Raw genomic sequence first — 115,514 nt, 5'->3', positions numbered from 1 at the left:
GGATGGATCATCCTGACAGTGGACCCTGTGGTGACTGCTACTAATTCTCAATCATGTACTACATGGGGTGTGGACTTGCAGAATTTTGAGCCAGTGCATATGGCCGGTGGTGACTGCTACTAATTCTCAATCATCTACTACAGGGGGTGTGGACATGCAGAATTTGGAGCCAGTTCAAGATTCAGATCAGGAGGTGCCTGGCTCCATACCAATCAACTCAGTGCCTCTGAGATAAGCACTTGAACGGTACAGTTTGAGTCCTCGACCGCCATGCTCAACGCGGCTGCAAGGATTCGGGGTGGATTGACTGAATGTGGTATTTATTGTTGTGTACTATTCTTGTATACTGGATTAGTATAGTATCTTTTTTTTTAGCAGCTATGTTTGTTTTGTATTGGTTAAGGAGAAATGTTGTGTTCGTCATGGGCACGCCCATGATGCACACCAAGGGAGGTAGGGAGTGTTAGTCTCCCCCGAGTTTTGGAGTTGGATGGTAGGTGCGGTGATTTGGAATCGGAGAGAATAAAAGGTAGGGGAAGGTGTTCCTCGTGGCCAAAGACTCCATATTATTCTTTGTGTATTTATTAAAACTTATCTGCAAAACAGGCACTGTGTGTGCAAGACGCAACACCCCCACCCCTCCCATCCCCTGAATACAGAAGTTAAAAACCAGCTGTGATTGGGACGCAGGGGACCCTGGTGCCACTGAACCTTCTGCACTGTGAACCTGAGGAACTATTGACAGCTGCGCTTTTGATATGTAGGGTCGAAACCTTTATCTCGGCCCCTCTATCACGATTTGTTGAAGATGCTGTGATTTCCTGCTTTACCGATTTATTGCGATTTAGCCAACTTCAGGCAATTAGTGCAAGCAACGGAAAATAGATCTTATCGATAATTTACAGAAACTGTTGACATTGTTTTTGATACGGTGCTTGGGAAAAAAAAGTCCAAAAATGTATCCACCTCGCAAAATACACTTGTCAGAAGTGGGATTTGAACCCACAACTCCAAGGGAAGCTGCAACCTGAACGCAGCGCCTTAGACCACTCAGCCATCCTGACACTCTTCACACCTCCCTCATGGCTCAATTTCGAGCGTATAAACCAAAATGAGTGCCATGTACTGAGTGAATGTTGTTTAATGTCCTCTGTATTTTCAATTCCAGACCTTCCTGCTCAGGGAAACAGTGGGATCTGAAGCTGATGAAGGAGAGAGGATGGATCATCCTGACAGTGAATCCGGTGGTGACTGCTACTAATTCTCAATCATCGACTACATGGGGTGTGGACATGCAGAAGTTTGAGCCAGTGCACATGGCCGGTGGTGACTGCTACTAATTCTCAATCATCTACTACGAGGGGTGTGGACATGCAGAATTTAGAGCCAGTTCAAGATTCAGATCAGGAGGTGCCTGGCTCCATACCAATCAACTCAGTGCCTCTGAGACAAGGACTTGAACGGTACAGTTTGAGTCCTCGACCGCCATGCTCAACGCGGCTGCAAGGATTCGGGGTGGATTGACTGAATGTGGCATTTCTTGTTGTGTACTATTCTTGAATACTGGATTAGTATAGTATATTTTTTTTGAGCAGCTATGTTTGTTTTGTATTGGTTAAGGAGAAATGTTGTGTTCGTCATGGGCACGCCTATGATGCACACCAAGGGAGGTAGGGAGTGTTAGTCTCCCCCGAGTTTTGGCGTTGGATGGTAGGCGCGGTGACGTGGAACCGGAGAGAATAAAAAGTCAGGGAAGGTGTTCCTCGTGGCCAATGACTCTATATTATTCTCTGTGTATTTATTAAAACTTATCTGCGAAACAGGCACCGTGTGTGCACGATGCAACACATCCCTCCCATGCCCTGAATACAGAAGTTAAAAACCAGCTGTGATTGGGACGCAGGGGACCATGGTGCCACTGAACCTTCTGCACTGTGAACCTGCTGAACTATTGACAGCTGCGCTCTTGATATGTAGGGTCGAAACCTTTATCTCTGCCCCTCTATCACGATTTGTTGAAGATGCTGTGATTTCCCGCTTTACCGATTTACTGCGATTTAGCCAACTTCAGGAAATTAGTGCAAGCAACGGACAATAGATCTTATCGATAATTTACAGAAACTGTTGACATTGTTTTTGATACGGGTGCTTGGAAAAAAAAAGTCCAAAAATGAATCCACCTCGCAAAAGACACTTGTCAGAAGTGGGATTTGAACCCACGCCTCGAAAGGAGACTGCAATCTGAACGCAGCGCCTTAGACCACTCGGCCATCCTGACACTCTTGACACTGCACTGATGGCTCAATTTCCAGCTTATAAACCAAAATGAGTGCCATGTACTGAGTGAATGTTGTTTAATGTCCTCTGTATTTTCAATTCCAGACCTTCCTGCTCAGGGAAACAGTGGGATCTGAAGCTGATGAAGGAGAGAGGATGGATCATCCTGACAGTGGATCCGGTGGTGACTGCTACTAATTCTCAATCATCTACTACATGGGGTGTGGACATGCTGAATTTTGAGCCAGTGCACATGGCCGGTGGTGACTGCTACTAATTCTCAATCATCTACTACAGGGGGTGTGGACATGCAGAATTTGGAGCCAGTTCAAGATTCAGATCAGGAGGTGCCTGGCTCCATACCAATCAACTCAGTGCCTCTGAGACAAGGACTTGAACGGTACAGTTTGAGTCCTTGACCGCCATGCTCAACGCGGCTGCAAGGATTCGGGGTGGATTGACTGAATGTGGCATTTCTTGTTGTGTACTATTCTTGTATACTGGTTTAGTATAGTATCTTTTTTTTTAGCAGCTATGTTTGTTTTGTATTGGTTAAGGAGAAATGTTGTGTTTGTCATGGGCACGCCTATGATGCACACCAAGGGAGGTAGGGAGTGTTAGTCTCCCCCGAGTTTTGGAGTTGGATGGTAGGCGCGGTGACGTGGAACTGGAGAGAATAAAAGGTCAGGGAAGGTGTTCCTCGTGGCCAATGACTCTATATTATTCTCTGTGTATTTATTAAAACTTATTTGCGAAACAGGCACTGTGTGTGCACGATGCAACACACCCCTCCCATGCCCAGAATACAGAAGTTAAAAACCAGCTGTGATTGGGATGCAGGGGACCCTGGTGCCACTGAACCTTCTGCACTGTGAACTTGCTGAACTATTGACGGCTGTGCTTTTGATATGTAGGGTCGAAACCTTTATCTCGGCCCCTCTATCACGATTTGTTGAAGATGCTGTGATTTCCTGCTTTACCGATTTACTGCGATTTAGCCAACTTCAGGCAATTAGTGCAAGCAACGGACAATAGATCTTATCGATAATTTACAGAAACTGTTGACCATGTTTTTGATAAGGGTGCTTGGAAAAAAAAGTCCAAAAATTTATCCACCTCGTAAAGACACTTGTTAGAAGAGGAGTTTGAACCCACGTCTCCAAGGGAGACTGTGACCTGAATGCAGCACCTTAGAATACCCGGCCATCCTGACACTCTTCACACCAGACTGATGGCTCAATTTCCAGCTTATAAACCAAAATGAGTGCCATGTACTGAGTGAATGTTATTTAATGTCCTCTGTATTTTCAATTCCAGACCTTCCTGCTCAGGGAAACAGTGGGATCTGAAGCTGATGAAGGAGAGAGGATGGATCATCCTGACAGTGGACCCTGTGGTGACTGCTACTAATTCTCAATCATCTACTACATGGGGTGTGGACTTGCAGAATTTTGAGCCAGTGCATATGGCCGGTGGTGACTGCTACTAATTCTCAATCATCTACTACAGGGGGTGTGGACATGCAGAATTTGAAGCCAGTTCAAGATTCAGATCAGGAGGTGCCTGGCTCCATACCAATCAACTCAGTGCCTCTGAGACAAGGACTTGAACAGTACAGTTTGAGTCCTCGACCGCCATGCTCAACGCGGCTGCAAGGATTCGGGGTGGATTGACTGAATGTGGTATTTATTGTTGTGTACTATTCTTGTATACTGGATTAGTATAGTATCTTTTTTTTGAGCAGCTATGTTTGTTTTGTATTGGTTAAGGAGAAATGTTGTGTTCGTCATGGGCACGCTCATGATGCACACCAAGGGAGGTAGGGAGTGTTAGTCTCCCCCGAGTTTTGGAGTTGGATGTTAGGTGCGGTGATGTGGAATCGGAGAGAATAAAAGGTAGGGGAAGGTGTTCCTCGTGGCCAAAGACTCCATATTATTCTTTGTGTATTTATTAAAACTTCTCTGCAAAACAGGCACTGTGTGTGCACGACGCAACACCCCCACCCCTCCCATCCCCTGAATACAGAAGTTAAAAACAAGCTCTGATTGGGACGCAGGGGACCCTGGTGCCACTGAACCTTCTGCACTGTGAACCTGCTGAACTATTGACAGCTGCGCTTTTGATATGTAGGGTCGAAACCTTTATCTCGGCCCCTCTATCACGATTTGTTGAAGATGCTGTGATTTCCTGCTTTACCGATTTACTGCGATTTAGCCAACTTCAGGCAATTAGTGCAAGCAACGGAAAATAGATCTTATCGATAATTTACAGAAACTGTTGACATTGTTTTTGATACGGTGCTTGGGAAAAAAAAGTCCAAAAATGTATCCACCTCGCAAAATATACTTGTCAGAAGTGGGATATGAATCCACACCTCCAAAGGAGACTGCGACCTAAACGCAGCGCCTTAGACCACTCGGCCATCATGACACTCTTCACACCTCGCTCAGGGCTCAATTTCGAGCGTATAAACCAAAATGAGTGCCATGTACTGAGTCAATGTTGTTTAATGTCCTCTGTATTTTCAATTCCAGACCCTCCTGCTCAGGGAAACAGTGGGATCTGAAGCTGATGAAGGAGAGAGGATGGATCATCCTGACAGTGAATCCGGTGGTGACTGCTACTAATTCTCAATCATCGACTACATGGGGTGTGGACATGCAGAAGTTTGAGCCAGTGCACATGGCCGGTGGTGACTGCTACTAATTCTCAATCATCTACTACAAGGGGGTTGGACATACAGAATTTGGAGCCAGTTCAAGATTCAGATCAGGAGGTGCCTGGCTCCATACCAATCAACTCAGTGCCTCTGAGACAAGGACTTGAACGGTACAGTTTGAGTCCTCGACCGCCATGCTCAACGCGGCTGCAAGGATTCGGGGTGGATTGACTGAATGTGGCATTTCTTGTTGTGTACTATTCTTGTATACTGGATTAGTATAGTATCTTTTTTTTGAGCAGCTATGTTTGTTTTGTATTGGTTAAGGAGAAATGTTGTGTTCGTCATGGGCACGCCTATGATGCACACCAAGGGAGGTAGAGAGTGTTAGTCTCCCCCGAGTTTTGGAGTTGGATGGTAGGCGCGGTGACGTGGAAACGGAGAGAATAAAAGGTCAGGGAAGGTGTTCCTCGTGGCCAATGACTCTATATTATTCTCTGTGTATTTATTAAAACTTATCTGCGAAACAGGCACCGTGTGTGCACGATGCAACACACCCCTCCCATGCCCTGAATACAGAAGTTAAAAACCAGCTGTGATTGGGACGCAGGGGACCCTGGTGCCACTGAACCTTCTGCACTGTTAACCTGCTGAACTATTGACAGCTGCGCTCTTGATATGTAGGGTCGAAACCTTTATCTCTGCCCCTCTATCACGATTTGTTGAAGATCCTGTGATTTCCAGCTTTACCGATTTACTGCGATTTAGCCAACTTCAGGAAATTAGTGCAAGCAACGGACAATAGATCTTATCGATAATTTACAGAAACTGTTGACATTGTTTTTGATACGGGTGCTTGGAAAAAAAAAGTCCAAAAATGTATCCACCTCGCAAAAGACACTTGTCAGAAGGAGGATTCGAACCCACGCCTCCAAAGGAGACTGCGACCTGAACGCAGCGCCTTAGATCACTCAGCCATCCTGACACTCTTGACACTGCACTGATGGCTCAATTTCCAGCTTATAAACCAAAATGAGTGCCATGTACTGAGTGAATGTTGTTTAATGTCCTCTGTATTTTCAATTCCAGACCTTCCTGCTCAGGAAAACAGTGGGATCTGAAGCTGATGAAGGAGAGAGGATGGATCATTCTGACAGTGAATCCGGTGGTGACTGCTTCTAATTCTCAATCATTGACTACTTGGGGTGTGGACATGCAGAAGTTTGAGCCAGTGCACATGGCCGGTGGTGACTGCTACTAATTCTCAATCATCTACTACAAGGGGTGTGGACATGCAGAATTTGGAGCCAGTTAAAGATTCAGATCAGGAGGTGCCTGGCTCCATACCAATCAACTCAGTGCCTCTGAGACAAGGACTTGAACGGTACAGTTTGAGTCCTCGACCGCCATGCTCAACGCGGCTGCAAGGATTCGGGGTGGATTGACTGAATGTGGTATTTCTTGTTGTGTACTATTCTTGTATACTGGATTAGTATAGTATCTTTTTTTTGAGCAGCTATGTTTGTTTTGTATTGGTTAAGGAGAAATGTTGTGTTCGTCATGGGCACGCCTATGATGCACACCAATGGAGGTAGGGAGTGTTAGTCTCCCCCGAGTTTTGGAGTTGGATGGTAGGCGCGGTGACGTGGAACCGGAGAGAATAAAAGGTCAGGGAAGGTGTTCCTCGTGGCCAATGACTCTATATTATTCTCTGTGTATTTATTAAAACTTATCTGCGAAACAGGCACCGTGTGTGCACGATGCAACACACCCCTCCCATGCCCTGAATACAGAAGTTAAAAACCAGCTGTGATTGGGACGCAGGGGACCCTGGTGCCACTGAACCTTCTGCACTGTGAACCTGCTGAACTATTGACAGCTGCGCTCTTGATATGTAGGGTCGAAACATTTATCTCTGCCCCTCTATCACGATTTGTTGAAGATGCTGTGATTTCCCGCTTTACCGATTTACTGCGATTTAGCCAACTTCAGGAAATTAGTGCAAGCAACGGACAATAGATCTTATCGATAATTTACAGAAACTGTTGACATTGTTTTTGATACGGGTGCTTGGAAAAAAAAAGTCCAAAAATGTATCCACCTCGCCAAAGACACTTGTCAGAAGTGGGATTCGAACCCACGCCTCCAAAGGAGACTGCGACCTGAACGCAGCGCCTTAGACCACTTGCCATCCTGACACTCTTAACACTGCACTGATGGCTCAATTTCCAGCTTATAAACCAAAATGAGTGCCATGTACTGCGTGAATTTTGTTTAATGTCCTCTGTATTTTCAATTCCAGACCCTCCTGCTCAGGGAAACAGTGGGATCTGAAGCTGATGAAGGAGAGAGGATGGATCATCCTGACAGTGAATCCGGTGGTGACTGCTACTAATTCGCAATCATCGACTACTTGGGGTGTGGACATGCAGAAGTTTGAGCCAGTGCACATGGCCGGTGGTGACTGCTACTAATTCTCAATCATCTACTACAAGGGGGTTGGACATGCAGAATTTGGAGCCAGTTCAAGATTCAGATCAGGAGGTGCCTGGCTCCATACCAATCAACTCAGTGCCTCTGAGACAATTACTTGAACGGTACAGTTTGAGTCCTCGACCGCCATGCTCAACGCGGCTGCAAGGATTCGGGGTGGATTGACTGAATGTGGCATTTCTTGTTGTGTACTATTCTTGTATACTGGATTAGTATAGTATCTTTTTTTTGAGCAGCTATGTTTGTTTTGTATTGGTTAAGGAGAAATGTTGTGTTCGTCATGGGCACGCCTATGATGCACACCAAGGGAGGTAGAGAGTGTTAGTCTCCCCCGAGTTTTGGAGTTGGATGGTAGGCGCGGTGACGTGGAACCGGAGAGAATAAAAGGTCAGGGAAGGTGTTCCTCGTGGCCAATGACTCTATATTATTCTCTGTGTATTTATTAAAACTTATCTGCGAAACAGGCACCGTGTGTGCACGATGCAACACACCCCTCCCATGCCCTGAATACAGAAGTTAAAAACCAGCTGTGATTGGGACGCAGGGGACCCTGGTGCCACTGAACCTTCTGCACTGTGAACCTGCTGAACTATTGACAGCTGCGCTCTTGATATGTAGGGTCGAAACCTTTATCTCTGCCCCTCTATCACGATTTGTTGAAGATGCTGTGATTTCCCGCTTTACCGATTTACTGCGATTTAGCCAACTTCAGGAAATTAGTGCAAGCACCGGACAATAGATCTTATCGATAATTTACAGAAACTGTTGACATTGTTTTTGATACGGGTGCTTGGAAAAAAAAAGTCCAAAAATGTATCCACCTCGCAAAAGACACTTGTCAGAAGGAGGATTCGAACCCACACCACCAAAGGAGACTGCGATCTGAACGCAGCACCTTAGACCACTCGGCCATCCTGACACTCTTGACATTGCACTGATGGCTCAATTTCCAGCTTATAAACCAAAATGAGTGCCATGTACTGAGTGAATGTTGTTTAATGTCCTCTGTATTTTCAATTCCAGACCTTCCTGCTCAGGAAAACAGTGGGATCTGAAGCAGATGAAGGAGAGAGGATGGATCATTCTGACAGTGAATCCGGTGGTGACTGCTTCTAATTCTCAATCATCGACTACTTGGGGTGTGGACATGCAGAAGTTTGAGCCAGTGCACATGGCCGGTGGTGACTGCTACTAATTCTCAATCATCTACTACAAGGGGTGTGGACATGCAGAATTTGCAGCCAGTTCAAGATTCAGATCAGGAGGTGCCTGGCTCCATACCAATCAACTCAGTGCCTCTGAGACAAGGACTTGAACGGTACAGTTTGAGTCCTCGACCACCATGCTCAACGCGGCTGCAAGGATTCGGGGTGGATTGACTGAATGTGGTATTTCTTGTTGTGTACTATTCTTGTATACTGGATTAGTATAGTATCTTTTTTATGAGCAGCTATGTTTGTTTTGTATTGTTTAAGGAGAAATGTTGTGTTCGTCATGGGCACGCCTATGATGCACACCAAGGGAGGTAGGGAGTGTTAGTCTCCCCCGAGTTTTGGAGTTGGATGGTAGGCGCGGTGACGTGGAACCGGAGAGAATAAAAGGTCAGGGAAGGTGTTCCACGTGGCCAATGACTCTATATTATTCTCTGTGTATTTATTAAAACTTATCTGCGAAACAGGCACCGTGTGTGCACGATGCAACACACCCCGCCCATGCCCTGAATACAGAAGTTAAAAACCAGCTGTGATTGGGACGCAGGGGACCCTGGTGCCACTGAACCTTCTGCACTGTGAACCTGCTGAACTATTGACAGCTGCGCTCTTGATATGTAGGGTCGAAACCTTTATCTCTGCCCCTCTATCACGATTTGTTGAAGATGCTGTGATTTCCCGCTTTACCGATTTACTGCGATTTAGCCAACTTCAGGAAATTAGTGCAAGCAACGGACAATAGATCTTATCGATAATTTACAGAAACTGTTGACATTGTTTTTGATACGGGTGCTTGGAAAAAAAAAGTCCAAAAATGTATCCACCTCGCAAAAGACACTTGTCAGAAGTGGGATTCGAACCCACGCCTCCAAAGGAGACTGCGACCTGAACGCAGCGCCTTAGACCACTTGCCATCCTGACACTCTTAACACTGCACTGATGGCTCAATTTCCAGCTTATAAACCAAAATGAGTGCCATGTACTGAGTGAATTTTGTTTAATGTCCTCTGTATTTTCAATTCCAGACCCTCCTGCTCAGGGAAACAGTGGGATCTGAAGCTGATGAAGGAGAGAGGATGGATCATCCTGACAGTGAATCCGGTGGTGACTGCTTCTAATTCGCAATCATCGACTACTTGGGGTGTGGACATGCAGAAGTTTGAGCCAGTGCACATGGCCGGTGGTGACTGCTACTAATTCTCAATCATCTACTACTAGGGGTGTGGACATGCAGAATTTGAGCCAGTTCAAGATTCAGATCAGGAGGTGCCTGGCTCCATACCAATCAACTCAGTGCCTCTGAGACAAGGACTTGAACGGTACAGTTTGAGTCCTCGACCGCCATGCTCAACGTGGCTGCAAGGATTCGGGGTGGATTGACTGAATGTGGCATTTCTTGTTGTGTACTATTCTTGTATACTGGATTAGTATAGTATCTTTTTTTTGAGCAGCTATGTTTGTTTTGTATTGGTTAAGGAGAAATGTTGTGTTCGTCATGGGCACGCCCATGATGCACACCAAGGGAGGTAGGGAGTGTTAGTCTCCCCCGAGTTTTGGAGTTGGATGTTAGGTGCGGTGATGTGGAATCGGAGAGAATAAAAGGTAGGGGAAGGTGTTCCTCGTGGCCAAAGACTCCATATTATTCTTTGTGTATTTATTAAAACTTCTCTGCAAAACAGGCACTGTGTGTGCACGACGCAACACCCCCACCCCTCCCATCCCCTGAATACAGAAGTTAAAAACCAGCTCTGATTGGGACGCAGGGGACCCTGGTGCCACTGAACCTTCTGCACTGTGAACCTGCTGAACTAATGACAGCTGCGCTTTTGATATGTAGGGTCGAAACCTTTATCTCGGCCCCTCTATCACGATTTGTTGAAGATGCTGTGATTTCCTGCTTTACCGATTTACTGCGATTTAGGCAACTTCAGGCAATTAGTGCAAGCAACGGAAAATAGATCTTATCGATAATTTACAGAAACTGTTGACATTGTTTTTGATACGGTGCTTGGGAAAAAAAAGTCCAAAAATGTATCCACCTCGCAAAATACACTTGTCAGAAGTGGGATATGAATCCACACCTCCAAGGGAGACTGCGACCTGAACGCAGCGCCTTAGACCACTCGGCCATCATGACACTCTTCACACCTCGCTCAGGGCTCAATTTCGAGCGTATAAACCAAAATGAGTGCCATGTACTGAGTCAATGTTGTTTAATGTCCTCTGTATTTTCAATTCCAGACCTTCCTGCTCAGGGAAACAGTGGGATCTGAAGCTGATGAAGGAGAGAGGATGGATCATCCTGACAGTGAATCCGGTGGTGACTGCTACTAATTCTCAATCATCGACTACATGGGGTGTGGACATGCAGAAGTTTGAGCCAGTGCACATGGCCGGTGGTGACTGCTACTAATTCTCAATCATCTACTACAAGGGGGTTGGACATGCAGAATTTGGAGCCAGTTCAAGATTCAGATCAGGAGGTGACTGGCTCCATACCAATCAACTCAGTGCCTCTGAGACAAGGACTTGAACGGTACAGTTTGAGTCCTCGACCGCCATGCTCAACGCGGCTGCAAGGATTCGGGGTGGATTGACTGAATGTGGCATTTCTTGTTGTGTACTATTCTTGTATACTGGATTAGTATTGTATCTTTTTTTTGAGCAGCTATGTTTGTTTTGTATTGGTTAAGGAGAAATGTTGTGTTCGTCATGGGCACGCCTATGATGCACACCAAGGGAGGTAGAGAGTGTTAGTCTCCCCCGAGTTTTGGAGTTGGATGGTAGGCGCGGTGACGTGGAACCGGAGAGAATAAAAGGTCAGGGAAGGTGTTCCTCGTGGCCAATGACTCTATATTATTCTCTGTGTATTTATTAAAACTTATCTGCGAAACAGGCACCGTGTGTGCACGATGCAACACACCCCTCCCATGCCCTGAATACAGAAGTTAAAAACCAGCTGTGATTGGGACGCAGGGGACCCTGGTGCCACTGAACCTTCTGCACTGTGAACCTGCTGAACTATTGACAGCTGCGCTCTTGATATGTAGGGTCGAAACCTTTATCTCTGCCCCTCTATCACGATTTGTTGAAGATGCTGTGATTTCCCGCTTTACCGATTTACTGCGATTTAGCCAACTTCAGGAAATTAGTGCAAGCAACGGACAATAGATCTTATCGATAATTTACAGAAACTGTTGACATTGTTTTTGATACGGGTGCTTGGAAAAAAAAAGTCCAAAAATGTATCCACCTCGCAAAAGACACTTGTCAGAAGGAGGATTCGAACCCACGCCTCCAAAGGAGACTTCGACCTGAACACAGCGCCTTAGATCACTCAGCCATCCTGACACTCTTGACACTGCACTGATGGCTCAATTTCCAGCTTATAAACCAAAATGAGTGCCATGTACTGAGTGAATGTTGTTTAATGTCCTCTGTATTTTCAATTCCAGACCTTCCTGCTCAGGAAAACAGTGGGATCTGAAGCTGATGAAGGAGAGAGGATGGATCATTCTGACAGTGAATCCGGTGGTGACTGCTTCTAATTCTCAATCATCGACTACTTGGGGTGTGGACATGCAGAAGTTTGAGCCAGTGCACATGGCCGGTGGTGACTGCTACTAATTCTCAATCATCTACTACAAGGGGTGTGGACATGCAGAATTTGGAGCCAGTTCAAGATTCAGATCAGGAGGTGCCTGGCTCCATACCAATCAACTCAGTGCCTCTGAGACAAGGACTTGAACGGTACAGTTTGAGTCCTCGACCGCCATGCTCAACGCGGCTGCAAGGATTCGGGGTGGATTGACTGAATGTGGTATTTCTTGTTGTGTACTATTCTTGTATACTGGATTAGTATAGTATCTTTTTTTTGAGCAGCTATGTTTGTTTTGTATTGGTTAAGGAGAAATGTTGTGTTCGTCATGGGCACGCCTATGATGCACACCAAGGGAGGTAGGGAGTGTTAGTCTCCCCCGAGTTTTGGAGTTGGATGGTAGGCGCGGTGACGTGGAACCGGAGAGAATAAAAGGTCAGGGAAGGTGTTCCTCGTGGCCAATGACTCTATATTATTCTCTGTGTATTTATTAAAACTTATCTGCGAAACAGGCACCGTGTGTGCACGATGCAACACACCCCTCCCATGCCCTGAATACAGAAGTTAAAAACCAGCTGTGATTGGGACGCAGGGGACCCTGGTGCCACTGAACCTTCTGCACTGTTAACCTGCTGAACTATTGACAGCTGCGCTCTTGATATGTAGGGTCGAAACCTTTATCTCTGCCCCTCTATCACGATTTGTTGAAGATGCTGTGATTTCCCGCTTTACCGATTTACTGCGATTTAGCCAACTTCAGGAAATTAGTGCAAGCAACGGACAATAGATCTTATCGATAATTTACAGAAACTGTTGACATTGTTTTTGATACGGCTGCTTGGAAAAAAAAAGTCCAAAAATGTATCCACCTCGCAAAAGACACTTGTCAGAAGGAGGATTCGAACCCACACCACCAAAGGAGACTGCGATCTGAACGCAGCGCCTTAGACCACTCGGCCATCCTGACACTCTTGACATTGCACTGATGGCTCAATTTCCAGCTTATAAACCAAAATGAGTGCCATGTACTGAGTGAATGTTGTTTAATGTCCTCTGTATTTTCAATTCCAGACCTTCCTACTCAGGAAAACAGTGGGATCTGAAGCTGATGAAGGAGAGAGGATGGATCATTCTGACAGTGAATCCGGTGGTGACTGCTTCTAATTCTCAATCATCGACTACTTGGGGTGTGGACATGCAGAAGTTTGAGCCAGTGCACATGGCCGGTGGTGACTGCTACTAATTCTCAATCATCTACTACAAGGGGTGTGGACATGCAGAATTTGGAGCCAGTTCAAGATTCAGATCAGGAGGTGCCTGGCTCCATACCAATCAACTCAGTGCCTCTGAGACAAGGACTTGAACGGTACAGTTTGAGTCCTCGACCGCCATGCTCAACGCGGCTGCAAGGATTCGGGGTGGATTGACTGAATGTGGTATTTCTTGTTGTGTACTATTCTTGTATACTGGAATAGTATAGTATCTTTTTTTTGAGCAGCTATGTTTGTTTTGTATTGTTTAAGGAGAAATGTTGTGTTCGTCATGGGCACGCCTATGATACACACCAAGGGAGGTAGGGAGTGTTAGTCTCCCCCGAGTTTTGGAGTTGGATGGTAGGCGCGGTGACGTGGAACCGGAGAGAATAAAAGGTCAGGGAAGGTGTTCCTCGTGGCCAATGACTCTATATTATTCTCTGTGTATTTATTAAAACTTATTTGCGAAACAGGCACCGTGTGTGCACGATGCAACACACCCCTCCCATGCCCTGAATACAGAAGTTAAAAACCAGCTGTGATTGGGACGCAGGGGACCCTGGTGCCACTGAACCTTCTGCACTGTGAACCTGCTGAACTATTGACAGCTGCGCTCTTGATATGTAGGGTCGAAACCTTTATCTCTGCCCCTCTATCACGATTTGTTGAAGATGCTGTGATTTCCCGCTTTACCGATTTACTGCGATTTAGCCAACTTCAGGAAATTAGTGCAAGCAACGGACAATAGATCTTATCGATAATTTACAGAAACTGTTGACATTGTTTTTGATACGGGTGCTTGGAAAAAAAAAGTCCAAAAATGTATCCACCTTGCAAAAGACACTTGTCAGAAGTGGGATTCGAACCCACGCCTCCAAAGGAGACTGCGACCTGAACGCAGCGCCTTAGACCACTTGCCATCCTGACACTCTTAACACTGCACTGATGGCTCAATTTCCAGCTTATAAACCAAAATGAGTGCCATGTACTGAGTGAATTTTGTTTAATGTCCTCTGTATTTTCAATTCCAGACCCTCCTGCTCAGGGAAACAGTGGGATCTGAAGCTGATGAAGGAGAGAGGATGGATCATCCTGACAGTGAATCCGGTGGTGACTGCTACTAATTCGCAATCATTGACTACTTGGGGTGTGGACATGCAGAAGTTTGAGCCAGTGCACATGGCCGGTGGTGACTGCTACTAATTCTCAATCATCTACTACAAGGGGTTTGGACATGCAGAATTTGGAGCCAGTTCAAGATTCAGATCAGGAGGTGCCTGGCTCCATACCAATCAACTCAGTGCCTCTGAGACAAGGACTTGAACGGTACAGTTTGAGTCCTCGACCGCCATGCTCAACGCGGCTGCAAGGATTCGGGGTGGATTGACTGAATGTGGCATTTCTTGTTGTGTACTATTCTTGTATACTGTTTTAGTATAGTATCTTTTTTTTGAGCAGCTATGTTTGTTTTGTATTGGTTAAGGAGAAATGTTGTGTTCGTCATGGGCACGCCTATGATGCACACCAAGGGAGGTAGGGAGTGTTAGTCTCCCCCAACTTTTGGAGTTGGATGGTAGGCGCGGTGACGTGGAACCGGAGAGAATAAAAGGTCAGGGAAGGTGTTCCTCGTGGCCAATGACTCTATATTATTCTCTTTGTATTTATTAAAACTTATCTGCGATAGAGGCACCGTGTGTGCACGATGCAACACACCCCTCCCATGCCCTGAATACAGAAGTTAAAAACCAGCTGTGATTGGGACGCAGGGGACCCTGGTGCCACTGAACCTTCTGCACTGTGAACCTGCTGAACTATTGACAGCTGCGCTCTTGATATGTAGGGTCGAAACCTTTATCTCTGCCCCTCTATCACGATTTGTTGAAGATGCTGTGATTTCCCGCTTTACCGATTTACTGCGATTTAGCCAACTTCAGGAAATTAGTGCAAGCAACGGACAATAGATCTTATCGATAATTTACAGAAACTGTTGACATTGTTTTTGATACGGGTGCTTGGAAAAAAAAAGTCCAAAAATGTATCCACCTCGCAAAAGACACTTGTTAGAAGTGGGATTTGAACCCACGCCTCCAAAGGAAATTGCGACCTGAACGCAGCGCCTTAGACCACTCGGCCATCCTGACACTCTAGACACTGCACTGATGGCTCAATTTCCAGCTTATAAACCAAAATGAGTGCCATGTACTGAGTGAATGTTGTTTAATGTCCTCTGTATTTTCAATTCCAGACCTTCCTGCTCAGGGAAACAGTGGGATCTGAAGCTGATGAAGGAGAGAGGATGGATCATCCTGACAGTGGATCCGGTGGTGACTGCTACTAATTCTCAATCATCTACTACATGGGGTGTGGACATGCTGAATTTTGAGCCAGTGCACATGGCCGGTGGTGACTGCTACTAATTCTCAATCATCTACTACAGGGGGTGTGGACATGCAGAATTTGGAGCCAGTTCAAGATTCAGATCAGGAGGTGCCTGGCTCCATACCAATCAACTCAGTGCCTCTGAGACAAGGACTTGAACGGTACAGTTTGAGTCCTCGACCGCCATGCTCAACGCGGCTGCAAGGATTCGGGGTGGATTGACTGAATGTGGCATTTCTTGTTGTGTACTATTCTTGTATACTGGTTTAGTATAGTATCTTTTTTTTTAGCAGCTATGTTTGTTTTGTATTGGTTAAGGAGAAATGTTGTGTTCGTCATGGGCACGCCTATGATGCACACCAAGGGAGGTAGGGAGTGTTAGTCTCCCCCGAGTTTTGGAGTTGGATGGTAGACACGGTGACGTGGAACTGGAGAGAATAAAAGGTCAGGGAAGGTGTTCCTCGTGGCCAATGACTCTATATTATTCTCTGTGTATTTATTAAAACTTATTTGCGAAACAGGCACTGTGTGTGCACGATGCAACACACCCCTCCCATGCCCAGAATACAGAAGTTAAAATCCAGCTGTGATTGGGATGCAGGGGACCCTGGTGCCACTGAACCTTCTGCACTGTGAACTTGCTGAACTATTGACGGCTGTGCTTTTGATATGTAGGGTCGAAACCTTTATCTCTGCCCCTCTATCACGATTTGTTGAAGATGCTGTGATTTCCTGCTTTACCGATTTACTGCGATTTAGCCAACTTCAGGCAATTAGTGCAAGCAACGGACAATAGATCTTATCGATAATTTACAGAAACTGTTGACATTGTTTTTGATAAGGGTGCTTGGGAAAAAAAGGCCAAAAATGTATCCACCTCGTAAAGACACTTGTTAGAAGAGGGGTTTGAACCCACGTCTCCAAGGGAGACTGTGACCTGAATGCAGCACCTTAGACCACCCGGCCATCCTGACACTCTTGACACCAGACTGATGGCTCAATTTCCAGCTTATAAACCAAAATGAGTGCCATGTACTGAGTGAATGTTATTTAATGTCCTCTGTATTTTCAATTCCAGACCTTCCTGCTCAGGGAAACAGTGGGATCTGAAGCTGATGAAGGAGAGAGGATGGATCATCCTGACAGTGGACCCTGTGGTGACTGCTACTAATTCTCAATCATCTACTACATGGGGTGTGGACTTGCAGAATTTTGAGCCAGTGCATATGGCCGGTGGTGACTGCTACTAATTCTCAATCATCTACTACAGGGGGTGTGGACATGCAGAATTTGAAGCCAGTTCAAGATTCAGATCAGGAGGTGCCTGGCTCCATACCAATCAACTCAGTGCCTCTGAGACAAGGAATTGAACGGTACAGTTTGAGTCCTCGACCGCCATGCTCAACGCGGCTGCAAGGATTCGGGGTGGATTGACTGAATGTGGTATTTATTGTTGTGTACTATTCTTGTATACTGGATTAGTATAGTATCTTTTTTTGAGCAGCTATGTTTGTTTTGTATTGGTTAAGGAGAAATGTTGTGTTCGTCATGGGCACGCCCATGATGCACACCAAGGGAGGTAGGGAGTGTTAGTCTCCCCCGAGTTTTGGAGTTGGATGTTAGGTGCGGTGATGTGGAATCGGAGAGAATAAAAGGTAGGGGAAGGTGTTCCTCGTGGCCAAAGACTCCATATTATTCTTTGTGTATTTATTAAAACTTCTCTGCAAAACAGGCACTGTGTGTGCACGACGCAACACCCCACCCCTCCCATCCCCTGAATACAGAAGTTAAAAACCAGCTGTGATTGGGACGCAGGGGACCCTGGTGCCACTGAACCTTCTGCACTGTGAACCTGCTGAACTATTGACAGCTGCGCTTTTGATATGTAGGGTCGAAACCTTTATCTCGGCCCCTCTATCACGATTTGTTGAAGATGCTGTGATTTCCTGCTTTACCGATTTATTGCGATTTAGCCAAGTTCAGGCAATTAGTGCAAGCAACGGAAAATAGATCTTATCGATAATTTACAGAAACTGTTGACATTGTTTTTGATACGGTGCTTGGGAAAAAAAAGTCCAAAAATGTATCCACCTCGCAAAATACACTTGTCAGAAGTGGGATTTGAACCCACAACTCCAAGGGAGGCTGCAACCTGAACGCAACGCCTTAGACCACTCAGCCATCCTGACACTCTTCACATCTCCCTCATGGCTCAATTTCGAGACTATAAACCAAAATGAGTGCCATGAACTGAGTGAATGTTGTTTAATGTCCTCTGTATTTTCAATTCCAGACCTTCCTGCTCAGGGAAACAGGGGGATCTGAAGCTGATGAAGGAGAGAGGATGGATCATCCTGACAGTGAATCCGGTGGTGACTGCTACTAATTCTCAATCATCGACTACATGGGGTGTGGACATGCAGAAGTTTGAGCCAGTGCACCTGGCCGGTGGTGACTGCTACTAATTCTCAATCATCTACTACAAGGGGTGTGGACATGCAGAATTTAGAGCCAGTTCAAGATTCAGATCAGGAGGTGCCTGGCTCCATACCAATCAACTCAGTGCCTCTGAGACAAGGACTTGAACGGTACAGTTTGAGTCCTCGACCGCCATGCTCAACGCGGCTGCAAGGATTCGGGGTGGATTGACTGAATGTGGCATTTCTTGTTGTGAACTATTCTTGAATACTGGATTAGTATAGTATATTTTTTTTGAGCAGCTATGTTTGTTTTGTATTGGCTAAGGAGAAATGTTGTGTTCGTCATGGGCACGCCTATGATGCACACCAAGGGAGGTAGGGAGTGTTAGTCTCCCCCGAGTTTTGGAGTTGGATGGTAGGCACGGTGACGTGGAACCGGAGAGAATAAAAGGTCAGGGAAGGTGTTCCTCGTGGCCAATGACTCTATATTATTCTCTGTGTATTTATTAAAACTTATCTGCGAAACAGGCACCGTGTGTGCACGATGCAACACACCCCTCCCATGCCCTGAATACAGAAGTTAAAAACCAGCTGTGATTGGGACGCAGGGGACCCTGGTGCCACTGAACCTTCTGCACTGTGAACCTGCTGAACTATTGACAGCTGCGCTCTTGATATGTAGGGTCGAAACCTTTATCTCTGCCCCTCTATCACGATTTGTTGAAGATGCTGTGATTTCCCGCTTTACCGATTTACTGCGATTTAGCCAACTTCAGGAAATTAGTGCAAGCAACGGACAATAGATCTTATCGATAATTTACAGAAACTGTTGACATTGTTTTTGATACGGGTGCTTGGAAAAAAAAAGTCCAAAAATTTATCCACCTCGCAAAAGACACTTGTCAGAAGTGGGATTCGAACCCACGCCTCCAAAGGAAAATGCGACCTGAACGCAGCGCCTTAGACCACTTGCCATACTGACACTCTTAACACTGCACTGATGGCTCAATTTCCAGCTTATAAACCAAAATGAGTGCCATGTACTGAGTGAATTTTGTTTAATGTCCTCTGTATTTTCAATTCCAGACCCTCCTGCTCAGGGAAACAGTGGGATCTGAAGCTGATGAAGGAGAGAGGATGGATCATCCTGACAGTGAATCCGGTGGTGACTGCTACTAATTCGCAATCATCGACTACTTGGGGTGTGGACATGCAGAAGTTTGAGCCAGTGCACATGGCCGGTGGTGACTGCTACTAATTCTCAATCATCTACTACAAGGGGTGTGGACATGCAGAATTTGGAGCCAGTTCAAGATTCAGATCAGGAGGTGCCTGGCTCCATACCAATCAACTCAGTGCCTCTGAGACAAGGACTTGAACGGTACAGTTTGAGTCCTCGACCGCCATGCTCAACGCGGCTGCAAGGATTCGGGGTGGATTGACTGAATGTGGTATTTCTTGTTGTGTACTATTCTTGTATACTGGAATAGTATAGTATCTTTTTTTTGAGCAGCTATGTTTGTTTTGTATTGTTTAAGGAGAAATGTTGTGTTCGTCATGGGCACGCCTATGATACACACCAAGGGAGGTAGGGAGTGTTAGTCTCCCCCGAGTTTTGGAGTTGGATGGTAGGCGCGGTGACGTGGAACCGGAGAGAATAAAAGGTCAGGGAAGGTGTTCCTCGTGGCCAATGACTCTATATTATTCTCTTTGTATTTATTAAAACTTATCTGCGATAGAGGCACCGTGTGTGCACGATGCAACACACCCCTCCCATGCCCTGAATACAGAAGTTAAAAACCAGCTGTGATTGGGACGCAGGGGACCCTGGTGCCACTGAACCTTCTGCACTGTGAACCTGCTGAACTATTGACAGCTGCGCTCTTGATATGTAGGGTCGAAACCTTTATCTCTGCCCCTCTATCACGATTTGTTGAAGATGCTGTGATTTGCCGCTTTACCGATTTACTGCGATTTAGCCAACTTCAGGAAATTAGTGCAAGCAACGGACAATAGATCTTATCGATAATTTACAGAAACTGTTGACATTGTTTTTGATACGGGTGCTTGGAAAAAAAAAGTCAAAAAATGTATCCACCTCGCAAAAGACACTTGTCAGAAGTGGTATTCGAACCCACGCCTCCAAAAGAGACTGCGACCTGAACGCAGCGCCTAGACCACTCGGCCATCCTGACACTCTAGACACTGTATTGATGGCACAATTTACAGCTTATAAACCAAAATGAGTGCCATGTACTGAGTGAATGTTGTTTAATGTCCTCTGTATTTTCAATTCCAGACCTTCCTGCTCAGGGAAACAGTGGGATCTGAAGCTGATGAAGGAGAGAGGATGGATCATCCTGACAGTGGATCCTGTGGTGACTGCTACTAATTCTCAATCATCTACTACATGGGGTGTGGACATGCTGAATTTTGAGCCAGTGCACATGGCCGGTGGTGACTGCTACTAATTCTCAATCATCTACTACAAGGGGTGTGGAGATGCAGAATTTAGAGCCAGTTCAAGATTCAGATCAGGAGGTGCCTGGCTCCATACCAATCAACTCAGTGCCTCTCAGACAAGGACTTGAACGGTACAGTTTGAGTCCTCGACCGCCATGCTCAACGTGGCTGCAAGGATTCGGGGTGGATTGACTGAATGTGGCATTTCTTGTTGTGTACTATTCTTGAATACTGGATTAGTATAGTATATTTTTTTTGAGCAGCTATGTTTGTTTTGTATTGGTTAAGGAGAAATGTTGTGTTCGTCATGGGCACGCCTATGATGCACACCAAGGGAGGTAGGGAGTGTTAGTCTCCCCCGAGTTTTGGATTTGGATGGTAGGCGCGGTGACGTGGAACCGGAGAGAATAAAAGGTCAGGGAAGGTGTTCCTCGTGGCCAATGACTCTATATTATTCTCTGTGTATTTATTAAAACTTATCTGCGAAACAGGCACCGTGTGTGCACGATGCAACACACCCCTCCCATGCCCTGAATACAGAAGTTAAAAACCAGCTGTGATTGGGACGCAGGGGACCATGGTGCCACTGAACCTTCTGCACTGTGAACCTGCTGAACTATTGACAGCTGCGCTCTTGATATGTAGGGTCGAAACCTTTATCTCTGCCCCTCTATCACGATTTGTTGAAGATGCTGTGATTTCCCGCTTTACCGATTTACTGCGATTTAGCCAACTTCAGGAAATTAGTGCAAGCAACGGACAATAGATCTTATCGATAATTTACAGAAACTGTTGACATTGTTTTTGATACGGGTGCTTGGAAAAAAAAAGTCCAAAAATGTATCCACCTCGCAAAAGACACTTGTTAGAAGTGGGATTTGAACCCACGCCTCTAAAGGAAATTGCGACCTGAACTCAGCGCCTTAGACCACTCGGCCATCCTGACACTCTTGACACTGCACTGATGGCTCAATTTCCAGCTTATAAACCAAAATGAGTGCCATGTACTGAGTGAATGTTGTTTAATGTCCTCTGTATTTTCAATTCCAGACCTTCCTGCTCAGGGAAACAGTGGGATCTGAAGCTGATGAAGGAGAGAGGATGGATCATCCTGACAGTGGATCCGGTGGTGACTGCTACTAATTCTCAATCATCTACTACATGGGGTGTGGACATGCTGAATTTTGAGCCAGTGCACATGGCCGGTGGTGACTGCTACTAATTCTCAATCATCTACTACAGGGGGTGTGGACATGCAGAATTTGGAGCCAGTTCAAGATTCAGATCAGGAGGTGCCTGGCTTCATACCAATCAACTCAGTGCCTCTGAGACAAGGACTTGAACGGTACAGTTTGAGTCCTCGACCGCCATGCTCAACGCGGCTGCAAGGATTCGGGGTGGATTGACTGAATGTGGCATTTCTTGTTGTGTACTATTCTTGTATACTGGTTTAGTATAGTATCTTTTTTTTTAGCAGCTATGTTTGTTTTGTATTGGTTAAGGAGAAATGTTGTGTTCGTCATGGGCACGCCTATGATGCACACCAAGGGAGGTAGGGAGTGTTAGTCTCCCCCGAGTTTTGGAGTTGGATGGTAGACGCGGTGACGTGGAACTGGAGAGAATAAAAGGTCAGGGAAGGTGTTCCTCGTGGCCAATGACTCTATATTATTCTCTGTGTATTTATTAAAACTTATTTGCGAAACAGGCACTGTGTGTGCACGATGCAACACACCCCTCCCATGCCCAGAATACAGAAGTTAAAAACCAGCTGTGATTGGGATGCAGGGAACCCTGGTGCCACTGAACCTTCTGCACTGTGAACTTGCTGAACTATTGACGGCTGTGCTTTTGATATGTAGGGTCGAAACCTTTATCTCTGCCCCTCTATCACGATTTGTTGAAGATGCTGTGATTTCCTGCTTTACCGATTTACTGCGATTTAGCCAACTTCAGGCAATTAGTGCAAGCAACGGACAATAGATCTTATCGATAATTTACAGAAACTGTTGACATTGTTTTTGATAAGGGTGCTTGGGAAAAAAGGCCAAAAATGTATCCACCTCGTAAAGACACTTGTTAGAAGAGGGGTTGGAACCCACGTCTCCAAGGGAGACTGCGACCTGAATGCAGCACCTTAGACCACCCGGCCATCCTGACACTCTTGACACCAGACTGATGGCTCAATTTCCAGCTTATAAACCAAAATGAGTGCCATGTACTGAGTGAATGTTATTTAATGTCCTCTGTATTTTCAATTCCAGACCTTCCTGCTCAGGGAAACAGTGGGATCTGAAGCTGATGAAGGAGAGAGGATGGATCATCCTGACAGTGGACCCTGTGGTGACTGCTACTAATTCTCAATCATCTACTACATGGGGTGTGGACTTGCAGAATTTTGAGCCAGTGCATATGGCCGGTGGTGACTGCTACTAATTCTCAATCATCTACTACAGGGGGTGTGGACATGCAGAATTTGAAGCCAGTTCAAGATTCAGATCAGGAGGTGCCTGGCTCCATACCAATCAACTCAGTGCCTCTGAGACAAGGACTTGAACGGTACAGTTTGAGTCCTCGACCGCCATGCTCAACGCGGCTGCAAGGATTCGGGGTGGATTGACTGAATGTGGTATTTATTGTTGTGTACTATTCTTGTATACTGGATTAGTATAGTATCTTTTTTTGAGCAGCTATGTTTGTTTTGTATTGGTTAAGGAGAAATGTTGTGTTCGTCATGGGCACGCCCATGATGCACACCAAGGGAGGTAGGGAGTGTTAGTCTCCCCCGAGTTTTGGAGTTGGATGTTAGGTGCGGTGATGTGGAATCGGAGAGAATAAAAGGTAGGGGAAGGTGTTCCTCGTGGCCAAAGACTCCATATTATTCTTTGTGTATTTATTAAAACTTCTCTGCAAAACAGGCACTGTGTGTGCACGACGCAACACCCCACCCCTCCCATCCCCTGAATACAGAAGTTAAAAACCAGCTGTGATTGGGACGCAGGGGACCCTGGTGCCACTGAACCTTCTGCACTGTGAACCTGCTGAACTATTGACAGGTGCGCTTTTGATATGTAGGGTCGAAACCTTTATCTCGGCCCCTCTATCACGATTTGTTGAAGATGCTGTGATTTCCTGCTTTACCGATTTATTGCGATTTAGCCAAGTTCAGGCAATTAGTGCAAGCAACGGAAAATAGATCTTATCGATAATTTACAGAAACTGTTGACATTGTTTTTGATACGGTGCTTGGGGAAAAAAAGTCCAAAAATGTATCCACCTCGCAAAATACACTTGTCAGAAGTGGGATTTGAACCCACAACTCCAAGGGAGGCTGCAACCTGAACGCAGCGCCTTAGACCACTCAGCCATCCTGACACTCTTCACATCTCCCTCATGGCTCAATTTCGAGCGTATAAACCAAAATGAGTGCCATGAACTGAGTGAATGTTGTTTAATGTCCTCTGTATTTTCAATTCCAGACCTTCCTGCTCAGGGAAACAGTGGGATCTGAAGCTGATGAAGGAGAGAGGATGGATCATCCTGACAGTGAATCCGGTGGTGACTGCTACTAATTCTCAATCATCGACTACATGGGGTGTGGACATGCAGAAGTTTGAGCCAGTGCACATGGCCGGTGGTGACTGCTACTAATTCTCAATCATCTACTACAAGGGGTGTGGACATGCAGAATTTAGGTAGGGAGTGTTAGTCTCCCCCGAGTTTTAGATTTGGATGGTAGGCGCGGTGACGTGGAACCGGAGAGAATAAAAGGTCAGGGAAGGTGTTCCTCGTGGCCAATGACTCTATATTATTCTCTGTGTATTTATTAAAACTTATCTGCGAAACAGGCACCGTGTGTGCACGATGCAACACACCCCTCCCATGCCCTGAATACAGAAGTTAAAAACCAGCTGTGATTGGGACGCAGGGGACCATGGTGCCACTGAACCTTCTGCACTGTGAACCTGCTGAACTATTGACAGCTGCGCTCTTGATATGTAGCGTCGAAACCTTTATCTCTGCCCCTCTATCACGATTTGTTGAAGATGCTGTGATTTCCCGCTTTACCGATTTACTGCGATTTAGCCAACTTCAGGCAATTAGTGCAAGCAACGGACAATCTTATCGATAATTTACAGAAACTGTTGACATTGTTTTTGATACGGGTGCTTGGAAAAAAAAAGTCCAAAAATGTATCCACCTCGCAAAAGACACTTGTCAGAAGTGGGATTTGAACCCACGCCTCCAAAGGAGACTGCGACCTGAACGCAGCGCCTTAGACCACTCGGCCATCCTGACACTCTTGACACTGCACTGTTGGCTCAATTTCCAGCTTATAAACCAAAATGAGTGCCATGTACTGAGTGAATGTTGTTTAATGTCCTCAGTATTTTCAATTCCAGACCTTCCTGCTCAGGGAAACAGTGGGATCTGAAGCTGATGAAGGAGAGAGGATGGATCATCCTGACAGTGGATCCGGTGGTGACTGCTACTAATTCTCAATCATCTACTACATGGGGTGTGGACATGCTGAATTTTGAGCCAGTGCACATGGCCGGTGGTGACTGCTACTAATTCTCAATCATCTACTACAGGGGGTGTGGACATGCAGAATTTGGAGCCAGTTCAAGATTCAGATCAGGAGGTGCCTGGCTCCATACCAATCAACTCAGTGCCTCTGAGACAACGACGTAAATGGTACAGTTTGAGTCCTCGACCGCCATGCTCAACGCGGCTGCAAGGATTCGGGGTGGATTGACTGAATGTGGCATTTCTTGTTGTGTACTATTCTTGAATACTGGATTAGTATAGTATATTTTTTTTGAGCAGCTATGTTTGTTTTGTATTGGTTAAGGAGAAATGTTGTGTTCGTCATGGGCACGCCTATGATGCACACCAAGGGAGGTAGGGAGTGTTAGTCTCCCCCGAGTTTTGGAGTTGGATGGTAGACGCGGTGACGTGGAACTGGAGAGAATAAAAGGTCAGGGAAGGTGTTCCTCGTGGCCAATGACTCTATATTATTCTCTGTGTATTTATTAAAACTTATTTGCGAAACAGGCACTGTGTGTGCACGATGCAACACACCCCTCCCATGCCCAGAATAAAGAAGTTAAAAACCAGCTGTGATTGGGATGCAGGGGACCCTGGTGCCACTGAACCTTCTGCACTGTGAACTTGCTGAACTATTGACGGCTGTGCTTTTGATATGTAGGGTCGAAACCTTTATCTCTGCCCCTCTATCACGATTTGTTGAAGATGCTGTGATTTCCTGCTTTACCGATTTACTGCGATTTAGCCAACTTCAGGCAATTAGTGCAAGCAACGGACAATAGATCTTATCGATAATTTACAGAAACTGTTGACATTGTTTTTGATAAGGGTGCTTGGGAAAAAAAGGCCAAAAATGTATCCACCTTGTAAAGACACTTGTTAGAAGAGGGGTTTGAACCCACATCTCCAAGGGAGACTGTGACCTGAATGCAGCACCTTAGACCACCCGGCCATCCTGACACTCTTGACACCAGACTGATGGCTCAATTTCCAGCTTATAAACCAAAATGAGTGCCATGTACTGAGTGAATGTTATTTAATGTCCTCTGTATTTTCAATTCCAGACCTTCCTGCTCAGGGAAACAGTGGGATCTGAAGCTGATGAAGGAGAGAGGATGGATCATCCTGACAGTGGACCCTGTGGTGACTGCTACTAATTCTCAATCATCTACTACATGGGGTGTGGACTTGCAGAATTTTGAGCCAGTGCATATGGCCGGTGGTGACTGCTACTAATTCTCAATCATCTACTACAGGGGGTGTGGACATGCAGAATTTGAAGCCAGTTCAAGATTCAGATCAGGAGGTGCCTGGCTCCATACCAATCAACTCAGTGCCTCTGAGACAAGGACTTGAACGGTACAGTTTGAGTCCTCGACCGCCATGCTCAACGCGGCTGCAAGGATTCGGGGTGGATTGACTGAATGTGGTATTTATTGTTGTGTACTATTCTTGTATACTGGATTAGTATAGTATCTTTTTTTGAGCAGCTATGTTTGTTTTGTATTGGTTAAGGAGAAATGTTGTGTTCGTCATGGGCACGCCCATGATGCACACCAAGGGAGGTAGGGAGTGTTAGTCTCCCCCGAGTTTTGGAGTTGGATGTTAGGTGCGGTGATGTGGAATCGGAGAGAATAAAAGGTAGGGGAAGGTGTTCCTCGTGGCCAAAGACTCCATATTATTCTTTGTGTATTTATTAAAACTTCTCTGCAAAACAGGCACTGTGTGTGCACGACGCAACACCCCCACCCCTCCCATCCCCTGAATACAGAAGTTAAAAACCAGCTGTGATTGGGACGCAGGGGACCCTGGTGCCACTGAACCTTCTGCACTGTGAACCTGCTGAACTATTGACAGCTGCGCTTTTGATATGTAGGGTCGAAACCTTTATCTCGGCCCCTCTATCACGATTTGTTGAAGATGCTGTGATTTCCTGCTTTACCGATTTATTGCGATTTAGCCAAGTTCAGGCAATTAGTGCAAGCAACGGAAAATAGATCTTATCGATAATTTACAGAAACTGTTGACATTGTTTTTGATATGGTGCTTGGGAAAAAAAAGTCCAAAAATGTATCCACCTCGCAAAATACACTTGTCAGAAGTGGGATTTGAACCCACAACTCCAAGGGAGGCTGCAACCTGAACGCAGCGCCTTAGACCACTCATCCATCCTGACACTCTTCACATCTCCCTCATGGCTCAATTTCGAGCGTATAAACCAAAATGAGTGCCATGAACTGAGTGAATGTTGTTTAATGTCCTCTGTATTTTCAATTCCAGACCTTCCTGCTCAGGGAAACAGGGGGATCTGAAGCTGATGAAGGAGAGAGGATGGATCATCCTGACAGTGAATCCGGTGGTGACTGCTACTAATTCTCAATCATCGACTACATGGGGTGTGGACATGCAGAAGTTTGAGCCAGTGCACCTGGCCGGTGGTGACTGCTACTAATTCTCAATCATCTACTACAAGGGGTGTGGACATGCAGAATTTAGAGCCAGTTCAAGATTCAGATCAGGAGGTGCCTGGCTCCATACCAATCAACTCAGTGCCTCTGAGACAAGGACTTGAACGGTACAGTTTGAGTCCTCGACCGCCATGCTCAACGCGGCTGCAAGGATTCGGGGTGGATTGACTGAATGTGGCATTTCTTGTTGTGTACTATTCTTGAATACTGGATTAGTATAGTATATTTTTTTTGAGCAGCTATGTTTGTTTTGTATTGGTTAAGGAGAAATGTTGTGTTCGTCATGGGCACGCCTATGATGCACACCAAGGGAGGTAGGGAGTGTTAGTCTCCCCCGAGTTTTGGAGGTGGATGGTAGGCGCGGTGACGTGGAACCGGAGAGAATAAAAGGTCAGGGAAGGTGTTCCTCGTGGCCAATGACTCTATATTATTCTCTGTGTATTTATTAAAACTTATCTGCGAAACAGGCACCGTGTGTGCACGATACAACACACCCCTCCCATGCCCTGAATACAGAAGTTAAAAACCAGCTGTGATTGGGACGCAGGGGACCATGGTGCCACTGAACCTTCTGCACTGTGAACCTGCTGAACTATTGACAGCTGCGCTCTTGATATGTAGGGTTGAAACCTTTATCTCTGCCCCTCTATCACGATTTGTTGAAGTTGCTGTGATTTCCAGCTTTACCGATTTACTGCGATTTAGCCAACTTCAGGAAATTAGTGCAAGCAACAGACAATAGATCTTATCGATAATTTACAGAAACTGTTGACATTGTTTTTGATACGGGTGCTTGGAAAAAAAAAGTCCACAAATGTATCCACCTCGCAAAAGACACTTGTCAGAAGTGGGATTTGAACCCACGCCTCCAAAGGAGACTGCGACCTGAACGCAGCGCCTTAGACCACTCGGCCATCCTGACACTCTTGACACTGAACTGATGGCTCAATTTCCAGCTTATAAACCAAAATGAGTGCCATGTACTGAGTGAATGTTGTTTAATGTCCTCTGTATTTTCAATTCCAGACCTTCCTGCTCAGGGAAACAGTGGGATCTGAAGCTGATGAAGGAGAGAGGATGGATCATCCTGACAGTGGATCCGGTGGTGACTGCTACTAATTCTCAATCATCTACTACATGGGGTGTGGACATGCTGAATTTTGAGCCAGTGCACATGGCCGGTGGTGACTGCTACTAATTCTCAATCATCTACAACAGGGGGTGTGGACATGCAGAATTTGGAGCCAGTTCAAGATTCAGATCAGGAGGTGCCTGGCTCCATACCAATCAACTCAGTGCCTCTGAGACAAGGACTTGAACGGTACAGTTTGAGTCCTCGACCGCCATGCTCAACGCGGCTGCAAGGATTCGGGGTGGATTGACTGAATGTGGCATTTCTTGTTGTGTACTATTCTTGTATACTAGTATCTTTTTTTTTAGCAGCTATGTTTGTTTTGTATTGGTTAAGGAGAAATGTTGTGTTCGTCATGGGCACGCCTATGATGCACACCAAGGGAGGTAGGGAGTGTTAGTCTCCCCCGAGTTTTGGAGTTGGATGGTAGACGCAGTGACGTGGAACTGGAGAGAATAAAAGGTCAGGGAAGGTGTTCCTCGTGGCCAATGACTCTATATTATTCTCTGTGTATTTATTAAAACTTATTTGCGAAACAGGCACTGTGTGTGCACGATGCAACACACCCCTCCCATGCCCAGAATACAGAAGTTAAAAACCAGCTGTGATTGGGATGCAGGGGACCCTGGTGCCACTGAACCTTCTGCACTGTGAACTTGCTGAACTATTGACGGCTGTGCTTTTGATATGTAGGGTCGAAACCTTTATCTCTGCCCCTCTATCACGATTTGTTGAAGATGCTGTGAGTTCCGGCTTTACCGATTTACTGCGATTTAGCCAACTTCAGGAAATTAGTGCAAGCAACGGACAATAGATCTTATCGATAATTTACAGAAACTGTTGACATTGTTTTTGATACAGGTGCTTGGAAAAAAAAAGTCAAAAAATGTATCCACCTCGCAAAAGACACTTGTCAGAAGTGGTATTCGAACCCACGCCTCCAAAAGAGACTGCGACCTGAACGCAGTGCCTAGACCACTCGGCCATCCTGACACTCTAGACACTGCACTGATGGCTCAATTTCCAGCTTATAAACCAAAATGAGTGCCATGTACTGAGTGAATGTTGTTTAATGTCCTCTGTATTTTCAATTCCAGACCTTCCTGCTCAGGGAAACAGTGGGATCTGAAGCTGATGAAGGAGAGAGGATGGATCATCCTGACAGTGGATCCGGTGGTGACTGCTACTAATTCTCAATCATCTACTACATGGGGTGTGGACATGCTGAATTTTGAGCCAGTGCACATGGCCGGTGGTGACTGCTACTAATTCTCAATCATCTACTACAGGGGGTGTGGACATGCAGAATTTGGAGCCAGTTCAAGATTCAGATCAGGAGGTGCCTGGCTCCATACCAATCAACTCAGTGCCTCTGAGACAAGGACTTGAACGGTACAGTTTGAGTCCTCGACCGCCATGCTCAACGCGGCTGCAAGGATTCGGGGTGGATTGACTGAATGTGGCATTTCTTGTTGTGTACTATTCTTGTATACTGGTTTAGTATAGTATCTTTTTTTTTAGCAGCTATGTTTGTTTTGTATTGGTTAAGGAGAAATGTTGTGTTCGTCATGGGCACGCCTATGATGCACACCAAGGGAGGTAGGGAGTGTTAGTCTCCCCCGAGTTTTGGAGTTGGATGGTAGACGCGGTGACGTGGAACTGGAGAGAATAAAAGGTCAGGGAAGGTGTTCCTCGTGGCCAATGACTCTATATTATTCTCTGTGTATTTATTAAAACTTATTTGCGAAACAGGCACTGTGTGTGCACGATGCAACACACCCCTCCCATGCCCAGAATACAGAAGTTAAAAACCAGCTGTGATTGGGATGCAGGGGACCCTGGTGCCACTGAACCTTCTGCACTGTGAACTTGCTGAACTATTGACGGCTGTGCTTTTGATATGTAGGGTCGAAACCTTTATCTCTGCCCCTCTATCACGATTTGTTGAAGATGCTGTGATTTCCTGCTTTACCGATTTACTGCGATTTAGCCAACTTCAGGCAATTAGTGCAAGCAACGGACAATAGATCTTATCAATAATTTACAGAAACTGTTGACATTGTTTTTGATAAGGGTGCTTGGGAAAAAAGGCCAAAAATGTATCCACCTCGTAAAGACACTTGTTAGAAGAGGGGTTGGAACCCACGTCTCCAAGGGAGACTGCGACCTGAATGCAGCACCTTAGACCACCCGGCCATCCTGACACTCTTGACACCAGACTGATGGCTCAATTTCCAGCTTATAAACCAAAATGAGTGCCATGTACTGAGTGAATGTTATTTAATGTCCTCTGTATTTTCAATTCCAGACCTTCCTGCTCAGGGAAACAGTGGGATCTGAAGCTGATGAAGGAGAGAGGATGGATCATCCTGACAGTGGACCCTGTGGTGACTGCTACTAATTCTCAATCATCTACTACATGGGGTGTGGACTTGCAGAATTTTGAGCCAGTGCATATGGCCGGTGGTGACTGCTACTAATTCTCAATCATCTACTACAGGGGGTGTGGACATGCAGAATTTGAAGCCAGTTCAAGATTCAGATCAGGAGGTGCCTGGCTCCATACCAATCAACTCAGTGCCTCTGAGACAAGGACTTGAACGGTACAGTTTGAGTCCTCGACCGCCATGCTCAACGCGGCTGCAAGGATTCGGGGTGGATTGACTGAATGTGGTATTTATTGTTGTGTACTATTCTTGTATACTGGATTAGTATAGTATCTTTTTTTGAGCAGCTATGTTTGTTTTGTATTGGTTAAGGAGAAATGTTGTGTTCGTCATGGGCACGCCCATGATGCACACCAAGGGAGGTAGGGAGTGTTAGTCTCCCCCGAGTTTTGGAGTTGGATGTTAGGTGCGGTGATGTGGAATCGGAGAGAATAAAAGGTAGGGGAAGGTGTTCCTCGTGGCCAAAGACTCCATATTATTCTTTGTGTATTTATTAAAACTTCTCTGCAAAACAGGCACTGTGTGTGCACGACGCAACACCCCACCCCTCCCATCCCCTGAATACAGAAGTTAAAAACCAGCTGTGATTGGGACGCAGGGGACCCTGGTGCCACTGAACCTTCTGCACTGTGAACCTGCTGAACTATTGACAGGTGCGCTTTTGATATGTAGGGTCGAAACCTTTATCTCGGCCCCTCTATCACGATTTGTTGAAGATGCTGTGATTTCCTGCTTTACCGATTTATTGCGATTTAGCCAAGTTCAGGCAATTAGTGCAAGCAACGGAAAATAGATCTTATCGATAATTTACAGAAACTGTTGACATTGTTTTTGATACGGTGCTTGGGGAAAAAAAGTCCAAAAATGTATCCACCTCGCAAAATACACTTGTCAGAAGTGGGATTTGAACCCACAACTCCAAGGGAGGCTGCAACCTGAACGCAGCGCCTTAGACCACTCAGCCATCCTGACACTCTTCACATCTCCCTCATGGCTCAATTTCGAGCGTATAAACCAAAATGAGTGCCATGAACTGAGTGAATGTTGTTTAATGTCCTCTGTATTTTCAATTCCAGACCTTCCTGCTCAGGGAAACAGGGGGATCTGAAGCTGATGAAGGAGAGAGGATGGATCATCCTGACAGTGAATCCGGTGGTGACTGCTACTAATTCTCAATCATCGACTACATGGGGTGTGGACATGCAGAAGTTTGAGCCAGTGCACCTGGCCGGTGGTGACTGCTACTAATTCTCAATCATCTACTACAAGGGGTGTGGACATGCAGAATTTAGAGCCAGTTCAAGATTCAGATCAGGAGGTGCCTGGCTCCATACCAATCAACTCAGTGCCTCTGAGACAAGGACTTGAACGGTACAGTTTGAGTCCTCGACCGCCATGCTCAACGCGGCTGCAAGGATTCGGGGTGGATTGACTGAATGTGGCATTTCTTGTTGTGTACTATTCTTGAATACTGGATTAGTATAGTATATTTTTTTTGAGCAGCTATGTTTGTTTTGTATTGGTTAAGGAGAAATGTTGTGTTCGTCATGGGCACGCCTATGATGCACACCAAGGGAGGTAGGGAGTGTTAGTCTCCCCCGAGTTTTGGAGTTGGATGGTAGGCGCGGTGACGTGGAACCGGAGAGAATAAAAGGTCAGGGAAGGTGTTCCTCGTGGCCAATGACTCTATATTATTCTCTGTGTATTTATTAAAACTTATCTGCGAAACAGGCACTGTGTGTGCACGATGCAACACACCCCTCCCATGCCCTGAATACAGAAGTTAAAAACCAGCTGTGATTGGGACGCAGGGGACCATGGTGCCACTGAACCTTCTGCACTGTGAACCTGCTGAACTATTGACAGCTGCGCTCTTGATATGTAGGGTCGAAACCTTTATCTCTGCCCCTCTATCACGATTTGTTGAAGATGCTGTGATTTCCCGCTTTACCGATTTACTGCGATTTAGCCAACTTCAGGAAATTAGTGCAAGCAACGGACAATAGATCTTATCGATAATTTACAGAAACTGTTGACATTGTTTTTGATACGGGTGCTTGGAAAAAAAAAGTCCAAAAATGTATCCACCTCGCAAAAGACACTTGTTAGAAGTGGGATTTGAACCCACGCCTCTAAAGGAAATTGCGACCTGAACGCAGCGCCTTAGACCACTCGGCCATCCTGACACTCTTGACACTGCACTGATGGCTCAATTTCCAGCTTATAAACCAAAATGAGTGCCATGTACTGAGTGAATGTTGTTTAATGTCCTCTGTATTTTCAATTCCAGACCTTCCTGCTCAGGGAAACAGTGGGATCTGAAGCTGATGAAGGAGAGAGGATGGATCATCCTGACAGTGGATCCGGTGGTGACTGCTACTAATTCTCAATCATCTACTACATGGGGTGTGGACATGCTGAATTTTGAGCCAGTGCACATGGCCGGTGGTGACTGCTACTAATTCTCAATCATCTACTACAGGGGGTGTGGACATGCAGAATTTGGAGCCAGTTCAAGATTCAGATCAGGAGGTGCCTGGCTCCATACCAATCAACTCAGTGCCTCTGAGACAAGGACTTGAACGGTACAGTTTGAGTCCTCGACCGCCATGCTCAACGCGGCTGCAAGGATTCGGGGTGGATTGACTGAATGTGGCATTTCTTGTTGTGTACTATTCTTGTATACTGGTTTAGTATAGTATCTTTTTTTTTAGCAGCTATGTTTGTTTTGTATTGGTTAAGGAGAAATGTTGTGTTCGTCATGGGCACGCCTATGATGCACACCAAGGGAGGTAGGGAGTGTTAGTCTCCCCCGAGTTTTGGAGTTGGATGGTAGACGCGGTGACGTGGAACTGGAGAGAATAAAAGGTCAGGGAAGGTGTTCCTCGTGGCCAATGACTCTATATTATTCTCTGTGTATTTATTAAAACTTATTTGCGAAACAGGCACTGTGTGTGCACGATGCAACACACCCCTCCCATGCCCAGAATACAGAAGTTAAAAACCAGCTGTGATTGGGATGCAGGGGACCCTGGTGCCACTGAACCTTCTGCACTGTGAACTTGCTGAACTATTGACGGCTGTGCTTTTGATATGTAGGGTCGAAACCTTTATCTCTGCCCCTCTATCACGATTTGTTGAAGATGCTGTGATTTCCTGCTTTACCGATTTACTGCGATTTAGCCAACTTCAGGCAATTAGTGCAAGCAACGGACAATAGATCTTATCGATAATTTACAGAAACTGTTGACATTGTTTTTGATAAGGGTGCTTGGGAAAAAAAGGCCAAAAATGTATCCACCTCGTAAAGACACTTGTTAGAAGAGGGGTTTGAACCCACGACTCCAAGGGAGACTGTGACCTGAATGCAGCACCTTAGACCACCCGGCCATCCTGACACTCGTGACACCAGACTGATGGCTCAATTTCCAGCTTATAAACCAAAATGAGTGCCATGTACTGAGTGAATGTTATTTAATGTCCTCTGTATTTTCAATTCCAGACCTTCCTGCTCAGGGAAACAGTGGGATCTGAAGCTGATGAAGGAGAGAGGATGGATCATCCTGACAGTGGACCCTGTGGTGACTGCTACTAATTCTCAATCATCTACTACATGGGGTGTGGACTTGCAGAATTTTGAGCCAGTGCATATGGCCGGTGGTGACTGCTACTAATTCTCAATCATCTACTACAGGGGGTGTGGACATGCAGAATTTGAAGCCAGTTCAAGATTCAGATCAGGAGGTGCCTGGCTCCATACCAATCAACTCAGTGCCTCTGAGACAAGGACTTGAATACAACAGTTTGAGTCCTCGACCGCCATGCACAACGCGGCTGCAAGGATTCGGGGTGGATTGACTGAATGTGGTATTTATTGTTGTGTACTATTCTTGTATACTGGATTAGTATAGTATCTTTTTTTGAGCAGCTATGTTTGTTTTGTATTGGTTAAGGAGAAATGTTGTGTTCGTCATGGGCACGCCCATGATGCACACCAAGGGAGGTAGGGAGTGTTAGTCTCCCCCGAGTTTTGGAGTTGGATGTTAGGTGCGGTGATGTGGAATCGGAGAGAATAAAAGGTAGGGGAAGGTGTTCCTCGTGGCCAAAGACTCCATATTATTCTTTGTGTATTTATTAAAACTTCTCTGCAAAACAGGCACTGTGTGTGCACGACGCAACACCCCACCCCTCCCATCCCCTGAATACAGAAGTTAAAAACCAGCTATGATTGGGACGCAGGGGACCCTGGTGCCACTGAACCTTCTGCACTGTGAACCTGCTGAACTATTGACAGCTGCGCTTTTGATATGTAGGGTCGAAACCTTTATCTCGGCCCCTCTATCACGATTTGTTGAAGATGCTGTGATTTCCTGCTTTACCGATTTATTGCGATTTAGCCAAGTTCAGGCAATTAGTGCAAGCAACGGAAAATAGATCTTATCGATAATTTACAGAAACTGTTGACATTGTTTTTGATACGGTGCTTGGGAAAAAAAAGTCCAAAAATGTATCCACCTCGCAAAATACACTTGTCAGAAGTGGGATTTGAACCCACAACTCCAAGGGAGGCTGCAACCTGAACGCAGCGCCTTAGACCACTCATCCATCCTGACACTCTTCACATCTCCCTCATGGCTCAATTTCGAGCGTATAAACCAAAATGAGTGCCATGAACTGAGTGAATGTTGTTTAATGTCCTCTGTATTTTCAATTCCAGACCTTCCTGCTCAGGGAAACAGGGGGATCTGAAGCTGATGAAGGAGAGAGGATGGATCATCCTGACAGTGAATCCGGTGGTGACTGCTACTAATTCTCAATCATCGACTACATGGGGTGTGGACATGCAGAAGTTTGAGCCAGTGCACCTGGCAGGTGGTGACTGCTACTAATTCTCAATCATCTACTACAAGGGGTGTGGACATGCAGAATTTAGAGCCAGTTCAAGATTCAGATCAGGAGGTGCCTGGCTCCATACCAATCAACTCAGTGCCTCTGAGACAAGGACTTGAACGGTACAGTTTGAGTCCTCGACCGCCATGCTCAACGCGGCTGCAAGGATTCGGGGTGGATTGACTGAATGTGGCATTTCTTGTTGTGTACTATTCTTGAATACTGGATTAGTATAGTATATTTTTTTTGAGCAGCTATGTTTGTTTTGTATTGGTTAAGGAGAAATGTTGTGTTCGTCATGGGCACGCCTATGATGCACACCAAGGGAGGTAGGGAGTGTTAGTCTCCCCCGAGTTTTGGAGTTGGATGGTAGGCGCGGTGACGTGGAACCGGAGAGAATAAAAGGTCAGGGAAGGTGTTCCTCGTGGCCAATGACTCTATATTATTCTCTGTGTATTTATTAAAACTTATCTGCGAAACGGGCACCGTGTGTGCACGATGCAACACACCCCTCCCATGCCCTGAATACAGAAGTTAAAAACCAGCTGTGATTGGGACGCAGGGGACCCTGGTGCCACTGAACCTTCTGCACTGTGAACCTGCTGAACTATTGACAGCTGCGCTCTTGATATGTAGGGTCGAAACCTTTATCTCTGCCCCTCTATCACGATTTGTTGAAGATGCTGTGATTTCCCGCTTTACCGATTTACTGCGATTTAGCCAACTTCCGGAAATTAGTGCAAGCAACGGACAATAGATCTTATCGATAATTTACAGAAACTGTTGACATTGTTTTTGATACGGGTGCTTGGAAAAAAAAAGTCCAAAAATGTATCCACCTCGCAAAAGACACTTGTCAGAAGTGGGATTCGAACCCACGCCTCCAAAGGAGACTGCGACCTGAACGAAGCGCCTTAGACCACTTGCCATACTGACACTCTTAACACTGCACTGATGGCTCAATTTCCAGCTTATAAACCAAAATGAGTGCCATGTACTGAGTGAATTTTGTTTAATGTCCTCTGTCTTTTCAATTCCAGACCCTCCTGCTCAGGGAAACAGTGGGATCTGAAGCTGATGAAGGAGAGAGGATGGATCATCCTGACAGTGAATCCGGTGGTGACTGCTACTAATTCGCAATCATCGACTACTTGGGGTGTGGACATGCAGAAGTTTGAGCCAGTGCACATGGCCGGTGGTGACTGCTACTAATTCTCAATCATCTACTACAAGGGGTGTGGACATGCAGAATTTGGAGCCAGTTCAAGATTCAGATCAGGAGGTGCCTGGCTCCATACCAATCAACTCAGTGCCTCTGAGACAAGGACTTGAACGGTACAGTTTGAGTCCTCGACCGCCATGCTCAACGCGGCTGCAAGGATTCGGGGTGGATTGACTGAATGTGGCATTTCTTGTTGTGTACTATTCTTGTATACTGGATTAGTATAGTATCTTTTTTTTGAGCAGCTATGTTTGTTTTGTATTGGTTAAGGAGAAATGTTGTGTTCGTCATGGGCACGCCTATGATGCACACCAAGGGAGGTAGGGAGTGTTAGTCTCCCCAACTTTTGGAGTTGGATGGTAGGCGCGGTGACGTGGAATCGGAGAGAATAAAAGGTCAGGGAAGGTGTTCCTCGTGGCCAATGACTCTATATTATTCTCTGTGTATTTATTAAAACTTATCTGCGATAGAGGCACCGTGTGTGCACGATGCAACACACCCCTCCCATGCCCTGAACACAGAAGTTAAAAACCAGCTGTGATTGGGACGCAGGGGACCCTGGTGCCACTGAACCTTCTGCACTGTGAACCTGCTGAACTATTGACAGCTGCGCTCTTGATATGTAGGGTCGAAACCTTTATCTCTGCCCCTCTATCACGATTTGTTGAAGATGCTGTGATTTCCCGCTTTACCGATTTACTGCGATTTAGCCAACTTCAGGAAATTAGTGCAAGCAACGGACAATAGATCTTATCGATAATTTACAGAAACTGTTGACATTGTTTTTGATACGGGTGCTTGGAAAAAAAAAGTCAAAAAATGTATCCAACTCGCAAAAGACACTTGTCAGAAGTGGTATTCGAACCCACGGCTCCAAAAGAGACTGCGACCTGAACGCAGCGCCTAGACCACTCGGCCATCCTGACACTCTAGACACTGCACTGATGGCTCAATTTCCATACCAAAATGAGAGCCATGTACTGAGTGAATGTTGTTTAATGTCCTCTGTATTTTCAATTCCAGACCTTCCTGCTCAGGGAAACAGTGGGATCTGAAGCTGATGAAGGAGAGAGGATGGATCATCCTGACAGTGGATCCTGTGGTGACTGCTACTAATTCTCAATCATCTACTACATGGGGTGTGGACATGCTGAATTTTGAGCCAGTGCACATGACCGGTGGTGACTGCTACTAATTCTCAATCATCTACTACAGGGGGTGTGGACATGCAGAATTTGGAGCCAGTTCAAGATTCAGATCAGGAGGTGCCTGGCTCCATATCAATCAACTCAGTGCCTCTGAGACAAGGACTTGAACGGTACAGTTTGAGTCCTCGACCGCCATGCTCAACGCGGCTGCAAGGATTTGGGGTGGATTGACTGAATGTGGCATTTCTTGTTGTGTACTATTCTTGTAAACTGGTTTAGTATGGTATCTTTCTTTTGAGCAGCTATGTTTGTTTTGTATTGGTTAAGGAGAAATGTTGTGTTCGTCATGGGCACGCCTATGATGCACACCAAGGGAGGTAGGGAGTGCTAGTCTCCCCCGAGTTTTGGAGTTGGATGGTAGGCGCGGTGACGTGGAACTGGAGAGAATAAAAGGTCAGGGAAGGTGTTCCTCGTGGCCAATGACTCTATATTATTCTCTGTGTATTTATTAAAACTTATCAGCGAAACAGGCACCGTGTGTGCACGATGCAACACACCCCTCCCATGCCCTGAATACAGAAGTTAAAAACCAGCTGTGATTGGGATGCAGGGGACCCTGGTGCCACTGAACCTTCTGCACTGTGAACCTGCTGAACTATTGACAGCTGTGCTTTTGATATGTAGGGTCGAAACCTTTATCTCGGCCCCTCTATCAAGATTTGTTGAAGATGCTGTGATTTCCTGCTTTACCGATTTACTGCGATTTAGCCAACTTCACGCAATTAGTGCAAGCAACGGACAATAGATCTTATCGATAATTTACAGAAACTGTTGACATTGTTTTTGATAGGGGTGCTTGGAAAAAAAAAGTCCAAAAATGTATCCACCTCGCAAAAGACACTTGTCAGAAGTGGGATTCGAACCCACGCCTCCAAAGGAGACTGCGACCTGAACTCAGCGCCTTAGACCACTCGGCCATCCTGACACTCTTGACACTGCCCTGATGGCTCAATTTACAGCTTATAAACCAAAATGAGTGCCATGTACTGAGTGAATGTTGTTTAATGTCCTCTGTATTTTCAATTCCAGACCTTCCTGCTCAGGGAAACAGTGGGATCTGAAGCTGATGAAGGAGAGAGGATGAATCATCCTGACAGTGGACCCTGTGGTGACTGCTACTAATTCTCAATCATCTACTATATGGGGTGTGGACTTGCAGAATTTTGAGCCAGTGCATATGGCCTGTGGTGACTGCTACTAATTCTCAATCATCTACTACAGGGGGTGTGGACATGCAGAATTTGGAGCCAGTTCAAGATTCAGATATGGAGGTGCCTGGCTCCATACCAATCAACTCAGTGCCTCTGAGACAAGGACTTGAACGGTACAGTTTGAGTCCTCGACCGCCATGCTCAACGAGGCTGCAAGGATTCGGGGTGGATTGACTGAATGTGGTATTTATTGTTGTGTACTATTCTTGTATACTGGATTAGTATAGTATCTTTTTTTTGAGCAGCTATGTTTGTTTTGTATTGGTTAAGGAGAAATGTTGTGTTAGTCATGGGCACGCCCATGATGCACACCAAGGGAGGTAGGGAGTGTTAGTCTCCCCCGAGTTTTGGAGTTGGATGGTAGGTGCGGTGATGTGGAATCAGAGAGAATAAAAGGTAGGGGAAGGTGTTCCTCGTGGCTAAAGACTTCATATTATTCTTTGTGTATTTATTAAAACTTATCTGCAAAACAGGCACTGTGTGTGCAAGACGCAACACCCCCGCCCCTCCCATCCCCTGAATACAGAAGTTAAAAACCAGCTGTGATTGGGACGCAGGGGACCCTGGTGCCACTGAACCTTCTGCACTGTGAACCTGCTGAACTATTGACAGCTGCGCTTTTGATATGTAGGGTCGAAACCTTTATCTCGGACCCTCTATCACGATTTGTTGAAGATGCTGTGATTTCCTGCTTTACCGATTTATTGCGATTTAGCCAACTTCAGGCAATTAGTGCAAGCAACGGAAAATAGATCTTATCGATAATTTACAGAAACTGTTGACATTGTTTTTGATACGGTGCTTGGGAAAAAAAAGTCCAAAAATGTATCCACCTCGCAAAATACACTTGAGAAGTGGTATTTGAACCCACAACTCCAAGGGAGGCTGCGACCTGAACGCAGCGCCTTAGACCACTCAGCCATCCTGACACTCTTCACATCTCCCTCATGGCTCAATTTCGAGCGTATAAACCAAAATGAGTGCCATGAACTGAGTGAATGTTGTTTAATGTCCTCTGTATTTTCAATTCCAGACCTTCCTGCTCAGGGAAACAGTGGGATCTGAAGCTGATGAAGGAGAGAGGATGGATCATCCTGACAGTGAATCCGGTGGTGACTGCTACTAATTCTCAATCATCGACTACATGGGGTGTGGACATGCAGAAGTTTGAGCCAGTGCACATGGCCGGTGGTGACTGCTACTAATTCTCAATCATCTACTACAAGGGGTGTGGACATGCAGAATTTAGAGCCAGTTCAAGATTCAGATCAGGAGGTGCCTGGCTCCATACCAATCAACTCAGTGCCTCTGAGACAAGGACGTAAATGGTACAGTTTGAGTCCTCGACCGCCATGCTCAACGCGGCTGCAAGGATTCGGGGTGGATTGACTGAATGTGGCATTTCTTGTTGTGTACTATTCTTGAATACTGGATTAGTATAGTATATTTTTTTTGAGCAGCTATGTTTGTTTTGTATTGGTTAAGGAGAAATGTTGTGTTCGTCATGGGCACGCCTATGATGCACACCAAGGGAGGTAGGGAGTGTTAGTCTCCCCCGAGTTTTAGATTTGGATGGTAGGCGCGGTGACGTGGAACCGGAGAGAATAAAAGGTCAGGGAAGGTGTTCCTCGTGGCCAATGACTCTATATTATTCTCTGTGTATTTATTAAAACTTATCTGCGAAACAGGCACCGTGTGTGCACGATGCAACACACCCCTCCCATGCCCTGAATACAGAAGTTAAAAACCAGCTGTGATTGGGACGCAGGGGACCATGGTGCCACTGAACCTTCTGCACTGTGAACCTGCTGAACTATTGACAGCTGCGCTCTTGATATGTAGGGTCGAAACCTTTATCTCTGCCCCTCTATCACGATTTGTTGAAGATGCTGTGATTTCCCGCTTTACCGATTTACTGCGATTTAGCCAACTTCAGGAAATTAGTGCAAGCAACGGACAATAGATCTTATCGATAATTTACAGAAACTGTTGACATTGTTTTTGATACGGGTGCTTGGAAAAAAAAAGTCCAAAAATGTATCCACCTCGCAAAAGACACTTGTCAGAAGTGGGATTTGAACCCACGCCTCCAAAGGAGACTGCGACCTGAACGCAGCGCCTTAGACCACTCGGCCATCCTGACACTCTTGACACTGCACTGTTGGCTCAATTTCCAGCTTATAAACCAAAATGAGTGCCATGTACTGAGTGAATGTTGTTTAATGTCCTCTGTATTTTCAATTCCAGACCTTCCTGCTCAGGGAAACAGTGGGATCTGAAGCTGATGAAGGAGAGAGGATGGATCATCCTGACAGTGGATCCGGTGGTGACTGCTACTAATTCTCAATCATCTACTACATGGGGTGTGGACATGCTGAATTTTGAGCCAGTGCACATGGCCGGTGGTGACTGCTACTAATTCTCAATCATCTACTACAGGGGGTGTGGACATGCAGAATTTGGAGCCAGTTCAAGATTCAGATCAGGAGGTGCCTGGCTCCATACCAATCAACTCAGTGCCTCTGAGACAAGGACTTGAACGGTACAGTTTGAGTCCTCGACCGCCATGCTCAACGCGGCTGCAAGGATTCGGGGTGGATTGACTGAATGTGGCATTTCTTGTTGTGTACTATTCTTGTATACTGGTTTAGTATAGTATCTTTTTTTTTAGCAGCTATGTTTGTTTTGTATTGGTTAAGGAGAAATGTTGTGTTCGTCATGGGCACGCCTATGATGCACACCAAGGGAGGTAGGGAGTGTTAGTCTCCCCCGAGTTTTGGAGTTGGATGGTAGACGCGGTGACGTGGAACTGGAGAGAATAAAAGGTCAGGGAAGGTGTTCCTCGTGGCCAATGACTCTATATTATTCTCTGTGTATTTATTAAAACTTATTTGCGAAACAGGCACTGTGTGTGCACGATGCAACACACCCCTCCCATGCCCAGAATAAAGAAGTTAAAAACCAGCTGTGATTGGGATGCAGGGGACCCTGGTGCCACTGAACCTTCTGCACTGTGAACTTGCTGAACTATTGACGGCTGTGCTTTTGATATGTAGGGTCGAAACCTTTATCTCTGCCCCTCTATCACGATTTGTTGAAGATGCTGTAATTTCCTGCTTTACCGATTTACTGCGATTTAGCCAACTTCAGGCAATTAGTGCAAGCAACGGACAATAGATCTTATCGATAATTTACAGAAACTGTTGACATTGTTTTTGATAAGGGTGCTTGGGAAAAAAAGGCCAAAAATGTATCCACCTTGTAAAGACACTTGTTAGAAGAGGGGTTTGAACCCACATCTCCAAGGGAGACTGTGACCTGAATGCAGCACCTTAGACCACCCGGCCATCCTGACACTCTTGACACCAGACTGATGGCTCAATTTCCAGCTTATAAACCAAAATGAGTGCCATGTACTGAGTGAATGTTATTTAATGTCCTCTGTATTTTCAATTCCAGACCTTCCTGCTCAGGGAAACAGTGGGATCTGAAGCTGATGAAGGAGAGAGGATGGATCATCCTGACAGTGGACCCTGTGGTGACTGCTACTAATTCTCAATCATCTACTACATGGGGTGTGGACTTGCAGAATTTTGAGCCAGTGCATATGGCCGGTGGTGACTGCTACTAATTCTCAATCATCTACTACAGGGGGTGTGGACATGCAGAATTTGAAGCCAGTTCAAGATTCAGATCAGGAGGTGCCTGGCTCCATACCAATCAACTCAGTGCCTCTGAGACAAGGACTTGAACGGTACAGTTTGAGTCCTCGACTGCCATGCTCAACGCGGCTGCAAGGATTCGGGGTGGATTGACTGAATGTGGTATTTATTGTTGTGTACTATTCTTGTATACTGGATTAGTATAGTATCTTTTTTTGAGCAGCTATGTTTGTTTTGTATTGGTTAAGGAGAAATGTTGTGTTCGTCATGGGCACGCCCATGATGCACACCAAGGGAGGTAGGGAGTGTTAGTCTCCCCCGAGTTTTGGAGTTGGATGTTAGGTGCGGTGATGTGGAATCGGAGAGAATAAAAGGTAGGGGAAGGTGTTCCTCGTGGCCAAAGACTCCATATTATTCTTTGTGTATTTATTAAAACTTCTCTGCAAAACAGGCACTGTGTGTGCACGACGCAACACCCCCACCCCTCCCATCCCCTGAATACAGAAGTTAAAAACCAGCTGTGATTGGGACGCAGGGGACCCTGGTGCCACTGAACCTTCTGCACTGTGAACCTGCTGAACTATTGACAGCTGCGCTTTTGATATGTAGGGTCGAAACCTTTATCTCGGCCCCTCTATCACGATTTGTTGAAGATGCTGTGATTTCCTGCTTTACCGATTTATTGCGATTTAGCCAAGTTCAGGCAATTAGTGCAAGCAACGGAAAATAGATCTTATCGATAATTTACAGAAACTGTTGACATTGTTTTTGATATGGTGCTTGGGAAAAAAAAGTCCAAAAATGTATCCACCTCGCAAAATACACTTGTCAGAAGTGGGATTTGAACCCACAACTCCAAGGGAGGCTGCAACCTGAACGCAGCGCCTTAGACCACTCATCCATCCTGACACTCTTCACATCTCCCTCATGGCTCAATTTCGAGCGTATAAACCAAAATGAGTGCCATGAACTGAGTGAATGTTGTTTAATGTCCTCTGTATTTTCAATTCCAGACCTTCCTGCTCAGGGAAACAGGGGGATCTGAAGCTGATGAAGGAGAGAGGATGGATCATCCTGACAGTGAATCCGGTGGTGACTGCTACTAATTCTCAATCATCGACTACATGGGGTGTGGACATGCAGAAGTTTGAGCCAGTGCACCTGGCCGGTGGTGACTGCTACTAATTCTCAATCATCTACTACAAGGGGTGTGGACATGCAGAATTTAGAGCCAGTTCAAGATTCAGATCAGGAGGTGCCTGGCTCCATACCAATCAACTCAGTGCCTCTGAGACAAGGACTTGAACGGTACAGTTTGAGTCCTCGACCGCCATGCTCAACGCGGCTGCAAGGATTCGGGGTGGATTGACTGAATGTGGCATTTCTTGTTGTGTACTATTCTTGAATACTGGATTAGTATAGTATATTTTTTTTGAGCAGCTATGTTTGTTTTGTATTGGTTAAGGAGAAATGTTGTGTTCGTCATGGGCACGCCTATGATGCACACCAAGGGAGGTAGGGAGTGTTAGTCTCCCCCGAGTTTTGGAGGTGGATGGTAGGCGCGGTGACGTGGAACCGGAGAGAATAAAAGGTCAGGGAAGGTGTTCCTCGTGGCCAATGACTCTATATTATTCTCTGTGTATTTATTAAAACTTATCTGCGAAACAGGCACCGTGTGTGCACGATGCAACACACCCCTCCCATGCCCTGAATACAGAAGTTAAAAACCAGCTGTGATTGGGACGCAGGGGACCATGGTGCCACTGAACCTTCTGCACTGTGAACCTGCTGAACTATTGACAGCTGCGCTCTTGATATGTAGGGTTGAAACCTTTATCTCTGCCCCTCTATCACGATTTGTTGAAGTTGCTGTGATTTCCAGCTTTACCGATTTACTGCGATTTAGCCAACTTCAGGAAATTAGTGCAAGCAACAGACAATAGATCTTATCGATAATTTACAGAAACTGTTGACATTGTTTTTGATACGGGTGCTTGGAAAAAAAAAGTCCTCAAATGTATCCACCTCGCAAAAGACACTTATCAGAAGTGGGATTTGAACCCACGCCTCCAAAGGAGACTGCGACCTGAACGCAGCGCCTTAGACCACTCGGCCATCCTGACACTCTTGACACTGAACTGATGGCTCAATTTCCAGCTTATAAACCAAAATGAGTGCCATGTACTGAGTGAATGTTGTTTAATGTCCTCTGTATTTTCAATTCCAGACCTTCCTGCTCAGGGAAACAGTGGGATCTGAAGCTGATGAAGGAGAGAGGATGGATCATCCTGACAGTGGATCCGGTGGTGACTGCTACTAATTCTCAATCATCTACTACATGGGGTGTGGACATGCTGAATTTTGAGCCAGTGCACATGGCCGGTGGTGACTGCTACTAATTCTCAATCATCTACAACAGGGGGTGTGGACATGCAGAATTTGGAGCCAGTTCAAGATTCAGATCAGGAGGTGCCTGGCTCCATACCAATCAACTCAGTGCCTCTGAGACAAGGACTTGAACGGTACAGTTTGAGTCCTCGACCGCCATGCTCAACGCGGCTGCAAGGATTCGGGGTGGATTGACTGAATGTGGCATTTCTTGTTGTGTACTATTCTTGTATACTAGTATCTTTTTTTTTAGCAGCTATGTTTGTTTTGTATTGGTTAAGGAGAAATGTTGTGTTCGTCATGGGCACGCCTATGATGCACACCAAGGGAGGTAGGGAGTGTTAGTCTCCCCCGAGTTTTGGAGTTGGATGGTAGACGCAGTGACGTGGAACTGGAGAGAATAAAAGGTCAGGGAAGGTGTTCCTCGTGGCCAATGACTCTATATTATTCTCTGTGTATTTATTAAAACTTATTTGCGAAACAGGCACTGTGTGTGCACGATGCAACACACCCCTCCCATGCCCAGAATACAGAAGTTAAAAACCAGCTGTGATTGGGATGCAGGGGACCCTGGTGCCACTGAACCTTCTGCACTGTGAACTTGCTGAACTATTGACGGCTGTGCTTTTGATATGTAGGGTCGAAACCTTTATCTCTGCCCCTCTATCACGATTTGTTGAAGATGCTGTGAGTTCCGGCTTTACCGATTTACTGCGATTTAGCCAACTTCAGGAAATTAGTGCAAGCAACGGACAATAGATCTTATCGATAATTTACAGAAACTGTTGACATTGTTTTTGATACAGGTGCTTGGAAAAAAAAAGTCAAAAAATGTATCCACCTCGCAAAAGACACTTGTCAGAAGTGGTATTCGAACCCACGCCTCCAAAAGAGACTGCGACCTGAACGCAGTGCCTAGACCACTCGGCCATCCTGACACTCTAGACACTGCACTGATGGCTCAATTTCCAGCTTATAAACCAAAATGAGTGCCATGTACTGAGTGAATGTTGTTTAATGTCCTCTGTATTTTCAATTCCAGACCTTCCTGCTCAGGGAAACAGTGGGATCTGAAGCTGATGAAGGAGAGAGGATGGATCATCCTGACAGTGGATCCTGTGGTGACTGCTACTAATTCTCAATCATCTACTACATGGGGTGTGGACATGCTGAATTTTGACCCAGTGCACATGACCGGTGGTGACTGCTACTAATTCTCAATCATCTACTACAGGGGGTGTGGACATGCAGAATTTGGAGCCAGTTCAAGATTCAGATCAGGAGGTGCCTGGCTCCATACCAATCAACTCAGTGCCTCTGAGACAAGGACTTGAACGGTACAGTTTGAGTCCTCGACCGCCATGCTCAACGCGGCTGCAAGGATTTGGGGTGGATTGACTGAATGTGGCATTTCTTGTTGTGTACTATTCTTGTAAACTGGTTTAGTATGGTATCTTTTTTTTGAGCAGCTATGTTTGTTTTGTATTGGTTAAGGAGAAATGTTGTGTTCGTCATGGGCACGCCTATGATGCACACCAAGGGAGGTAGGGAGTGTTAGTCTCCCCCGAGTTTTGGAGTTGGATGGTAGGCGCGGTGACGTGGAACCGGAGAGAATAAAAGGTCAGGGAAGGTGTTCCTCGTGGCCAATGACTCTATATTATTCTCTGTGTATTTATTAAAACTTATCTGCGAAACAGGCACCGTGTGTGCACGATGCAACACACCCCTCCCATGCCCTGAATACAGACGTTAAAAACCAGCTGTGATTGGGATGCAGGGGACCCTGGTGCCACTGAACCTTCTGCACTGTGAACCTGCTGAACTATTGACAGCTGTGCTTTTGATATGTAGGGTCGAAACCTTTATCTCGGCCCCTCTATCAAGATTTGTTGAAGATGCTGTGATTTCCTGCTTTACCGATTTACTGCGATTTAGCCAACTTCACGCAATTAGTGCAAGCAACGGACAATAGATCTTATCGATAATTTACAGAAACTGTTGACATTGTTTTTGATAGGGGTGCTTGGAAAAAAAAAGTCCAAAAATGTATCCACCTCGCAAAAGACACTTGTCAGAAGTGGGATTCGAACCCACGCCTCCAAAGGAGACTGCGACCTGAACTCAGCGCCTTAGACCACTCGGCCATCCTGACACTCTTGACACTGCACTGATGGCTCAATTTCCATCTTATAAACCAAAATGAGTGCCATGTACTGAGTGAATGTTGTTTAATGTCCTCTGTATTTTCAATTCCAGACCTTCCTGCTCAGGGAAACAGTGGGATCTGAAGCTGATGAAGGAGAGAGGATGGATCATTCTGACAGTGAATCCGGTGGTGACTGCTACTAATTCTCAATCATCGACTACTTGGGTTGTGGACATGCAGAAGTTTGAGCCAGTGCACATGGCCGGTGGTGACTGCTACTAATTCTCAATCATCTACTACAAGGGGTGTGGACATGCAGAATTTGGAGCCAGTTCAAGATTCAGATCAGGAGGTGCCTGGCTCCATACCAATCAACTCAGTGCCTCTGAGACAAGGACTTGAATGGTACAGTTTGAGTCCTCGACCGCCATGCTCAACGTGGCTGCAAGGATTCGGGGTGGATTGACTGAATGTGGCATTTCTTGTTGTGTACTATTCTTGTATACTGGATTAGTATAGTATCTTTTTTTTGAGCAGCTATGTTTGTTTTGTATTGGTTAAGGAGAAATGTTGTGTTCGTCATGGGCACGCCTATGATGCACACCAAGGGAGGTAGGGAGTGTTAGTCTCCCCCGAGTTTTGGTGTTGGATGGTAGGCGCGGTGACGTGGAACCGGAGAGAATAAAAGGTCAGGGAAGGTGTTCCTCGTGGCCAATGACTCTATATTGTTCTCTGTGTATTTATTAAAACTTATCTGCGAAACAGGCACCGTGTGTGCACGATGCAACACACCCCTTCCATGCCCTGAATACAGAAGTTAAAAACCAGCTGTGATTGGGACGCAGGGGACCCTGGTGCCACTGAACCTTCTGCACTGTGAACCTGCTGAACTATTGACAGCTGCGCTCTTGATATGTAGGGTCGAAACCTTTATCTCTGCCCCTCTATCACGATTTGTTGAAGATGCTGTGATTTCCCGCTTTACCGATTTACTGCGATTTAGCCAACTTCAGGAAATTAGTGCAAGCAACGGACAATAGATCTTATCGATAATTTACAGAAACTGTTGACATTGTTTTTGATACAGGTGCTTGGAAAAAAAAAGTCAAAAAATGTATCCACCTCGCAAAAGACACTTGTCAGAAGTGGTATTCGAACCCACGCCTCCAAAAGAGACTGCGACCTGAACGCAGTGCCTAGACCACTCGGCCATCCTGACACTCTAGACACTGCACTGATGGCTCAATTTCCAGCTTATAAACCAAAATGAGTGCCATGTACTGAGTGAATGTTGTTTAATGTCCTCTGTATTTTCAATTCCAGACCTTCCTGCTCAGGGAAACAGTGGGATCTGAAGCTGATGAAGGAGAGAGGATGGATCATCCTGACAGTGGATCCTGTGGTGACTGCTACTAATTCTCAATCATCTACTACATGGGGTGTGGACATGCTGAATTTTGACCCAGTGCACATGACCGGTGGTGACTGCTACTAATTCTCAATCATCTACTACAGGGGGTGTGGACATGCAGAATTTGGAGCCAGTTCAAGATTCAGATCAGGAGGTGCCTGGCTCCATACCAATCAACTCAGTGCCTCTGAGACAAGGACTTGAACGGTACAGTTTGAGTCCTCGACCGCCATGCTCAACGCGGCTGCAAGGATTTGGGGTGGATTGACTGAATGTGGCATTTCTTGTTGTGTACTATTCTTGTAAACTGGTTTAGTATGGTATCTTTTTTTTGAGCAGCTATGTTTGTTTTGTATTGGTTAAGGAGAAATGTTGTGTTCGTCATGGGCACGCCTATGATGCACACCAAGGGAGGTAGGGAGTGTTAGTCTCCCCCGAGTTTTGGAGTTGGATGGTAGGCGCGGTGACGTGGAACCGGAGAGAATAAAAGGTCAGGGAAGGTGTTCCTCGTGGCCAATGACTCTATATTATTCTCTGTGTATTTATTAAAACTTATCTGCGAAACAGGCACCGTGTGTGCACGATGCAACACACCCCTCCCATGCCCTGAATACAGACGTTAAAAACCAGCTGTGATTGGGATGCAGGGGACCCTGGTGCCACTGAACCTTCTGCACTGTGAACCTGCTGAACTATTGACAGCTGTGCTTTTGATATGTAGGGTCGAAACCTTTATCTCGGCCCCTCTATCAAGATTTGTTGAAGATGCTGTGATTTCCTGCTTTACCGATTTACTGCGATTTAGCCAACTTCACGCAATTAGTGCAAGCAACGGACAATAGATCTTATCGATAATTTACAGAAACTGTTGACATTGTTTTTGATAGGGGTGCTTGGAAAAAAAAAGTCCAAAAATGTATCCACCTCGCAAAAGACACTTGTCAGAAGTGGGATTCGAACCCACGCCTCCAAAGGAGACTGCGACCTGAACTCAGCGCCTTAGACCACTCGGCCATCCTGACACTCTTGACACTGCACTGATGGCTCAATTTCCATCTTATAAACCAAAATGAGTGCCATGTACTGAGTGAATGTTGTTTAATGTCCTCTGTATTTTCAATTCCAGACCTTCCTGCTCAGGGAAACAGTGGGATCTGAAGCTGATGAAGGAGAGAGGATGGATCATTCTGACAGTGAATCCGGTGGTGACTGCTACTAATTCTCAATCATCGACTACTTGGGTTGTGGACATGCAGAAGTTTGAGCCAGTGCACATGGCCGGTGGTGACTGCTACTAATTCTCAATCATCTACTACAAGGGGTGTGGACATGCAGAATTTGGAGCCAGTTCAAGATTCAGATCAGGAGGTGCCTGGCTCCATACCAATCAACTCAGTGCCTCTGAGACAAGGACTTGAATGGTACAGTTTGAGTCCTCGACCGCCATGCTCAACGTGGCTGCAAGGATTCGGGGTGGATTGACTGAATGTGGCATTTCTTGTTGTGTACTATTCTTGTATACTGGATTAGTATAGTATCTTTTTTTTGAGCAGCTATGTTTGTTTTGTATTGGTTAAGGAGAAATGTTGTGTTCGTCATGGGCACGCCTATGATGCACACCAAGGGAGGTAGGGAGTGTTAGTCTCCCCCGAGTTTTGGTGTTGGATGGTAGGCGCGGTGACGTGGAACCGGAGAGAATAAAAGGTCAGGGAAGGTGTTCCTCGTGGCCAATGACTCTATATTGTTCTCTGTGTATTTATTAAAACTTATCTGCGAAACAGGCACCGTGTGTGCACGATGCAACACACCCCTTCCATGCCCTGAATACAGAAGTTAAAAACCAGCTGTGATTGGGACGCAGGGGACCCTGGTGCCACTGAACCTTCTGCACTGTGAACCTGCTGAACTATTGACAGCTGCGCTCTTGATATGTAGGGTCGAAACCTTTATCTCTGCCCCTCTATCACGATTTGTTGAAGATGCTGTGATTTCCCGCTTTACCGATTTACTGCGATTTAGCCAACTTCAGGAAATTAGTGCAAGCAACGGACAATAGATCTTATCGATAATTTACAGAAACTGTTGACATTGTTTTTGATACGGGTGCTTGGAAAAAAAAAGTCCACAAATGTATCCACCTCGCAAAAGACACTTATCAGAAGTTGGATTCGAACCCACGCCTCCAAGGGAGACTGCGACCTGAACGCAGCGCCTTAGACCACTCGGCCATCCTGACACTCTTAACACTGCACTGATGGCTCAATTTCCAGCTTATAAACCAAATTGAGTGCCTTGTACTGAGTGAATTTTGTTTAATGTCCTCTGTATTTTCAATTCCAGACCTTCCTGCTCAGGGAAACAGTGGGATCTGAAGCTGATGAAGGAGAGAGGATGGATCATCCTGACAGTGAATCCGGTGGTGACTGCTTCTAATTCGCAATCATCGACTACTTGGGGTGTGGACATGCAGAAGTTTGAGCCAGTGCACATGGCCGGTGGTGACTGCTACTAATTCTCAATCATCTACTACAGGGGGTGTGGACATGCAGAATTTGGAGCCAGTTCAAGATTCAGATCAGGAGGTGCCTGGCTCCATACCAATCAACTCAGTGCCTCTCAGACAAGGACTTGAACGGTACAGTTTGAGTCCTCGACCGCCATGCTCAACGTGGCTGCAAGGATTCGGGGTGGATTGACTGAATGTGGCATTTCTTGTTGTGTACTATTCTTGTATACGGGATTAGTATAGTATCTTTTTTTTTAGCAGCTCTTTTTGTTTTGTATTGGTTAAGGAGAAATGTTGTGTTCGTCATGGGCACGCCTACGATGCACACCAAGGGAGGTAGGGAGTGTTAGTCTCCCCCAACTTTTGGAGTTGGATGGTAGGCGCGGTGACGTGGAACCGGAGAGAATAAAAGGTCAGGGAAGGTGTTCCTCGTGGCCAATGACTCTATATTATTCTCTGTGTATTTATTAAAACTTATCTGCGAAACAGGCACCGTGTGTGCACGATGCAACACACCCCTCCCATGCCCTGAATACAGAAGTTAAAAACCAGCTGTGATTGGGACGCAGGGGACCCTGGTGCCACTGAACCTTCTGCACTGTGAACCTGCTGAACTATTCACAGCTGCGCTCTTGATATGTAGGGCCGAAACCTTTATCTCTGCCCCTCTATCACGATTTGTTAAAGATGCTGTGATTTCCCGCTTTACCGATTTACTGCGATTTAGCCAACTTCAGGAAATTAGTGCAAGCAACGGACAATAGATCTTATCGATAATTTACAGAAACTGTTGACATTGTTTTTGATACGGGTGCTTGGAAAAAAAAAGTCCAAAAATGTATCCACCTCGCAAAAGACACTTGTCAGAAGTGGGATTCAAACCCACGCCTCCAAAGGAGACTGCGACCTGAACGCAGCGCCTAGACCACTCGGCCATCCTGACACTCTTGACACTGAACTGATGGCTCAATTTCCAGCTTATAAACCAAAATGAGTGCCATGTACTGAGTGAATGTTATTTAATGTCCTCTGTATTTTCAATTCCAGACCTTCCTGCTCAGGGAAACAGTGGGATCTGAAGCTGATGAAGGAGAGAGGATGGATCATCCTGACAGTGGACCCTGTGGCAACTGCTACTAATTCTCAATCATCTACTATATGGGGTGTGGACTTGCAGAATTTTGAGCCAGTGCATATGGCCGGTGGTGACTGCTACTAATTCTCAATCATCTACTACAGGGGGTGTGGACATGCAGAATTTGGAGCCAGTTCAAGATTCAGATATGGAGGTGCCTGGCTCCATACCAATCAACTCAGTGCCTCTGAGACAAGGACTTGAACGGTACAGTTTGAGTCCTCGACCGCCATGCTCAACGAGGCTGCAAGGATTCGGGGTGGATTGACTGAATGTGGTATTTATTGTTGTGTACTATTCTTGTATACTGGATTAGTATAGTATCTTTTTTTTGAGCAGCTATGTTTGTTTTGTATTGGTTAAGGAGAAATGTTGTGTTCGTCATGGGCACGCCCATGATGCACACCAAGGGAGGTAGGGAGTGTTAGTCTCCCCCGAGTTTTGGAGTTGGATGGTAGGTGCGGTGATGTGGAATCAGAGAGAATAAAAGGTAGGGGAAGGTGTTCCTCGTGGCTAAAGACTCCATATTATTCTTTGTGTATTTATTAAAACTTATCTGCAAAACAGGCACTGTGTGTGCAAGACGCAACACCCCCGCCCCTCCCATCCCCTGAATACAGAAGTTAAAAACCAGCTGTGATTGGGACGCAGGGGACCCTGGTGCCACTGAACCTTCTGCACTGTGAACCTGCTGAACTATTGACAGCTGCGCTTTTGATATGTAGGGTCGAAACCTTTATCTCGGCCCCTCTATCACGATTTGTTGAAGATGCTGTGATTTCCTGCTTTACCGATTTATTGCGATTTAGCCAACTTCAGGCAATTAGTGCAAGCAACGGAAAATAGATCTTATCGATAATTTACAGAAACTGTTGACATTGTTTTTGATACGGTGCTTGGGAAAAAAAAGTCCAAAAATGTATCCACCTCGCAAAATACACTTGAGAAGTGGGATTTGAACCCACAACTCCAAGGGAGGCTGCGACCTGAGCGCAGCGCCTTAGACCACTCAGCCATCCTGACACTCTTCACATCTCCCTCATGGCTCAATTTCGAGCGTATAAACCAAAATGAGTGCCATGAACTGAGTGAATGTTGTTTAATGTCCTCTGTATTTTCAATTCCAGACCTTCCTGCTCAGGGAAACAGTGGGATCTGAAGCTGATGAAGGAGAGAGGATGGATCATCCTGACAGTGAATCCGGTGGTGACTGCTACTAATTCTCAATCATCGACTACATGGGGTGTGGACATGCAGAAGTTTGAGCCAGTGCACATGGCCGGTGGTGACTGCTACTAATTCTCAATCATCTACTACAAGGGGTGTGGACATGCAGAATTTAGAGCCAGTTCAAGATTCAGATCAGGAGGTGCCTGGCTCCATACCAATCAACTCAGTGCCTCTGAGACAAGGACTTAAATGGTACAGTTTGAGTCCTCGACCGCCATGCTCAACGCGGCTGCAAGGATTCGGGGTGGATTGACTGAATGTGGCATTTCTTGTTGTGTACTATTCTTGAATACTGGATTAGTATAGTATATGTTTTTTGAGCAGCTATGTTTGTTTTGTATTGGTTAAGGAGAAATGTTGTGTTCGTCATGGGCACGCCTATGATGCACACCAAGGGAGGTAGGGAGTGTTAGTCTCCCCCGAGTTTTGGATTTGGATGGTAGGCGCGGTGACGTGGAACCGGAGAGAATAAAAGGTCAGGGAAGGTGTTCCTCGTGGCCAATGACTCTATATTATTCTCTGTGTATTTATTAAAACTTATCTGCGAAACAGGCACTGTGTGTGCACGATGCAACACACCCCTCCCATGCCCTGAATACAGAAGTTAAAAACCAGCTGTGATTGGGACGCAGGGGACCATGGTGCCACTGAACCTTCTGCACTGTGAACCTGCTGAACTATTGACAGCTGCGCTCTTGATATGTAGGGTCGAAACCTTTATCTCTGCCCCTCTATCACGATTTGTTGAAGATGCTGTGATTTCCCGCTTTACCGATTTACTGCGATTTAGCCAACTTCAGGAAATTAGTGCAAGCAACGGACAATAGATCTTATCGATAATTTACAGAAACTGTTGACATTGTTTTTGATACGGGTGCTTGGAAAAAAAAAGTCCAAAAATGTATCCACCTCGCAAAAGACACTTGTCAGAAGTGGGATTTGAACCCACGCCTCCAAAGGAGACTGCGACTTGAAAGCAGCGCCTTAGACCACTCGGCCATCCTGACACTCTTGACACTGCACTGATGGCTCAATTTCCAGCTTATAAACCAAAATGAGTGCCATGTACTGAGTGAATGTTGTTTAATGTCCTCTGTATTTTCAATTCCAGACCTTCCTGCTCAGGGAAACAGTGGGATCTGAAGCTGATGAAGGAGAGAGGATGGATCATCCTGACAGTGGATCCGGTGGTGACTGCTACTAATTCTCAATCATCTACTACATGGGGTGTGGACATGCTGAATTTTGAGCCAGTGCACATGGCCGGTGGTGACTGCTACTAATTCTCAATCATCTACTACAGGGGGTGTGGACATGCAGAATTTGGAGCCAGTTCAAGATTCAGATCAGGAGGTGCCTGGCTCCATACCAATCAACTCAGTGCCTCTGAGACAAGGACTTGAACGGTACAGTTTGAGTCCTCGATCGCCATGCTCAACGCGGCTGCAAGGATTCGGGGTGGATTGACTGAATGTGGCATTTCTTGTTGTGTACTATTCTTGTATACTGGTTTAGTATAGTATCTTTTTTTTTAGCAGCTATGTTTGTTTTGTATTGGTTAAGGAGAAATGTTGTGTTCGTCATGGGCACGCCTATGATGCACACCAAGGGAGGTAGGGAGTGTTAGTCTCCCCCGAGTTTTGGAGTTGGATGGTAGACGCGGTGACGTGGAACTGGAGAGAATAAAAGGTCAGGGAAGGTGTTCCTTGTGGCCAATGACTCTATATTATTCTCTGTGTATTTATTAAAACTTATTTGCGAAACAGGCACTGTGTGTGCACTATGCAACACACCCCTCCCATGCCCAGAATAAAGAAGTTAAAAACCAGCTGTGATTGGGATGCAGGGGACCCTGGTGCCACTGAACCTTCTGCACTGTGAACTTGCTGAACTATTGACGGCTGTGCTTTTGATATGTAGGGTCGAAACCTTTATCTCTGCCCCTCTATCACGATTTGTTGAAGATGCTGTGATTTCCTGCTTTACCGATTTACTGCGATTTAGCCAACTTCAGGCAATTAGTGCAAGCAACGGACAATAGATCTTATCGATAATTTACAGAAACTGTTGACATTGTTTTTGATAAGGGTGCTTGGGAAAAAAAGGCCAAAAATTTATCCACCTCGTAAAGACACTTGTTAGAAGAGGGGTTTGAACCCACGTCTCCAAGGGAGACTGTGACCTGAATGCAGCACCTTAGACCACCCGGCCATCCTGACACTCTTGACACCAGACTGATGGCTCAATTTCCAGCTTATAAACCAAAATGAGTGCCATGTACTGAGTGAATGTTATTTAATGTCCTCTGTATTTTCAATTCCAGACCTTCCTGCTCAGGGAAACAGTGGGATCTGAAGCTGATGAAGGAGAGAGGATGGATCATCCTGACAGTGGACCCTGTGGTGACTGCTACTAATTCTCAATCATCTACTACATGGGGTGTGGACTTGCAGAATTTTGAGCCAGTGCATATGGCCGGTGGTGACTGCTACTAATTCTCAATCATCTACTACAGGGGGTGTAGACATGCAGAATTTGAAGCCAGTTCAAGATTCAGATCAGGAGGTGCCTGGCTCCATACCAATCAACTCAGTGCCTCTGAGACAAGGACTTGAACGGTACAGTTTGAGTCCTCGACCGCCATGCTCAACGCGGCTGCAAGGATTCGGGGTGGATTGACTGAATGTGGTATTTATTGTTGTGTACTATTCTTGTATACTGGATTAGTATAGTATCTTTTTTTGAGCAGCTATGTTTGTTTTGTATTGGTTAAGGAGAAATGTTGTGTTCGTCATGGGCACGCCCATGATGCACACCAAGGGAGGTAGGGAGTGTTAGTCTCCCCCGAGTTTTGGAGTTGGATGTTAGGTGCGGTGATGTGGAATCGGAGAGAATAAAAGGTAGGGGAAGGTGTTCCTCGTAGCCAAAGACTCCATATTATTCTTTGTGTATTTATTAAAACTTCTCTGCAAAACAGGCACTGTGTGTGCACGACGCAACACCCCCACCCCTCCCATCCCCTGAATACAGAAGTTAAAAACCAGCTGTGATTGGGACGCAGGGGACCCTGGTGCCACTGAACCTTCTGCACTGTGAACCTGCTGAACTATTGACAGCTGCGCTTTTGATATGTAGGGTCGAAACCTTTATCTCGGCCCCTCTATCACGATTTGTTGAAGATGCTGTGATTTCCTGCTTTACCGATTTATTGCGATTTAGCCAAGTTCAGGCAATTAGTGCAAGCAACGGAAAATAGATCTTATCGATAATTTACAGAAACTGTTGACATTGTTTTTGATATGGTGCTTCGGAAAAAAAAGTCCAAAAATGTATCCACCTCGCAAAATACACTTGTCAGAAGTGGGATTTGAACCCACAACTCCAAGGGAGGCTGCAACCTGAACGCAGCGCCTTAGACCACTCAGTCATCCTGACACTCTTCACATCTCCCTCATGGCTCAATTTCGAGCGTATAAACCAAAATGAGTGCCATGAACTGAGTGAATGTTGCTTAATGTCCTCTGTATTTTCAATTCCAGACCTTCCTGCTCAGGGAAACAGGGGGATCTGAAGCTGATGAAGGAGAGAGGATGGATCATCCTGACAGTGAATCCGGTGGTGACTGCTACTAATTCTCAATCATCGACTACATGGGGTGTGGACATGCAGAAGTTTGAGCCAGTGCACCTGGCCGGTGGTGACTGCTACTAATTCTCAATCATCTACTACAAGGGGTGTGGACATGCAGAATTTAGAGCCAGTTCAAGATTCAGATCAGGAGGTGCCTGGCTCCATACCAATCAACTCAGTGCCTCTGAGACAAGGACTTGAACGGTACAGTTTGAGTCCTCGACCGCCATGCTCAACGCGGCTGCAAGGATTCGGGGTGGATTGACTGAATGTGGCATTTCTTGTTGTGTACTATTCTTGAATACTGGATTAGTATAGTATATTTTTTTTGAGCAGCTATGTTTGTTTTGTATTGGTTAAGGAGAAATGTTGTGTTCGTCATGGGCACGCCTATGATGCACACCAAGGGAGGTAGGGAGTGTTAGTCTCCCACGAGTTTTGGAGTTGGATGGTAGGCGCGGTGACGTGGAACCGGAGAGAATAAAAGGTCAGGGAAGGTGTTCCTCGTGGCCAATGACTCTATATTATTCTCTGTGTATTTATTAAAACTTATCTGCGAAACAGGCACCGTGTGTGCACGATGCAACACACCCCTCCCATGCCCTGAATACAGAAGTTAAAAACCAGCTGTGATTGGGACGCAGGGGACCATGGTGCCACTGAACCTTCTGCACTGTGAACCTGCTGAACTATTGACAGCTGCGCTCTTGATATGTAGGGTCGAAACCTTTATCTCTGCCCCTCTATCACGATTTGTTGAAGATGCTGTGATTTCCAGCTTTACCGATTTACTGCGATTTAGCCAACTTCAGGAAATTAGTGCAAGCAACGGACAATAGATCTTATCGATAATTTACAGAAACTGTTGACATTGTTTTTGATACGGGTGCTTGGAAAAAAAAAGTCCACAAATGTATCCACCTCGCAAAAGACACTTGTCAGAAGTGGGATTTGAACCCACGCCTCCAAAGGAGACTGCGACCTGAACGCAGCGCCTTAGACCACTCGGCCATCCTGGCACTCTTGACACTGAACTGATGGCTCAATTTCCAGCTTATAAACCAAAATGAGTGCCATGTACTGAGTGAATGTTGTTTAATGTCCTCTGTATTTTCAATTCCAGACCTTCCTGCTCAGGGAAACAGTGGGATCTGAAGCTGATGAAGGAGAGAGGATGGATCATCCTGACAGTGGATCCGGTGGTGACTGCTACTAATTCTCAATCATCTACTACATGCGGTGTGGACATGCTGAATTTTGAGCCAGTGCACATGACCGGTGGTGACTGCTACTAATTCTCAATCATCTACTACAGGGGGTGTGGACATGCAGAATTTGGAGCCAGTTCAAGATTCAGATCAGGAGGTGCCTGGCTCCATATCAATCAACTCAGTGCCTCTGAGACAAGGACTTGAACGGTACAGTTTGAGTCCTCGACCGCCATGCTCAACGCGGCTGCAAGGATTTGGGGTGGATTGACTGAATGTGGCATTTCTTGTTGTGTACTATTCTTGTAAACTGGTTTAGTATGGTATCTTTCTTTTGAGCAGCTATGTTTGTTTTGTATTGGTTAAGGAGAAATGTTGTGTTCGTCATGGGCACGCCTATGATGCACACCAAGGGAGGTAGGGAGTGCTAGTCTCCCCCGAGTTTTGGAGTTGGATGGTAGGCGCGGTGACGTGGAACTGGAGAGAATAAAAGGTCAGGGAAGGTGTTCCTCGTGGCCAATGACTCTATATTATTCTCTGTGTATTTATTAAAACTTATCAGCGAAACAGGCACCGTGTGTGCACGATGCAACACACCCCTCCCATGCCCTGAATACAGAAGTTAAAAACCAGCTGTGATTGGGATGCAGGGGACGCTGGTGCCACTGAACCTTCTGCACTGTGAACCTGCTGAACTATTGACAGCTGTGCTTTTGATATGTAGGGTCGAAACCTTTATCTCGGCCCCTCTATCAAGATTTGTTGAAGATGCTGTGATTTCCTGCTTTACCGATTTACTGCGATTTAGCCAACTTCACGCAATTAGTGAAAGCAACGGACAATAGATCTTATCGATAATTTACAGAAACTGTTGACATTGTTTTTGATAGGGGTGCTTGGAAAAAAAAAGTCCAAAAATGTATCCACCTCGCAAAAGACACTTGTCAGAAGTGGGATTCGAACCCACGCCTCCAAAGGAGACTGCGACCTGAACTCAGCGCCTTAGACCACTCGGCCATCCTGACACTCTTGATACTGCCCTGATGGCTCAATTTACAGCTTATAAACCAAAATGAGTGCCATGTACTGAGTGAATGTTGTTTAATGTCCTCTGTATTTTCAATTCCAGACCTTCCTGCTCAGGGAAACAGTGGGATCTGAAGCTGATGAAGGAGAGAGGATGGATCATCCTGACAGTGGACCCTGTGGTGACTGCTACTAATTCTCAATCATCTACTATATGGGGTGTGGACTTGCAGAATTTTGAGCCAGTGCATATGGCCTGTGGTGACTGCTACTAATTCTCAATCATCTACTACAGGGGGTGTGGACATGCAGAATTTGGAGCCAGTTCAAGATTCAGATATGGAGGTGCCTGGCTCCATACCAATCAACTCAGTGCCTCTGAGACAAGGACTTGAACGGTACAGTTTGAGTCCTCGACCGCCATGCTCAACGAGGCTGCAAGGATTCGGGGTGGATTGACTGAATGTGGTATTTATTGTTGTGTACTATTCTTGTATACTGGATTAGTATAGTATCTTTTTTTTGAGCAGCTATGTTTGTTTTGTATTGGTTAAGGAGAAATGTTGTGTTAGTCATGGGCACGCCCATGATGCACACCAAGGGAGGTAGGGAGTGTTAGTCTCCCCCGAGTTTTGGAGTTGGATGGTAGGTGCGGTGATGTGGAATCAGAGAGAATAAAAGGTAGGGGAAGGTGTTCCTCGTGGCTAAAGACTCCATATTATTCTTTGTGTATTTATTAAAACTTATCTGCAAAACAGGTACTGTGTGTGCAAGACGCAACACCCCCGCCCCTCCCATCCCCTGAATACAGAAGTTAAAAACCAGCTGTGATTGGGACGCAGGGGACCCTGGTGCCACTGAACCTTCTGCACTGTGAACCTGCTGAACTATTGACAGCTGCGCTTTTGATATGTAGGGTCGAAACCTTTATCTCGGCCCCTCTATCACGATTTGTTGAAGATGCTGTGATTTCCTGCTTTACCGATTTATTGCGATTTAGCCAACTTCAGGCAATTAGTGCAAGCAACGGAAAATAGATCTTATCGATAATTTACAGAAACTGTTGACATTGTTTTTGATACGGTGCTTGGGAAAAAAAAGTCCAAAAATGTATCCACCTCGCAAAATACACTTGAGAAGTGGTATTTGAACCCACAACTCCAAGGGAGGCTGCGACCTGAACGCAGCGCCTTAGACCACTCAGCCATCCTGACACTCTTCACATCTCCCTCATGGCTCAATTTCGAGCGTATAAACCAAAATGAGTGCCATGAACTGAGTGAATGTTGTTTAATGTCCTCTGTATTTTCAATTCCAGACCTTCCTGCTCAGGGAAACAGTGGGATCTGAAGCTGATGAAGGAGATAGGATGGATCATCCTGACAGTGAATCCGGTGGTGACTGCTACTAATTCTCAATCATCGACTACATGGGGTGTGGACATGCAGAAGTTTGAGCCAGTGCACATGGCCGGTGGTGACTGCTACTAATTCTCAATCATCTACTACAAGGGGTGTGGACATGCAGAATTTAGAGCCAGTTCAAGATTCAGATCAGGAGGTGCCTGGCTCCATACCAATCAACTCAGTGCCTCTGAGACAAGGACGTAAATGGTACAGTTTGAGTCCTCGACCGCCATGCTCAACGCGGCTGCAAGGATTCGGGGTGGATTGACTGAATGTGGCATTTCTTGTTGTGTACTATTCTTGAATACTGGATTAGTATAGTATATTTTTTTTGAGCAGCTATGTTTGTTTTGTATTGGTTAAGGAGAAATGTTGTGTTCGTCATGGGCACGCCTATGATGCACACCAAGGGAGGTAGGGAGTGTTAGTCTCCCCCGAGTTTTAGATTTGGATGGTAGGTGCAGTGACGTGGAACCGGAGAGAATAAAAGGTCAGGGAAGGTGTTCCTCGTGGCCAATGACTCTATATTATTCTCTGTGTATTTATTAAAACTTATCTGCGAAACAGGCACCGTGTGTGCACGATGCAACACACCCCTCCCATGCCCTGAATACAGAAGTTAAAAACCAGCTGTGATTGGGACGCAGGGGACCATGGTGCCACTGAACCTTCTGCACTGTGAACCTGCTGAACTATTGACAGCTGCGCTCTTGATATGTAGGGTCGAAACCTTTATCTCTGCCCCTCTATCACGATTTGTTGAAGATGCTGTGATTTCCCGCTTTACCGATTTACTGCGATTTAGCCAACTTCAGGAAATTAGTGCAAGCAACGGACAATAGATCTTATCGATAATTTACAGAAACTGTTGACATTGTTTTTGATACGGGTGCTTGGAAAAAAAAAGTCCAAAAATGTATCCACCTCGCAAAAGACACTTGTCAGAAGTGGGATTTGAACCCACGCCTCCAAAGGAGACTGCGACCTGAACGCAGCGCCTTAGACCACTCGGCCATCCTGACACTCTTGACACTGCACTGTTGGCTCAATTTCCAGCTTATAAACCAAAATGAGTGCCATGTACTGAGTGAATGTTGTTTAATGTCCTCTGTATTTTCAATTCCAGACCTTCCTGCTCAGGGAAACAGTGGGATCTGAAGCTGATGAAGGAGAGAGGATGGATCATCCTGACAGTGGATCCGGTGGTGACTGCTACTAATTCTCAATCATCTACTACATGGGGTGTGGACATGCTGAATTTTGAGCCAGTGCACATGGCCGGTGGTGACTGCTACTAATTCTCAATCATCTACTACAGGGGGTGTGGACATGCAGAATTTGGAGCCAGTTCAAGATTCAGATCAGGAGGTGCCTGGCTCCATACCAATCAACTCAGTGCCTCTGAGACAAGGACTTGAACGGTACAGTTTGAGTCCTCGATCGCCATGCTCAACGCGGCTGCAAGGATTCGGGGTGGATTGACTGAATGTGGCATTTCTTGTTGTGTACTATTCTTGTATACTGGTTTAGTATAGTATCTTTTTTTTTAGCAGCTATGTTTGTTTTGTATTGGTTAAGGAGAAATGTTGTGTTCGTCATGGGCACGCCTATGATGCACACCAAGGGAGGTATGGAGTGTTAGTCTCCCCCGAGTTTTGGAGTTGGATGGTAGACGCGGTGACGTGGAACTGGAGAGAATAAAAGGTCAGGGAAGGTGTTCCTTGTGGCCAATGACTCTATATTATTCTCTGTGTATTTATTAAAACTTATTTGCGAAACAGGCACTGTGTGTGCACTATGCAACACACCCCTCCCATGCCCAGAATAAAGAAGTTAAAAACCAGCTGTGATTGGGATGCAGGGGACCCTGGTGCCACTGAACCTTCTGCACTGTGAACTTGCTGAACTATTGACGGCTGTGCTTTTGATATGTAGGGTCGAAACCTTTATCTCTGCCCCTCTATCACGATTTGTTGAAGATGCTGTGATTTCCTGCTTTACCGATTTACTGCGATTTAGCCAACTTCAGGCAATTAGTGCAAGCAACGGACAATAGATCTTATCGATAATTTACAGAAACTGTTGACATTGTTTTTGATAAGGGTGCTTGGGAAAAAAAGGCCAAAAATGTATCCACCTCGTAAAGACACTTGTTAGAAGAGGGGTTTGAACCCACGTCTCCAAGGGAGACTGTGACCTGAATGCAGCACCTTAGACCACCCGGCCATCCTGACACTCTTGACACCAGACTGATGGCTCAATTTCCAGCTTATAAACCAAAATGAGTGCCATGTACTGAGTGAATGTTATTTAATGTCCTCTGTATTTTCAATTCCAGACCTTCCTGCTCAGGGAAACAGTGGGATCTGAAGCTGATGAAGGAGAGAGGATGGATCATCCTGACAGTGGACCCTGTGGTGACTGCTACTAATTCTCAATCATCTACTACATGGGGTGTGGACTTGCAGAATTTTGAGCCAGTGCATATGGCCGGTGGTGACTGCTACTAATTCTCAATCATCTACTACAGGGGGTGTGGACATGCAGAATTTGAAGCCAGTTCAAGATTCAGATCAGGAGGTGCCTGGCTCCATACCAATCAACTCAGTGCCTCTGAGACAAGGACTTGAACGGTACAGTTTGAGTCCTCGACCGCCATGCTCAACGCGGCTGCAAGGATTCGGGGTGGATTGACTGAATGTGGTATTTATTGTTGTGTACTATTCTTGTATACTGGATTAGTATAGTATCTTTTTTTGAGCAGCTATGTTTGTTTTGTATTGGTTAAGGAGAAATGTTGTGTTCGTCATGGGCACGCCCATGATGCACACCAAGGGAGGTAGGGAGTGTTAGTCTCCCCCGAGTTTTGGAGTTGGATGTTAGGTGCGGTGATGTGGAATCGGAGAGAATAAAAGGTAGGGGAAGGTGTTCCTCGTAGCCAAAGACTCCATATTATTCTTTGTGTATTTATTAAAACTTCTCTGCAAAACAGGCACTGTGTGTGCACGACGCAACACCCCCACCCCTCCCATCCCCTGAATACAGAAGTTAAAAACCAGCTGTGATTGGGACGCAGGGGACCCTGGTGCCACTGAACCTTCTGCACTGTGAACCTGCTGAACTATTGACAGCTGCGCTTTTGATATGTAGGGTCGAAACCTTTATCTCGGCCCCTCTATCACGATTTGTTGAAGATGCTGTGATTTCCTGCTTTACCGATTTATTGCGATTTAGCCAAGTTCAGGCAATTAGTGCAAGCAACGGAAAATAGATCTTATCGATAATTTACAGAAACTGTTGACATTGTTTTTGATATGGTGCTTCGGAAAAAAAAGTCCAAAAATGTATCCACCTCGCAAAATACACTTGTCAGAAGTGGGATTTGAACCCACAACTCCAAGGGAGGCTGCAACCTGGACGCAGCGCCTTAGACCACTCAGTCATCCTGACACTCTTCACATCTCCCTCATGGCTCAATTTCGAGCGTATAAACCAAAATGAGTGCCATGAACTGAGTGAATGTTGCTTAATGTCCTCTGTATTTTCAATTCCAGACCTTCCTGCTCAGGGAAACAGGGGGATCTGAAGCTGATGAAGGAGAGAGGATGGATCATCCTGACAGTGAATCCGGTGGTGACTGCTACTAATTCTCAATCATCGACTACATGGGGTGTGGACATGCAGAAGTTTGAGCCAGTGCACCTGGCCGGTGGTGACTGCTACTAATTCTCAATCATCTACTACAAGGGGTGTGGACATGCAGAATTTAGAGCCAGTTCAAGATTCAGATCAGGAGGTGCCTGGCTCCATACCAATCAACTCAGTGCCTCTGAGACACGGACTTGAACGGTACAGTTTGAGTCCTCGACCGCCATGCTCAACGCGGCTGCAAGGATTCGGGGTGGATTGACTGAATGTGGCATTTCTTGTTGTGTACTATTCTTGAATACTGGATTAGTATAGTATATTTTTTTTGAGCAGCTATGTTTGTTTTGTATTGGTTAAGGAGAAATGTTGTGTTCGTCATGGGCACGCCTATGATGCACACCAAGGGAGGTAGGGAGTGTTAGTCTCCCGCGAGTTTTGGAGTTGGATGGTAGGCGCGGTGACGTGGAACCGGAGAGAATAAAAGGTCAGGGAAGGTGTTCCTCGTGGCCAATGACTCTATATTATTCTCTGTGTATTTATTAAAACTTATCTGCGAAACAGGCACCGTGTGTGCACGATGCAACACACCCCTCCCATGCCCTGAATACAGAAGTTAAAAACCAGCTGTGATTGGGACGCAGGGGACCATGGTGCCACTGAACCTTCTGCACTGTGAACCTGCTGAACTATTGACAGCTGCGCTCTTGATATGTAGGGTCGAAACCTTTATCTCTGCCCCTCTATCACGATTTGTTGAAGATGCTGTGATTTCCAGCTTTACCGATTTACTGCGATTTAGCCAACTTCAGGAAATTAGTGCAAGCAACGGACAATAGATCTTATCGATAATTTACAGAAACTGTTGACATTGTTTTTGATACGGGTGCTTGGAAAAAAAAAGTCCACAAATGTATCCACCTCGCAAAAGACACTTGTCAGAAGTGGGATTTGAACCCACGCCTCCAAAGGAGACTGCGACCTGAACGCAGCGCCTTAGACCACTTGGCCATCCTGACACTCTTGACACTGAACTGATGGCTCAATTTCCAGCTTATAAACCAAAATGAGTGCCATGTACTGAGTGAATGTTGTTTAATGTCCTCTGTATTTTCAATTCCAGACCTTCCTGCTCAGGGAAACAGTGGGATCTGAAGCTGATGAAGGAGAGAGGATGGATCATCCTGACAGTGGATCCGGTGGTGACTGCTACTAATTCTCAATCATCTACTACATGGGGTGTGGACATGCTGAATTTTGAGCCAGTGCACATGACCGGTGGTGACTGCTACTAATTCTCAATCATCTACTACAGGGGGTGTGGACATGCAGAATTTGGAGCCAGTTCAAGATTCAGATCAGGAGGTGCCTGGCTCCATATCAATCAACTCAGTGCCTCTGAGACAAGGACTTGAACGGTACAGTTTGAGTCCTCGACCGCCATGCTCAACGCGGCTGCAAGGATTTGGGGTGGATTGACTGAATGTGGCATTTCTTGTTGTGTACTATTCTTGTAAACTGGTTTAGTATGGTATCTTTCTTTTGAGCAGCTATGTTTGTTTTGTATTGGTTAAGGAGAAATGTTGTGTTCGTCATGGGCACGCCTATGATGCACACCAAGGGAGGTAGGGAGTGCTAGTATCCCCCGAGTTTTGGAGTTGGATGGTAGGCGCGGTGACGTGGAACTGGAGAGAATAAAAGGTCAGGGAAGGTGTTCCTCGTGGCCAATGACTCTATATTATTCTCTGTGTATTTATTAAAACTTATCAGCGAAACAGGCACCGTGTGTGCACGATGCAACACACCCCTCCCATGCCCTGAATACAGAAGTTAAAAACCAGCTGTGATTGGGATGCAGGGGACCCTGGTGCCACTGAACCTTCTGCACTGTGAACCTGCTGAACTATTGACAGCTGTGCTTTTGATATGTAGGGTCGAAACCTTTATCTCGGCCCCTCTAACAAGATTTGTTGAAGATGCTGTGATTTCCTGCTTTACCGATTTACTGCGATTTAGCCAACTTCACGCAATTAGTGCAAGCAACGGACAATAGATCTTATCGATAATTTACAGAAACTGTTGACATTGTTTTTGATAGGGGTGCTTGAAAAAAAAAAGTCCAAAAATGTATCCACCTCGCAAAAGACACTTGTCAGAAGTGGGATTCGAACCCACGCCTCCAAAGGAGACTGCGACCTGAACTCAGCGCCTTAGACCACTCGGCCATCCTGACACTCTTGACACTGCCCTGATGGCTCAATTTACAGCTTATAAACCAAAATGAGTGCCATGTACTGAGTGAATGTTGTTTAATGTCCTCTGTATTTTCAATTCCAGACCTTCCTGCTCAGGGAAACAGTGGGATCTGAAGCTGATGAAGGAGAGAGGATGGATCATCCTGACAGTGGACCCTGTGGTGACTGCTACTAATTCTCAATCATCTACTATATGGGGTGTGGACTTGCAGAATTTTGAGCCAGTGCATATGGCCTGTGGTGACTGCTACTAATTCTCAATCATCTACTACAGGGGGTGTGGACATGCAGAATTTGGAGCCAGTTCAAGATTCAGATATGGAGGTGCCTGGCTCCATACCAATCAACTCAGTGCCTCTGAGACAAGGACTTGAACGGTACAGTTTGAGTCCTCGACCGCCATGCTCAACGAGGCTGCAAGGATTCGGGGTGGATTGACTGAATGTGGTATTTATTGTTGTGTACTATTCTTGTATACTGGATTAGTATAGTATCTTTTTTTTGAGCAGCTATGTTTGTTTTGTATTGGTTAAGGAGAAATGTTGTGTTAGTCATGGGCACGCCCATGATGCACACCAAGGGAGGTAGGGAGTGTTAGTCTCCCCCAAGTTTTGGAGTTGGATGGTAGGTGCGGTGATGTGGAATCAGAGAGAATAAAAGGTAGGGGAAGGTGTTCCTCGTGGCTAAAGACTCCATATTATTCTTTGTGTATTTATTAAAACTTATCTGCAAAACAGGCACTGTGTGTGCAAGACGCAACACCCCCGCCCCTCCCATCCCCTGAATACAGAAGTTAAAAACCAGCTGTGATTGGGACGCAGGGGACCCTGGTGCCACTGAACCTTCTGCACTGTGAACCTGCTGAACTATTGACAGCTGCGCTTTTGATATGTAGGGTCGAAACCTTTATCTCGGCCCCTCTATCACGATTTGTTGAAGATGCTGTGATTTCCTGCTTTACCGATTTATTGCGATTTAGCCAACTTCAGGCAATTAGTGCAAGCAACGGAAAATAGATCTTATCGATAATTTACAGAAACTGTTGACATTGTTTTTGATACGGTGCTTGGGAAAAAAAAGTCCAAAAATGTATCCACCTCGCAAAATACACTTGAGAAGTGGTATTTGAACCCACAACTCCAAGGGAGGCTGCGACCTGAACGCAGCGCCTTAGACCACTCAGCCATCCTGACACTCTTCACATCTCCCTCATGGCTCAATTTCGAGCGTATAAACCAAAATGAGTGCCATGAACTGAGTGAATGTTGTTTAATGTCCTCTGTATTTTCAATTCCAGACCTTCCTGCTCAGGGAAACAGTGGGATCTGAAGCTGATGAAGGAGATAGGATGGATCATCCTGACAGTGAATCCGGTGGTGACTGCTACTAATTCTCAATCATCGACTACATGGGGTGTGGACATGCAGAAGTTTGAGCCAGTGCACATGGCCGGTGGTGACTGCTACTAATTCTCAATCATCTACTACAAGGGGTGTGGACATGCAGAATTTAGAGCCAGTTCAAGATTCAGATCAGGAGGTGCCTGGCTCCATACCAATCAACTCAGTGCCTCTGAGACAAGGACGTAAATGGTACAGTTTGAGTCCTCGACCGCCATGCTCAACGCGGCTGCAAGGATTCGGGGTGGATTGACTGAATGTGGCATTTCTTGTTGTGTACTATTCTTGAATACTGGATTAGTATAGTATATTTTTTTTGAGCAGCTATGTTTGTTTTGTATTGGTTAAGGAGAAATGTTGTGTTCGTCATGGGCACGCCTATGATGCACACCAAGGGAGGTAGGGAGTGTTAGTCTCCCCCGAGTTTTAGATTTGGATGGTAGGCGCGGTGACGTGGAACCGGAGAGAATAAAAGGTCAGGGAAGGTGTTCCTCGTGGCCAATGACTCTATATTATTCTCTGTGTATTTATTAAAACTTATCTGCGAAACAGGCACCGTGTGTGCACGATGCAACACACCCCTCCCATGCCCTGAATACAGAAGTTAAAAACCAGCTGTGATTGGGACGCAGGGGACCATGGTGCCACTGAACCTTCTGCACTGTGAACCTGCTGAACTATTGACAGCTGCGCTCTTGATATGTAGGGTCGAAACCTTTATCTCTGCCCCTCTATCACGATTTGTTGAAGATGCTGTGATTTCCCGCTTTACCGATTTACTGCGATTTAGCCAACTTCAGGAAATTAGTGCAAGCAACGGACAATAGATCTTATCGATAATTTACAGAAACTGTTGACATTGTTTTTGATACGGGTGCTTGGAAAAAAAAAGTCCAAAAATGTATCCACCTCGCAAAAGACACTTGTCAGAAGTGGGATTTGAACCCACGCCTCCAAAGGAGACTGCGACCTGAACGCAGCGCCTTAGACCACTCGGCCATCCTGACACTCTTGACACTGCACTGTTGGCTCAATTTCCAGCTTATAAACCAAAATGAGTGCCATGTACTGAGTGAATGTTGTTTAATGTCCTCTGTATTTTCAATTCCAGACCTTCCTGCTCAGGGAAACAGTGGGATCTGAAGCTGATGAAGGAGAGAGGATGGATCATCCTGACAGTGGATCCGGTGGTGACTGCTACTAATTCTCAATCATCTACTACATGGGGTGTGGACATGCTGAATTTTGAGCCAGTGCACATGGCCGGTGGTGACTGCTACTAATTCTCAATCATCTACTACAGGGGGTGTGGACATGCAGAATTTGGAGCCAGTTCAAGATTCAGATCAGGAGGTGCCTGGCTCCATACCAATCAACTCAGTGCCTCTGAGACAAGGACTTGAACGGTACAGTTTGAGTCCTCGACCGCCATGCTCAACGCGGCTGCAAGGATTCGGGGTGGATTGACTGAATGTGGCATTTCTTGTTGTGTACTATTCTTGTATACTGGTTTAGTATAGTATCTTTTTTTTTAGCAGCTATGTTTGTTTTGTATTGGTTAAGGAGAAATGTTGTGTTCGTCATGGGCACGCCTATGATGCACACCAAGGGAGGTAGGGAGTGTTAGTCTCCCCCGAGTTTTGGAGTTGGATGGTAGACGCGGTGACGTGGAACTGGAGAGAATAAAAGGTCAGGGAAGGTGTTCCTCGTGGCCAATGACTCTATATTATTCTCTGTGTATTTATTAAAACTTATTTGCGAAACAGGCACTGTGTGTGCACGATGCAACACACCCCTCCCATGCCCAGAATAAAGAAGTTAAAAACCAGCTGTGATTGGGATGCAGGGGACCCTGGTGCCACTGAACCTTCTGCACTGTGAACTTGCTGAACTATTGACGGCTGTGCTTTTGATATGTAGGGTCGAAACCTTTATCTCTGCCCCTCTATCACGATTTGTTGAAGATGCTGTGATTTCCTGCTTTACCGATTTACTGCGATTTAGCCAACTTCAGGCAATTAGTGCAAGCAACGGACAATAGATCTTATCGATAATTTACAGAAACTGTTGACATTGTTTTTGATAAGGGTGCTTGGGAAAAAAAGGCCAAAAATGTATCCACCTTGTAAAGACACTTGTTAGAAGAGGGGTTTGAACCCACATCTCCAAGGGAGACTGTGACCTGAATGCAGCACCTTAGACCACCCGGCCATCCTGACACTCTTGACACCAGACTGATGGCTCAATTTCCAGCTTATAAACCAAAATGAGTGCCATGTACTGAGTGAATGTTATTTAATGTCCTCTGTATTTTCAATTCCAGACCTTCCTGCTCAGGGAAACAGTGGGATCTGAAGCTGATGAAGGAGAGAGGATGGATCATCCTGACAGTGGACCCTGTGGTGACTGCTACTAATTCTCAATCATCTACTACATGGGGTGTGGACATGCTGAATTTTGAGCCAGTGCACATGGCCGGTGGTGACTGCTACTAATTCTCAATCATCTACTACAAGGGGTGTGGACATGCAGAATTTGGAGCCAGTTCAAGATTCAGATCAGGAGGTGCCTGGCTCCATACCAATCAACTCAGTGCCTCTGAGACAAGGACTTGAACGGTACAGTTTGAGTCCTCGACCACCATGCTCAACGCGGCTGCAAGGATTCGGGGTGGATTGACTGAATGTGGCATTTCTTGTTGTGTACTATTCTTGTATACTAGTATCTTTTTTTTTAGCAGCTATGTTTGTTTTGTATTGGTTAAGGAGAAATGTTGTGTTCGTCATGGGCACGCCTATGATGCACACCAAGGGAGGTAGGGAGTGTTAGTCTCCCCCGAGTTTTGGAGTTGGATGGTAGACGCAGTGACGTGGAACTGGAGAGAATAAAAGGTCAGGGAAGGTGTTCCTCGTGGCCAATGACTCTATATTATTCTCTGTGTATTTATTAAAACTTATTTGCGAAACAGGCACTGTGTGTGCACGATGCGACACACCCCTCCCATGCCCAGAATACAGAAGTTGAAAACCAGCTGTGATTGGGATGCAGGGGACCCTGGTGCCACTGAACCTTCTGCACTGTGAACTTGCTGAACTATTGACGGCTGTGCTTTTGATATGTAGGGTCGAAACCTTTATCTCTGCCCCTCTATCACGATTTGTTGAAGATGCTGTGAGTTCCGGCTTTACCGATTTACTGCGATTTAGCCAACTTCAGGAAATTAGTGCAAGCAACGGACAATAGATCTTATCGATAATTTACAGAAACTGTTGACATTGTTTTTGATACAGGTGCTTGGAAAAAAAAAGTCAAAAAATGTATCCACCTCGCAAAAGACACTTGTCAGAAGTGGTATTCGAACCCACGCCTCCAAAAGAGACTGCGACCTGAACGCAGTGCCTAGACCACTCGGCCATCCTGACACTCTAGACACTGCACTGATGGCTCAATTTCCAGCTTATAAACCAAAATGAGTGCCATGTACTGAGTGAATGTTGTTTAATGTCCTCTGTATTTTCAATTCCAGACCTTCCTGCTCAGGGAAACAGTGGGATCTGAAGCTGATGAAGGAGAGAGGATGGATCATCCTGACAGTGGATCCTGTGGTGACTGCTACTAATTCTCAATCATCTACTACATGGGGTGTGGACATGCTGAATTTTGAGCCAGTGCACATGACCGGTGGTGACTGCTACTAATTCTCAATCATCTACTACAGGGGGTGTGGACATGCAGAATTTGGAGCCAGTTCAAGATTCAGATCAGGAGGTGCCTGGCTCCATACCAATCAACTCAGTGCCTCTGAGACAAGGACTTGAACGGTACAGTTTGAGTCCTCGACCGCCATGCTCAACGCGGCTGCAAGGATTTGGGGTGGATTGACTGAATGTGGCATTTCTTGTTGTGTACTATTCTTGTAAACTGGTTTAGTATGGTATCTTTTTTTTGAGCAGCTATGTTTGTTTTGTATTGGTTAAGGAGAAATGTTGTGTTCGTCATGGGCACGCCTATGATGCACACCAAGGGAGGTAGGGAGTGTTAGTCTCCCCCGAGTTTTGGAGTTGGATGGTAGGCGCGGTGACGTGGAACCGGAGAGAATAAAAGGTCAGGGAAGGTGTTCCTCGTGGCCAATGACTCTATATTATTCTCTGTGTATTTATTAAAACTTATCTGCGAAACAGGCACCGTGTGTGCACGATGCAACACACCCCTCCCATGCCCTGAATACAGAAGTTAAAAACCAGCTGTGATTGGGATGCAGGGGACCCTGGTGCCACTGAACCTTCTGCACTGTGAACCTGCTGAACTATTGACAGCTGTGCTTTTGATATGTAGGGTCGAAACCTTTATCTCGGCCCCTCTATCAAGATTTGTTGAAGATGCTGTGATTTCCTGCTTTACCGATTTACTGCGATTTAGCCAACTTCACGCAATTAGTGCAAGCAACGGACAATAGATCTTATCGATAATTTACAGAAACTGTTGACATTGTTTTTGATAGGGGTGCTTGGAAAAAAAAAGTCCAAAAATGTATCCACCTCGCAAAAGACACTTGTCAGAAGTGGGATTCGAACCCACGCCTCCAAAGGAGACTGCGACCTGAACTCAGCACCTTAGACCACTCGGCCATCCTGACACTCTTGACACTGCACTGATGGCTCAATTTCCAGCTTATAAACCAAAATGAGTGCCATGTACTGAGTGAATGTTGTTTAATGTCCTCTGTATTTTCAATTCCAGACCTTCCTGCTCAGGGAAACAGTGGGATCTGAAGCTGATGAAGGAGAGAGGATGGATCATTCTGACAGTGAATCCGGTGGTGACTGCTACTAATTCTCAATCATCGACTACTTGGGTTGTGGACATGCAGAAGTTTGAGCCAGTGCACATGGCCGGTGGTGACTGCTACTAATTCTCAATCATCTACTACAAGGGGTGTGGACATGCAGAATTTGGAGCCAGTTCAAGATTCAGATCAGGAGGTGCCTGGCTCCATACCAATCAACTCAGTGCCTCTGAGACAAGGACTTGAATGGTACAGTTTGAGTCCTCGACCGCCATGCTCAACGTGGCTGCAAGGATTCGGGGTGGATTGACTGAATGTGGCATTTCTTGTTGTGTACTATTCTTGTATACTGGATTAGTATAGTATCTTTTTTTTGAGCAGCTATGTTTGTTTTGTATTGGTTAAGGAGAAATGTTGTGTTCGTCATGGGCACGCCTATGATGCACACCAAGGGAGGTAGGGAGTGTTAGTCTCCCCCGAGTTTTGGTGTTGGATGGTAGGCGCGGTGACGTGGAACCGGAGAGAATAAAAGGTCAGGGAAGGTGTTCCTCGTGGCCAATGACTCTATATTGTTCTCTGTGTATTTATTAAAACTTATCTGCGAAACAGGCACCGTGTGTGCACGATGCAACACACCCCTTCCATGCCCTGAATACAGAAGTTAAAAACCAGCTGTGATTGGGACGCAGGGGACCCTGGTGCCACTGAACCTTCTGCACTGTGAACCTGCTGAACTATTGACAGCTGCGCTCTTGATATGTAGGGTCGAAACCTTTATCTCTGCCCCTCTATCACGATTTGTTGAAGATGCTGTGATTTCCCGCTTTACCGATTTACTGCGATTTAGCCAACTTCAGGAAATTAGTGCAAGCAACGGACAATAGATCTTATCGATAATTTACAGAAACTGTTGACATTGTTTTTGATACGGGTGCTTGGAAAAAAAAAGTCCAAAAATGTATCCACCTCGCAAAAGACACTTGTCAGAAGTGGGATTCGAACCCACACCTCGAAAGGAGACTGCGACCTGAACGCATCGCCTTAGACCACTTGGCCATCCTGACACTCTTGACACTGCACTGATGGCTCAATTTCCAGCTTATAAACCAAAATGAGTGCCATGTACTGAGTGAATGTTGTTTAATGTCCTCTGTATTTTCAATTCCAGACCTTCCTGCTCAGGGAAACAGTGGGATCTGAAGCTGATGAAGGAGAGAGGATGGATAATCCTGACAGTGGATCCGGTGGTGACTGCTACTAATTCTCAATCATCTACTACATGGGGTGTGGACATGCTGAATTTTGAGCCAGTGCACATGGCCGGTGGTGACTGCTACTAATTCTCAATCATCTACTACAGGGGGTGTGGACATGCAGAATTTGGAGCCAGTTCAAGATTCAGATAAGGAGGTGCCTGGCTCCATACCAATCAACTCAGTGCCTCTGAGACAAGGACTTGAACGGTACAGTTTGAGTCCTCGACCGCCATGCTCAACGCGGCTGCAAGGATTCGGGGTGGATTGACTGAATGTGGCATTTCTTGTTGTGTACTATTCTTGTATACTGGATTAGTATAGTATCTTTTTTTTGAGCAGCTATGTTTGTTTTGTATTGGTTAAGGAGAAATGTTGTGTTCGTCATGGGCACGCCTATGATGCACACCAAGGGAGGTAGGGAGTGTTAGTCTCCCCCGAGTTTTGGAGTTGGATAGTAGGCGCGGTGACGTGGAACCGGAGAGAATAAAAGGCCAGTGAAGGTGTTCCTCGTGGCCAATGACTCTATATTATTCTCTGTGTATTTATTAAAACTTATCTGCGAAATAGGCACCATGTGTGCACGATGCAACACACCCCTCCCAGGCCCTGAATACAGAAGTTAAAAACCAGCTGTGATTGGGACGCAGGGGACCCTGGTGCCACTGAACCTTCTGCACTGTGAACCTGCTGAACTATTGACAGCTGCGCTCTTGGTATGTAGGGTCAAAACCTTTATCTCTGCTCCTCTATCACGATTTGTTGAAGATGCTGTGATTTCCCGCTTTACCGATTTACTGCGATTTAGCCAACTTCAGGAAATTAGTGCAAGCAACGGACAATAGATCTTATCGATAATTTACAGAAACTGTTGACATTGTTTTTGATACGGGTGCTTGGAAAAAAAAAGTCAAAATATGTATCCACCTCGCAAAAGACACTTGTCAGAAGTGGGATTCGAACCCACGCCTCCAAAGGAGACTGCGACCTGAACGCAGCGCCTTAGACCACTCGGCCATCCTGACACTCTTGACACTGCACTGATGGCTCAATTTACAGCTTATAAACCAAAATGAGTGCCATGTACTGAGTGAATGTTGTTTAATGTCCTCTGTATTTTCAATTCCAGACCTTCCTGCTCAGGGAAACAGTGGGATCTGAAGCTGATGAAGGAGAGAGGATGGATCATCCTGACAGTGGATCCGGTGGTGACTGCTACTAATTCTCAATCATCTATTACATGGGGTGTGGACATGCTGAATTTTGAGCCAGTGCACATGGCCGGTGGTGACTGCTACTAATTCTCAATCATCTACTACAGGGGGTGTGGACATGCAGAATTTGGAGCCAGTTCAAGATTCAGATCAGGAGGTGCCTGGCTCCATACCAATCAACTCAGTGCCTCTGAGACAAGGACTTGAACGGTACAGTTTGAGTCCTCGACCGCCATGCTCAACGCGGCTGCAAGGATTCGGGGTGGATTGACTGAATGTGGCATTTCTTGTTGTGTACTATTCTTGTATACTGGTTTAGTATAGTATCTTTTTTTTGAGCAGCTATGTTTGTTTTGTATTGGTTAAGGAGAAATGTTGTGTTCGTCATGGGCACGCCTATGATGCACACCAAGGGAGGTAGGGAGTGTTAGTCTCCCCCGAGTTTTGGAGTTGGATGGTAGGCGCGGTGACGTGGAACCGGAGAGAATAAAAGGTCAGGGAAGGTGTTCCTCGTGGCCAATGACTCTATATTATTCTCTGTGTATTTATTAAAACTTATTTGCGAAACAGGCACTGTGTGTGCACGATGCAACACACCCCTCCCATGCCCAGAATACAGAAGTTAAAAACCAGCTGTGATTGGGACGCAGGGGACCCTGGTGCCACTGAACCTTCTGCACTGTGAACCTGCTGAACTATGGACAGCTGTGCTTTTGATATGTAGGGTCGAAACCTTTATCTCGGCCCCTCTATCACGATTTGTTGAAGATGCTGTGATTTCCTGCTTTACCGATTTACTGCGATTTAGCCAACTTCAGGCAATTAGTGCAAGCAACGGACAATAGATCTTATCGATAATTTACAGAAACTGTTGACATTGTTTTTGATAAGGGTGCTTGTAAAAAAAAGTCCAAAAATGTATCCACCTCACAAAGACACTTGTCAGAAGATGGGTTTCAACCCACGTCTCCAAGGGAGACTGTGACCTGAATGCAGCTCCTTAGACCACCCGGCCATCCTGACACTCTTGACACCAGACTGATGGCTCAATTTTCAGCTTATAAACCAAAATGAGTGCCATGTACTGAGTGAATGTTATTTAATGTCCTCTGTATTTTCAATTCCAGACCTTCCTGCTCAGGGAAACAGTGGGATCTGAAGCTGATGAAGGAGAGAGGATGGATCATCCTGACAGTGGACCCTGTGGTGGCTGCTACTAATTCTCAATCATCTACTACATGGGGTGTGGACTTGCAGAATTTTGAGCCAGTGCATATGGCCGGTGGTGACTGCTACTAATTCTCAAACATCTACTACAGGGGGTGTGGACATGCAGAATTTGGAGCCAGTTCAAGATTCAGATCAGGAGGTGCATGGCTCCATACCAATCAACTCAGTGCCTCTGAGACAAGGACTTGAACGGTACAGTTTGAGTCCTCGACCGCCATGCTCAACGCGGCTGCAAGGATTCGGGGTGGATTGACTGAATGTGGTATTTATTGTTGTGTACTATTTTTGTATACTAGATTAGTATAGTATCTTTTTTTTGAGCAGCTATGTTTGTTTTGTATTGGTTAAGGAGAAATGTTGTGTTCGTCATGGGCACGCCCATGATGCACACCAAAGGAGGTAGGGAGTGTTAGTCTCCCCCGAGTTTTGGAGTTGGATGGTAGGTGCGGTGATGTGGAATCGGAGAGAATAAAAGGTAGGGGAAGGTGTTCCTCGTGGCCAAAGACTCCATATTATTCTTTGTGTATTTATTAAAACTTCTCTGCAAAACAGGCACTGTGTGTGCACGACGCAACACCCCCACCCCTCCCATCCCCTGAATACAGAAGTTAAAAACCAGGTCTGATTGGGACGCAGGGGACCCTGGTGCCACTGAACCTTCTGCACTGTGAACCTGCTGAACTATTGACAGCTGCGCTTTTGATATGTAGGGTCGAAACGTTTATATCGGCCCCTCTATCACGATTTGTTGAAGATGCTGTGATTTCCTGCTTTACCGATTTACTGCGATTTAGCCAACTTCAGGCAATTAGTGCAAGCAACGGAAAATAGATCTTATTGATAATTTACAGAAACTGTTGACATTGTTTTTGATACGGTGCTTGGGAAAAAAAAGTCCAAAAATGTATCCACCTCGCAAAATACACTTGTCAGAAGTGGAATTTGAACCCACACCTCCAAGGGAAGCTGCGACCTGAACGCAGCGCCTTAGACCACTCGGCCATCCTGACACTCTTCACACATCGCTCATGGCTCAATTTCGAGCGTATAAACCAAAATGAGTGCCATGTACTGAGTGAATGTTATTTAATGTCCTCTGTATTTTCAATTCCAGACCTTCCTGCTCAGGGAAACAGTGGGATCTGAAGCTGATGAAGGAGAGGATGGATCATCCTGACAGTGGATCCGGTGGTGACTGCTACTAATTCTCAATCATCTACTACATGGGGTGTGGACATGCTGAATTTTGAGCCAGTGCACATGGCCGGTGGTGACTGCTACTAATTCTCAATCATCTACTACAGGGGGTGTGGACATGCATAATTTGGAGCCAGTTCAAGATTCAGATCAGGAGGTGCCTGGCTCCATACCAATCAACTCAGTGCCTCTGAGACAAGGACTTGAATGGTACAGTTTGAGTCCTCGACCGCCATGCTCAACGCGGCTGCAAGGATTCGGGGTGTATTGACTGAATGTGGCATTTCTTGTTGTGTACTATTCTTGTATACTGGTTTAGTATAGTATCTTTTTTTTTAGCAGCTATGTTTGTTTTGTATTGGTTAAGGAGAAATGTTGTGTTCGTCATGGGCACGCCTATGATGCACACCAAGGGAGGTAGGGAGTGTTAGTCTCCCCCGAGTTTTGGAGTTGGATGGTAGGCGCGGTGACGTGGAATCGGAGAGAATAAAAGGTCAGGGAAGGTGTTCCTCGTGGCCAATGACTCTATATTATTCTCTGTGTATTTATTAAAACTTATTTGCGAAACAGGCACTGTGTGTGCACGATGCAACACACCCCTCCCATGCCCAGAATACAGAAGTTAAAAACCAGCTGTGATTGGGACGCAGGCGACCCTGGTGCCACTGAACCTTCTGCACTGTGAACCTGCTGAACTATGGACAGCTGTGCTTTTGATATGTAGGGTCGAAACCTTTATCTCGGCCCCTCTATCACGATTTGTTGAAGATGCTGTGATTTCCTGCTTTACCGATTTACTGCGATTTAGCCAACTTCAGGCAATTAGTGCAAGCAACGGACAATAGATCTTATCGATAATTTACAGAAACTGTTGACATTGTTTTTGATAAGGGTGCTTGGAAAAAAAAGTCCAAAAATGTATCCACCTCACAAAGACACTTGTCAGAAGATGGGTTTCAACCCACGTCTCCAAGGGAGACTGTGACCTGAATGCAGCACCTTAGACCACCCGGCCATCCTGACACTCTTGACACTGCACTGATGGCTCAATTTCCAGCTTATAAACCAAAATGAGTGCCATGTACTGAGTGAATGTTGTTTAATGTCCTCTGTATTTTCAATTCCAGACCTTCCTGCTCAGGGAAACAGTGGGATCTGAAGCTGATGAAGGAGAGAGGATGGATCATCCTGACAGTGGATCCGGTGGTGACTGCTACTAATTCTCAATCATCTACTACATGGGGTGTGGACATGCTGAATTTTGAGCCAGTGCACATGGCCGGTGGTGACTGCTTCTAATTCTCAATCATCTACTACAGGGGTTGTGGACATGCAGAATTTGGAGCCAGTTCAAGATTCAGATCAGGAGGTGCCTGGCTCCATACCAATCAACTCAGTGCCTCTGAGACAAGGACTTGAATGGTACAGTTTGAGTCCTCGACGGCCATGCTCAACGCAGCTGCAAGGATTCGAGGTGGATTGAATGAATGTGGCATTTCTTGTTGTGTACTATTCTTGTATACTGGTTTAGTATAGTATCTTTTTTTTTAGCAGCTATGTTTGTTTTGTATTGGTTAAGGAGAAATGTTGTGTTCGTCATGGGCACGCCTATGATGCACACCAAGGGAGGTAGGGAGTGTTAGTCTCCCCCGAGTTTTGGAGTTGGATGGTAGGCGAGGTGACGTGGAACCGGAGAGAATAAAAGGTCAGGGAAGGTGTTCCTCGTGGCCAATGACTCTATATTATTCTCTGTGTATTTATTAAAACTTATTTGCGAAACAGGCACTGTGTGTGCACAATGCAACACACCCCTCCCATGCCCAGAATACAGAAGTTAAAAACCAGCTGTGATTGGGACGCAGGGGACCCTGGTGCCACTGAACCTTCTGCACTGTGAACCTGCTGAACTATTGACAGCTGCGCTTTTGATATGTAGGGTCGAAACCTTTATCTCGGCCCCTCTATCACGATTTGTTGAAGATGCTGTGATTTCCTGCTTTACCGATTTACTGCGATTTAGCCAACTTCAGGCAATTAGTGCAAGCAACGGAAAATAGATCTTATCGATAATTTACAGAAACTGTTGACATTGTTTTTGATACGGTGCTTGGGAAAAAAAAGTCCAAAAATGTATCCACCTTGCAAAATACACTTGTCAGAAGTGGGATTTAAACCCACACCTCCAAGGGAGGCTGCGACCTGAACGCAGCGCCTTAGACCACTCGGCCATCCTGACACTCTGCACACCTTGCTCATGGCTCAATTTCGAGCGTATAAACCAAAATGAGTGCCATGTACTGAGTGAATGTTGTTTAATGTCCTCTGTATTTTCAATTCCAGACCTTCCTGCTCAGGGAAACAGTGGGATCTGAAGCTGATGAAGGAGAGAGGATGGATCATCCTGACAGTGAATCCGGGGGTGACTGCTACTAATTCTCAATCATCGACTACATGGGGTGTGGACATGCAGAAGTTTGAGCCAGTGCACATGGCCGGTGGTGACTGCTACTAATTCTCAATCATCTACTACAAGGGGTGTGGACATGCAGAATTTGGAGCCAGTTCAAGATTCAGATCAGGAGGTGCCTGGCTCCATACCAATCAACTCAGTGCCTCTGAGACAAGGACTTGAACGGTACAGTTTGAGTCCCCGACCGCCATGCTCAACGCGGCTGCAAGGATTCGGGGTGGATTGACTGAATGTGGCATTTCTTGTTGTGAACTATTCTTGTATACTGGATTAGTATAGTATCTTTTTTTTGAGCAGCTATGTTTGTTTTGTATTGGTTAAGGAGAAATGTTGTGTTCGTCATGGGCACGCCTATGATGCACACCAAGGGAGGTAGGGAGTGTTAGTCTCCCCTGAGTTTTGGAGTTGGATGGTAGGCGCGGTGACGTGGAACCGGAGAGAATAAAAGGTCAGGGAAGGTGTTCCTCGTGGCCAATGACTCTATATTATTCTCTGTGTATTTATTAAAACTTATCTGCGAAACAGGCACCGTGTGTGCACGATGCAACACACCCCTCTCATGCCCTGAATACAGAAGTTAAAAACCAGCTGTGATTGGGACGCAGGGGACCCTGGTGCCACTGAACCTTCTGCACTGTGAACCTGCTGAACTATTGACAGCTGCGCTCTTGATATGTAGGGTCGAAACCTTTATCTCTGCCCCTCTATCACGATTTGTTGAAGATGCTGTGATTTACCGCTTTACTGATTTACTGCGATTTAGCCAACTTCAGGAAATTAGTGCAAGCAACGGACAATAGATCTTATCGATAATTTACAGAAACTGTTGACATTGTTTTTGATACGGTGCTTGGGAAAAAAAAGTCCAAAAATGCATCCACCTCGCAAAATACACTTGTCAGAAGTGGGATATGAATCCACACCTCCAAGGGAGGCTGCGACCTGAACGCAGCGCCTTAGACCACTCGGCCATCCTGACACTCTTCACACCTCGCTCAGGGCTCAATTTCGAGCGTACAAACCAAAATGAGTGCCATGTACTGCGTGAATGTTGTGTAATGTCCTCTGTATTTTCAATTCCAGACCTTCCTGCTCAGGGAAACAGTGGGATCTGAAGCTGATGAAGGAGAGAGGATGGATCATCCTGACAGTGAATCCGGTGGTGACTGCTACTAATTTGCAATCATCGACTACTTGGGGTGTGGACATGCAGAAGTTTGAGCCAGTGCACATGGCCGGTGGTGACTGCTACTAATTCTCATTCATCTACTACAAGGGGTGTGGACATGCATAATTTGGAGCCAGTTCAAGATTCAGATCAGGAGGTGCCTGGCTCCATACCAATCAACTCAGTGCCTCTGAGACAAGGACTTGAACGGTACAGTTTGAGTCCTCGACCGCCATGCTCAACGCGGCTGCAAGGATTCGGGGTGGATTGACTGAATGTGGCATTTCTTGTTGTGTACTATTATTGTATACTGGTTTAGTATAGTATCTTTTTTTTTAGCAGCTATGTTTGTTTTGTATCGGTTAAGGAGAAATGTTGTGTTCGTCATGGGCACGCCTATGATGCACACCAAGGGAGGTAGGGAGTGTTAGTCTCCCCCGAGTTTTGGAGTTGGATGGTAGGCGCGGTGACGTGGAACCGGAGAGAATAAAAGGTCAGGGAAGGTGTTCCTCGTGGCCAATGACTCTATATTATTCTCTGTGTATTTATTAAAACTTATTTGCGAAACAGGCACTGTGTGTGCACGATGCAACACACCCCTCCCATGCCCAGAATACAGAAGTTAAAAACCAGCTGTGATTGGGACGCAGGGGACCCTGGTGCCACTGAACCTTCTGCACTGTGAACCTGCTGAACTATGGACAGCTGTGCTTTTGATATGTAGGGTCGAAACCTTTATCTCGGCCCCTCTATCACGATTTGTTGAAGATGCTGTGATTTCCTGCTTTACCGATTTACTGCGATTTAGCCAACTTCAGGCAATTAAAGCAACCAACGGACAATAGATCTTATCGATAATTTACAGAAACTGTTGACATTGTTTTTGATAAGGGTGCTTGGAAAAAAAAGTCAAAAAATGTATCCACCTCGCAAAGACACTTGTCAGAAGAGGGGTTTGAACCCACGTCTCCAAGCGAGACTGTGACCTGAATGCAGCACCTTAGACCACCCGGCCATCCTGACACCCTTGACACCAGACTGATGGCTCAATTTCCAGCTTATAAACCAAAATGAGTGCCATGTACTGAGTGAATGTTATTTAATGTCCTCTGTATTTTCAATTCCAGACCTTCCTGCTCAGGGAAACAGTGGGATCTGAAGCTGATGAAGGAGAGAGGATGGATCATCCTGACAGTGGACCCTGTGGTGACTGCTACTGATTCTCAATCATCTACTACATGGGGTGTGGACTTGCAGAATTTTGAGCCAGTGCATATGGCCGGTGGTGACTGCTACTAATTCTCAATCATCTACTACAGGGGGTGTGGACATGCAGAATTTGGAGCCAGTTCAAGATTCAGATCAGGAGGTGCATGGCTCCATATCAATCAACTCAGTGCCTCTGAGACAAGGACTTGAACAGTACAGTTTGAGTCCTCGACCGCCATGCTCAACGCGGCTGCAAGGATTCGGGGTGGATTGACTGAATGTGGTATTTATTGTTGTGTACTATTCTTGTATACTGGATTAGTATAGTATCTTTTTTTTGAGCAGCTATGTTTGTTTTGTATTGGTTAAGGAGAAATGTTGTGTTCGTCATGGGCACGCCCATGATGCACACCAAGGGAGGTAGGGAGTGTTAGTCTCCCCTGAGTTTTGGAGTTGGATGGTAGGTGCGGTGATTTGGAATCGGAGAGAATAAAAGGTAGGGGAAGGTGTTCCTCGTGGCCAAAGACTTCATATTATTCTTTGTGTATTTATTAAAACTTCTCTGCAAAACAGGCACTGTGTGTGCACGACGCAACACCCCCACCCCTCCCATCCCCTGAATACAGAAGTTAAAAACCAGCTCTGATTGGGACGCAGGGGACCCTGGTGCCACTGAACCTTCTGCACTGTGAACCTGCTGAACTATTGACAGCTGCGCTTTTGATATGTAGGGTCGAAACCTTTATCTCGGCCCCTCTATCACGATTTGTTGAAGATGCTGTGATTTCCTGCTTTACCGATTTACTGCGATTTAGCCAACTTCAGGCAATTAGTGCAAGCAACGGAAAATAGATCTTATCGATAATTTACAGAAACTGTTCACATTGTTTTTGATACGGTGCTTGCGAAAAAAAAGTCAAAAAATGTATCCACCTCGCAAAATGCACTTGTCAGAAGTGGGATTTGAACCCACACCTCCAAGGGAGGCTGCGACCTGAACGCAGCACCTTAGACCACTCGGCCATCCTGACACTCTTGACACTGCACTGATGGCTCAATTTCCAGCTTATAAACCAAAATGAGTGCCCTGTACTGAGTGAATGTTGTTTAATGTCCTCTGTATTTTCAATTCCAGACCTTCCTGCTCAGGGAAACAGTGGGATCTGAAGCTGATGAAGGAGAGAGGATGGATCATCCTGACAGTGAATCCGGTGGTGACTGCTACTAATTCGCAATCATCGACTACTTGGGGTGTGGACATGCAGAAGTTTGAGCCAGTGCACATGGCTGGTGGTGACTGCAACTAATTCTCAATCATCTACTACAAGGGGTGTGGACATGCAGAATTTGGAGCCAGTTCAAGATTCAGATCAGGAGGTGCCTGGCTCCATACCAATCAACTCAGTGCCTCTGAGACAAGGACTTGAACGGTACAGTTTGAGTCCTCGACCGCCATGCTCAACGCGGCTGCAAGGATTCGGGGTGGATTGACTGAATGTGGCATTTCTTGTTGTGTACTATTCTTGTATACTGGATTAGTATAGTATCTTTTTTTTGAGCAGCTATGTTTGTTTTGTATTGGTTAAGGAGAAATGTTGTGTTCGTCATGGGCACGCCTATGATGCACACCAAGGGAGGTAGGGAGTGTTAGTCTCCCCCGAGTTTTGGAGTTGGATGGTAGGCGCGGTGACGTGGAACCGGAGAGAATAAAAGGTCAGGGAAGGTGTTCCTCGTGGCCAATGACTCTATATTATTCTCTGTGTATTTATTAAAACTTATCTGCAAAACAGGCACCGTGTGTGCACGATGCAACACACCCCTCCCATGCCCTGAATACAGAAGTTAAAAACCAGCTGTGATTGGGACGCAGGGGACTCTGGTGCCACTGAACCTTCTGCACTGTGAACCTGCTGAACTATTGACAGATGCGCTCTTGATATGTAGGGTCGAAACCTTTATCTCTGCCCCTCTATCACGATTTGTTGAAGATGCTGTGATTTCCCGCTTTACCGATTTACTGCGATTTAGCCAACTTCAGGAAATTAGTGCAAGCAACGGACAATAGATCTTATCGATAATTTACAGAAACTGTTGACATTGTTTTTGATACGGGTGCTTGGAAAAAAAAAGTCCAAAAATGTATCCACCTCGCAAAAGACACTAGTCAGAAGTCGGATTCGAACCCACGCCTCCAAAGGAGACTGCGACCTGAACTCAGCACCTTAGACCACTCGGCCATCCTGATACTATTGACACTGCACTGATGGCTCAATTTCCAGCTTATAAACCAAAATGAGTGCCATGTACTGAGTGAATGTTGTTTAATGTCCTCTGTATTTTCAATTCCAGACCTTCCTGCTCAGGGAAACAGTGGGATCTGAAGCTGATGAAGGAGAGAGGATGGATCATCCTGACAGTGAATCCGGTGGTGACTGCTACTAATTCTCAATCATCTACTATATAGGGTGTGGACATGCAGAAGTTTGAGCCAGTGCACATGGCCGGTGGTGACTGCTACTAATTCTCAATCATCTACTACAAGGGGGTTGGACATGCAGAATTTGGAGCCAGTTCAAGATTCAGATCAGGAGGTGCCTGGCTCCATACCAATCAACTCAGTGCCTCTGAGACAAGGACTTGAACGGTACAGTTTGAGTCCTCGACCGCCATGCTCAACGCGGCTGCAAGGATTCGGGGTGGATTGACTGAATGTGGCATTTCTTGTTTTGTACTATTCTTGTATACTGGATTAGTATAGTATCTTTTTTTTAAGCTGCTATGTTTGTTTTGTATTGGTTAAGGAGAAATGTTGTGTTCGTCATGGGCACGCCTATGATGCACACCAAGGGAGGTAGGGAGTGTTAGCCTCCCCCGAGTTTTGGAGTTGGATGGTAGGCGCGGTGACGTGGAACCAGAGAGAATAAAAGGCCAGGGAAGGTGTTCCTCGTGGCCAATGACTCTATATTATTCTCTGTGTATTTATTAAAACTTATCTGCGAAACAGGCACCATGTGTGCACGATGCAACACACCCCTCCCATGCCCTGAATACAGAAGTTAAAAACCAGCTGTGATTGGGATGCAGGGGACCCTGGTGCCACTGAACCTTCTGCACTGTGAACCTGCTGAACTATTGACAGCTGCGCTCTTGATATGTAGGGTCGAAACCTTTATCTCTGCCCCTCTATCACGATTTGTTGAAGATGCTGTGATTTCCCGCTTTACCGATTTACTGCGATTTAGCCAAGTTCAGGAAATTAGTGCAAGCAACGGACAATAGATCTTATCGATAATTTACAGAAACTGTTGACATTGTTTTTGATACGGGTGCTTGGAAAAAAAAAGTCCAAAAATGTATCCACCTCGCAAAAGACACTTGTCAGAAGTAGGATTCGAACCCACGCCTCCAAAGGAGACTGCGACCTGAACGCAGCGCCTTAGACCACTCGGCCATCCTGACACTCTTGACACTGCACTGATGGCTCAATTTCCAGCTTATAAACCAAAATGAGTGCCATGTACTGAGTGAATGTTGTTTAATGTCCTCTGTATTTTCAATTCCAGACCTTCCTGCTCAGGGAAACAGTGGGATCTGAAGCTGATGAAGGAGAGAGGATGGATCATCCTGACAGTGGATCCGGTGGTGACTGCTACTAATTCTCAATCATCTACTACATGGGGTGTGGACATGCTGAATTTTGAGCTAGTGCACATGGCCGGTGGTGACTGCTACTAATTCTCAATCATCTACTACAGGGGGTGTGGACATGCAGAATTTGGAGCCAGTTCAAGATTCAGATCAGGAGGTGCCTGGCTCCATACCAATCAACTCAGTGCCTCTGAGACAAGGACTTGAACGGTACAGTTTGAGTCCTCGACGGCCATGCTCAACGCGGCTGCAAGGATTCGAGGTGGATTGACTGAATGTGGCATTTCTTGTTGTGTACTATTCTTGTATACTGGTTTAGTATAGTATCTTTTTTTTTAGCAGCTATTTTTGTTTTGTATTGGTTAAGGAGAAATGTTGTGTTCGTCATGGGCACGCCTATGATGCACACCAAGGGAGGTAGGGAGTGTTAGTCTCCCCCGAGTTTTGGAGTTGGATGGTAGGCGAGGTGACGTGGAACCGGAGAGAATAAAAGGTCAGGGAAGGTGTTCCTCGTGGCCAATGACTCTATATTATTCTCTGTGTATTTATTAAAACTTATTTGCGAAACAGGCACTGTGTGTGCACAATGCAACACACCCCTCCCATGCCCAGAATACAGAAGTTAAAAACCAGCTGTGATTGGGACGCAGGGGACCCTGGTGCCACTGAACCTTGTGCACTGTGAACCTGCTGAACTATTGACAGCTGCGCTTTTGATATGTAGGGTCGAAACCTTTATCTCGGCCCCTCTATCACGATTTGTTGAAGATGCTGTGATTTCCTGCTTTACCGATTTACTGCGATTTAGCCAACTTCAGGCAATTAGTGCAAGCAACGGAAAATAGATCTTATCGATAATTTACAGAAACTGTTGACATTGTTTTTGATACGGTGCTTGGGAAAAAAAAGTCCAAAAATGTATCCACCTTGCAAAATACACTTGTCAGAAGTGGGATTTAAACCCACACCTCCAAGGGAGGCTGCGACCTGAACGCAGCGCCTTAGACCACTCGGCCATCCTGACACTCTGCACACCTTGCTCATGGCTCAATTTCGAGCGTATAAACCAAAATGAGTGCCATGTACTGAGTGAATGTTGTTTAATGTCCTCTGTATTTTCAATTCCAGACCTTCCTGCTCAGGGAAACAGTGGGATCTGAAGCTGATGAAGGAGAGAGGATGGATCATCCTGACAGTGAATCCGGGGGTGACTGCTACTAATTCTCAATCATCGACTACATGGGGTGTGGACATGCAGAAGTTTGAGCCAGTGCACATGGCCGGTGGTGACTGCTACTAATTCTCAATCATCTACTACAAGGGGTGTGGACATGCAGAATTTGGAGCCAGTTCAAGATTCAGATCAGGAGGTGCCTGGCTCCATACCAATCAACTCAGTGCCTCTGAGACAAGGACTTGAACGGTACAGTTTGAGTCCTCGACCGCCATGCTCAACGCGGCTGCAAGGATTCGGGGTGGATTGACTGAATGTGGCATTTCTTGTTGTGTACTATTCTTGTATACTGGATTAGTATAGTATCTTTTTTTTGAGCAGCTATGTTTGTTTTGTATTGGTTAAGGAGAAATGTTGTGTTCGTCATGGGCACGCCTATGATGCACACCAAGGGAGGTAGGGAGTGTTAGTCTCCCCTGAGTTTTGAAGTTGGATGGTAGGCGCGGTGACGTGGAACCGGAGAGAATAAAAGGTCAGGGAAGGTGTTCCTCGTGGCCAATGACTCTATATTATTCTCTGTGTATTTATTAAAACTTATCTGCGAAACAGGCACCGTGTGTGCACGATGCAACACACCCCTCTCATGCCCTGAATACAGAAGTTAAAAACCAGCTGTGATTGGGACGCAGGGGACCCTGGTGCCACTGAACCTTCTGCACTGTGAACCTGCTGAACTATTGACAGCTGCGCTCTTGATATGTAGGGTCGAAACCTTTATCTCTGCCCCTCTATCACGATTTGTTGAAGATGCTGTGATTTACCGCTTTACTGATTTACTGCGATTTAGCCAACTTCAGGAAATTAGTGCAAGCAACGGACAATAGATCTTATCGATAATTTACAGAAACTGTTGACATTGTTTTTGATACGGTGCTTGGGAAAAAAAAGTCCAAAAATGCATCCACCTCGCAAAATACACTTGTCAGAAGTGGGATATGAATCCACACCTCCAAGGGAGGCTGCGACCTGAACGCAGCGCCTTAGACCACTCGGCCATCCTGACACTCTTCACACTTCGCTCAGGGCTCAATTTCGAGCGTACAAACCAAAATGAGTGCCATGTACTGAGTGAATGTTGTGTAATGTCCTCTGTATTTTCAATTCCAGACCTTCCTGCTCAGGGAAACAGTGGGATCTGAAGCTGATGAAGGAGAGAGGATGGATCATCCTGACAGTGAATCCGGTGGTGACTGCTACTAATTCGCAATCATCGACTACTTGGGGTGTGGACATGCAGAAGTTTGAGCCAGTGCACATGGCCGGTGGTGACTGCTACTAATTCTCAATCATCTACTACAAGGGGTGTGGACATGCAGAATTTGGAGCCAGTTCAAGATTCAGATCAGGAGGTGCCTGGCTCCATACCAATCAACTCAGTGCCTCTGAGACAAGGACTTGAACGGTACAGTTTGAGTCCTCGACCGCCATGCTCAACGCGGCTGCAAGGATTCGGGGTGGATTGACTGAATGTGGCATTTCTTGTTGTGTACTATTATTGTATACTGGTTTAGTATAGTATCTTTTTTTTTAGCAGCTATGTTTGTTTTGTATTGGTTAAGGAGAAATGTTGTGTTCGTCATGGGCACGCCTATGATGCACACCAAGGGAGGTAGGGAGTGTTAGTCTCCCCCGAGTTTTGGAGTTGGATGGTAGGCGCGGTGACGTGGAACCGGAGAGAATTAAAGGTCAGGGAAGGTGTTCCTCGTGGCCAATGACTCTATATTATTCTCTGTGTATTTATTAAAACTTATTTGCGAAACAGGCACTGTGTGTGCACGATGCAACACACCCCTCCCATGCCCAGAATACAGAAGTTAAAAACCAGCTGTGATTGGGACGCAGGGGACCCTGGTGCCAATGAACCTTCTGCACTGTGAACCTGCTGAACTATGGACAGCTGTGCTTTTGATATGTAGGGTCGAAACCTTTATCTCGGCCCCTCTATCACGATTTGTTGAAGATGCTGTGATTTCCTGCTTTACCGATTTACTGCGATTTAGCCAACTTCAGGCAATTAGTGCAACCAACGGACAATAGATCTTATCGATAATTTACAGAAACTGTTGACATTGTTTTTGATAAGGGTGCTTGGAAAAAAAAGTCAAAAAATGTATCCACCTTGCAAAGACACTTGTCAGAAGAGGGGTTTGAACCCACGTCTCCAAGCGAGACTGTGACCTGAATGCAGCACCTTAGACCACCCGGCCATCCTGACACCCTTGACACCAGACTGATGGCTCAATTTCCAGCTTATAAACCAAAATGAGTGCCATGTACTGAGTGAATGTTATTTAATGTCCTCTGTATTTTCAATTCCAGACCTTCCTGCTCAGGGAAACAGTGGGATCTGAAGCTGATGAAGGAGAGAGGATGGATCATCCTGACAGTGGACCCTGTGGTGACTGCTACTAATTCTCAATCATCTACTACATGGGGTGTGGACTTGCAGAATTTTGAGCCAGTGCATATGGCCGGTGGTGACTGCTACTAATTCTCAATCATCTACTACAGGGGGTGTGGACATGCAGAATTTGGAGCCAGTTCAAGATTCAGATCAGGAGGTGCATGGCTCCATACCAATCAACTCAGTGCCTCTGAGACAAGGACTTGAACAGTACAGTTTGAGTCCTCGACCGCCATGCTCAACGCGGCTGCAAGGATTCGGGGTGGATTGACTGAATGTGGTATTTATTGTTGTGTACTATTCTTGTATACTGGATTAGTATAGTATCTTTTTTTTGAGCAGCTATGTTTGTTTTGTATTGGTTAAGGAGAAATGTTGTGTTCGTCATGGGCACGCCCATGATGCACACCAAGGGAGGTAGGGAGTGTTAGTCTCCCCCGAGTTTTGGAGTTGGATGGGAGGTGCGGTGATTTGGAATCGGAGAGAATAAAAGGTAGGGGAAGGTGTTCCTCGTGGCCAAAGACTCCATATTATTCTTTGTGTATTTATTAAAACTTCTCTGCAAAACAGGCACTGTGTGTGCACGACGCAACACCCCCACCCCTCCCATCCCCTGAATACAGAAGTTAAAAACCAGCTCTGATTGGGACGCAGGGGACCCTGGTGCCACTGAACCTTCTGCACTGTGAACCTGCTGAACTATTGACAGCTGCGCTTTTGATATGTAGGGTCGAAACCTTTATCTCGGCCCCTCTATCACGATTTGTTGAAGATGCTGTGATTTCCTGCTTTACCGATTTACTGCGATTTAGCCAACTTCAGGCAATTAGTGCAAGCAACGGAAAATAGATCTTATCGATAATTTACAGAAACTGTTCACATTGTTTTTGATACGGTGCTTGCGAAAAAAAAGTCAAAAAATGTATCCACCTCGCAAAATGCACTTGTCAGAAGTGGGATTTGAACCCACACCTCCAAGGGAGGCTGCGACCTGAACGCAGCGCCTTAGACCACTCGGCCATCCTGACACTCTTAACACTGCACTGATGGCTCAATTTCCAGCTTATAAACCAAAATGAGTGCCCTGTACTGAGTGAATGTTGTTTAATGTCCTCTGTATTTTCAATTCCAGACCTTCCTGCTCAGGGAAACAGTGGGATCTGAAGCTGATGAAGGAGAGAGGATGGATCATCCTGACAGTGAATCCGGTGGTGACTGCTACTAATTCGCAATCATCGACTACTTGGGGTGTGGACATGCAGAAGTTTGAGCCAGTGCACATGGCTGGTGGTGACTGCAACTAATTCTCAATCATCTACTACAAGGGGTGTGGACATGCAGAATTTGGAGCCAGTTCAAGATTCAGATCAGGAGGTGCCTGGCTCCATACCAATCAACTCAGTGCCTCTGAGACAAGGACTTGAACGGTACAGTTTGAGTCCTCGACCGCCATGCTCAACGCGGCTGCAAGGATTCGGGGTGGATTGACTGAATGTGGCATTTCTTGTTGTGTACTATTCTTCTATACTGGATTAGTATAGTATCTTTTTTTTGAGCAGCTATGTTTGTTTTGTATTGGTTAAGGAGAAATGTTGTGTTTGTCATGGGCACGCCTATGATGCACACCAAGGGAGGTAGGGAGTGTTAGTCTCCCCCGAGTTTTGGAGTTGGATGGTAGGCGCGGTGACGTGGAACCGGAGAGAATAAAAGGTCAGGGAAGGTGTTCCTCGTGGCCAATGACTCTATATTATTCTCTGTGTATTTATTAAAACTTATCTGCAAAACAGGCACCGTGTGTGCACGATGCAACACACCCCTCCCATGCCCTGAATACAGAAGTTAAAAACCAGCTGTGATTGGGACGCAGGGGACTCTGGTGCCACTGAACCTTCTGCACTGTGAACCTGCTGAACTATTGACAGATGCGCTCTTGATATGTAGGGTCGAAACCTTTATCTCTGCCCCTCTATCACGATTTGTTGAAGATGCTGTGATTTCCCGCTTTACCGATTTACTGCGATTTAGCCAACTTCAGGAAATTAGTGCAAGCAACGGACAATAGATCTTATCGATAATTTACAGAAACTGTTGACATTGTTTTTGATACGGGTGCTTGGAAAAAAAAAGTCAAAAAATGTATCCACCTCGCAAAAGACACTAGTCAGAAGTGGGATTCGAACCCACGCCTCCAAAGGAGACTGCGACCTGAACTCAGCGCCTTAGACCACTCGGCCATCCTGATACTCTTGACACTGCACTGATGGCTCAATTTCCAGCTTATAAACCAAAATGAGTGCCATGTACTGAGTGAATGTTGTTTAATGTCCTCTGTATTTTCAATTCCAGACCTTCCTGCTCAGGGAAACAGTGGGATCTGAAGCTGATGAAGGAGAGAGGATGGATCATCCTGACAGTGAATCCGGTGGTGACTGCTACTAATTCTCAATCATCGACTACTTGGGGTGTGGACATGCAGAAGTTTGAGCCAGTGCACATGGCCGGTGGTGACTGCTACTAATTCTCAATCATCTACTACAAGGGGTGTGGACATGCAGAATTTGGAGCCAGTTCAAGATTCAGATCAGGAGGTGCCTGGCTCCATACCAATCAACTCAGTGCCTCTGAGACAAGGACTTGAACGGTACAGTTTGAATCCTCGACCGCCATGCTCAACGCGGCTGCAAGGATTCGGGGTGGATTGACTAAATGTGGCATTTCTTGTTTTGTACTATTCTTGTATACTGGATTAGTATAGTATCTTTTTTTTAAGCAGCTATGTTTGTTTTGTATTGGTTAAGGAGAAATGTTGTGTTCGTAATGGGCACGCCTATGATGCACACCAAGGGAGGTAGGGAGTGTTAGTCTCCCCCGAGTTTTGGAGTTGGATGGTAGGCGCGGTGACGTGGAACCAGAGAGAATAAAAGGCCAGGGAAGGTGTTCCTCGTGGCCAATGACTCTATATTATTCTCTGTGTATTTATTAAAACTTATCTGCGAAACAGGCACCATGTGTGCACGATGCAACACACCCCTCCCATGCCCTGAATACAGAAGTTAAAAACCAGCTGTGATTGGGACGCAGGGGACCCTGGTGCCACTGAACCTTCTGCACTGTGAACCTGCTGAACTATTGACAGCTGCGCTCTTGATATGTAGGGTCGAAACCTTTATCTCTGCCCCTCTATCACGATTTGTTGAAGATGCTGTGATTTCCCGCTTTACCGATTTACTGCGATTTAGCCAACTTCAGGAAATTAGTGCAAGCAACGGACAATAGATCTTATCGATAATTTACAGAAACTGTTGACATTGTTTTTGATACGGGTGCTTGGAAAAAAAAAGTCAAAAAATGTATCCACCTCGCAAAAGACACTTGTCAGAAGTGGGATTCGAACCCACGCCTCCAAAGGAGACTGCGATCTGAACCCAGCGCCTTAGACCACTCGGCCATCCTGACACTCTTGACACTGCAGTGATGGCTCAATTTCCAGCTTATAAACCAAAATGAGTGCCATGTACTGAGTGAATGTTGTTTAATGTCCTCTGTATTTTCAATTCCAGACCTTCCTGCTCAGGGAAACAGTGGGATCTGAAGCTGATGAAGGAGAGAGGATGGATCATCCTGACAGTGGACCCTGTGGTGACTGCTACTGATTCTCAATCATCTACTACATGGGGTGTGGACTTGCAGAATCTTGAGCCAGTGCATATGGCCGGTGGTGACTGCTACTAATTCTCAATCATCTACTACAGGGGGTGTGGACATGCAGAATTTGGAGCCAGTTCAAGATTCAGATCAGGAGGTGCCTGGCTCCATACCAATCAACTCAGTGCCTCTGAGACAAGGACTTGAACAGTACAGTTTGAGTCCTCGACCGCCATGCTCAACGCGGCTGCAAGGATTCGGGGTGGATTGACTGAATGTGGCATTTCTTGTTGTGTACTATTCTTGTATACTGGTTTAGTATAGTATCTTTTTTTTTAGCAGCTATGTTTGTTTTGTATTGGTTAAGGAGAAATGTTGTGTTCGTCATGGGCACGCCTATGATGCACACCAAGGGAGGTAGGGAGTGTTAGTCTCCCCCGAGTTTTGGAGTTGGATGGTAGGCGAGGTGACGTGGAACCGGAGAGAATAAAAGGTCAGGGAAGGTGTTCCTCGTGGCCAATGACTCTATATTATTCTCTGTGTTTTTATTAAAACTTATTTGCGAAACAGGCACTGTGTGTGCACGATGCAACACACCCCTCCCATGCCCAGAATACAGAAGTTAAAAACCAGCTGTGATTGGGACGCAGGGGACCCTGGTGCCACTGAACCTTCTGCACTGTGAACCTGCTGAACTATGGACAGCTGTGCTTTTGATATGTAGGGTCGAAACCTTTATCTCGGCCACTCTATCACGATTTGTTGAAGATGCTGTGATTTCCTGCTTTACCGATTTACTGCGATTTAGCCAACTTCAGGCAATTAGTGCAAGCAACGGACAATAGATCTTATCGATAATTTACAGAAACTGTTGACATTGTTTTTGATAAGGGTGCTTGGAAAAAAAAGTCCAAAAATGTATCCACCTCGCAAAGACACTTGTCAGAAAAGGGGCTTGAACCCACGTCTCCAAGGGAGACTGTGACCTGAATACAGCACCTTAGACCACCCGGCCATCCTGACACTCTCGACACCAGACTGATGGCTCAATTTCCAGCTTGTAAACCAAAATGAGTGCCATGTACTGAGTGAATGTAATTTAATGTCCTCTGTATTTTCAATTCCAGACCTTCCTGCTCAGGGAAACAGTGGGATCTGAAGCTGATGAAGGAGAGAGGATGGATCATCCTGACAGTGGACCCTGTGGTGACTGCTACTAATTCTCAATCATCTACTACATGGGGTGTGGACTTGCAGAATTTTGAGCCAGTGCATATGGCCGGTGGTGACTGCTACTAATTCTCAATCATCTACTACAGGGGGTGTGGACATGCAGAATTTGAGCCAGTTCAAGATTCAGATCAGGAGGTGCCTGGCTCCATACCAATCAACTCAGTGCCTCTGAGACAAGGACTTGAACGGTACAGTTTGAGTCCTCGACCGCCATGCTCAACGCGGCTGCAAGGATTCGGGGTGGATTGACTGAATGTGGCATTTCTTGTTGTGTACTATTCTTGTATACTGGTTTAGTATAGTATCTTTTTTTTTAGCAGCTATGTTTGTTTTGTATTGGTTAAGGAGAAATGTTGTGTTCGTCATGGGCACGCCTATGATGCACACCAAGGGAGGTAGGGAGTGTTAGTCTCCGCCGAGTTTTGGAGTTTGATGGTAGGCGCGGTGACGTGGAACCGGAGAGAATAAAAGGTCAGGGAAGGTGTTCCTCGTGGCCAATGACTCTATATTATTCTCTGTGTATTTATTAAAACTTATTTGCGAAACAGGCACTGTGTGTGCACGATGCAACACACCCCTCCCATGCCCAGAATACAGAAGTTAAAAACCAGCTGTGATTGGGACGCAGGGGACCCTGGTGCCACTGAACCTTCTGCACTGTGAACCTGCTGAACTATGGACAGCTGTGCTTTTGATATGTAGGGTCGAAACCTTTATCTCGGCCCCTCTATCACGATTTGTTGAAGATGCTGTGATTTCCTGCTTTACCGATTTACTGCGATTTAGCCAACTTCAGGCAATTAGTGCAACCAACGGACAATAGATCTTATCGATAATATACAGAAACTGTTGACATTGTTTTTGATAAGGGTGCTTGGAAAAAAAAGTCAAAAAATGTATCCACCTCGCAAAGACACTTGTCAGAAGAGGGGTTTGAACCCACGTCTCCAAGGGAGACTGTGACCTAAATGCAGCACCTTAGACCACCCGGCCATCCTGACACTCTTGACACCAGACTGATGGCTCAATTTCCAGCTTATAAACCAAAATGAGTGCCATGTACTGAGTGAATGTTGTTTAATGTCCTCTGTATTTTCAATTCCAGTCCTTCCTGCTCAGGGAAACAGTGGGATCTGAAGCTGATGAAGGAGAGAGGATGGATCATCCTGACAGTGAATCCGGTGGTGACTGCTACTAATTCGCAATCATCGACTACTTGGGGTGTGGACATGCAGAAGTTTGAGCCAGTGCACATGGCTGGTGGTGACTGCAACTAATTCTCAATCATCTACTACAAGGGGTGTGGACATGCAGAATTTGGAGCCAGTTCAAGATTCAGATCAGGAGGTGCCTGGCTCCATACCAATCAACTCAGTGCCTCTGAGACAAGGACTTGAACGGTACAGTTTGAGTCCTCGACCGCCATGCTCAACGCGGCTGCAAGGATTCGGGGTGGATTGACTAAATGTGGCATTTCTTGTTGTGTACTATTCTTGTATACTGGATTAGTATAGTATCTTTTTTTTGAGCAGCTATGTTTGTTTTGTATTGGTTAAGGAGAAATGTTGTGTTCGTCATGGGCACGCCTATGATGCACACCAAGGGAGGTAGGGAGTGTTAGTCTCCCCCGAGTTTTGGAGTTGGATGGTAGGCGCGGTGACGTGGAACCGGAGAGAATAAAAGGTCAGGGAAGGTGTTCCTCGTGGCCAATGACTCTATATTATTCTCTGTGTATTTATTAAAACTTATCTGCAAAACAGGCACCGTGTGTGCACGATGCAACACACCCCTCCCATGCCCTGAATACAGAAGTTAAAAACCAGCTGTGATTGGGACGCAGGGGACTCTGGTGCCACTGAACCTTCTGCACTGTGAACCTGCTGAACTATTGACAGATGCGCTCTTGATATGTAGGGTCGAAACCTTTATCTCTGCCCCTCTATCACGATTTGTTGAAGATGCTGTGATTTCCCGCTTTACCGATTTACTGCGATTTAGCCAACTTCAGGAAATTAGTGCAAGCAACGGACAATAGATCTTATCGATAATTTACAGAAACTGTTGACATTGTTTTTGATACGGGTGCTTGGAAAAAAAAAGTCCAAAAATGTATCCACCTCGCAAAAGACACTTGTCAGAAGTGGGATTCGAACCCATGTCTCCAAAGGAAACTGCGACCTGAACTCAGCGCCTTAGACCACTCGGCCATCCTGATACTCTTGACACTGCACTGATGGCTCAATTTCCAGCTTATAAACCAAAATGAGTGCCATGTACTGAGTGAATGTTGTTTAATGTCCTCTGTATTTTCAATTCCAGACCTTCCTGCTCAGGGAAACAGTGGGATCTGAAGCTGATGAAGGAGAGAGGATGGATCATCCTGACAGTGAATCCGGTGGTGACTGCTACTAATTCTCAATCATCGACTACTTGGGGTGTGGACATGCAGAAGTTTGAGCCAGTGCACATGGCCGGTGGTGACTGCTACTAATTCTCAATCATCTACTACAAGGGGTGTGGACATGCAGAATTTGGAGCCAGTTCAAGATTCAGATCAGGAGGTGCCTGGCTCCATACCAATCAACTCAGTGCCTCTGAGACAAGGACTTGAACGGTACAGTTTGAGTCCTCGACCTCCATGCTCAACGCGGCTGCAAGGATTCGGGGTGGATTGACTGAATTTGGCATTTCTTGTTTTGTACTATTCTTGTATACTGGATTAGTATAGTATCTTTTTTTTAAGCAGCTATGTTTGTTTTGTATTGGTTAAGGAGAAATGTTGTGTTCGTCATGGGCACGCCTATGATGCACACCAAGGGAGGTAGGGAGTGTTAGTCTCCCCCGAGTTTTGGAGTTGGATGGTAGGCGCGGTGACGTGGAACCGGAGAGAATAAAAGGCCAGGGAAGGTGTTCCTCGTGGCCAATGACTCTATATTATTCTCTGTGTATTTATTAAAACTTATCTGCGAAACAGGCACCATGTGTGCACGATGCAACACACCCCTCCCATGCCCTGAATACAGAAGTTAAAAACCAGCTGTGATTGGGACGCAGGGGACCCTGGTGCCACTGAACCTTCTGCACTGTGAACCTGCTGAACTATTGACAGCTGCGCTCTTGATATGTAGGTTCGAAACCTTTATCTCTGCCCCTCTATCACGATTTGTTGAAGATGCTGTGATTTCCCGCTTTACCGATTTACCGCGATTTAGCCAACTTCAGGAAATTAGTGCAAGCAACGGACAATAGATCTTATCGATAATTTACAGAAACTGTTGACATTGTTTTTGATATGGGTGCTTGGAAAAAAAAAGTCCAAAAATGTATCCACCTCGCAAAAGTCACTTGTCAGAAGTGGGATTCGAACCCACGCCTCCAAAGGAGACTGCGACCTGAACGCAGCGCCTTAGACCACTCGGCCATCCTGACACTGCAGTGATGGCTCAATTTCCAGCTTATAAACCAAAATGAGTGCCATGTACTGAGTGAATGTTGTTTAATGTCCTATGTATTTTCAATTCCAGACCTTCCTGCTCAGGGAAACAGTGGGATCTGAAGCTGATGAAGGAGAGAGGATGGATCATCCTGACAGTGGATCCGGTGGTGACTGCTACTAATTCTCAATCATCTACTACATGGGGTGTGGACATGCTGAATTTTGAGCCAGTGCACATGGCCGGTGGTGACTGCTACTAATTCTCAATCATCTACTACAGGGGGTGTGGACATGCAGAATTTGGAGCCAGTTCAAGATTCAGATCAGGAGGTGCCTGGCTCCATACCAATCAACTCAGTGCCTCTGAGACAAGGACTTGAACGGTACAGTTTGAGTCCTCGACCGCCATGCTCAACGCGGCTGCAAGGATTCGGGGTGGATTGACTGAATGTGGCATTTCTTGTTGTGTACTATTCTTGTATACTGGATTAGCATAGTATCTTTTTTTTTAGCAGCTATGTTTGTTTTGTATTGGTTAAGGAGAAATGTTGTGTTCGTCATGGGCACGCCTATGATGCACACCAAGGGAAGTAGGGAGTGTTAGTCTCCCCCGAGTTTTGGAGTTGGATGGTAGGCGCGGTGGCGTGGAACAGGAGAGAATAAAAGGCCAGGGAAGGTGTTCCTCGTGGCCAATGACTCTATATTATTCTCTGTGTATTTATTAAAACTTATCTGCGAAACAGGCACCATGTGTGCACGATGCAACACAACCCTCCCATGCCCTGAATACAGAAGTTAAAAACCAGCTGTGATTGGGACGCAGGGGACCCTGGTGCCACTGAACCTTCTGCACTGTGAACCTGCTGAACTATTGACAGCTGCGCTCTTGATATGTAGGGTCAAAACCTTTATCTCTGCCCCTCTATCACGATTTGTTGAAGATGCTGTGATTTCCCGCTTTACCGATTTACTGCGATTTAGCCAACTTCAGGAAATTAGTGCAAGCAACGGACAATAGATCTTATCGATAATTTACAGAAACTGTTGACATTGTTTTTGATACGGGTGCTTGGAAAAAAAAAGACAAAAAATGTATCCACCTCGCAAAAGACACTTGTCAGAAGTGGGATTTGAACCCACACCTCCAAAGGAGACTGCAACCCGAACGCAGCGCCTTAGACCACTCGGCCATCCTGACACTCGTGACACTGCACTGATGGCTCAATTTCCAGCTTATAAACCAAAATGAGTGCCATGTACTGAGTGAATGTTGTTTAATGTCCTCTGTATTTTCAATTCCAGACCTTCCTGCTCAGGGAAACAGTGGGATCTGAAGCTGATGAAGGAGAGAGGATGGATCATCGTGACAGTGGATCCGGTGGTGACTGCTACTAATTCTCAATCATCTACTACATGGGGTGTGGACATGCTGAATTTTGAGCCAGTGCACATGGCCGGTGGTGACTGCTACTAATTCTCAATCATCTACTACAGGGGGTGTGGACATGCAGAATTTGGAGCCAGTTCAAGATTCAGATCAGGAGGTGCCTGGCTCCATACCAATCAACTCAGTGCCTCTGAGACAAGGACTTAAACGGTACAGTTTGAGTCCTCGACCGCCATGCTCAACGCGGCTGCAAGGATTCGGGGTGGTTTGACTGAATGTGCCATTTCTTGTTGTGTACTATTCTTGTATATTAGTTTAGTATAGTATCTTTTTTTTGAGCAGCTATGTTTGTTTTGTATTGGCTAAGGAGAAATGTTGTGTTCGTCATGGGCACGCCTATGATGCACACCAAGGGACGTAGGGAGTGTTAGTCTCCCCTGAGTTTTGGAGTTGGATGGTAGGCGCGGACACGTGGAACCGTAGAGAATAAAAGGTCAGGGAAGGTGTTCCTCGTGGCCAATGACTCTATATTATTCTCTGTGTATTTATTAAAACTTATTTGCGAAACAGGCACTGTGTGTGCACGATGCAACACACCCCTCCCATGCCCTGAATACAGAAGTTAAAAACCAGCTGTGATTGGGACGCAGGCGACACTGGTGCCACTGAACCTTCTGCACTGTGAACCTGCTGAACTATTGACAGCTGTGCTTTTGATATGTAGGGTCGAACCCTTTATCTCGGCCCCTCTATCACGATTTGTTGAAGATGCTGTGATTTCCTGCTTTACCGATTTACTGCGATTTAGCCAACTTCAGGCAATTAGTGCAAGCAACGGACAATAGATCTTATCGATAATTTACAGAAACTGTTGACATTGTTTTTGATACGGGTGCTTGGAAAAAAAAAAGAAAAAAATGTATCCACCTCGCAAAAGACACTTGTCAGAAGTGGGATTCGAACCCACGCCTCCAAAGGAGACTGCGACCTGAACACAGCGCCTTAGACCACTCGGCCATCCTGACACTCTTGACACTGCATTGATGGCTCAATTTCCAGCTTATAAACCAAAATGAGTGCCATGTACTGAGTGAATGTTGTTTAATGTCCTCTGTATTTTCAATTCCAGACCTTCCTGCTCAGGGAAACAGTTGGATCTGAAGCTGATGAAGGAGAGAGGATGGATCATCCTGACAGTGAATCCGGTGGTGACTGCTACTAATTCTCAATCATCGACTACATGGGGTGTGGACATGCAGAAGTTTGAGCCAGTGCACATGGCCGGTGGTGACTGCTACTAATTCTCAATCATCTACTACAAGGGGTGTGGACATGCAGAATTTGGAGCCAGTTCAAGATTCAGATCAGGAGGTGCCTGGCTCCATACCAATCAACTCAGTGCCTCTGAGACAAGGACTTGAACGGTACAGTTTGAGTCCTCGACCGCCATGCTCAACGCGGCTGCAAGGATTCGGGGTGGATTGACTGAATGTGGCATTTCTTGTTGTGTATTATTCTTGTATACTGGATTAGTATAGTATCTTTTTTTTGAGCAGCTATGTTTGTTTTGTATTGGTTAAGGAGAAATGTTGTGTTCGTCATGGGCACGCCTATGATGCACACCAAGGGAGGTAGGGAGTGTTAGTCTCCCCCGAGTTTTGGAGTTGGATGGTAGGAGCGGTGACGTGGAACCGGAGAGAATAAAAGGCCAGGGAAGGTGTTCCTCGTGGCCAATGACTCTATATTATTCTCTGTGTATTTATTAAAACTTATCTGCGAAACAGGCACCATGTGTGCACGATGCAACACACCCCTCCCATGCCCTTAATACAGAAGTTAAAAACCAGCTGTGATTGGGACGCAGGGAACCCTGGTGCCACTGAACCTTCTGCACTGTGAACCTGCTGAACTATTGACAGCTGCGCTCTTGATATGTAGGGTCAAAACCTTTATCTCTGCCCCTCTATCACGATTTGTTGAAGGTGCTGTGATTTCCCGCTTTACCGATTAACTGCGATTTAGCCAACTTCAGGAAATTAGTGCAAGCAACGGACAATAGATCTTATCGATAATTTACAGAAACTGTTGACATTGTTTTTGATACGGGTGCTTGGAAAAAAAAAGACAAAAAATGTATCCACCTCGCAAAAGACACTTGTCAGAAGTAGGATTCGAACCCACGCCTCCAAAGGAGACTGGAACCTGAAAGCAGCGCCTTAGACCACTCGGCCATCCTGACACTTGTGACACTGCACTGATGGCTCAATTTCCAGCTTATAAACCAAAATGAGTGCCATGTACTGAGTGAATGTTGTTTAATGTCCTCTGTATTTTCAATTCCAGACCTTCCTGCTCAGGGAAACAGTGGGATCTGAAGCTGATGAAGGAGAGAGGATGGATCATCCTGACAGTGGATCCGGTGGTGACTGCTACTAATTCTCAATCATCTACTACATGGGGTGTGGACATGCTGAATTTTGAGCCAGTGCACATGGCCGGTGGTGACTGCTACTAATTCTCAATCATCTTCTACAGAGGGTGTGGACATGCAGAATTTGGAGCCAGTTCAAGATTCAGATCAGGAGGTGCCTGGCTCCATACCAATCAACTCAGTGCCTCTGAGACAAGGACTTGAACGGTACAGTTTGAGTCCTCGACCGCCATGCTCAACGCGGCTGCAAGGATTCTGGGTGGATTGACTGAATGTGGCATTTCTTGTTGTGTACTATTCTTGTATACTGGTTTAGTATAGTATCTTTTTTTTGAGCAGCTATGTTTGTTTTGTATTGGTTAAGGAGAAAGGTTGTGTTCGTCATGGGCACGCCTATGATGCACACCAAGGGAGGTAGGGAGTGTTAGTCTCCCCCGAGTTTTGGAGTTGGATGGTAGGCGCGGTGACGTGGAACCGGAGAGAATAAAAGGTCAGGGAAGGTGTTCCTCTTGGCCAATGACTCTATATTATTCTCTGTGTATTTATTAAAACTTATTTGCGAAACAGGCACTGTGTGTGCACGATTCAACACACCCCTCCCATGCCCTGAATACACAAGTTAAAAACCAGCTGTGATTGGGATGCAGGGGACCCTGGTGCCACTGAACCTTCTGCACTGTGAACCTGCTGAACTATTGACAGCTGTGCTTTTGATATGTAGGGTCGAAACCTTTATCTCGGCCCCTCTATCACGATTTGTTGAAGATGCTGTGATTTCCTGCTTTACCGATTTACTGCGATTTAGCCAACTTCAGGCAATTAGTGCAAGCAACGGACAATAGATCTTATCGATAATTTACAGAAACTGTTGACATTGTTTTTGATAAGGGTGCTTGAAAAAAAAAAGTCCAAAAACGTATCCACCTCGCAAAAGACACTTGTCAGAAGAGGGGTTTGAGCCCAAGTCTCCAAGGGAGACTGTGACCTGAATGCAGCACCTTAGACCACCCGGCCATCCTGACACTCTTGACACCAGACTGATGGCTCAATTTCCAGCTTATAAACCAAAATGAGTGCCATGTACTGTGTGAATGTTATTTAATGTCCTCTGTATTTTCAATTCCAGACCTTCCTGCTCAGGGAAACAGTGGGATCTGAAGCTGATGAAGGAGAGAGGATGGATCATCCTGACAGTGGACCCTGTGGTGACTGCTACTAATTCTCAATCATCTACTACATGGGGTGTGGACTTGCAGAATCTTGAGCCAGTGCATATGGCCGGTGGTGACTGCTACTAATTCTCAATCATCTACTACAGGGGGTGTGGATATGCAGAATTTGGAGCCAGTTCAAGATTCAGATCAGGAGGTGCCTGGCTCCATACCAATCAACTCAGTGCCTCTGAGACTAGGACTTGAACGGTACAGTTTGAGTCTTCGACCGCCATGCTCAACGCGGCTGCAAGGATTCGGGGTGGATTGACTGAATGTGGTATTTATTGTTGTGTACTATTCTTGTATACTGGATTAGTATAGTATCTTTTTTTTGAGCAGCTATGTTTGTTTTGTATTGGTTAAGGAGAAATGTTGTGTTCGTCATGGGCACGCCCATGATGCACACCAAGGGAGGAAGGGTGTGTTAGTCTCCCCCGAGTTTTGGAGTTGGATGGTAGGTGCGGTGATGTGGAATCGGAGAGAATAAAAGGTAGGGGAAGGTGTTCCTCGTGGCTAAAGACTCCATATTATTCTTTGTGTATTTATTAAAACTTCTCTGCAAAACAGGCACTGTGTGTGCACGACGCAACACCCACACCCCTCCCATCCCCTGAATACAGAAGTTAAAAACCAGCTGTGATTGGGACGCAGGGGACCCTGGTGCCACTGAACCTTCTGCTCTGTGAACCTGCTGAACTATTGACAGCTGCGCTTTTGATATGTAATGTCGAAACCTTTATCTCGGCCCCTCTATCACGATTTGTTGAAGATGCTGTGATTTCCTGCTTTACCGATTTACTGCAATTTAGCCAACTTCAGGCAATTAGTGCAAGCAACGGAAAATAGATCTTATCGATAATTTACAGAAACTGTTGACAGTGTTTTTGATACAGTGCTTGGGAAAAAAAAGTCCAAAAATGTATCCACCTCGCAAAAAACCCTTGTCAGAAGTGGGATTTGAACCCACACCTCCAAGGGAGGCTGCGACCTGAATGCAGCGCCTTAGACCACTCGGCCATCCTGACACTCTTTACACCCCCCTCATGGCTCAATTTCGACCGTATAAACCAAAATGAGTGCCATGTACTGAGTGAATGTTGTTTAATGTCCTCTGTATTTTCAATTCCAGACCTTCCTGCTCAGGGAAACAGTGGGATCTGAAGCTGATGAAGGAGAGAGGATGGATCATCCTGACAGTGAATCCGGTGGTGACTGCTACTAATTCTCAATCATCGACTACATGGGGTGTGGACATGTAGAAGTTTGAGCCAGTGCACATGGCTGGTGGTGACTGCTACTAATTCTCAATCATCTACTACAAGGGGTGTGGACATGCAGAATTTGGAGCCAGTTCAAGATTCAGATCAGGAGGTGCCTGGCTCCATACCAATCAACTCAGTGCCTCTGAGACAAGGACTTGAACGGTACAGTTTGAGTCCTCGACCACAATGCTCAACGCGGCTGCAAGGATTCGGGGTGGATTGACTGAATGTGGCATTTCTTGTTGTGTACTATTCTTGTATACTGGATTAGTATAGTATCTTTTTTTTTAGCTGCTATGTTTGTTTTGTATTGGTTAAGGAGAAATGTTGTGTTCGTCATGGGCACGCCTATGATGCACACCAAGGGAGGTAGGGAGTGTTAGTCTCCCCCGAGTTCTGGAGTTAGATGGTAGGCGCGGTGACGTGGAACCGGAGAGAATAAAAGGCCAGGGAAGGTGTTCCTCGTGGCCAATGACTCTATATTATTCTCTGTGTATTTATTAAAACTTATCTGCGAAACAGGCACTGTGTGTGCACGATGCAACACACCCCTCCCATGCCCTGAATACAGAAGTTAAAAACCAGCTGTGATTGGGACGCAGGGGACCCTGGTGCCACTGAACCTTCTGCACTGTGAACCTGCTGAACTATTGACAGCTGCGCTCTTGATATGTAGGGTCAAAACCTTTATCTCTGCCCCTCTATCACGATTTGTTGAAGATGCTGTGATTTCCCGCTTTACCGATTTACTGCGATTTAGCCAACTTCAGGAAATTAGTGCAAGCAACGGACAATAGATCTTATCGATAATTTACAGAAACTGTTGACATTGTTTTTGATACGGGTGCTTGGAAAAAAAAAGACAAAAAATGTATCCACCTCGCAAAAGACACTTGTCAGAAGTGGGATTCAAACCTACGCCTCCAAAGGAGACTGCAACCTGAACGCAGCGCCATAGACCACTCGGCCATCCTGACACTCGTGACACTGCAATGATGGCTCAATTTCGAGCTTATAAACCAAAATGAGTGCCATGTACAGAGTGAATGTTGTTTAATGTCCTCTGTATTTTCAATTCCAGACCTTCCTGCTCAGGGAAACAGTGGGATCTGAAGCTGATGAAGGAGAGAGGATGGATCATCCTGACAGTGGATCCGGTGGTGACTGCTACTAATTCTCAATCATCTACTACATGGGGTGTGGACATGCTGAATTTTGAGCCAGTGCACATGGCTGGTGGTGACTGCTACTAATTCTCAATCATCTACTACAGGGGGTGTGGACATGCAGAATTTGGAGCCAGTTCAAGATTCAGATCAGGAGGTGCCTGGCTCCATACCAATCAACTCAGTGCCTCTGAGACAAGGACTTGAACGGTACAGTTTGAGTCCTCGACCGCCATGCTCAACGCGGGTGCAAGGATTCTGGGTGGATTGACTGAATGTGGCATTTCTTGTTGTGTACTATTCTTGTATACTGGTTTAGTATAGTATCTTTTTTTTGAGCAGCTATGTTTGTTTTGTATTGGTTAAGGAGAAATGTTGTGTTCGTCATGGGCACGCCTATGATGCACACCAAGGGAGGTAGGGAGTGTTAGTCTCCCCCGAGTTTTGGAGTTGGATGGTAGGCGCGGTGACGTGGAACCGGAGAGAATAAAAGGTCAGGGAAGGTGTTCCTCGTGGCCAATGACTCTATATTATTCTCTGTGTATTTATTAAAACTTATTTGCGAAACAGGCACTGTGTGTGCACGATGCAACACACCCCTCCCATGCCCTGAATACAGAAGTTAAAAACCAGCTGTGATTGGGATGCAGGGGACCCTGGTGTCACTGAACCTTCTGCACTGTGAACCTGCTGAACTATTGACAGCTGTGCTTTTGATATGTAGGGTCGAAACCTTTATCTCGGCCCCTCTATCACGATTTGTTGAAGATGCTGTGATTTCCTGCTTTACCGATTTACTGCGATTTAGCCAACTTCAGGCAATTAGTGCAAGCAACAGACAATAGATCGTATCGATAATTTACAGAAACTGTTGACATTGTTTTTTTGATAAGGGTGCTTGAAAAAAAAAAGTCCAAAAACGTATCCACCTCGCAAAAGACACTTGTCAGAAGAGGGGTTTGAACCCACGTCTCCAAGGGAGACTGTGACCTGACTGCAGCACCTTAGACCACCCGACCATCCTGACACTCTTGACACCAGACTGATGGCTCAATTTCCAGCTTATAAACCAAAATGAGTGCCATGTACTGAGTGAATGTTATTTAATGTCCTCTGTATTTTCAATTCCAGACCTTCCTGCTCAGGGAAACAGTGGGATCTGAAGCTGATGAAGGAGAGAGGATGGATCATCCTGACAGTGGACCCTGTGGTGACTGCTACTAATTCTCAATCATCTACTACATGGGGTGTGGACTTGCAGAATTTTGAGCCAGTGCATATGGCCGGTGGTGACTGCTACTAATTCTCAATCATCTGCTACAGGGGGTGTGGACATGCAGAATTTGGAGCCAGTTCAAGATTCAGATCAGGAGGTGCCTGGCTCCATACCAATCAACTCAGTGCCTCTGAGACAAGGACTTGAACGGTACAGTTTGAGTCTTCGACCGCCATGCTCAACGCGGCTGCAAGGATTCGGGGTGGATTGACTGAATGTGGTATTTATTGTTGTGTACTATTCTTGTATACTGGATTAGTATAGTATCTTTTTTTTGAGCAGCTATGTTTGTTTTGTATTGGTTAAGGAGAAATGTTGTGTTCGTCATGGGCACGCCCATGATGCACACCAAGGGAGGTAGGGAGTGTTAGTCTCCCCCAAGTTTTGGAGTTGGATGGTAGGTGCGGTGATGTGGAATCGGAGAGAATAAAAGGTAGGGGAAGGTGTTCCTCGTGGCTAAAGACTCCATATTATTCTTTGTGTATTTATTAAAACTTCTCTGCAAAACAGGCACTGTGTGTGCACGACGCAACACCCCCACCTCTCCCATCCCCTGAATACAGAAGTTAAAAACCAGCTGTGATTGGGACGCAGGGGACCCTGGTGCCACTGAACCTTCTGCACTGTGAACCTGCTGAACTATTGACAGCTGCGCTTTTGATATGTAGGGTCGAAACCTTTATCTCGGCCCCTCTATCACGATTTGTTGAAGATGCTGTGATTTCCTGCTTTACCGATTTACTGCGATTTAGCCAACTTCAGGCAATTAGTGCAAGCAACGGAAAATAGATCTTATCGATAATTTACAGAAACTGTTGACAATGTTTTTGATACAGTGCTTGGGAAAAAAAAGTCCAAAAATGTATCCACCTCGCAAAAAACACTTGTCAGAAGTGGGATTTGAACCCACACCTCGAAGGGAGGCTGCAACCTGAATGCAGCACCTTAGACCACTCAGCCATCCTGACACTCTTTACACCTCCCTCATGGCTCAATTTTGAGCGTATAAACCAAAATGAGTGCCATGTACTGAGTGAATGTTGTTTAATGTCCTCTGTATTTTCAATTCCAGACCTTCCTGCTGAGGGAAACAGTGGGATCTGAAGCTGATGAAGGAGAGAGGATGGATCATCCTGACAGTGAATCCGGTGGTGACTGCTACTAATTCTCAATCATCGACTACATGGGGTGTGGACATGCAGAAGTTTGAGCCAGTGCACATAGCCGGTGGTGACTGCTACTAATTCTCAATCATCTACTACAAAGGGTGTGGACATGCAGAATTTGGAGCCAGTTCAAGATTCAGATCAGGAGGTGCCTGGCTCCATACCAATCAACTCAGTGCCTCTGAGACAAGGACTTGAACGGTACAGTTTGAGTCCTCGACCGCCATGCTCAACGCGGCTGCAAGGATTCGGGGTGGATTGACTGAATGTGGCATTTCTTGTTGTGTACTATTCTTGTATACTGGATTAGTATAGTATCTTTTTTTTGAGCAGCTATGTTTGTTTTGTATTGGTTAAGGAGAAATGTTGTGTTCGTCATGGGCACGCCTATGATGCACACCAAGGGAGGTAGGGAGTGTTAGTCTCCCCCGAGTTTTGGAGTTAGATGGTAGGCGCGGTGACGTGGAACCGGAGAGAATAAAAGGCCAGGGAAGGTGTTCCTCCTGGCCAATGACTCTATATTATTCTCTGTGTATTTATTAAAACTTATCTGCGAAACAGGCACTGTGTGTGCACGATGCAACACACCCCTCCCATGCCCTGAATACAGAAGTTAAAAACAAGCTGTGATTGGGACGCAGGGGACCCTGGTGCCACTGAACCTTCTGCACTGTGAACCTGCTGAACTATTGACAGCTGCGCTCTTGATATGTACGGTCAAAACCTTTATCTCTGCCCCTCTATCACGATTTGTTGAAGATGCTGTGATTTCCCGCTTTACCGATTTACTGCGATTTAGCCAACTTCAGGAAATTAGTGCAAGCAACGGACAATAGATCTTATCGATAATTTACAGAAACTGTTGACATTGTTTTTGATACGGGTGCTTGGAAAAAAAAAGACAAAAAATGTATCCACCTCGCAAAAGACACTTGCCAGAAGTGGGATTTGAACCTACGCCTCCAAAAGAGACTGCAACCTGAATGCAGCGCCTTAGACCACTCGGCCATCCTGACACTCGTCACACTGCAATGATGGCTCAATTTCCAGCTTATAAACCAAAATGAGTGCCATGTACTGAGTGAATGTTGTTTAATGTCCTCTGTATTTTCAATTCCAGACCTTCCTGCTCAGGGAAACAGTGGGATCTGAAGCTGATGAAGGAGAGAGGATGGATCATCCTGACAGTGGACCCTGTGGTGACTGCTACTAATTCTCAATCATCTACTACATGGGGTGTGGACTTGCAGAATTTTGAGCCAGTGCATATGGCCGGTGGTGACTGCTACTAATTCTCAATCATCTACTACAGGGGGTGTGGACATGCAGAATTTGGAGCCAGTTCAAGATTCAGATCAGGAGGCTCCTGGCTCCATACCAATCAACTCAGTGCCTCTGAGACAAGGACTTGAACGGTACAGTTTGAGTCCTCGACCACCATGCTCAACGCGGCTGCAAGGATTCGGGGTGGATTGACTGAATGTGGTATTTCTTGTTGTGTACTATTCTTGTATACTGGATTAGTATAGTATCTTTTTTTTGAGCAGCTATGTTTGTTTTGTATTGGTTAAGGAGAAATGTTGTGTTCGTCATGGGCACGCCCATGATGCACACCAAGGGAGGTAGGGAGTGTTAGTCTACCCCGAGTTTTAGAGTTGGATGGTAGGTGCGGTGATGTGGAATCGGAGAGAATAAAAGGTAGGGGAAGGTGTTCCTCGTGGCTAAAGACTCCATATTATTCTTTGTGTATTTATTAAAACTTCTCTTCAAAACAGGCACTGTGTGTGCACGACGCAACACCCCCACCTCTCCCATCCCCTGAATACAGAAGTTAAAAACCAGCTGTGATTGGGACGCAGGGGACCCTGGTGCCACTGAACCTTCTGCACTGTGAACCTGCTGAACTATTGACAGCTGCGCTTTTGATATGTAGGGTCGAAACCTTTATCTCGGCCCCTCTATCACGATTCGTTGAAGATGCTGTGATTTCCTGCTTTACCGATTTACTGCGATTTAGCCAACTTCAGGCAATTAGTGCAAGCAACGGAAAATAGATCTTATCGATAATTTACAGAAACTGTTGACAATGTTTTTGATACAGTGCTTGGGAAAAAAAAGTCCAAAAATGTATCCACCTCGCAAAATACACTTGTCAGAAGTGGGATTTGAACCCACACCTCCAAGGGAGGCTGCGACCTGAACGCAGCGCCTTAGACAACTCAGCCATCCTGTCACTCTTCACACCTCCCTCATGGCTCAATTTCGAGCGTATAAACCAAAATGAGTGCCATGTACTGAGTGAATGTTGTTTAATGTCCTCTGTATTTCAATTCCAGACCTTCCTGCTCAGGGAAACAGTGGGATCTGAAGCTGATGAAGGAGAGAGGATGGATCATCCTGACAGTGAATCCGGTGGTGACTGCTACTAATTCTCAATCATCGACTACATGGGGTGTGGACATGCAGAAGTGTGAGCCAGTGCACATGGCCGGTGGTGACTGCTACTAATTCTCAATCATCTACTACAAGGGGGGTGGACATGCAGAATTTGGAGCCAGTTCAAGATTCAGATCAGGAGGTGCCTGGCTCCATACCAATCAACTCAGTGCCTCTGAGACAAGGACTTGAACGGTACAGTTTGAGTCCTCGACCGCCATGCTCAACGCGGCTGCAAGGATTCGGGGTGGATTGACTGAATGTGGCATTTCTTGTTGTGTACTATTCTTGTATACTGGATTAGTATAGTATCTTTTTTTTGAGCAGCTATGTTTGTTTTGTATTGGTTAAGGAGAAATGTTGTGTTCGTCATGGGCACGCCTATGATGCACACCAAGGGAGGTAGGGAGTGTTAGTCTCCCCCGAGTTTTGGAGTTGGATGGTAGGCGCGGTGACGTGGAACCGGAGAGAATAAAAGGCCAGGGAAGGTGTTCCTCGTGGCCAATGACTCTATATTATTCTCTGTGTATTTATTAAAACTTATCTGCGAAACAGGCACCATGTGTGCACGATGCAACACACCCCTCCCATGCCCTGAATACAGAAGTTAAAAACCAGCTGTGATTGGGACGCAGGGGACCCTGGTGCCACTGAACCTTCTGCACTGTGAACCTGCTGAACTATTGACAGCTGCGCTCTTGATATGTAGGGTCAAAACCTTTATCTCTTCCCCTCTATCACGATTTGTTGAAGATGCTGTGATTTCCCGCTTTACCGATTTACTGCGATTTAGCCAACTTCAGGAAATTAGTGCAAGCAATGGACAATAGATCTTATCGATAATTTACAGAAACTGTTGACATTGTTTTTGATACGGGTGCTTGGAAAAAAAAAGACAAAAAATGTATCCACCTCGCAAAAGACACTTGTCAGAAGTGGGATTCGAACCCACGCCTCCAAAGGAGACTGTGACCTGAATACAGCACCTTAGACCACCCGGCCATCCTGACACTCTTGACACCAGACTGATGGCTCAATTTCCAGCATATAAACCAAAATGAGTGCCATGTACTGAGTGAATGTTGTTTAATGTCCTCTGTATTTTCAATTCCAGACCTTCCTGCTCAGGGAAACAGTGGGATCTGAAGCTGATGAAGGAGAGAGGATGGATCATCCTGACAGTGAATCCGGTGGTGACTGCTACTAATTCTCAATCATCGACTACTTGGGGTGTGGACATGCAGAAGTTTGAGCCAGTGCACATGGCCGGTGGTGACTGCTACTAATTCTCAATCATCTACTACAAGGGGTGTGGACATGCAGAATTTGGAGCCAGTTCAAGATTCAGATCAGGAGGTGCCTGGCTCCATACCAATCAACTCAGTGCCTCTGAGACAAGGACTTGAACGGTACAGTTTGAGTCCTCGACCGCCATGCTCAACGCAGCTGCAAGGATTCGGGGTGGATTGACTGAATGTGGCATTTCTTGTTGTGTACTATTCTTGTATACTGGATTAGTATAGTATCTTTTTTTTGAGCAGCTATGTTTGTTTTGTATTGGTTAAGGAGAAATGTTGTGTTCGTCATGGGCACGCCTATGATGCACACAAAGGGAGGTAGGGAGTGTTAGTCTCCCCCGAGTTTTGGAGTTGGATGGTAGGCGCGGTGACGTGGAACCGGAGAGAATAAAAGGCCAGGGAAGGTGTTCCTCGTGGCCAATGACTCTATATTATTCTCTGTGTATTTATTAAAACTTATCTGCGAAACAGGCACCATGTGTGCACGATGCAACACACCCCTCCCATGCCCTGAATAAAGAAGTTAAAAACCAGCTGTGATTGGGACGCAGGGGACCCTGGTGCCACTGAACCTTCTGCACTGTGAACCTGCTGAACTATTGACAGCTGCGCTCTTGATATGTAGGGTCAAAACCTTTATCTCTGCCCCTCTATCACGATTTGTTGAAGATGCTGTGATTTCCCGCTTTACCGATTTACTGCGATGTAGCCAACTTCAGGAAATTAGTGCAAGCAACTGACAATAGATCTTATCGATAATTTACAGAAACTGTTGACATTGTTTTTGATACGGGTGCTTGGAAAAAAAAGTCAAAAAATGTATCCACCTCGCAAAAGACACTTGTCAGAAGTGGGATTTGAACACACGCCTCCAAAGGAGACTGCGACCTGAATACAGCACCTTAGACCACCCGGCCATCCTGACACTCTTGACACCAGACTGATGGCTCAATTTCCAGCATATAAAACAAAATGAGTGCCATGTACTGAGTGAATGTTGTTTAATGTCCTCTGTATTTTCAATTCCAGACCTTCCTGCTCAGGGAAACAGTGGGATCTGAAGCTGATGAAGGAGAGAGGATGGATCATCCTGACAGTGAATCCGGTGGTGACTGCTACTAATTCTCAATCATCGACTACTTGGGGTGTGGACATGCAGAAGTTTGAGCCAGTGCACATGGCCGGTGGTGACTGCTACTAATTCTCAATCATCTACTACAAGGGGTGTGGACATGCAGAATTTGGAGCCAGTTCAAGATTCAGATCAGGAGGTGCCTGGCTCCATACCAATCAACTCAGTGCCTCTGAGACAAGGACTTGAACGGTACAGTTTGAGTCCTCGACCGCCATGCTCAACGCAGCTGCAAGGATTTGGGGTGGATTGACTGAATGTGCCATTTCTTGTTGTGTACTATTCTTGTATACTGGATTAGTATAGTATCTTTTTTTTGAGCAGCTATGTTTGTTTTGTATTGGTAAAGGAGAAATGTTGTGTTCGTCATGGGCACGCCTATGATGCACACCAAGGGAGGTAGGGAGTGTTAGTCTCCCCCGAGTTTTAGAGTTGGATGGTAGGTGCGGTGATGTGGAATCGGAGAGAATAAAAGGTAGGGGAAGGTGTTCCTCGTGGCTAAAGACTCCATATTATTCTTTGTGTATTTATTAAAACTTCTCTGCAAAAAAGGCACTGTGTGTGCACGACGCAACACCCCCACCTCTCCCATCCCCTGAATACAGAAGTTAAAAACCAGCTGTGATTGGGACGCAGGGGACCCTGGTGCCACTGAACCTTCTGCACTGTGAACCTGCTGAACTATTGACAGCTGCGCTCTTGATATGTAGGGTCAAAACCTTTATCTCTGCCCCTCTATCACGATTTGTTGAAGATGCTGTGATTTCCCGCTTTACCGATTTACTGCGATGTAGCCAACTTCAGGAAATTAGTGCAAGCAACGGACAATAGATCTTATCGATAATTTACAGAAACTGTTGACATTGTTTTTGATACGGGTGCTTGGAAAAAAAAAGTCAAAAAATGTATCCACCTCGCAAAAGACTCTTGTCAGAAGTGGGATTCGAACACACGCCTCCAAAGAAGACTGCAACCTGAACTCAGCGCCTTAGACCACTCGGCCATCCTGACACTGCACTGATAGCTCAATTTCCAGCTTATAAACCAAAATGAGTGCCATGTACTGAGTGAATGTTGTTTAATGTCCTCTGTATTTTCAATTCCAGACCTTCCTGCTCAGGGAAACAGTGGGATCTGAAGCTGATGAAGGAGAGAGGATGGATCATCCTGACAGTGGATCCGGTGGTGACTGCTACTAATTCTCAATCATCTACTACATGGGGTGTGGACATGCTGAATTTTGAGCCAGTGCACATGGCCGGTGGTGACTGCTACTAATTCTCAATCATCTACTACAGGGGGTGTGGACATGCAGAATTTGGAGCCAGTTCAAGATTCAGATCAGGAGGTGCCTGGCTCCATACCAATCAACTCAGTGCCTCTGAGACAAGGACTTGAACGGTACAGTTTGAGTCCTCGACCGCCATGCTCAACGCGGCTGCAAGGATTCGGGGTGGATTGACTGAATGTGGCATTTCTTGTTGTGTACTATTCTTGTATACTGGATTAGTATAGTATCTTTTTTTTGAGCAGCTATGTTTGTTTTGTATTGGTTAAGGAGAAATTTTGTGTTCGTCATGGGCACGCCTTTGATGCACACCAAGGGAGGTAGGGAGTGTTAGTCTCCCCCGAGTTTTGGAGTTGGATGGTAGGCGCGGTGACGTGGAACCGGAGAGATTAAAAGGTAGGGGA

The 115,514-nt window shown here is 45.8% G+C and overlaps 23 non-coding genes across 23 annotated transcripts; all 23 read right to left on the bottom strand.

Annotated features, from left to right (window-relative positions):
• Positions 1–24,966: 24,966 nt before the first annotated feature.
• TRNAL-CAG (transfer RNA leucine (anticodon CAG)) lies at positions 24,967–25,049 on the bottom strand. Its single transcript has one exon. It is a non-coding gene; the product is annotated as a tRNA-Leu (tRNA).
• A 3,559-nt stretch (positions 25,050–28,608) lies between these two features.
• TRNAL-CAG (transfer RNA leucine (anticodon CAG)) lies at positions 28,609–28,691 on the bottom strand. Its single transcript has one exon. It is a non-coding gene; the product is annotated as a tRNA-Leu (tRNA).
• A 10,819-nt stretch (positions 28,692–39,510) lies between these two features.
• Positions 39,511–39,593, bottom strand: TRNAL-CAG (transfer RNA leucine (anticodon CAG)). The gene has a single exon. It is a non-coding gene; the product is annotated as a tRNA-Leu (tRNA).
• A 2,346-nt stretch (positions 39,594–41,939) lies between these two features.
• Positions 41,940–42,022, bottom strand: TRNAL-CAG (transfer RNA leucine (anticodon CAG)). Its single transcript has one exon. It is a non-coding gene; the product is annotated as a tRNA-Leu (tRNA).
• Positions 42,023–45,581: 3,559 nt separating this feature from the next.
• TRNAL-CAG (transfer RNA leucine (anticodon CAG)) lies at positions 45,582–45,664 on the bottom strand. Its single transcript has one exon. It is a non-coding gene; the product is annotated as a tRNA-Leu (tRNA).
• A 2,334-nt stretch (positions 45,665–47,998) lies between these two features.
• TRNAL-CAG (transfer RNA leucine (anticodon CAG)) lies at positions 47,999–48,081 on the bottom strand. The gene has a single exon. It is a non-coding gene; the product is annotated as a tRNA-Leu (tRNA).
• A 2,344-nt stretch (positions 48,082–50,425) lies between these two features.
• On the bottom strand, positions 50,426–50,508 carry TRNAL-CAG (transfer RNA leucine (anticodon CAG)). Its single transcript has one exon. It is a non-coding gene; the product is annotated as a tRNA-Leu (tRNA).
• A 2,345-nt stretch (positions 50,509–52,853) lies between these two features.
• Positions 52,854–52,935, bottom strand: TRNAL-CAG (transfer RNA leucine (anticodon CAG)). Its single transcript has one exon. It is a non-coding gene; the product is annotated as a tRNA-Leu (tRNA).
• A 5,988-nt stretch (positions 52,936–58,923) lies between these two features.
• Positions 58,924–59,006, bottom strand: TRNAL-CAG (transfer RNA leucine (anticodon CAG)). The gene has a single exon. It is a non-coding gene; the product is annotated as a tRNA-Leu (tRNA).
• A 1,131-nt stretch (positions 59,007–60,137) lies between these two features.
• Positions 60,138–60,220, bottom strand: TRNAL-CAG (transfer RNA leucine (anticodon CAG)). The gene has a single exon. It is a non-coding gene; the product is annotated as a tRNA-Leu (tRNA).
• A 2,346-nt stretch (positions 60,221–62,566) lies between these two features.
• Positions 62,567–62,649, bottom strand: TRNAL-CAG (transfer RNA leucine (anticodon CAG)). Its single transcript has one exon. It is a non-coding gene; the product is annotated as a tRNA-Leu (tRNA).
• A 3,559-nt stretch (positions 62,650–66,208) lies between these two features.
• On the bottom strand, positions 66,209–66,291 carry TRNAL-CAG (transfer RNA leucine (anticodon CAG)). Its single transcript has one exon. It is a non-coding gene; the product is annotated as a tRNA-Leu (tRNA).
• A 1,131-nt stretch (positions 66,292–67,422) lies between these two features.
• TRNAL-CAG (transfer RNA leucine (anticodon CAG)) lies at positions 67,423–67,505 on the bottom strand. The gene has a single exon. It is a non-coding gene; the product is annotated as a tRNA-Leu (tRNA).
• A 2,346-nt stretch (positions 67,506–69,851) lies between these two features.
• TRNAL-CAG (transfer RNA leucine (anticodon CAG)) lies at positions 69,852–69,934 on the bottom strand. Its single transcript has one exon. It is a non-coding gene; the product is annotated as a tRNA-Leu (tRNA).
• A 3,546-nt stretch (positions 69,935–73,480) lies between these two features.
• Positions 73,481–73,563, bottom strand: TRNAL-CAG (transfer RNA leucine (anticodon CAG)). The gene has a single exon. It is a non-coding gene; the product is annotated as a tRNA-Leu (tRNA).
• Positions 73,564–75,908: 2,345 nt separating this feature from the next.
• Positions 75,909–75,991, bottom strand: TRNAL-CAG (transfer RNA leucine (anticodon CAG)). The gene has a single exon. It is a non-coding gene; the product is annotated as a tRNA-Leu (tRNA).
• Positions 75,992–84,402: 8,411 nt separating this feature from the next.
• Positions 84,403–84,485, bottom strand: TRNAL-CAG (transfer RNA leucine (anticodon CAG)). Its single transcript has one exon. It is a non-coding gene; the product is annotated as a tRNA-Leu (tRNA).
• Positions 84,486–86,830: 2,345 nt separating this feature from the next.
• On the bottom strand, positions 86,831–86,913 carry TRNAL-CAG (transfer RNA leucine (anticodon CAG)). The gene has a single exon. It is a non-coding gene; the product is annotated as a tRNA-Leu (tRNA).
• Positions 86,914–91,685: 4,772 nt separating this feature from the next.
• On the bottom strand, positions 91,686–91,768 carry TRNAL-CAG (transfer RNA leucine (anticodon CAG)). Its single transcript has one exon. It is a non-coding gene; the product is annotated as a tRNA-Leu (tRNA).
• A 2,345-nt stretch (positions 91,769–94,113) lies between these two features.
• TRNAL-CAG (transfer RNA leucine (anticodon CAG)) lies at positions 94,114–94,196 on the bottom strand. Its single transcript has one exon. It is a non-coding gene; the product is annotated as a tRNA-Leu (tRNA).
• Positions 94,197–98,964: 4,768 nt separating this feature from the next.
• Positions 98,965–99,047, bottom strand: TRNAL-CAG (transfer RNA leucine (anticodon CAG)). The gene has a single exon. It is a non-coding gene; the product is annotated as a tRNA-Leu (tRNA).
• A 1,122-nt stretch (positions 99,048–100,169) lies between these two features.
• On the bottom strand, positions 100,170–100,252 carry TRNAP-CGG (transfer RNA proline (anticodon CGG)). The gene has a single exon. It is a non-coding gene; the product is annotated as a tRNA-Pro (tRNA).
• Positions 100,253–101,383: 1,131 nt separating this feature from the next.
• On the bottom strand, positions 101,384–101,466 carry TRNAL-CAG (transfer RNA leucine (anticodon CAG)). Its single transcript has one exon. It is a non-coding gene; the product is annotated as a tRNA-Leu (tRNA).
• Positions 101,467–115,514: the final 14,048 nt, after the last annotated feature.

The sequence above is a fragment of the Pleurodeles waltl genome, unplaced genomic scaffold (genome assembly GCF_031143425.1).
Source record: "Pleurodeles waltl isolate 20211129_DDA unplaced genomic scaffold, aPleWal1.hap1.20221129 scaffold_39, whole genome shotgun sequence".
NCBI classification, from domain to species: domain Eukaryota; kingdom Metazoa; phylum Chordata; class Amphibia; order Caudata; family Salamandridae; genus Pleurodeles; species Pleurodeles waltl.
This window is presented reverse-complemented; position numbering and strand designations above follow the sequence as displayed.